Source organism: Rana temporaria, chromosome 4 (assembly GCF_905171775.1).
Source record: "Rana temporaria chromosome 4, aRanTem1.1, whole genome shotgun sequence".
In the NCBI taxonomy this organism is placed as follows: Eukaryota; Metazoa; Chordata; class Amphibia; order Anura; family Ranidae; genus Rana; species Rana temporaria.
Genome location: NC_053492.1, coordinates 393,560,392 through 393,704,570, shown reverse-complemented (window position 1 = coordinate 393,704,570; position 144,179 = coordinate 393,560,392).

The following is a 144,179-nucleotide window of genomic DNA, read 5'->3' as shown; positions in this document are numbered from 1 at the left end:
ACAAATATTACATTTATAATACTATCATGATTTTAAAGTAGATCTATAACCACTCAATAATTCATATAAACTCAGACATGTTAATACAGTATACATTCAAAAGTTGTTTGAAATATTCTCTGCATCTTTCATTATAAAAAAATGACATGTGATGACATCAAAAGGGTTCTTATTCAGGCACACCCTGTTGGGATAACAATTATCTCCCTTGCAAAGTGCAACTTCCTTTGCAAAGTGAACAGCTTATTTGCCCTTAGTAAATTTAGCATTAACAAAATAACAAAACAAAAAAAGAGATTGGATATCACTATGTGCTCTCTGCTATGCTTTATGCCCCATGCACAATGTGCAAGTTGTGGTGTGGAGCCTGCAGTGTCCTGATTAACACAGAGAGATAAGAGACTAGTGCAGTGTTATGAACATTTCTATAGCACTTTTTTATTGTTGTTAAGAGAGCAGAATGTCTGCAGAAAGGCCATTCAAATGAAGCCTTCCAGCTTTCAAATGAAACCTACCACATTCATTTTTTTTAGAATCCCATAGAGTCAGGGGCAGATTCAGAAAGAGATACGACGGTGTATCTCCTGATACGCTGTCGTATCTCTGAGTTCTGCCGGTCGTATCTATGCGCCTGATTCATAGAATCAGGTTACGCATAGATCTCCCTAAAATCCAACAGGTGTAAGTGACTTACACCGTCGGATCTTAGGCTGCAATCTCACGCTGGCCGCTAGGTGGTGCTTCCGTTTGTATACGCAAGGAATATGCAAATGAGGAGTTACGCCGATTCAGAAACGAACGACCGCCCCGGCGCTTTTTTTTACGTCGTTTGCATTCGGCTTTTTCCGGCGTATAGTTACCCCTGCTATATGCGGCGTATCCTATGTTAAGTATGGCCGTCGTTCCCTGGTCGAATTTTGAATTTTTTACGTCATTTGCGTAAGTCGCGAATACGGATGGACGTAATTTACGTTCACGTCGAAACCAATGACGTCCTAGCGACGTCATTTAGAGCAATGCACGCTGGGAAATATGACGGACGGCGCATGCACAGTTCGTTCGGCGCGGGGACGCGCCTGATTAAAATTTTACACGCCCCCCTACCCGCGGAATTTGAATTACGCCGGGGGATTTACGATACGCCGCCGCAAGTTTACAGGCAAGTGCTTTCTGAATAAAGCACTTGCCTCAAAAACTTGCGGCGGCGTAACGTAAATCAGATAGGTTACGTGGATCTAAAGATCTGCTCACCTATCTGAATCTAGCCCTCATTATTTGATCACTACATCAATTCCCAGATATTTCAGCCCTTTCATCTGAAAACCAAAACTTGCATCACATGTGGTTACATGTTGAGGTAAAATATGGAGAGGTTATGACTTCCAGTCAACATCTTATTTACATTGGCAAATCCAACAGCAATCTACACATCCAGTATCTCTTTTAAAAGGTGATGGCCATGTTTTCAGGTTCTAAAATCATCAGGGTATTTATCCCTTATATCAGATCTGTTCTTTGTCCATGTAGATCAAAGAAGTAGTTCTGATTTAATGACACCCCCCCCACTCCCCAATAATCCATATTCTTTCACTCCCCCGATTCCTCATTCAGCAAGCAAACTCAAAATCAATTTAATTAGAGCTTACATGGAGCTAAACACTTATTTTGCCTTCAGTGCAGACCCCCATCAGTGCAGACCCCCCTCCCTTCAGTGCAGATCCCCTCCCTTCAGTGCAGACCCCCCTTTCAGTGCAGACCCCCCTCCCTTCATTGCAGATCCCCCTTCAGTTTAGCCCCCCGTTCAGTGCAGACCCCCTTCCCTTCATTGTAACTTGCCTTTCAGTGCAGACCCCCTTCACTGTTGCCCCATTCAGTGCAGACCCCCACCATTCAGTACCTCAGATCAGCGCGGCGGCGGCACATGCACAGCAGGTCTTCTCCCCCTGTATACACATAAACAGGGAGGAGGCAGCTTTACTTTGCTCGGCTGTGCCTGCCTGTGTGACATCCGGGACCACTCAAACAGACAGCCCGTGGTCGCAAGAGGAGGGGATAGCTGGTGCAGCAGTGTCACCCTGCACCCTCCATCCCCCTGCATCGCCACTATAGCTCGCCTCGCTCTTACCTGCATGTGCCTGTCACTGCACGGCTGCCTAAACCAGCGGCACTGTCACTTTTTCAGTTACGGAGGGGGACCTGGCACCCCCCAGTGTGTGACAACCCGCCCCCCGCCACCCACTTGGTTCGCCACTGTGGCTTGGGACAAAAATGTGGCCCTGGACTTCATCCAGACTGGCCCACTTTAATTTTGCAAACACACACAAAAACAGTATATAAACTATACACAATTGCACCAAGTAGAAACATTCCACTATTGGGCATAAAACAGAACATATATCTGTCCTCCAAGTTTTACAACATTTATTTTTCTGTATGAAAATGTGTTAAGTGAAAATATACTCTAACTCCTCACTCACCTCTTTTATTATTTCACTTATTCTCCTCTGTATTGTTCTCCTCCTTCTCACATCACAGCATGAAGGAGGGCTAATGTCATTCTAAAATACTGCTACAGCCTCATTGGCTGGAATTTTAGAAACTGGCATTGCTACACAGTCATTGTCTGCCAGGTTATGCACTATGAAGTGAGGTGATGTGCAGTGCGGATGACAGGTCTCTCCCATACAGGCCAGCCGGACAAACCCGCCCCATGGCTGGCCAACCTAATGGCCAACCAAGCCCCCCCTTTACTGGCCATTAGCCATTCTACTTTATTTTTCTTATACGCAGGGATGTACCTAGAACATTTGGCACCTGGGGCAGATCTTATATCTGGCACCCCCCATCTGACACCCCCTGAAAAAGAACGCAGTTGCAGCGAGGTGGTGCAGGTTTTTAAGTATAAAATCAGATGGTGAGGAGGCAAAATAATGCTTCCTTGCCACCTGTTAAACACCCTCTGAAAAGTTATCCACTGTGGTTCACTCTTCAGAGGGCAACACTAGTGTACCCTAATCGACAGCACCGATCCTAGGGTCACAGGCACCTGGGTGCAGAAATATTTCTGGCGCCTCCACATGGGTGTGGTCATCTTACTAACTTCTCTCCTTTACAAATGTTTCTATGGCAATGATTGCAGCCTCATCAGTGCCAATTAATGCAGCCCCACCAATGCCCATCAATGCAGCATCACCAGTGCTCATCAATGCAGCATCACCAATGCACATCAATGCAGCCTCACCAGTAGGGATGAGCTTCGAGTTTGAGTCGACTCGAACATTGCCTGTTCGCCTGTTCGGCGAACAATGAACAATTAGGGGTGTTCGTGGGAAATTCGAAAAGCCGCGGAACACCATGTTAAAGTCTATGGGAGAAATCTAAAGTGCTAATTTTAAAGGCTTCAATTACTTTTTTTTGTCCTAAAAAGTGTTTGGGGACCTGGGTCCTGTAAAAAAAGTTTTAAAAACAGAAGTTTTTTCGGGAGCATTGAATTTAATAATGCTAAAAGTGAAACAATAAAATTGAAATATTACTTTAAATTTCGTACCTGGGGGGTGTAAAGTTAGCATGTGAAATATCACATATTTCCCGTACATAGAACTGTCCCTGCACAAAGTGTCATTTCTGAAAGGAAAAAAAGTATTTTAAAACCGGACTTGCGGCTATAATGAATTGTCGGCTCTGGCAATTCAGAGAGAATTCATTCATAAAAAAAAAAAAAAATAGCGTGGGGGTCCCCCCAAATTCCATTACCAGGCCCTTCAGATCTGGAATGGATATTAAGGGGAATCCTGCCATCAATTAAAAAAAAATGACGTGGGGTTCCCCCCAAATATCAATTCCAGACCCTTCAGGTCTGGTGTGGATTTTGAGGGGAACTCCACCCCAAATTTAAAAAAAATGGCGTGGAGTTCCCCCAAAAATTTACACCAGACCCCTTATCCGAGCATGTTAATCTGGCCGGTCGCAGAAAAGAGGGGGGGGCAGAGTGCGGCCTCTCCTGAACCGTACCAGGCCACCAGTGTTGCTCATCTTCCTTTAAAAAAGTAATTAGTTACAGTTACAAATTACTTGTCCGAAAAAGTTATTGAGTTAGTGACTCAGTTACTACATTGGCAAAGTAATTAGTTACTCAGCAAAGTAACCAACTTTTTTTTTGCTTTGCTGGCGTATGACGACCCCCTAATTTTCCAGCTAAAATTTTGGTTTTGGGATATACTCACTGTATAAGACAACCCCTCACTGTGCCATCATACATGCCTCACTGTGCCATCTGTAACATGCCTCACTGTGCCATCTGTAACATGCCTCACTGTGCCATCATACATGCCTCACTGTGCCTGTAACATGCCTCACTGTGTCTGTAACATGCCTCACTGTGCCTGTAACATGCCTCACTGACAGTGAGGCATGTATGATGGCACAGTGAGGCATGTATGATGGCACAGTGAGGCATGAATGATGGCACAGTGAGGCATGTATGATGGGCGTCACTACCCCTGACAATGCCCTTGTCTGCTGTTCTTTCCAGAAGTATGGTGCCGTTTGTGTTCAGGCATTATCTAGTGTCTACAATCACTTCTTGGGCTGAATTAATGGTTCAGAGATGACACCAGCATGTCAATTCTAGTTCCTGCCTGTTTTATTACCATTGTGTCTTCTTATAGGGAAGATGTCTGCTCACTACTTTCAATGTGAGACTAGTCTCACATTGAAAGTAGTGACCAGACATCTTCCCTATAAGAAGACACAATGGTAATGATACTGCCAGTGTGCCCATCAATTGTCGCTACTGTGCCCCATCAAATGCTGCCCGTGGTCCCATCAATTAGCGGTACTGTGCCACATCAAATGCTGCCAGGGGGATGTGTAGCCAGATGGAGGGATGGAGCCAGGTGGATAGGAGGGGGGTGTAGCCAGGTGGAGAGATGGAGCCAGGTGGATAGGAGGGGGTGTAGCCAGGTGGAGGGATGGAGCCAGGTGAATAGGAGGGGGTGTAGCCAAGCGAAAGGGATGGAGCCAGGTGGATAGGAGGGGGTGTAGCCAGGTGGAGGGATGGAGCCAGGTGGATAGGAGGGGGTGTAGCCAGGTGGAGGGATGGAGCCAGGTGGACAGAAGAGGGATGTGTAGCCAGATGGAGGGATGGAGCCAGGTGGACAGGAGAGGGATGTGTAGCCAGATGGAGGGATGGAGCCAGGTGGATAGGAGGGGATGTAGCCAGGTGGAGAGATAGAGCCAGTTGAATAGAAGGGGGTGTAGCCAGGTGGAGGGATGGAGCCAGGTTTACAGGAGAGGATGTGTAGTCAGATGGAGGGATGGAGCCAGGTGGATAGGAGGGGGTGTAGCCAGGTGGAGAGATGGAGCCAGGTGGATAGGAGGGGGTGTAGCCAGGTGGAGGGATGGAGCCAGGTGTACAGGAGAGGGATGTGTAGTCAGATGGAGGGATGGAGCCAGGTGGATAGGAGGGAGTGTAGCCATGTGGAGAGATGGAGCCAGGTGGATAGGAGGGGGTTGTAGCCAGGCAAAAGGGATGGAGCCAGGTGGATAGGAGGGGGATGTAGCCAGGCGAAAGGGATGGAGCCAGGTGGATAGGAGGGGGGTGTAGCCAGGTGAAAGGGATGGAGCCAGGTGGATAGGAGGGGGTGCAGCCAGGTGGAGGGATGGAGCCAGGTGGATAGAAGGGGGGTTTAGCCAGGCGAAAGGGATGGAGCCAGGTGGATAGGAGGGGGTGTAGCCAGGCGAAGGGGATGGAGCCAGGTGTATAGGAGGGGGTGCAGCCAGGTGGAGGGATGGAGCCAGGTGTATAAGAGGGGGGGTGTAGCCAGGTGGATAGGAGGGGGTGGAACCAGGCGAAAGGGATGGATAGCCAGGTGGATAGGAGGGGCTGCAGCCAGGTGTATAAGAGGGGGATGTAGCCAGGTGGATAGGAGGGGGTGGAGCCAGGTGGAGGGAGTCACACATCAGTGATAAGTTTTGACTAGAACTTGGAAACCTTCACCCCCCAGCGCTTCCCCCGACCACCTGACAAGTTCTTACCTTGTACACTTCTCTTCAGATCAGCTCCCTCCACATGGCAGCGGGCAGCAGTCAGTGTCACAAGTCCCAGGATTAGCAGATAAGGTCTCTTACAGGCTGTGAGTCACAGCTCATGCACGGGAGACCTCCTCCAGCTTGTCCCCCATCCGATCAGCTGATCGGTTGGTTCCACCCCCGGAATTCGGCAGACGACCACGGAGAGGCTGGGTATGTAAGCAGGGCGGGCTGCAGGACCCAGCGTGTGTCCTATGGCTAGTCCATCCAGGTGTCTCTGTGCACAATGCCCCTCATCCTGCTCCTCCAATGGCTGCACGCCTGCACATCACCCAGGTAGGGAGGCGGGGCGAGCAGAGAGCTAACACCCACAGCTGCTGGACATTGATATGGTCGCTCTGGGGGAGGGGGGGTCTGCCTGCTCCTTCCAGCCAGCCAGATGGAGCTGCGGGAGCCGCTTCCCACTACACTCCGCACCCCACCTGCCAGGGGGAAACCAATCTTCTTGAGGGGACAAAGCGGTTCTCACTCGATCCGATCGCAGGCATTTTTACTGGCAGTGTTTGGCTTCTACGGACATGAGAGTGAGAGAGCACAGTGCAGGCCAAATGTGACGTCACTGGTTGCTACACGCCAAGCAACCAGTGTAGCAAACTCACTGGCCCTAGCAACCAGTGAGTTTAGCTTTGTTTAGTTACAGTGGCAGGCTGGCTGGCTGTGGATACTCTATTGTCCCGGAATTTCGGTGCATCCCTAGTAATTATGGTAACGCCACCCAAGTAATGGGAACGGCGTTGCCGTGAGGGGAAGAGTAATCTGGTAGATTACTCGTTACCCTCAAAAGGGGCTGTGTTAGGTAACGGCGTTTATTTATTACAGTCTTCCCCCTTGCTGGGCTTCCCCAGTGACGTATCCGGGGGTTGCGTCAGAGGGGGCGGGGTCACGTGACGGGTGGCCCCGCCTCCCCTATATAAGAAATGTCACAGCTTCAGCTGCATCATTCGCTGGGCTGTGTCCAGCGGAGAGAGGAGGTTGGCGTGACTGCACTCTGGATGGATGGATCTTCTCATCGCTGGACCGGAGATCAACCGTCGCTGGATACAGACAATGTTGGAGCAGGGAGCTGGGATCGAGTAGATTACCACCGCTGGATTTTTTTTCTTTTTTTTTATTAATAAAGGACTTTTTTCTACGGTGTGTGTGTGTGTTTTCCAACTATTTACACTTCCTTCGTGAAATGGTAGGTGTACAATGTACCCCATTACCAATTCACATAGGGGGGCCAGGATCTTGGGGTCCCCTTTGTTAAAGGGGTCTTCCAGATTCTGATAAGACCCCCGCCCGCAGACCCCCACAACCAACGGGCAAGGGTTGTGGGGATGAGCCCTTGTCCCCATCAACATGGGGACATCCTCCCCATGTTGAGGGCATGTAGCCTGATACGTTCAGGCTCTTTTCTGCAGCCGGCCAGGTTAACATGCTCGGATAAGGGGTCTGGTGTGAATTTTTGGGGGAACTCCACGCCATTTTTTTTTTAATTTGGGGTGGAGTTTCCCTTAAAATCCACACCAGACCTGAAGGGTCTGGAATGGATATTTGGGGGGAACCCCACGTCACTTTTTTTTAATTGACGGCGGGGTTCCCCTTAATATCCATTCCAGACCTGAAGGGCCTGGTAATGGAATTTGGGGGGACCCCCACGCAATTTTTTTTTTTTTTATGAATGAATTCGCTTTGAATTGCCAGAGCCGACAATTCATTATAGCCGCAAGTCCAGTTTTAAAAGACTTTTTTCCTTTCAGAAATGACACTTTGTGCAGGGACAGTTCTAAGTACGGGAAACATGCACTATTTCACATGCAAACTTTACACCCCCCTAGGTACAAAATTTAAAGTAATATTTCACTTTTATTGTTTCACTTTTAGCATTATTAAATTCACTGCTCCCGAAAAAACAGCTGGTTTTAAAACTTTTTTTGCATTGATACATGTCCCCTGGGACAGGACCCAGGTCCCCAAACACTTTTTAGGACAATAACTTGCATATTAGCCTTTAAAATGAGCACTTTAGATTTCAAATGTTCGAGTCCCATAGACTTTAACATGGTTTTAAAGTTCACACGAACATTTGGTGTGTTCGCAAGTTCTGGTGCGAACCGAACAGGTGGGTGTTCGGCTCATCCCTACTCACCAGTGCCCATCAGCACAGCATCATCAGTGCCCATAAGCACAGCCACACCAGTGCCCAATAATGCAGCCACATCAGTGCCATTAATGCAGCCACACCAGTGCCCATTAATACAGCCTAATCAGTGCCCATTAATGCAGCCACACAAGTGCCCATTAATGCAACCTGATCAGTGCCCATCAGCGCAGCCACACTGGTGCTTATTAATGGTGCCTGATCATTGCCCATCAGCGCATCCACACCAGTGCCCATTAATGGAGCCACACAAATGCCCATTAATGCAGCCTGATCAGTGCCCATCAGCGCAGCTTCATAGGAGTATGGAAAGCGGACTATTTTATCACTTTCAGCTTTAGGCAGATTAAACTGCAGCAGGGCTCCTAGTCGGCTCTAATGTACTGATGTAGCACAGGCTGGCCTTCAACTGTGTAGTGCGCTGCTGCGGATTAATCCGCCCAAAGCCCAAAATATGAAATAGTCCACTTTCAGTCCCCCAGCCCCCACTGAACAAAGGGGGCCCGGAATGTTTTCTTCAAATATCTGCACAGTGGGAGATTAGCTTATCGGTGGACAGGGTTTAGGAGTTCTACCTCCGCTGTCACTGAAACCGGCCCACTGAGCCATCGCCCACCGGGAAACTCCCTGTAGTCCCGATGGCCAGTACATGCCTGATAGTTACAACGTTTTTTACATTTTTGTTGCTTTCTCTGTCCCCAGGTGGAAATTATCTTTCAGTCCCTGTCTGAGAGACGCAACCGAAAATTAATGAAAATGTCTCCATTGTAAGTGGAAACCCCAATGTAATCACCTGGAAAAGTATCCACATGGAAAGATATTTCCTTGGATTTCTCTCATTTTATGTCCCAGTTAAAAGGGTCATTAAATAAATAATGAGGGTAGAGAATAACAACATATGACTGGAGTTCTACTTTTACTTCCTGTTTACTAATGGTAAGACTTGCCAGACAGCTGAAGTCTGAATATATACACATACAGTAGGGTGAAATGGCAGATAGTCAGCTGTCCATATCATGATCAACATTGTTTATTCAGCAATGTATAAAAAGCTTTCCGCTTTCTCCCATCATGAATTTTGGTCATGAATTGAAGTGCTGAAAAACAAGCTCTTTAAAATGAAAAGGTGAGTGAATTCACTTGAAATCTAATAAATATGATTTTCCATAAAAGTGTACAGCTTTATTTAAGAAAACGCAGCACTTTTCTCAAACAACTGCTAATATAAATATTTCTCAGTCACTTGCATCCGTATTATGTATTTAAATAAATGTTAATAAGATGCAAAAAATCAAGTATCTATTGTGTAGGAATTTTGATATGCAACTGAAAATATTATCCTCATCCATAAATGCACTGCGGAACTGTATAAATCAGATTTCCTTGATGCAAAAAATATATATTAATACATTTCCGACTTAAAGAGAATTTTTTTTTTTTTGGTGGATGTATATACAAAAATGTGCTCCACTTAACAGATGTTTTGAACGTAATTTCTTCATACTGTATTTAGATGATTGGTATATTTTCCTTTATATAATTATAAATTATTATTAATATTAAATTCTTGGAATCATGTGCTGCCTTACAAAATGTTGGAACTTTCAAATGGTAATTCTTTGGGCTCTGTTAAATAATATAAACTCAAAAAGAATTGCTGGCATTATAGCTTATAGCAAAAAATAAATAAATAAATAAATAAATGTGTGTTTATGATTTAGAGTAATAGGTTTTAATATTGCTGCTTATAATAAAAGGTAAATTGGTTTGTGATATTTTTCTTTATGTTTCCTAAGATTACAAATTGATCTTTTATAAATCTTTTTCATCACTAAAAATGATTTACACAATACAAACTAATACAAGGTACTTTAGTCATATAGCATCTCTAGGGTATTCTAGGCTATCAAAAACAAATGCCCAATGCAGGTGGATCACATTTAACTGCCTGGTTAAAAATCCATATGGGGCCAAATAAGCAAGGTGAAAAGATGGGGCATTAATCCTAATTTTATCAAAATACTGAGATGAAATTAGAGACTGTTGACAATAAACCAGTAAAAAAGGAAGAGTTTAGGAACTGGCCTGCAATGTTGATGTATAAAATGTCATATTTAGGACCCCAGACGTCTTACAAATACATAATCCAGAGGTTTCTCAGCAGTGCTAATACCGATATAGGTACTCATTACCATATCGTCTGGGAATGTCCCCTCGTTACCTCTTTTTCGGTTCAGACTCAATGCCCAGAGAGTATAAAATAAATGTAAATCCGCGCTTAGGACACAAAGTAGGTTGCAGCCTCCCTAGTATGTCCCCTAACAGGGGGTCTAAGGATAAATATGAAAAGAAAAGAGAATGGGGTGTGTGGCGCTACCTATATCCTAAAGGGTGATACTCATAGATCGCTCTTCATAGGGTGTTAGCCCAGTGATATAAGTGGTGTATATATGTGTGAAATTACTACCTAAAGCAACATCAATAAATTAATCTAATACCATGCCATAAACATAGCCATGTGCATTACATTAGACATTTCATAAAAAAAAAAAAGTGCTAGTGCATCCGTGGTTTATAATTGACCAGATTCTGTGCACTGACTCCCCTGAAAGGGTGGAGTTAGATCTTATTCCCTTAATAGGTGTAAAAGTAATAAATGAACATAATCCATGCACTGTAAAGTGGACACTCCAAATATTCGTGAAGTGTTGTAAAACAGTCAAAGTCTTTAGAGAAAAATCTCTTTAGAGGAAAAATTCCAAAGTGCCCAGTGCTTATGATTGCAAAGATCTCAAAGTGACTTTTCATGCCCCCCCTCCTGGGTCCACATTCACCAGATTCTTTCATCCCTACAGGGGTATCACACATGTAGGATAAACGTGTAGCTTAAGTCTGGAAAGCTCTTCCAATTTGATCCAACAGGCCAGAATACCTCCAAACTCTCCGTTCTCAACCTGTTAGTATTCTCCAATATCCAATAAAAGGCAATTCCTTCTATCCAATGATAAGTCCTCATGAAAAAAACGAGATATGGGCTCCCATAGTGTAGTATTTAAAAAAAGGCGTATACTTTATTAAAAATTATATAATTTAAAAGCAAAGTTCCATACATCAGTTAGAAAGCCTTCCAGAATAACTACAGCTATAAGGGTAACAATTATTCCAAGAGCCGTGGTTCTAGCGAGCGACGTGCATTCTAGCTGCGCTCCACAGGCTCGGCTATCGACGTCGCTTCTATGATGAAATTGGAAGGGCTATCCAGACTTAAGCCGCACATTTATCCTACATGTGAGATACCCTTGTAGGGGTGAAAGGAAGCTGGTGAGTGGGTCTCCTCTCACACATTGATCACATTGTAAATTTGCAGCAAACGGCAAGGTAACCTGTGGTTGCAGGAAATAAATTTACTCCATCTATGGCCGACCTTAGCATGCAAGCACTTAACATGAAAACAATGTCCAGTGGAGTCACCACTGGGGACATAATTCATTTTTAATAAAGGACTTGTCAAAAACTGCCTCCTTTTTTTCTTATACTACACTGTTTTTTTTGGGTGAATGAGTAGGGCTACTTCCCTGTGGCCCAAAATAGAGATCATGTGGACCCACTATGTGGGTTCACTCTGCCTGTCTAACGCATGTCCAGACCAGGTGGAGGTCTGGGACCTGGTTAGTCTACTTTGAAAGGGGTAGAAATGTGACAGACCCAACCAGGGCTTTTAAAGAGGACTAAGAGCAAGCCTCCTACCCACTGGTTATGGCCCATGCAGATCATTCTTTAATGATGGACAACAACGTGATAAACACTGAGAGCAAGGCTTAATTCATTCTGGATTAATGCTCTGAATAAGGACAATAAGGCCCCATACACACGAGAGGATTTATCCGCAGATACGGTCCAGCGGACCGTATCCGCGGATAAATCCTCTCGAGGATTTCAGCAGATTTCTATGCGATGGCGTGTACACACCATCGCATTGAAATCCGCGCTGAAATCCTCTGGCGATGACGTGTCGCGCCGTCGCCGCGATTATGACGCGGCGACGGGCGCGACGCTGTCATATAAGGAATTCCACGCATGCGTCAAATCATTACGACGCGTGCGGGGAATCCCTTTGGACGGATGGATCCGGTAAGTCTGTACAGACGAGCGGATCCATCCGTTGGAATGGATTCCAGCAGATGGATTTGTTGTGCATGTCAGCAAATATCCGATCTGCTGGAATCCATCCCAGAGGAGATTTCTCCGCGGAAACAGATCCGCTGGCGTGTACACACCATAGGATCTATCCGCAGAAACCCATTTGCTGGGATTTATCTGCGGATGGATTCTATCGTGTGTATGGGGCCTAAAGCTTCTCTTCTGGAGTGAATGGAAAGGTGCAATATTAATATTGTACTTGTTAATGGTCAGAGGGAATATGGTGGCCCTCCCACAGACTGGGTTGGAAAGGCTCCTTTACATAGGACAGAAATATTTATCAACAATATCTTTCAATGCATTTATAAATATAAATTTACTGCCGCTGTATCAGGCTGCTGGAACATTGTTTGTCTTCTGATGACTTGTCGAGTGGATATATTACACAAGTTTGTGTCTCTCCCATTATGTGCCTCCTATGTGTGCATTCACATTGTTAATTGAGTTACCTATTGTTTCTCTTTGTCTGATCATCTCTTGGAGAGGTGATTAATATTGTGACCACTGTACCTTGTAATCGAACCATTGAGGGATGTTTATGCTTATGATAATGAGTAATGTACTTTGTATATCCAGGGTGGTGGGCTGTGTACCGAATGGCCTGAGCACCTAGGTTTGTTTGAAGTGTTACTAAACCCAGGACCCTGAATTCACTATACTGTATATGGTCTCCCACAGTACACAGAATATGGAAATGCAATTATTTTAGTAAAAATAGGCTGCTAAATATCTTTGCTCATAAGCAGTATATAGAAGTCTTCTGACTTCTACCAGAGTCTGGTTAAAGTCTGGTTAAAGCTTGTAGGAGAAGTTATTTTATTCTGACTGTTCTATTAGGCTGAAGGTCCCTTGACCCTCTGTCTGGATAGTGCTGATTGGCCCTTACATGCACCCTCCCAAGAAAAAAAAACTCTTGTGCAATACACACCCAACCGAGCATGTATAGAGTGACTCCAAAGGCCCTGTCTTATCAGAAGATGGATTGGGGACAGTGGAAGAAGGGAAAGATCAGAAAAGACAGGGTCAAACAGGTGTTGACTTATGAAAATGGTATGTCTAATCACCATAATTGTACATAGATATAAAAATATCCTACAAAAAGGGTAGATGTGTCGTGGGGGAAAATTTCTGATAATTTAAATAGGCTGACAGTTAGAGCTTGAATATATCTAATTAGCACTCTCCGTATTTGATATGCATGATTGCTTTGTGAGAAGGTGGCAGGAGACAACCAGTCTACTACATCTTTTGAGATACAAAGCAATCCAGGAAGAACCTCACATTTGGAATCGGTAAAAAAGATGGCGCCAACTTGAGTGGTTGTAACCTTCCATGAATAGACAGGAAATTAACAAGCTAGTTGTAATTAGTTTAAACTTCAAGCCTTTGCATAGCTAAAGATAGAAGGAAGTTGCCCATATTTGGAAAAGGCGATTTCAGCCAATCACAAGTGACATTTGGGTTATAAATTCAGGGGTCTCATCAATAGAGAAATAGAAGAGAGATGATGAGACTTCCCGGGCCCGGGATGTCAGTAGCAAGGTAACTTATCAGAATCTATCTTCTCCTATGCACTTACCATATATCTTCAATCTTAGTACTGTCATCCTCAATAAAGATGAGCAATCTATTTTAGACAAAGGGTTGAAGTTTGTGTTGCCACGTAAACTAAATAAATTTGAAACTTACATGGACACGCATAAGTTTATCCGTAAACTAAATATTAAAAGATATATGCTATCTAACCCCATTGTCCATGATCAATCTACTACTAATGGCTTTTCACATACAGGCCTTTCTAATGCCTCTTTATATAATCCTCCAGGCACTATGGCTCCTTCTATCAAAGTCTTTAGGGACATTGTCCTCAAGGATTTGGACAGGCTTCCCATTAAAAGGATACAGTCTAACCATACCCTAAAAACTGGCCTTGACTCCTTATGTGAGAATAAGCAGATCGTCATTAGACCTGCGGACAAGGGAGGAGGCATTGTCATCCTCAACAGGACAGACTATCTTCTTGAGATGTATAAAATATTGGGTGACAGGGATACCTATACACCTTTAGCTTGCGATCCTAAACATTCTTATCTCAAACAACTTGATAAACTCATCTCCAAGGGTTATAAAGAGGGTATTCTTAATAAAAAAGAGAAACTTCATCTTATACCAAAGGCTCCAAGAACACCAGTCATATATTATTTACCGAAAATCCATAAAAACCTTACCTGCCCCCCGGGACGTCCTATTGTGAGTGGGATAGATTCCCTCACATCCCGGGTGGGCAGGTATATTGATTTTTTTCTACAACCGCTAGTTTTGAAGATGCCGTCCCACTTAAAGGATTCCCGGCACGTTATTAATTTATTATCTGGCCTCACACCTACTGAAAACATGTGGCTAGTTACTGCCGACGTAACGTCACTGTACACAGTGATTCCTCATGATTTAGGTCTGTCGGCAGTTGAATACTATCTTAGACGTGATTCTGGCCTTTTTGACGAGCAAATTGTTTTCATACTTGAACTCTTACACTTTGCTGCGACTAGAAACTATTTCTGGTTTCAAAACCAATTCTACCGGCAAGATAGAGGTGTGGCGATGGGGGCAAAATATGCCCCTAGTTTGGCCAATTTGTTTATGGCCATGTGGGAGGAGGATGTCGTCTATGTTTGCCAACCTCCCCAACTTAAGTTGTGGGCCAGGTACATTGACGACATCCTCCTCCTATGGGATGGTCCCCTTGTTGAACTCCAATCCTTCATGACATTTCTTAACATCAATACTAGGGGTATTCACCTTAATTTTGAGTCTAGCCAATCTAGTATTAACTTCCTGGACCTCACAATTTCAGTCCAGGCAGGGGTTTTTTGTACAAGTACCTATTTTAAAGGGACAGATAGGAATTCCTACATCCCCACTGACAGCTGCCACCATAACTCTTGGCTGAAGTCGGTGCCAAAAAGTCAATTTTTGCGTATTAAACGCAATTGCTCTAATGAGACCGACTTCTTGGAACAATCAGCTATTTTAACCAAGAGATTTTTGGAAAAAGGGTACAGTCTGAGCTCTTTGACATCCACACTTGAGGAAGTCAAGACTGTTGATAGAGCTCATTTACTTGAGATCAAACCACGTGACACCAGCAGACTACCTGTAGTCCCTTTTATCACCACCTTCTCCACCCAGCATTTTAGCGTGAAAAAGCTGCTTAAAAAACATTGGCACATTCTTAAGAATGACCCAATATTAGGCCCTATTCTGCCTGATAACCCTCAGGTGATATTCAAGGGCGGTTCGGCCTTGAGACATAAATTGGCTCCCAATGTTCTTGAACCACCTATTATCAAAACCACCTTCCTCAATTCCTTCACTGGTTTTTACCAGTGTAGGAAGTGTCGGGTGTGTTCGCTTAGTGGCTGTATGCATAGAAGAACGCATAATTTCACTTCTACGGTCACAGGCGAACAACACACTATCAAACCCTTCATCACATGTGCGACTGAGGGGGTGGTCTATTTGTTGCAATGCCCTTGTGGGCTCCAATATGTGGGTAGAACCAAGAGAGCGCTATCAGTAAGACTCAATGAGCACATTACAAACATCTTAGCAGGTTTCTTGAACCACTCAGTATCTAAGCACTACCGCTTAGCACATAATAGGGATCCCTCAAAGACCATTTTTCTGGGGATTGATAGATACAGTCCCCATTGGCGTGGTAGCCCACTAGTGAGGAGCATCTCTAGATCAGAAATGCTATGGGTACATAAAATTAAAAGTTACACCCCATATGGTCTCAATATTGAGGTTGATGTCAACGCGTTTATTGACAACTCTTGATATTTCTTTTATGTTTATTGTATGGTCCATTATATTTCTGTGAACTCGATCTGAATTATGGGTGGACCCTTATATTGGCCTCTAACTGGGTCTATATATACATTTTTTAATAAGTTACACGATTTTAGATATATTTGTTTTTTACCATTTGAAGCTGGTCACTAATGGGCCCCCTTTTTTAATTTTAATTTCATTTTGATTTTCTTGGAGTCTTATATTTCATCTTTTATTTTTTCACAATTTTATAAAATTCTACACTAATAATTTTTTGTAGAATCACTATTACTCACATTCACTTATGATTAAATATTACGTTTTTATATATTTCTATATTTTTACACCATATAAATATTTATTACTCACATTCACTTATGATTAAATATTACGTTTTTACATATTTTTATATTTTTACACCATATAAATATTTATGCTTCCTAATTTTGTAAGCATATCATAATCAAAATTATTTAAATATTTCACATTTTCTCTACTCAATAATTTTAACTTATTTATTTTTATTTCGGTATTGTCATTCTTCACTTATCCTAGATTTTGCCTGCATTTTAAATATTTATGCTCTGAATCTAGTTTTTCACATATTTCTCACTATGTTCAATCAAAACACAAAGTTTTTGAATATATATTTTTGTAATTTTTCATGCCCTATTTTTATCTTAAAGCATGTATATATATTTTTCCTCTAATTATATCAGATGAAACCCAGCATTTTTGGAAAGGCCAAACGATTCTTTTTTAAGATTAACGTTTTCCTTCCTTTGATATTCTTCATTTATTTTTTAGAAGCGTTTGTTGACATATCCATTTTGTCCACAAGATGGCTTGTTAATATACAAGTTCAGTCTAAACTTAATACAGGCTCTGGTCGTTTTATTTTATTCAACCACTAGAGGGCCTGTGTTATTCGGTTTTTTTTCCCAAACTTAGTTTTGTTCCAACGCAGCCACCATGAGCGGTCAATTAGCCCATAGAATCAGATCGAGGCTTGGCTCTGTTGTTTTGTATTTATTGCGATGTGTCAGCACGTCGCCCGTGCCCCAGATGACGTCATTTTATGACGAAACGCGCGTCGGGAAGGTAGCGTGCTGACGCAGGACGTGTTGTGTAGAGTGGACGGGCGTTTGTTCCGAGCCGGCCGGCTTCTCTCTGTTTTTATTCTCATTTACTCTGTAAGTGCAATCTTTTTATTATTAAACGCATTGTTTAAACATACTTCACTATGTGGGCTCTATCACTTCCTCTATGTACCCACTGAACACGGAGAACACGTAGGACTATCATTACAGCCCAGGAATTAAAGGCCCAGGCTAGGGTTTTAGCCACTTGCTGTTGTTCTTATCCGTTCTGGTAAGCCTCCTATTTTTAGGGTGCTGGTGATGGTGGTACTTTAAGTCACTTTTTTCCTATATGTGTGCTGATCAAACATACTTCACCATTGCAATATTTTTTCCTATGATACGGCTCATTAATTTGGCTTCCGGTGGAGACTTCAAGAATCCTCTTCCTTTTCCATCTTCCCCTGTGAGGACTATTTTAAAGGCCTTGACTGGGGTTTGCAGTCGCAAGCACACACTGCTTGCCATCTGGTAAGCCTCCAATTTTTTACTGGTTCGAGGTGTTTTTCTATACTTGTTTCTCAACATTGCCACTCCTATACGAACTTTATTTCTGTGGATGCATTAGGACTGCAACTATTCTCCTTTTGAGTATCGCATCGATTTGTGATATTGGCTTCAGAATTTTATATATTTTTCAAATTATTGCATAGATTTATTATTTTTAGCGCAACAACCTTTTTTCCCACTTACCATATACTTTGTCATAAATTTGTCTTAATATTTTTAGTGTGATGTACTTATCTTGTATTTGAAACTAACTTTTATTTCCCTTACTTTAAAACTGTAAATGTATGCAGTATGAGACTAATATCTTTTTCTCTAATAAATGTGTGTTATGTTAAAGCTTTCACTCTGGACAATAGAACTCTCTTATTTTAACCATATATCATATATGTGAGATATTAAATCTTAAATAATACAGTTACTTGGTAACACAGCCTTTTTACATAAAGAGCAGGATTAACTCCATAGGTTCCAGAGTGAGTATAACAAGCATGCTTTACCTGCATATACAGACTGACTTTACTGTTGTGAGTTTAGTAACACTTTAAGTGACTAGCTGGTTCATTAGTTCATGTTATTTGGACCTCCTTCCCTCAGTAAGAGCATTGAAGATGGGTCATGGCTGGGTCTTTCAGCATGACAATGACCCGAAACACAAAGCCAGGGCAACTAAGGAGTGGCTCTGTAAGAAGCATCTCATGGTCATGGAGTGGCCCAGCCAGTCTCCAGACCTGAACCCAATAGACTATCTTTGGAGGGAGCTTAAAGTCTGTATTGCACAGCGACAGCCAAGAAACCTGAAGGATCTGGAGAAGCTCTGTATGGAGGAGTGGGCCAGAATCCCTGCTGCAGTGTGGAAAAATAGCTAAATTTGGATTAAACAAAAGGAAAAGAACAAATTGAATTAATTTGTATATACCGTCTGTAACCCAGAAAGCCATTTAAAATAACCTGGCTGCACATGAGACTACTAGATACACAGATAAAGATGAAGGTTATAAATGTACTATATAACCATAATTGAATGTCTTCATAATCATAGTGGATCCTCTGTCCAAATAGGCTATATATCCAAATCATATGTCAGAAGCACTTGATAGACCAATGAATTGTATACAAGATCTGTGACCATAGAGAATATTCTAACACTCTAAAATTATTTGTCTTGGGTAGATTAATTTACTCAAATACCAAACACAGTGAACAGGAATTAATCAAAGTCCAAGTATATCTATACCAAACTGATGGCAGGTTATATATAACAAGCCACGTATATGGACTAAAAGCTTGTTCTGTAGGGTTAACCACCCTGACTTAAGCACTTACAGATATGTTAAAATTATTGGAATTGTGTTCTCATAACCTGTATGTGATAATTGAAGATTGGAGGCAGAAAAAAAACAAAGGGCCAGATTCACGTAGAGCGGCGCATATTTAGATCAGTGTAACGCATGTCTATTACGTTACGGCAGCTCAATTTTGTGACGTAAGTCCCGTATCCACAGAGTATTTGCGCCCAAATTTGCGCCAGCGTAACGTAAATTCCGAGGCGTAAGGCGGGATAATTGAAAGTGGGAAGGAAGTGGGCATGCTCCATTGAAATGAGCCGTGACCCCATGCAAATGAAGGGCCGGCCGTACTGCGCATGCGCGCATAATTATGCACCTCACCTCACTAGATACGCCGGCGTAAGTGCTTTGAGAATCTGGCCCAAAGTGCTTGAGTCTGTCCCATTTTTTTTTATTTTTTTTATTTTGCAAATATCTGAATTAAGTACCCTCAAATGTCTTGATTTTGTAGTTCTGGCCAACCCTCTACACCCAATAGTGTACTCTATCAAAGATAGTAGAGCATTCAAGATGTTGTTATAAAGTAAATAACTGCAACGTTTTCACATGTTCATGACATGACATTGGATATATACATATATATATATATATATATATATATATATATATACCGTATATACTCGAGTATAAGCCAAGTTTTTCAGCACATTTTTTTGGGCTGAAAATGCCCCCCCCCCCCCCTCGGCTTATACTCGAGTCACCTTTTTGTGCCTGATCTTCCGAACTTTGGAGACCTGGTACTGGCCAACCGTAGGTCTCTTGGACCCCAATCTTGGCACACATGTAGCCCCACTCTTCCTCTACGAATGTGCAAAGTTTGTTGTCAGGAGAACCTACATCCGGGGAGCACTGATTTTTCAAAATCAGGCACCCCTTCCATAGACTCTCATGTTAAACGGTCGTTTCTCCAGTAATTTTGGGGACCCAGTACCAGCCGGTCGTAGGTCCCCTGGACCCAGAAATGTCACACATGTAGCCCCATTTCTCCTCTACAAGTGTGCAAAGCTTGTTGTCTGGGGAACCTACGGCTTGGGAGCACCAATTTTTCAAAGCCACGCACCCCTTCTATAGACTCCCATGTTAAGCGTCAGTCTAGTCATGGATACAGTGAGGCATGGGCATAGTGAGGCATGGGCACAGTGAGGCATGGGCACAGTGAGGCATGGACACAGTGAGGCATGCACATGGACACAGTGAGGCAAAGTGAGGCACAGTGAGGCATGCAGATGGACACCCTAGGCTTATACTCGAGTCAATACGTTTTCCCACTTTTTGTGGTAAAATTAGCTGCCTAGGCTTATATTCGGGTCGGCTTATACTCGAGAATATACGGTGTGTATATATATATATATATATATATATATATATATATATATATAATGACAAAAGATGAGAGAGAGAGGAATAAATCAGAATATAGCCAGAGGTCAAGTTTCAAAGCAAGAGAAAACCCCAAATGCATAGTCAGAAATCACAAGAAGGGCAGAAAAAATTCAATCTGAAGTGTCGAACTCTATAAAAGATAACTTAACAATGAAATCAATTTCCCTTAAAAAGTGCCCTAAACAGTTAGGCCTTGTACATACGACCGAACATGTCCACTGAAACTGGTCCGCGGACCAGTTTCCGCGGACATGTCCGACCGTGTGTAGGGCCTAGCGGACAGTTTTCCGGCCTAGCGGACAGGTTTCCAGCGGACAAAAGTTTCTTAGCATGCTAAGAAACTTGTCCGCTGGAAACATGTCCGTCGGACATGTCCGATGGTTAGTATGACTCATCGGACATGTCCGCTGGTTATGACGTATAACCAGCGTCCCGAAATCCCGCGCATGCGTCGAATTGATTCGACTCATGCGTGGAAGCATTGAACTCGCGTGTTAGAGAACGTCGGTGTCTTATACGTCACCGCTTTCTCTGTCCGCGGGGATTTTGGTCTGATGGTGTGTACACACATCAGACCAAAAGCTCCCAGCAGACATGTCCGATGAAAACGGTCCGCGGACCGTTTTCATCGGACATGTCTGCTCGTGTGTACAAGGCCTTAGGATGCACATTATCTGATTTCACTTCCCTCTGGGGCAGATAGAGTGCCTGAGGGCATACAGGAAATGCTGGTTTACACACCTTGACAAAATAATAAAGGAGTAGAATGTCGATTGTGGTAAGAGGGATCTTATTAGCAGCAAGACTGAGGAAGAGGATAATGAAGTGCTGCAGAGAAAGCCAGCACTAAGGAGGCAGAGAGACTACCAACTGCTAAGTGCCCAACCTAGTGTTATTCAGCACAGTACCTTTTATGGGACCTAACAGGTTCTAGACGTGATAATGATATATTGCTACGGTGAAGACTCAAAAAGAGTTAGTATTTAAAACACTTCAAAAGTTTACAGTTAATTTGTACTTGATGTAAAGAAATGTAGAGAAAACAAAAGAAACTGGAGAAAAATAAATGTGAAAAGAGAAAAAAACAATAGAGAGTTTACCAAATACTATAAACTCATAGCAACATGTAGTAAAGAGACATACAACATATACTGACAACTCCTTACAAAAGTGAAAATATAGATGTATTGGTTGGTTATTGGTTCATAAATAATGAATGTAAGTTTTGAATGTATAAATTGGACAAATGACAGTGTAATCCCGCGTACACACGATCGGTCAAACCGATGAGAACGGTCTGATGGACCGTTTTCATTGGACCAAACTGATCGTGTGTGGGCCCCATCGGTGTTTTATCCATAGGTTAAAAAAAACAATCTTGTTTTAAATTAAAAATCCAAGCATGCTCAGAATCAAGTCGACGCATGCTTGGAAGCATTGAACTTCGTTTTTTTCAGCACGTCGTTGTGTTTTACGTCACCGCGTTCTGACACGATCAGTTTTTTAACCGATGGTGTGTAGGCACGACTGACAATCAGTCAGCTTCATCGGTTAACCGATGAAAACGGTCCATCAGACCGCTCTCATCGGTTTGACCGATCGTGTGTACGCGGCATAAGTTGTCAGTGACCACGAAGCCAATATATTTAATTGCAGTTACTTTAGAACATTTGACAATGAGAACTTCTCCGACTCACTGATTGGATTATTAGAGCAATGCTCCATCATACTGGTTAAATTGGCAGCTGATTTTGTAGCAAAATTGAATAATCTCTTCTGACATTTATTGAAGCTTTATGGTTTAAAATTAGCAAATAGTAATAAACATAAAGGATCATTTGCATTTTGAACTAGAACAGCAAGCCCATATTCCTTTTGGAAGCAAGCCCGTGCTCCTCTACTAAGGTTTAGGGAAATGTCCTTTTATCTGATTAGATGTTTGAAAACATGCTTGGTCGCCACCTTTAGTATATTGCTCCTACAAAATAAAAGCTACATTAAAAACACTGCATGCTTACTGTGTGGTGCAAATACTGAACACATATTGTATGTACTGTATGTCACTATACAACACATTCAGTGAATCGACTGTAAATGTTCTGTAACAAATATTTCAACATGCTACTGTAGATTCATTATTTTATCATCAAAACAAAGTATTGCTTGTATTTTGAGTGACGTAAATGGTATTATTATTGCTTGTCTAACCTAATACATGCCACACAAATGTTAAACTGCACCTGCACAAAAAAAAGTATAATTGAAATAGTAAAATGCACAAAGTGACATAAGACTAAAGCTAATTTGTCAGGGTTTGCCCATATGCATTTTTAATTCAGCATACATACTCTATTTCTGCAGCTTTCAATCACCCTATGCTAACCTTTACTTTCATGGAACACTAGATTTCATCAGTTTGTGGATTGTGTGCCAGGGCAAATAATGACAGAATATCTATCTAAGGAAGGGGCACTTAATCAGCAATCAAGATTCAATTTGTTTTAATTTCAGCAGGTGTTTGTGAGGTACATTGATGGGAGAGATAATATGCAAGGCTTTCATTAGCTCTCTTGTTTTTCTGCTTGAACATTTAAGAGCCAGATGTTCGGAGGTGAGCTGATCAGAATATTAAATCTCCAGAGGTTGGTTTCCATAGTGTTTTACATTCCTTCCCTTATCTCTCTCAGTTCACCCTGAGCTATAAGGAGCAAATGCATGAAATGACAAACTGATGTACATCTCTGCACTTACTCAATGAGAGATTCAAATTGCCTTGCTGCTTCTTTTGTTCTTAAATGTACAGTGATCCCATCTTCAGGATTTCCATTTTTTTGGTCTGAAGCTCAGATTTAGTATTGATATATAAATGCTTTAAATTAACAATTTTGTTTTCTAAAGACCCTTCCATTTTTGTATACTTTACAACAATACATTTCACAGAATATGTGCAAGGGTATTTAATTCAGAGGTGTTAATTATTTGCAAACATGCAAATTAGGATCATATTTTTAGTTGCACTCATAAAGATGTACAGGCGTGAAACATGATTATCATATTGTTAGAGCAGTCACCATGGTAAGAAATGTCTTTTATGTAGTAGGGTGCTAGTCTTATCAAAGAATAGGCACCATTTTAATGTTTTGCTAAACTTGAAACTTTACTGTACTTAATTTTATTTTCTGACCAGCCATGACATAACCAGGTAAAATACAATATACTTTAGTGTGGAGGTGCTGCTATATGTTAAATATTCACTGATATATTTGTTGTTCATTACAATAAAAAAAGATGTGTTGGCTAATGCACTCTGTCTTGGTTATATTTACAGGTATCTGCATTTTATTTGTGTATGCTTTTTACTGTGTTAAGGCCAGAATGATGCCTAAAATGCTTTACAATTGAGGTTTGGTCAGAACTACTGCTGCTGGTAATGCAGTTGTTCCACACTGTTTCTGACCAGGACTTCAACACCCTAAATGAAGGCACCAGATAGAGAAATAGCTTGGGAGCCATCTCAGGGTGGCTTGCCATAAGAATTCAGTAAGATCATTGAAGACAGCATAGGTGACTAAGACTGGTAGGTTCATATTCCTGAATGGTTTCAGTTCCTTTTTTAATTTTAGGATCATCTTTTGCAAAAGCGTTGTTGGCTAATGCAATCAATTACATTCAAATTACAATTTTATTAGAAACATTTCCTTAGGGGAATTTGCAATATTTCTGTTGTGGACCATTTTTTCCCACTAAAAATGACAGTTGGTGTAGTTTTGGGAGACATTTTTGTTTTAAAAAGAAGCCAGGAAATTCTGGGGTGACATCATTGACCATATGTGGCCATTGGCATACTGTATATGGTCAATGACAACAGGCAAAACCAAACCAAAAAGAAAAAACATAATCAATACAAAACCTTTATTCAAGAATGCAGCTGGCTGGCCACAAAAAAAGGCCAGAACTATACTAGGTCACATGACTGCAACACTGGGAGGATACCTTTACCCATAATTCTAGTTGTGAGGGTTTGTGGGGGATACTTATTGGAATCTAAGGGCCAGATTCACAGATGAAATACGCCGGCGTATCTTCAAATTTCCTGCGTCGTATTTTTAGTTACAACGGCATTTGGGTAAGATCCGACAGGCGTGCGGCTTCATACGCCTTCGGATCTTAGGATGCAATACTTCGGCGCCCGCTGGATGGAGTTTGCGTTGTTTTCCGCGTTGGGTATGCTAATTAGCTGTTTACGGCGACCCACGAAGCTACGCGCGCTCGTCGCATTCTCTTACGTCGGCTTTTCCCGTCGTAAAGTTACGGATGCTATTTCAATGGCTTATATTTAGACTAGCCATGTTAAAGTATGGCCGTCGTTCCCGCGTCGAATTTAGATTTTTTTTTTTTTGCGTAAGTCGTCCAGGAATAGGAAAGGACGTAACGCACGTCGCCGTTCAAAAAATTACGTTGGTGCAACGTCATTTCGCGCAAAGCACGGCGGGAAATTACAAAACGGAGCATGCGCAGTACGTTCGGCACGGGAACGCGCCTAATTTAAATGATACATGCCCCATTTGAATTAGGCGGGCTTGCGCCGGACGGATTTTCGCTACGCCGCCGCAAGTTTACAGGCAAGTGCTTTGTGAATCAAGCACTTGCGCTGAAAACTTGCGGCAGTGTAACGTAAATGGTATACATTACGCCGCCGGAATTGTACATGAATCTGGCCCTAAAAGTCCAATTTAAATTAATAAGCCTCCAGACATCTTCCCCTTTGTGAACGAATTTAGCGATACATAGTACCCGTGTTACTTATTCACAGAAATATAGTGAAATAGAAAATAATAAACATACTATGGTAAACTCTGATGACCTGTGCATGACTATCCCCACAGACTCTCACAGATTACCAGCTGGATGGTGAATGTCAACAAGCCAGCTAGTGATGCTGTCTGATGTAAATGTCCAAATCCAAGAGATGCTAACAGCAAGAGTTCAATAAGAATCCTGCATAGCCCTGAACTCACAATTCAACCCAATTATAAGGTCCAGAAGGCTTAAAAAAAACACACTGGACCTCCTAAGAGAAACTTACATCATATCTACATATTTCACATTTTAGTGTAGCAGTGGGTGTGACCACCTGTGCTCTAGTTCTGAGGCACCTCCCCTGCTTCCAGGGAGATTGTTCTGGAAGCAGGGGCATGGCCTAGGACTGGAGTGGCAGGCAGCTCATGTGAGGAATCCTGACCAATTCCCACTTGGTATTGGTAGGGGGTAGGCCTCCCATATAAGCTGAGGTTACATGCCACTTTGGAGGAGTTGTCAGCCGGGAGAAGTGGAGAATGGAGTACTAGACAGTGGCAGGAGGCCATCCCCATCTGGGGGGGTGCTGATTGCGGTGGAGCCTGGGAGAGCAGTGAGGGAACTTCATCCTTACACGGTCATGGATGAAGTCCTCATTGTTACACAGTCATAGATGAGGAATCCTGGATCAGAGGGTCTGGAGGCTGTCGGAATGTCCAGTTAAAGTTCTCCATCATGGACTCGGGGCAGGAAAAAGTCGGTGAGTGTACCTGTTACGTACCTGGTTACCAGAGTCTGATGCAGGGTAGCCCCTCTTACGGCTCTGGTTCGCGAGCCACTGAATATGAGAACAGCGGACTCGGAGCACAGAGGGGTAGGAGTGCCGAGGTGGTGAAGAGAAGTCGCAGACGGACGGAACCCTCTTGATAGACGATGCTGAACGCAGGAGCGGAGGATGGGTCAGCGACCCGCGCGGAAGCTGCGACTACAGCAGCACAACAGGAGACAGTTCAGATATATTGGTTAGCAGGAACAGACAAGCCGGGTCACAATGGTTAGGCAGGAAGGAGATGGCAGAAGGGTAGTCGGTAATACAAGCAGGTGGATCTGGCAACGGAGAGGTCCAGCAGGCGGATGGTCGGACGGAGCCTGGTCGGGATTGGAGAGGTAGAGTAGTCAGACAAGCCGGGTTCAGAGATCAATCAGGATTTCAGGCAGGTAGGAGAACAACAGGTCTCAGGTAGGGATCCAAAGTCAGAACTGCAGATCAGGCAGCGAAGACACTGTGCTGCTGAGGTGTTTAAATAGGGCAGCCTGCTGTTAATCACTGAAATCAGTCTGCACCGTTAACCCTTAAGTGGCAGATCCATGACATTGTGCTGCTGAGGTGTTTAAATAGGGTAGCCTGCTGTCAATCACTGAAATCAGTCTGCACCATTAACCCTTAAGTGGCAGATCCATGACAGTACCACAGTGGAGTTCTGGATGTTGAGGCATGTCAGGAAGTCTGGGAGGGAACTTCATCCTTACAAGGTCATGGATGAAGTCCTCATCTTTACACAGTCATTGATGACGAGTCCTGGAACAGAGAAGAGTCTGTGGGGAATTGTGTCAAATTGATGTGGCCTGAGGGCGCAGGATTTGCAAGTCAGGCTAGCTGGGTGTAACAGGCGCCCCGCGTGCCTGTTCCCCTCACTTTTATAGGCGCTTTCAGCACCGTAATGACTTCCATGCTGGAAGGCATATGGCGCTCGTACGATGACGTCATCGCCCGGTGCCGCTCTGCGTTCCAGCGTGGAACGCGGAAGTGCGCCGCACACGGGGCCCTGTTTGAATTGAGTGCAATGCACTGCAGCTGATCTCCTGCCTATAAAGGCATTCAATGGAGATACAGCTGGTGTTCTATTATTGTCAGCCGTAGACTCAGGCCTAGCCTGTCAGCTCAGCCATGCTGCTGTCTTTGCTCCCTTTGCCGGAACACCGCTCCAGGAAACAACTTCTACTTTGTTGCTAAGACTTCCTACAACAACTGCATTGCTGGGAACTACCTTCATGCCATGAACATCTTGCACCTTGGACATTCCATCTCCTGCATAGATATCTACAAACGGATAAGTAGTTATTCCTTCACGTGTAGTTCTATAGGAAGATCTAATGCTAATGATTCATCTATTAGAATTGTAGTATTACAAATACCGTGTGGATATTACTATATCATCTGGGAGATACTAAAGTGCGAAAGCTTATTGCAATGGAGTACCTAAAAGGGACAGCTACCTCTAAATCATTATAGCAATAATTACCTCATGTATGGTACTCAAATTACCTCAGCAATATTGCGTCTCATATGTGTGCATTGCTACATCTATAATTACAGCTCATTGTCTACAACTATATTTACCTGAGCAATATTGCCTCTCATATGCAATAGTTTATATCTACAATATTCACCTCAAGTATGTTACTATAATTACCTGAGCTATACTGCCTCTCATATTACAGTATATCTACAAATAAATACCTCAAGTATGCTACTATAAGTACCTGAGCTATATTGCCTCTCATATGCAAGTACTATTACTCAACTAAAGTACCTGTCATATGCAAGTAACAGTTGTCACTACAACTTCTATTACTACAAGCCCGACATAAGTACAAATCCTCATAGGCCTTGTCCTAATTGTTTGAACATGTTCACTCTAACTTTTCTATGCTAGGGGTTGATGCTATTTCATAGCATCTCCCCTAGTGGCCTAAAACATCTCTACATGCCAAGATGACATGATGTAGAGAACCCCCAGACTCCTGTTGCGAGGAGAGATGCCTGGGGTCTCTTACTGATAATCACCTGCATGTAGTGGTGCATTGGGATATTGTCCTTGAACTAATTTTAAATGCTAAGCTCTGTTCGCATGCTGTAATGTGTCCATTCTTAGTAGCTCAACGCCTTTCTTTATGTGACACAGAGATAATGTATAGGTCCCAAAAACTCCAAATACTGAGTTGTCGCATAGAGAATCGCATTGAAGTCCTTGCTAACCGCAGTTGTGGTTCACTCCGTTCACCAGTGCTGTTACACTAGGATCAATAGTCTATCAACCAGTACAAACTGTTAAATCACTAAAAACATATAAAATAAAGTAAGCAATATTTGGATATACACAGTGGCCCAAATTCTCAAAGGGCTTATGACGGCGCAACGACATGTACGCCGTCGTAAGTCCTAATCTGGGCCGTCGTATCTATGCGACTGATTCTTAGAATCAGTTACGCATAGATATCCATTAGATCCGACAGGCGTAAGACTCTTACGCCGTCGGATCTTAAATGCAATTTTCTTTTTGTCCGCTAGGTGTCGCCTCCGTCGTTTTCCCTGTCGAGTATGCAAATTAGCTAGATACGCAAATTCCCGAACGTACGCGCGGCCGACGCAGTAAATTTACGACGTTTACGTTAGGCTTGTCCCGGCGTAAAGTTGCCCCTGGGTATATGAGGCGCAATCAATGTTAAGTATGGCCGTCGTTCCCGCGTCGAAATTTATAAATTTACGTTGTTTGCGTAAGTCGTCCGTGAATGTAGCTGGACGCAATTTACCTTCACGTCGAAACCAATGACGTCCTAGCGACGTCATTTGGAGCAATGCACCCTGATATATTTTACGGACGGCGCATGCGCAGTACGTTCGGCGCGGGAACGCGCTTAATTTAAATGCTACATGCCCCCTACCCGCCTAATTTGAATTAGGCGGGCTTGCGTCGGGTGATTTACGCTACGCCGCCGCAACTTTACAGGCAAGTTCTTTGTGAATAAAGCACTTGCCTGCAAAACTTACGGTGGCGTAACGTAAATTAGATACGTTACGCCCGCCCAGTTTTACGCAATTCTACGAGAATCTGGGCCAATATGTATATGTATAATTTAGCTGTCTGTATACGTTCTTTATCCAAGTAGCTCTAAAGAATTATATATATAAGCTTTTTTTTAAATCTTTATATGACTTGGTATTATAAAGATGAAGGTAAACATAAAGCATATATGAACATTATTTTTTGGTCATGTTTTTGGTAATTTCTTTATTTTTGTACCTTTTTTTGGTTTTCTTTTTTAAAAAGGGAGGCACCAAAAAGGGAGGCTCCACCCCAAATTTAAAAAAAAATGGCATGGAGTTCCCCCAAAAATTCACACCAGACCCCTTATCCGAGCATGTTAACCTGGCCGGCCGCAGAAAAGAGGGGGGGACAGAGTGCGGCCCCCCTCTCCTGAACCGTACCAGGCCACATGCCCTCAACATGGGGAGGATGTCCCTATGTTGATGGGGAAAAGGGCCTCATCCCCACAACCCTTGCCCATTGGTTGTGAAGGTCTGCGGGCGGGGGGCTTATCAGAATCTGGAAGACCCCTTTAACAAAGGGGACCCCCAGATCCTGGCCGCCCCCTATGTGAATTGGTAATAGGGTACATTGTACCCCTACCATTTCACAAAGGAAGTGTAAATAGTTGGAAAAAACACACACACACACCGTAGAAAAAATGTATTTTATTAATAAAAAATAAAAAAATCCAGCGACGTAGCAGAGGGTGCGTCAGAGGGGGCGTGACGGGTGTCCCCGCCTCCCCTATATAAGAAATGTCACAGCTTCAGCCGCGTCATTCACTGGGCTGTGTCCAGCGGTGAGAGGAGGTCGGCGATGCTGTGCTCTGGATGGATGGATCTTCTCATCGCTGGACCGGAGATCACCCGCACCCTTTGCTGGATACAGACAACGTTGGAGCAGGAAGCCGGGACCGAGAGTGGATTATCCCCGCTGGATTTTTTTTCTTCTTTTTTTATTAATAAAGGACTTTTTTCTACGGTGTGTGTGTGTTTCAGGAGAGGGGGGCGCACTCTGTCCCCCCCTCTTTTCTGTGGCCGGCCAGGTTACCGTGCTCGGATAAGGGGTCTGGTGTGAATTTTTGGGGGAACTCCACGCCATTTTTCTTTTTAAATTTGGGGTGGAGTTCCCCTTAAAATCCACACCAGACCTGAAGGGTCTGGAATGGATATTTGGGGGGAACCCCACGTCATTTTTTTTTTAATTGACGGTGGGGTTCCCCTTAATATCCATTCCAGACCTGAAGGGCCTGGTAATGGAATTTGGGGGGACCCCCACGCTATTTTTATTTTTTATTTTTTTTATAAATAAATTCGCTCTGAATTGCCAGAGCCGACAATTCATTATAGCCGCAAGTCCGGTTTTAAAAGACTTTTTTTCCTTTCAGAAATGACACTGTGTGCAGGGACAGTGCTATGTACTTGGAAACATGCGCTATTTCACATGCTAACTTTACACCCCCCCCTAGGTACGAAATTTAAAGTAATATTTCACTTTTATTGTTTCACTTTTAGCATTATTAAATTCACTGCTCTCGAAAAAACTTCAGTTTTTAAAACTTTTTGTTGCATTGATACATGTCCCCTGGGACAGGACCCAGGTCCCCAAACACTTTTTAGGACAATAAATTGCATATTAGCCTTTAAAATTAGCACTTTAGATTTCTCCCATAGACTTTAACAGGGTGTTCTGCGGCTTTTCGAATTTGCCGCAAACACCCCTAATTGTTCGTTGTTTGCCGAACAGGCGAACAGGCAATGTTCGAGTCGAACATGATTTTGACTCGAACTCGAAGCTCATCCCTAGTTGCAAGCAACAATAGACTGGGTAGGTAAGTATTTCCTGAATTTGACAAGTAACTTGACCATAACTCACTATGTAGGGCCTCAGCCACTTGACCATCTTTCCTTTAATACTTTTTTCTCTTCTTACTAGGTCATGATCTTCCATGATGCACTATTGGCAGAAAGAGTGCAGATATGTTGAATTGTTTGATGGAACTTTAGCAAATCAAGGAGGCTGCCACTGCTTTACAAAGAAGAATGAGAGATTTTGTGGACATGCTTGCCAAATTTAAATTTCCTCTTGCCTGGTCTGAGGTTTATTGTTCATTTTACAAATTACCATGTTTTTATGACTTTGAAATTTTAAAGTTCGGAGACAGATCTCAGTAGTCCTCCACTCCACTCCTCTAGGTGCACCACCAAGTCCTGTTTTCTAGATTTTTCTCAGTCTAAAAATTACAGTGTAAATTACTAACAGTGAAAATGATAACATCACCTGTCCCAAATTCAAGAAATCTCAAAAAAATGACCTGGGTTTGCATCTTGAGGAGGAGAGATGGGAAACACTACCCTAACTAATGTGAATTGTAATGTTTATGGGTTTTTTAGAATTCAAAACCCCAAATTTTCCCTCAAATTGGGACTTAACGTTATTATTTACTCCATGATCCAATGCCTAAAATGTGTGTAGTTCCATACATCTATTTTGCCTAAACCCCAAAACAAACAGTGTGTCAACATGTGCTATCTCCCATCATGCGGTATCAATGAATGCATTTTGGGGGTGCAAACCCTTCCTCTGAGCTTCACTAGTTGTGAGGAAGGGGTTGCACCCCCGAAATGCATCCATTGATACCCTGTGATCGGAAATAGCACACGTTGACACACTGTGTGTTTTGTGTGTTTCGAAAAATAGATGTTTGTAACTACACTACCTGTCGCCGAGAATGTGTTTCCAGTATGACGGCATCGTGCTGATTCTCGGCGACATGGTGCCGACATCTCACACTCGCTGGAACAGGAAAAGCACATTCCAGCGAGCGCGTCATAGAAACGACGGGGATCCGACTTCGATTCCCGCCAATTCTAGCCGCGGCATTTGGTATGAATCTTGAGGGGGTCTGGTATGGATTGTAAGGAGAACCCCTACGCCGAAAAATGGCGTAGGGGTTCCCCCACAATCCATACCAGACCCGTATCCAAGCACGCCACCCGGCCGGTCAGAAAAGGAGTGGGGACGAGCGAGCACCCCTCTCCTGAGCCATACCAGGCCGCATGCCCTCAACATGGGGGGGTGGGTGCTTGATTTTTGTCAAGAGGGCGCGTGCAGGATTTCGTCTAGCATACTAAATATCCGCAAAATGCCGCTTGACAAACACAAACATAGTGACGTACTATGAGAGTGTAAAGAGAAAGTTAATTTCTCAAGCACCACCCTTTGGGCCCTTTCTGCAAATTTAATGTTAGTAGAAGTTTGGTGAGTGTTGATTCGCAATTTTCAGATCATACAAAACAAATGCCTTTTAAAATACATTTGGCATAACTACATGCAAAGAAGATTCATTATTATCCCATTAAAGAAGACGAGATTTTTGACATTTCATCAATTGCCGCGTCACAAATGTTAATTCTAGATTACAAACAGTAGTTTACAAGACAAAACTCTTCCAAGTCGTTCCTTGTTTCCGAGCATTCTGAGCCAAAAGTTGGAACACAATTGTCGAAAGGAGCGTACTAATGGTAAGAGTTTCGGACAACAGCCTGTCAAACGACAATCCCCTTCTGATTTTTTTACAGTGTGTACAAGGCTTTAAGGTTTGACTTCATATTATATGGTTTTGGTAAATCTGAAGACAAAAATCTGCAGAAAATCTAATAGTGTGTATGAGCTCTGAAGCTGCTCTGAAATAAGTCAGCATAGCAAGTGAGTGTAGTTTTAATCTCATCCGTTATTCTTGTTTCTGGCATATAGAAAATATAATAGCTTACATGGTATTATGGTCCCCTAGCTAAGATCTGTGCTTAGGTTGACAAGTAAGTGGCAAACAAAGTATGGCATGGCAAAATGTGGTGGCCTGTTTAAAGAGGGTATAGTTTAATTGAGAGTGTGCAATTGCCCAAGACTGACTTGGAGAGTAATTAAGATTTCCTAATAGAATATGAGAGTGTGTACCTGCCAAAGAGAAACTAAAATAATATTTGGGAGAATAGAAGAATAAATAGATTCGAGTTAGAAACTACCAATGACAGAATTAGAAAGTGTAAAGGAGACAGTGGAAATTGCTTAGAGAAAGTGTGAGACAATTCAGGAAAGTGCATGATATTGCCTGAGATAGTATGAGACTTGTTGGTAGTTGGTAAATTCAATCAGGAGAGAGAATGAAAGTGCTGTGGAAAGTGTGAGACTGACCATGAAATTAGGCAACATTGTTAGACTGTTCAGGAAAATGACTCACCAGAAAAATGTGTGAATAATGTGAGACTGCCCAGAAGTCCTTGTGGGATCCAGTAGATATGCTGCTTTTAAGGCCACTTTAGCTTATTGGATGAGGCATTTCATACACTGCTGTAGGTGCAGGCCCCCTGTTGACCCAGGGGTCATTCTGCATCTTGGCCTGTATAATGACCTGGTAAGTAGCCTTTTAGCCATGTTTTACCTGCTTACTTTCATGTCTAATTAAGTGAATTGTTACCTAGCAGCATAAATGACAGTGTCCACTTCACTAAAACATCATAAAACAGGTTTTCTATCATTTTATCATCTTGATTGTAAATCAAGCTCTGAAAGGAATCCTAACAGAACTGCCCAAATCCAAAAATGTATATAAATCTGTGTCTTTTTTTTTTTTTTTTTTCGGTGGGGGAACCCATTTCTGTAGCATCTCACAGCAACCTAATCTTAAGTATACTGTAATAGATATGTGTATGGGCAGCACTCTGACATTCATATAAAAGATGCATTTGTTTATTGAAACAAGTGCCTCAACTTATCAACATATCAATTCATCCTATTAGCTCTGATGAGCTGTGCTAAGGCTATACATTCTTTTGTCTGTAATAGTTGTGTTGGTGCATAGATATCTTCGACATAAGCTGAAGATTTCACATTATTTCACTTTAATGTAATACAGACATTGCAATTTGCAAATATGTAAAACTTGTGAAATATTAGCATGTCATAACTTTCTAAGTACCTTGCAAAAGGTAATTTCAGCTTCACACAAATACTTTTATCATTCTGCTCTTCCTTCCAATTGATTAGACTCTGTTTACTCTAATTCTAGAGGACTTACATGTTTAACAAGTATAATTCATTAATGGTGTCACCGGGTATTATATGTGAGTCAAAGGGAGCATTTGCATGTGATTACAAAAAGACCTTTGTGTCACTAAATGTATGAAGTACGTACCCTTATACAATATAATTGTGGTCTTTTAATATGCGACCATTGACCCAAGCTTGTTATTATCTATTATAGTTTATAATAATGTATCTCTTTATGATTAAATGATGATGCCCGGCAGAACACTATGATTAGCATTTCAGTTATTTATAGATTGTGTCAGAGCAGTAATAAACATAAAATGCTGTTAATGTGTGGCTAATGAAATCTGGACATGAACAAGTTTATGAATTGATATAATTCATTTGAGTGTTCTAACTGAGCTGCTGGTTCTCGTCATAATTCATAAGTCTTAGCAGGGTTCACCGATTAGGTGGTAGACTAATTTGCTACAAAAAAAAGTCATTGTTTTTTTCATTGTCTTGGGCTGAGATATGTGGTGTGGCTGATTTCCTAAAGAGGATGCAAAACGATTTTCATAAATATATTTATTAAGTTTAACACGCTTTTGCTAGGGGAAAATTAATTTGCTGTTGTGCAACACGTGAAACAAAATCACAATGGCAATTAGATCACAAAATGTATGTTAGTCTGACTTACAGGCAAAATTGAGGAGAGCAGTCAACAGAAATGTTTCCTTTTCCCAATTCATTTTCATTCCAAATATTTTAACAGGTACAGAAAAGACTGCAAAAAAAATAATAAAACAAAACATTGTTTTCTCACTTAATGCCACAGGGGCAAAAAGCAATATGTAGAGTGTAGTATATCATAATATCCACTTAATCTTAATCTGTTATTGATCTGTAAGTAAACTAATATATAATTGAGTTTTGCATGTTACTTTTTTTGTTTTTGTTTTTTTGGTTGACGTACTGTACAGTATGTTGTAGTTTCTGAATGTCCTAGTGGCTTTTCATTTTTAAGGAAGACACAAAATTCAACATTAATTTGCAAAGGAGGCAATCATTTTCTTGTGCCTATGCTTTGCTTTTAGAAGGGTTATTTTGAAAGAATATAAGATACCACAGATTCTTCAGTAGGAACGTTTACCCGTATCATTCAGAACCAGGGATGAGTGAAATTAAGTGCTATCAGCTTACAGAAATTTCAGCAAAAATTGAAACATGTTTTTAGGAAATTTTCCTTTTTTTGCAGAAAGCAAAGGGTGTCAATAAGGAAGACAAAATGAAGATGTTATAAGTGTTAATAAGGGTGTAATAGGCTTTTATTGGCTTCTGAAGATTCTGAATGATCCTTTCAATCATTTCAATTATGTACTTAGACCTGTTCTTCAGCCAAAAAAATGCTAGCTATGACCCAAACCCTAAACCTACTGCTAAAACGAATGGTAATTCTAACCCCAACAGTAGGTCTAAGGCACCTTTCACAGGGTGTGGAATGTATCCAAGCAGATCGCCGCTGAGCAGGCGGATGACAGGTCTATACCCGCTCCACTATGCAGAGTGGACACAGACACAGCCCATTGCTCTCTATGGGACAGTTGGATGGAAATGTGCTGCATGTCCGTTTCCATCTTACTGGTATCTGATGGCGAACATATCCCTTCCGTCTGTTTTTAGCGGACTGGATCAGATGCCAGTGGGTGACAGCAGACACATGTCTGCTGACATTGGCTGCCCCATAGAGAACAATCAGTGGTCTGATCGGACCCACCTGAAAAACAGAGAGACCCGATCTATCTGCTGGTGTTAAAGGGGCCTTACTAAAGCTGACCATGCAGGTAAAGATTTCTCCTAATGGGAGGATTGGAGAAATCCACAGATTACCCCATCCAAATGATATCATGTAGATTAGTGTAGACAAATTTCTCACTGCTCGGTGTTCTGACAGCCTGCACCTGTGACTGTAAAAATACTCAAACAATGACTGCAGTTGCAATGTTTTTCAAGCTGAGTGGAGTCAGCAGAGTTGGAGTCAGCTCCAATTTCAACCAATTCACATAAAGCAGCTGAATTTCAAGCCATGTATGGCAAGCTTACCTCTAACTTCAATTCTAACCTCAACAATAACCCCAAATCCTTGTTTATTAACTGCTTCCTGACCGGTTCACGTCTATTTCCGGGGGCAGAATAGCGCCCCTGCGTGAAACCCCATACAGGTATGCAGTACCTTTAACAACCACCAGAGGGTCCGTGCACGCCGCCGGAGGGACGCGCACGTGCCCACTGCATGGCTCTTCTCCTCTCCTACTCAGTCCTATCCCCATACAGTTAGAACACACCGAAGGAACACACATTTAACCCCTTGATCGTCCCCTAGTGTTAACCCCTTCCCTACCAGTGTCATTTACACAGTAATCAGTGAATTTTTATAGCACTGATCGCTGTATAAATGTCAATTGTCCCAAAAATGTGTCGAAATTGTCTGATCTGTCAACCGTAATGTTGCAATACCGCTACAATTTGCAGATCACAGCCATTACTAGTAAAAAAATGCCACAAATATTTCCCATAGTTTGTAGACGCTATAACATTTGCGCAAACCAATCAATATCCACTTATTGGATTTTTTTAATCAAAAATATGTAGAAGAATATATATTTTGACCTAAACTAATGAATACATTTGTTTTTTAGAAACATTTTTGGACATATTTATTACAGCAAAAAGTAAATAATATTGTTTTTTTTTTCAAAATTGTCGCTCTTCTTTTGTGTAAAGGGCAAAACAAAATGCAGAGTTGATCAAATACCACCAAAAGAAAACTTTATTTGTGGGGAAAAAGGGCGCAATTTTTTTTTAGGTACGGCATTTCATGACCATGCAATTATCAGTTAAAGCAACGCAGTGGCAAATTGAAAAAAGTGATCTGGTCAGGAAGGGGGTAAAACAAAGTCATGTAATTAACATGTCAACATTGTCATTGGGATTTTGTGGCTTTGGTAGCCATGTCATGAAACCATATCACACAGTGATGGGTAAAAAAAAGCCATGCCCCACTGTAATTGGGTCTGACATTGCTTTGTTGAACAAGAAAGCCATGTCACATGGCACATGGGGAGTCAAAGTTAGGGAAACAGGGCACTCACAGCTTTAAATGGGACCATACTTTTTTTATATTTCGCTTATTTCACCCAACAGTGCCACATGGTGAAATGAGAGGCTACTTTTGCCAAAATGGCGGATAGTTTATGGCATTTTTACTAATAATTTTTGTTTTACTACTAATGGCGGCGATCAATGATTTTTTTCATGACTGCGACATTATGGCGGACACATCGGACACTTTTGACACATTTTTGGGACCATTTTTGTCATTTTCACGGCGAAAAGTGCTATAAAAATGTAATGATTACTGTGAAAATTACTCTGTCAGTGAAGGGGTTAACCAGGAGGGGGCGCTGTAGGGGTTAAGTGTGTTCTAAGGGAGTGTTCTTACTGTTAGGGGGGGTGGCTGTGCGTGTAACGTCACTGATCGCCATTCCCTAACACAGGGAACAGACGATTACTGACAGCTGCACTAGGAAGAATGGTAAGGTTTGCTTACACTTTCCTCTCCCCGTTCTTCCTCTCTGTGGGTCCTGCGGTCACGGAGGACAGGACCCACAGCTGGGCATTTTAAAAGGGACGTACCTGTAGGTCCATGTGCCCAGCCGTGCCATTCTGCCGACATAAATAGTCGTGCGGCGGTCCTTAAGCGGTTAAAAGTGCCAAAGTGTTTCTTCTCTGCAGACCATAGTGCTAATCCCCCTACTGCAAACAAATTTACCAAATAAAATTAATCTCATCCATATATAGAAGTAATGGTGTACTTCCTCCATTGTTACTTCCCCACGTAGGCAAAAATAGATATTTTTTTATTTTTAAGAGTATAGAAAAATAAACAAATGCCACTCATGGAAAACTGTGTAAGGTCGGCCATACAGGTTTGAATCTCGGCCGGTTCAGCAGCAACCGGCCAAGATTGGAACTGTTAATGGGCATTCTCTTGTGATTATTTCTATATGCTGCTATAGCCACTAGTGATAATCACCGTCTTCTCCAAGCGGGGATAGCTTTTTTGCGGCGGGGAAGCTCATCCATTAAGGGCGCATCCGGCCGCTTCCAGGACGCCGGATGCATGAATTCCAATGTGGGGTGGGTATTTTTTGAAGCACCGATTAGAGCCAGAGGCCCTAATAGGCTTAAAAACAAGGTGGGCTCCGGGTGCAGAGAATGCGAACAAAGCCCACCCAGGTGTGTGAGGATAATGAATAATTATTCACATTCCTCACACAGAATCTCCTCTCCGCCAATCAGGAAGTGAATCTGAGACCCGTTTCCCGATTGGCCAAAAGGAAAAGCATTCTAGTTGGCCTCTGAGGAGGAGATGGAAGCCGCCAAGCAAGAGGAAGGAGAAGCTGGTCATGATGCCCACGGAGGAGAGCAGGGGAAGCTACCCATGATGCCCACCATGGATGGGGTAAGTGCACTGACCCACCAACCAGACAAGTGGATCAATTCACTTTATTTGCACAGGGATTATGGATGTGAACATTTTGATTATTTACATAATTTCAAGGGCTAAATAATAAATATAATTTACATTTTGTTGCATTATTATTTTGTATTATGTTGCCAATCTTCTGCAGTATTTTTTACTGACAAAACATGGAACATTTAGAGCCCATTCACACAGGGGCGACTCGTCAGGGGCGACAGCCGCCTGACAAGTCGCGTCCTGTTCTATTCAATAGAACCATTCTAATAGGAGCAAAGCAAAGTTCTTGTACAAAGGTTCTTGTACTACTTTGGGGGCGACTCGGGGCGACTTGCATTGACTTCTATACAATAGTCATTTTGCAAGTCGCCTCTGAAGTCGTCTTCAGGTTGCTTTGCCGAGTCGCCCCCAAAGTCGTGCCGCCCCTGTGTGAATGGGCACTTACTGATAGAGCACATTTTTTAAGACAATATTTAAACAGTATAAACACAATATGGAAATACTGACAATACCAAGTAATGTGCCTGGTTTACACTTACAAAAGTCAACACAGCATGACAAATTATCAGCCCCTGATATTTACAGACAGTTGTAAAAATCACAGATTTTTACAAACTGTCCGTAAATTTACTGACAGTTGGCAACCCTACTTATAACCAATGAGCATATTTATTTACAAAACCCAATTGGTGTTCTATCTCTTTAAGATCAATAATAAATCTGTGAAATTAAATAAAAAAAGTCCTTTGTGAAAATAAGCAGTTCTTATATGATGTACCAAAACACACTTCATTCCAGTGCTTGCTTGCTTGCTTGTATCACACCACCATGTTCTCAGTTTCCTTACCAGATATAAATGTCCTCTTTGTTAGAAGAGATCCACAGCTCTTTTGAATAATGAACTTCACAGCTGTAGTCAGAAATCTTGTTCAACGCCATCATGAACAACCAGAAGCAACTTCAGAGCCAGCATAGAGTGAGAGCAAAGGCAAGCCACATTGTGTGATATCGCTTAAAATAAAATACTGTAGTTATTTTATTCAAAGAATCCAAGATTCCTTCCCCTGATAATGTCCTCCTTGTGATGAAATGAAAAATCTGAGCAATTTTCTCTATACATTTTATGCAGTATTACAATATATCCAAAACTCTAAAGAAAAAAAAGTCAAAAGTTGTTTTTTCCATTTTAAACAGAGTAAGGGAGGGTTATAATCCCTGTCAAGTTTTTTTTTTTTTTTTTGCCATCTGGTCCCATCACTTCACTTCATATCACTTTAGTTCCTCTCCTATAGCCAAAATACCTCTCAGTAATAGGAAATCCCTGTTGTCATTAAAGTGATAGTAAAGTCTTGTTTTTTTTTTTTAAACAAACATGTTATACTTAACTCCCCTATGCAGTTGGTTTTGCACAGAGCAGCCCAGATCCTCCTCTTCTCTAGTCACTCTTCACTGCTCCTGGCCCCTGCCCTCTGTCGAGTGACCCCACAACAAGCAGCTTGCTATTGGGAGCCGAGTCCCAGCTCTGTGTGTCCATTCAGACAAGGAACCCTGTCCCGGCCCCACCCCTCTCTCTGCTGATTGGCTAACTGACTTTAATTGACAGCCGCTGGAGCCATTGGTGTCACTGCTCTGTCTCAGCCAATCAGGAGGAGAGTCCTAGGTGGCTAAGACATTTGTGGATATCGTAGGAGAGAGAGGGGGCTCAGGTAAGTAATTAGGAGGTGCTGGGGAGGCTGCTGCACGCTGAAGATTTCTTATCTTAATGGCTGCATAGAATTCATTAAGATAAAAAACCTTCTGCATTTACAACTCCTTTAACCACTTCCATACCGGGACTATTCTGGCACTCCTCTCCTACATGAAAAAATCATATTTTTTTTGCTAGAAAATTGCTCAGAACTCCCAAACACTATATACATTTTTTTAGCAGACACCCTAGGGAATAAAATGGCGGTCATTTCATGAATTAAAAAGTAACAAACCAGTAAAGTTTGCCCAATTTTGTTATATAATGTGAAAGATCATGTTAAGCCAAGTAAATAGATACCTAACATGTCACGCTTTTAAATTGCGAACACTCATGGAATGGCGCCAAATTTTAGTACTTAAAAATCTCCATAGGCGACGCTTATTTTTTTTTACAGGTTACCAGTTTAGAGTTATAGAGGAGGTCTAGTGCTAGAATTGTTGCTTGTGCTCTAACGCACGCAGTGATACCTCACATGTGTGGTTTGAATGGCGTTTACAAATGTGGGTGGGACTTGGGAGTGTGTTCACAAGCTACCAGGGACAGGGGCGTTTTAAATTTTTTTTTTTTTTTTTACTTAATTTTTTTTATTTTTGCACTTTTTTTTAACATTTTAATATTTTTGATCACTTTTATTCCTATTACGAGGAATGTAAACATCCCTTGTAATATGAATATATCATGACAGGTCCTCTTGATGGAGAGATGCGGGGTCAATAAGACCCCACATCTCTCTTCCAGGCTTGAAAGCATGAGACTGTGAAAGTTATTCACTGATCTCATGCTCACAGCTGCGATTGTGGCGTTGTTTACATCTGGGAACCTGGGCATGACATCATAACGTCGCACCCTGGCCTCTGATGATCATAGAGATGACTGGTGACCATCTGGTCACCAGACATCTCTATGCTTCTCATCTGGCACCAGCCGATCTTTCTCCAGGTCCCCAATGGCACAGGAGAGCCCGGAGAAGCACCGGATGGCGGCGGGAGGGGGAACGTCCCCTCCCGTCACCTATAAGAACGATCAAGTGGTGGACCTGCCGATATGATCATTATTATGGTGCACAGAATCGCCGGCTGAAAATAGTGATATCTGAATGATGCCTGTAGCTGCAGGCATCATTCAGATATCCCCACTGAAAATCCAGGACGTCATATGACGTCCTTGGGCGGGAAGTGGTTTAGGTCACCTGATATAGTGTCCCCATTTGAACATTTCCCCACTTTTACTGTTCTGGGAGTAACCAAAATTTGGCATTTTCTTAAACTTTTAGTGATAATGGTAAACATGGCAAATAGAGAGGTTAAATCTCCTTAACAGGGACACAGATGGTAAGAAACAACTGACAGGTGTTCTAATCCTTCCATTCAAAACTAAAAAAAGTTTAACCTTTAGTCATACTCTAAGCTATGGGTGCTCAACCTGAGGTCCTCAAGCTGTTGTAGAACTACAAGTCCCATGAGTCATTGCAAGCGTCTGACAGTTATAAGCATGAGAAAAGCAAAGATGTTACCCTAGCTCTACTGCTGAATATCAAAGCCCATTGACTGGAGTCTGGTGCTCTAGCCAGGGCATTCAACGCCCGCAGATGAATAATATTTGTCAGAGAAGACTTCTGCAGGGTACAGCTGCTGTTCCCCGCAGCACGCCTGTGCAACGGCACCAACCAAGGACGCTCAGAACAGCCACATGCGCTTCTGCAGATGTGTGAGCGTGCACATGAGCGTGTGTGCATGTGCGCCTGTTACCAGAACTGGTGCAAGTCTGCCTATTTAAACAGAGCTGTGACACTGACTTATTGCTGCTGGGTCTACAGTGTTTACCTGAACCCTGATACCTGTGTGTATGACTTCTGATTCCAACCCGGCTTTTTTTTTCCGACTACCTCTGCCTGCTTCCTGCCCTGACCTTTGGCTTCCTACGGATCGATCCCTATCCCCAGTCTCTGCTATTCAGTACCTGTTGCCAAACCTGACTATGCTTCTTCCTGCTGCTTCTGTCTGATCTGACCGTCCGTTGCTGAAAACCTGCCTGTGACCCGACTACTCTTCTGCCTGCTGTCTGTGCCTGATCTGTTGTCAACCTTGCTCGTCTGATCCTGTTTTAAAAACAACTTTTGAAAATACTATAACATGTTACAGTGGCGATCGAAAGTTTGGCACCCCAGGTAAAAATTTGTATTAATGTGCATAAGGAAGCCAAGGGAAGATGGAAAAATCTCCAAAAGGCATCAAGCTGTGATAAGCTGTGATACTTGCCAAAGGGGCAGTACAAGATATTAACTCTGCAGGGTGCCCAAACTTTTGCAGATGCCATTTTTTTGTTTTCTGTAATTTTGAAAGTGTAAATGATGGAAATAAAATCTAACTTTTTTTGACATATTATAAGAATGTCTAATCTGTAATTTGATGCCTTTTGGAGATTTTTCCATCTTTCCTTGGCTTTGTTATGCACATTAATACAATTTTTTACCTGGGGTGCCCAAACTTTCGATCCCCACTGTACAGCTTATATGGAATTTTAGTAATTAGGCTTGAATCCTAAATCTATTTTAATATTAAACCACTATAATGTGTTAATAAGCTGCATTTCAGGATAATATTAATCTGTATTCTTAGTATAGTAGCAATTTACTTTTACAGCATTATTGCTTTGTCACAGCATGGTAATACACTGCGATCTTGCTATGCACCTAATGTTTTACCTTTTTATATGTCTATGTATAAACATAGGCAACATTCTTAATTTGCACCATGGAAATAACCTGTGTTTTCACTGTGATAGTAATCAGCATTTTCTTTGTGGTTTCAGTCTGCATTTTCGCTCTAAATGCATTATCACTGTCTATGACCTAAATTGTCATAGATAGTGGTAATAATCTGAACATTCACTTTGCTAATAATTTGCATTTTCACAGAAAAATGTATCTGAATTTTCATTTTATTAATAACCTGAATTATTACTGTTATATTAATTTAACATTTCTGTATGATAATAATCCATGTCCTCACTGTTGTATTAATTTGAATATTAATTTTTGCATTCATTAGAATTTTCCCCTTTTTTTGTGCTACTTTCTTAGTATACCCTTTTACCCTTTATAAAATACCTCTTTTCCTGTCTCTAATTTATTTTCATTGCTTTCTTTGCTGTATGTTATCATACATTTCTATATTTAGTATACCCAAAATATTTTTCTTAGTATTGAATTGGGCATAAAGCAACTACATCAATGCTGACAAAGATATGCACCTCTGTTGTCCTTTTTCCGGTCAAAAGAATAGATAAGACAAAAGGGGATATTTACTAAAACTGGAGCACTCAGAATCTGGTGCAGCTGTGGATAGTAGCCAATCAGCTTCTAACTTCAGCTTGTTCAATTAAGCTTTGACAATAAAAACTGGAAGCTGATTGGCTACAATGCACAACTGCACCAGATTTCACAGACTCCGGTGACTCCGGAGACCCCAAAGTCTCTGCAATAAAGCATAAACAATGTATGTATTGTACAATGTATTACATAATCAATGGGCAACTTATCAAATTAAATTCAATTCAATCAAATTAAATTTGAGATCCAATCACCTACTGTTTACAGGAATAAGTGGGAAAGAATATAGCAAAGCCCAAATAATAAGACTAGAATCTGTTGAGAAACTATAAAAAAAAAAAACACCAAAAGTGTTGTGTACCATGTCAAATACAGGTATATTTGGAGCTTAGTAAGTAGCCTTAGTTACATAGGGCCAGATTCTCGTAGACCTCCGGCAGCGTAACCTATCGTGTTTACGTTACACCGCCGCAAGTTTTCAGCGTAAGTGCCTGATTCACAAAACACTTACCTGTAAACTTGCGGCGGTGTATCGTAAAGATGTCCGGCACAAGCCGGCCTAATTCAAATGGGGCGTGTACCATTTAAATTAGGCGCGCTCCCACGCCGAACGTTCTGCGCATGCTCCGTTCGCAATTTTCCTGTCGTGCTTTGCGCGAAATTACGGCGTCCCGACGTGTTTGTGAATGGCGACGTGCGTAACGTACTTACGCCGTAAAAAAAAAAAATATTTAAAATTCGAAGCGGGAACAACGGCCATACTTTAACATGGCTGGTGTAAAGTTAAGCAATGAAAAAGATTGCTTAACTTTGTGACGGGAAAAAACGACGTTACGCACGCGAATAGGTTCATGGATTGCCGTAAATGCTAATTTGCATACCCGACGCTGGAAAACGACGCAAACTCCACCCAGCGGCGGCCAAAGTATTGCAGCCTAAGATCCGAAGGCGTACAAAGCCGTAAGCCTGTCGGATCTTAGCCAAAAGCCGTCATATCTTGTTTGTAAATCACAAACTAAGATACGACGTGGCAAATTTGAAAATACGCCGGAGTATCAGTAGATACTCCGGCGTATTTGTACTGTGAATCTGGCCCATAGTTAGTAAGGTTGAGAAAAGACACAAGTCATCTAGTTCAACCAATAATAAAAGATAAAGAAACAGAAAACTTCTATATACAGAATCCTATACCTACAGTTGATCTAGATCACGGGTGCCCAACCTTTTGAAGTTCAAGGGCCACTTAAGTGACTTGGCAACCGGTTGCGGGCTACAATGAACCAAGTGGGTGGATGGCAGCCCACTCTACTCTATAGAGCCCACTGTACATTTTTTTAGCGGATTGGATTGGCGGTAGGCGTTTGTAAATGGACATAAGTCCATTTACATCTGCAACTCCTTAGAAGTGAATGGAGGGTCTGACTGCCCGTGTAAAAGGGGCCTAAGGCTGCTTTCACACTGATGCACTGTTGTTTACCTGCACCACAGGTGCAGCACAGTTCACCTGTGGCTTGCCTGCAGGTTAGCTGCACTTTGCCATAGACTACTATTATATCCTGTAGGTGTGGTGCACGTTCAGAAAGCATACCAAACTCTCAGGTAATAGAAGTCTATGGCTCAGTGCAGGTAAGTTTGAAAGCAGTCTAGTAACCACTGCAGAACAGATATGCCCATATATACACTCTGATTTTAGTATGTTTAAAGGAGTTGTAAAGAAAATTTTTTTTTCACCTTAATGCAATCTATGCATTAAGGTGAAAAAAACATCTCATGATGTGCCCCCCCCCCGAGCCCCTGTTTTACTTACCTGACCCCTCGAAAGTCCCGAGATCCTCTTCGCCGCTCAGCCTGGCCACTGATTGGCTAGAGCGGATGGATTGAGAGCAGCACAGCCATTGGCTGGCGCTGCTGTCAATCACATCCAGTGACGTGGCGCGCCGAGGGGCAGGGCCGAGTGATACAGTGAGCGGCTATGGCCGCTCGCTGTATCACTGGAGCGCGCCTGCAAGGACTCCTATATATATGCGTATTTTCATTCGTATGTTCGTATATTTGTGTGTTTTGTAAATCCGTTTCTTTGGCTGTTCGTAAATTTGTGTACTCGTAACGTTCTTTCGAATGGGCACTGGGCAGTGTAGTTAGTGAGTGATGTATCTTACTTAATATCTTAGCCAATCAGCGTATCTCTTTTGTGCTGAGTCACATTGGACAGTGTAAAGCCTCGTACACGCGATTGGACTTCAAACAAACTTTTCCGTGGATTTTTGGGAGTTGGCCGGACTTTTGAATCATAAAAAGTTTATCCGATGGAGCGTACACATACTGTATGTGGTCGGATTTTTTGGAAAGTGCTAATTTGAAGTTTGTTGGCAAAAAGTCAGACCGTGTGTACTGGGCTTAAAAGAAAGTCTATCTTAATATGGATTAGCCGCGTGTTGAAAATGAAACTAAAATACGAGATTGCGAATGACCGTGCCACAATGTATTCACGAAAGTACAAAATTACGAATCCATTAAATGAAAATTATTATCTAACAAAATTACGAATTTCGAATCAACGAAAATAAATTAGACATAATTACGAATCATTTAGTATAAACGAAAATACGAGCGGGTCCGAATAGGAAAACTTGCGTCTTACGAAATACGAACGGATCCGAATAGGAAAACTTGCATCTTACGAAATTACAAATTTTTTTGTTGTTTATAAATCATCTAATGGTCAAAATAATTTCATAATACACATCAATGTACCCAAAAATTCCATAGTAAAAGTGGTAATAAACCCAGATATATATAAACATGATTAACATGCTAAGTTAAAGCCATGATCGTATATAATTGATTCATGATTCTGAAAAATAGAAATTGCATGGTAATGCATAATTGCTGTGACATAACATTCATAAAAAGTGTGACACCTTTCGTGGATAACTTCCACTCATCAGGAGCAAGTGTGAACTAGGTATATCTGTAACAGAGTATAAATTTACTGTAAATGTAATAATTAATATAACAGGAAAGTCACAATTTCCCCCATATTTATAAGGTAGTCACCTCAGCTTGGAACCATACCTTATCTATCAGATTATTGGCAGTAAATGATGCCTTATGCAAAAAGGTTCACAGATAGATGTTTGTTAACTACTTGGTAACCGTCCTATAGCCGAAATACGGCTACAAGGCGGTTCCCTAACTCTAGGAGGGCGTCAATATACGTCCTCCCAGAGAGTCAGAATTGCGCGCCCGAGCGGGCGCGCACACGCGATCACCGGCGCTCGCTGGGTCCACGGGACCCGCAGCAACACGGATCGCGGTAAGGAGCCAATGGAAGCGGCTCCTTACCACGTGATCGCGCCGTCCAATGACGGCGCGATCACTTGTAAACAAACCGGCGTCATGTAATGACGCCGGTTCCTCCCTCTCCTCTCTGTACCGTTCGGTACAGTGTGAGAGGAGAGGGAGGGGGGGGGGATCGGGCGGCAGCAGCAGCCGCCGCACTGTGGGCTGGATCTGTGACAATTGCAGTCACAGATCCAGCCATCCCTGCGCAATACTCTGCAGTAAAAAAAAAATGATAAGCGCTAAAGTAAAGTAAAGTGCAATACTCTGCAATACCCCCCATACTCTGCAATACCCCCCCATACTCTGCAATACCCCCCCCATACTCTGCAATACCCCCCCCCATACTCTGCAATACCCCCCCCCATACTCTGCAATACCCCCCCCCATACTCTGCAATACCCCCCCATACTCTGCAATACCACCCCATACTCTGCAATACCCCCCCCATACTCTGCAATACCCCCCCATACTCTGCAATACCCCCCCCCATACTCTGCAATACCCCCCCATACTCTGCAATACCCCCCCCCATACTCTGCAATACCCCCCCATACTCTGCAATACCCCCCCCATACTCTGCAATACCACCCCCCCCCCATACTCTGCAATACCACCCCATACTCTGCAATACCCCCCCATACTCTGCAATACCCCCCCATACTCTGCAATACCACCCCATACTCTGCAATACCCCCCCCATACTCTGCAATACCCCCCCATACTCTGCAATACCCCCCCCCATACTCTGCAATACCCCCCCATACTCTGCAATACCCCCCCCATACTCTGCAATACCCCCCATACTCTGCAATACCCCCCCATACTCTGCAATACCACCCCCCCCCCATACTCTGCAATACCACCCCATACTCTGCAATACCCCCCCATACTCTGCAATACCCCCCCATACTCTGCAATACCCCCCATACTCTGCAATACCCCCCCAATACTCCGCAATACCCTCAATACTCCAATACCTTGCAATACGTCGCCTATGGGGATTTTTAAGTAGCAACGTTTGGCGCAATTTCACGAGCGTGTGCAATTTTGAAGGGTGACATGTTGGGTATCTATTTACTCAGCGTAACTTCATCTTTCATATTATGCAAAAACATTGGGCTAACTTTACTGTTTTTTTTTTTTTAAGCACAAAACAGTTTTTTTTTTAAAAACACGCGTTCAAAAAATTGCTGCGAAAATACCGTGCAAGATAAAAAGTTGCAACAACCGCCATTGTATTCTCTAGGGTATTTGAAAAAAAAACATATATAATGTTTTGGGGTTCTATGTAATTTTTTAGCAAATAAATGATGATTTTTACATGTAGGAGAGAAATGTCAAAATTGGCCTGGGTGCTCCAGAACGCCTGATGGTGCTCCCTGCATGTTGGGCCTCCGTATGTGGCCACGCTGTGTAAAAGTCTCACACATGTGGTATCGCCATACTCGGGAGGAATAGCAGAATGTGTTTTGGGGTGCAATTTGTAGTATGCATATGATGTGTGTGAGAAATAACCTGCTAATATGACAGAAACTAGAATTTTTTTTTTATTTTTACAGAATTTTCAGTCTTTTTTCTTTTATAGCGCAAAAAATAAAAACCGCAGAGGTGATCAAATACCACCAAAAGAAAGCTCTATTTGTGTGAAAAAAAGGACAAAAATTTCAGATGGGTACAATGTTGTATGACTGAGTAATTGTCATTCAAATTGTGAGAGCACCGAAAGCTGAAAATTGGTCTGGTGATTAAGGGGGTTTTCGTGCCCAGTGGTCAAGTGGTTAACCTAGAAACCCAATAAATCATGCAAAAAGGAAATGATTTGCCTCCAATATCTGTCAAATATATATAAATAGATGTATAAATAGATGGGTGAGCTTATCAGTAAGGCCTCGTACACACGACCGAGTTTCTCGGCAAAAAACAGCAAGGAACTTGCTGCGATTTTTTTTTGCCGAGGAAACCGGTTGTGTGTACATTTTTCGACGAGGAAACTGTCGAGGATCCCGTCGAGCCAAAAAGAGAGCATGTCTTCTTTTTCCTTGACGGGAATGGAGAAACTTGCCTTGTCGAGTTCCTCGACAGCCTAACAAGGAACTCGACGAGGAAAATGATGTGTTTCGCCCGTCGAGTTCCTCGGTCGTATGTACGAGGCTTAAGTTTCAGGGAGACTATTCAATGGCTAGTCAGTGGCTACTCAGAATAATTAGTGGCTTTCTTGGCCTCATCATCAATAGGACCCAAATCAGCCTTCCACAAAATCTTTCTTTAACCACTTCAGCCCCGGAAGATTTGACTGCTCCATGACCAGGTGTCATTTTAACTGACAATTGCGCGGTCGTGCAACGCTGTACCTAAACAAAATTGTTGTTCTTTTTTCCCCACAAATAGAGCTTTCTTTTGGTGGTATTTGATCACCTCTGTAGTTTTAATTGTTTGCGTTATAAACAAAAGACCGACAATTTTGAAAAAAAAAATCAATAACTTTTACTTTTTGCTATAACAAATATCCCAATTTTTTTGTTAACTATTTTTTTCCCCTCAGTTTAGGCCTATATATTCTTCTACATATTTTTGGTAAAAAAAACGCAATAAGCGTATATTGATTGGTTTTCTCAAAAAAAAAAAAAAAAATAGCGTCTACAAAATAGATTTATGGCATTTTTATTAATATTATTTTTTTAGTAGTAATGGCAGTGATCAGCGATTTTTATCAGGACTTTGATATTGTGGCAGATATATCGGACACTTTTGACACATTTTTGGGACCAGTGACAATTATACAGCGATCAGTGTTTTAAAAATGCACTGATTACTGTATCAATGTCACTGGTGGGGAAGGGGTTAACATTAGGGGGCGATCAAGGGGTTAACTGTGTTCCCTAGGTGTGTTCTAACTTTGGGGGGATGGTAATGACTAGGAGAGAGATTGGTGTTCATACTTAGTATGAACACACAATCTCTCTCCTCTCCCCTGAAAGAACCAGGATCTGTGTGTTTACACACACACAGATCCTGGTTCTCGCTCTGTCACAAGTGATTGCACTTAAAACAGATCCTGGTTCTAGCTCTGTCACAAGTGATTGCACAGTAAAACTGCGGCAGCTGGTTGAGAAGGGGTTAATAAGTATGGGCTTGTGCCATGGGGACCTGAAGGGTCCCACACAATATTTCTATATTAAGTATGGGCTTGTGCCATGGAGTCCTGGACAGATGTGTAGAATTCCAAAATTATTTGTTTGGGAGAATCTTTAATCATAGAAGCATCCAAATGATTATCAGCAAGCACAGGTTAAATAAACCAAAATTGCTGGGTGACCATGTGTCTAAACTGAAGATATCATAACAGCATATAATATGTCATTTTAAATTCCTATTTTATATCTAAAAAAAGCATTTCAGTTTCCCACCAGTTAGGATCTGAGCTAAGCATACAATATCATATCTACACCAGAGCTCATTATGTGGTACCATACAATACTCAGGAAAAAAAACATTCTGCCAAAGTGGAGTGTGACTATTAATCCCTGGAATACCGCATTTGAGTCAGCATCAGGTTTGAAGACTGTAGGTCTGTGTAACCATTAAATCCACAATTAATTACAGCAAGTGGGTCTAGAGGAAGGGTAGTACTGTCAGGGACAATACGCTGCATAAACTGGGGGCTTCAGCAGTGGAACCTCATGCCAAAAAACATTGCGGTGTCTCCCCCAAGATCCATACCAGACCCTTATCCAAACATGCAGCCCAGCAGGCCAGGAAATAGGGGGGGGTGAGTGAGTGCCCCCCCTGAATATACAAGGCTACATGTACCCCATGGGGTACTTTGTACCAGATACTCACTCAAATAGGGGGAGGGCTGGGATCTGGGGTCCCCTTGTAAAGGGGGCTTCCAGATTCCAATAAGTCACCCCCCGCACTCCCACAACCACAGAGCCAGGGTTGTGGGAAGAGGCCCTTGTTCTCATCAACATTAAGAGAAGGTGAGGACATGTGGCCTGGTATGATTCAGGAAGGGGTGCTCGCTCACCCCCCTCTTTCCCGGCCTGCCAGGCTGCATGCTCGGATAAGGGTCTGGTATGGATTTTTGGGGGACCCCACAAGGTTTTTCTTCTTAATTTTGGCAGTGTTCCCCTTAAAATTCATACAAGACCCAAAGGGCCTGGTATGCATTGGGGTAGGCCCCCACGTTGTTGTTTTTTTAACCAGCATTTGTTTTGTTTACATTCTGCTGTCAAGGAGGAATCCTGCTGACAGCAGATAACTCATGGTTGTTAAGAACACCAGCAGCTGCCCACTTCTTAACAACTAGCTATTCTGATTTCTGAATATACAAAAGGAATGTCATAGATACCAAACAAATTCCAAAATTCTGAAAACGAATTGGTCCAATATTGCGTCAATGGACTAATTCGTTTTAGAAATTTCTGAAATTTGTTTTGTATTTTTTTATTTGTTTATTCAAAATAGCATCCATTTTTTTAAAAAAACAGCGTAGGGTCACCCCCCCAACCCATACCAGGCTACTCATATTGGTATGAATTTCAAGGATAACCCCACAACAAAATTAAAAAATAATAGTTTGGGGTGCCAAGCTACATGGTGGGATGACATTTTTTTTTGGCAGGGGGTTCCTATTAACCACTTCCTGCCCGGTCAATAGTATATTGACGTCCGGGAAGTGGTTGTGTTATCCTGACTGGATGTCTATTGACGTCCAGCAGGATAACATCCCGGCGCGTGCCCATGGGGGCACGCAGCGCGGCGATTGGTGATGCGGGGTGTCAGTCTGGTGTCATCCGGTGGAGGCTCTTTACCACGTGATCAGCTGTGTCCAATCACAGCTGATCATGATGTAAACAGGAAGAGCCGTTGATTGGCTCTTCCTCACTCGCATCTGACAGACGCGAGTAGAGGAGAGCCGATCGGCGGCTCTCCTGACAGGGGGGTTCGCGCTGATTGTTTATCAGCGCAGCACCCCCTCGGATGCCCACACTGGACCACCAGGGAAGCCACCAGGACCACCAGGGAAGGGGGCAAAAAAAAACATTAAAAAAAATGAGAACAATAGATGCCAATCAGTGCCCACAAATGGACACTGACTGGCAACATGATCACTGACTGGCACAATATGGGATAAACAAGTGATGCCCAGCAATGCCATCAGTGCCACCCCTCAGTGTCCATCAGTGCCACCCCTCAGTGTCCATCAGTGCCACCTCTCAGTGCCCACCTATGCCCAGTGCCCACCTATCAGTGCCCATCTGTGCCGCCCATGAGTGCCCATCAGTGCTGCCTATGAGTGTCCATCAGTGCTGCCTATGAGTGCCCAGTGCCGCCTATGAGTGCCCATCAATGCCGCCTATGAGTGCCCATCAGTGCCGCCAATCAGTGCCGCCTATCAGTGCCCATCAGTGCCGCCTCATCGGTGCCCATCAGAGCCGTCTCATCGGTGCCCATCAGTGCCACTTCATTGGTGCCCATCAGTGCCGCGTATCAGTGCCCGTAATTGAAGAAGAAAACTTACTCATTTATAACAGAAAAAAACTAAAAACTTTATTTTTTTCAAAATTTTCGGTCTTTTTTTAGTTGTTGCGCAAAAAAAAATTAAATCGCAGAGGTGATCAAATACCACCAAAAGAAAGCTCTATTTGTGGGAACAAAATTATAAAAAAAATTGTTTGGGTACAGTGTAGCATGACCGCGCAATTGTCATTCAAAATGCGACAGCGCTGAAACCTGAAAATTTGCTTGGGCAGGAAGGTGCGTAAGTGCCTGGTATGGAAGTGGTTAAAATCTATACCAGACCCAAAGGGCCTGGTATGGATTGTGTGCGTGGGGGTGACGGGACTCCACGCTGGTTTATTTCAACAATTTTCATTGCCGGCATTTATTTGTTTACATTTTAGCTGTCAGTGGGGAAACCCCCCTGACAGCTGATGAGTCATCGGTTGTTAAGGATACAGCTATTCTTCAGACAGAATTTGAATCAATCGCAAATTTTTACACTGATCCAAATTTAAATCATTCGGAAAATTTGGAATTAATTAGAAAATGAATAATTAAAATACAATTAAATGAAACTAAATGAAACAAAAAAAATCAGAAACAAATCAACTAAACAAAACTTGTAACATAACGTAGCTATCTGAAATTAAACAAAACCAATTTTTCTGTTCTGTGCATGTCTTTCAGCAACAGCAACAGCAGATAATAAAAGAGATGGGAATGCAAGAAACAGTTGATTTAACTACTTCAGCCCCGGAAGGTTTTTCCTGACTGGAGCACTTTTTACAATTTGGCAATGCGCAGCTTTAACTAGTAATTGCGCGGTCATGCAATGCTGTACCGAAACAAAATTGGTGTGCTTTTTTTCCCACAAATAAAGATTTCTTTTGTTGGTATTTGATCACCCCTGCATTTTTTTTAATAAATATATTTTCTACTTTTAGTTATAAAAAAATACAATAAACTCAATTCTAGTCATACATGTATGCCAAAATGTATTCAGCCACATGTCTCGAGTAAACAAAAATAAATAGGCGTATATTTATTGGTTTGCGCAAAAGTTATAGGGGCAGATCCACGTAGCGCGGCGCATTCTTCCGTCCAGGGTAGCGTATGTCTCATACGCTACAGCCCCGTAACTAACAGTTTTTTTTGTATCCTAAAAGAATTTCCGCCGTAAGTTACAGCGGCGTAGTGTAACTTAGGCGGCGTAAGGGCGCGCAATTCAAATGTATGTGATGGGGGCGTGTTTTATGTTAATACGTCTTGACCCGACGTAAATTACGTTTTTTTTAACTGCGCATGCGCCGTCCGTGGGGGTATCCCAGTGCGCATGCTCGAAATTAACCCGCAACAAGCCAATGCTTACGACGTTAACATCATTCTAAGCAAAGCCCTATTCGCGAACGACTTACGCAAACGACGTAACATTTTAAAAAATCAACGCGGGAACGACGGCCATACTTAACATAGGATACGCCTCATATAGCCGGAGTAACTATACGCCGAAAAAAGCCTTACGGAAACAACGTAAAAAAATGCGCCGGCCGGACGTATGTTCGTGGATCCCCGTATCTAGCTAATTTGCATACTCAACGCGAAATTCGACGGAAACGCCACCTAGCGGCCAGCGTAAATATGCACCTACGATTCGACGGCGTACTAAGTTGTAAGCCAGTCGGATCGAGCCCAGATTCAGTCGTATCTTGTTTTGTGGATACAAAACACAGATACGACGGGGCATTTTAAAAATTACGCGGCGTATCCATAGATACGCCGGCATAATTTGTTTGTGGATCTGGCCCATAGTGTCTACAAACTAAGTGAGGTGTATGGTGTGTGCATGGGTGTTAGCAATACTGGCACAAATCTGATGCTGCCTGGGGTGACGCGGACCCAGACTGATGCTAAAACCGGGTGATCAGGGGGTTATACCTTTAATTAGGTAATATACGGTGGGTACCCTGACGCTATAAAAAAAATAACTAACTAACCAGCGTCACCCATACCACTAATACGATGATCACTGGTGACAGGGGGTGATCAATGGGTAAAACATTTGTTAAGGGTGGTTAAGTGGGTTAGGGGGTACACTAAAGCTACCTGGGCCTACCACTAACTGCCCTAACGCTGATTAGTGTCACAAATGAAACCAGTGTAATGATCAGTGAAAAATCTGACAACTGCACTGGGTGATACTGTGATAGGGAGTGAAGGGGTTAACTTGGGGGTGATCGGGGGTGACAAGTGTACCGACATGTCCTGGTGCTAGTGTAGTGTTGGTGCAACTTACTGTGAGATGTTCTCTCTCCTCTCTCTGGAACAAAAAGATTCCACAAGGAGAGATGACATCACTTTCCCTGCCTATGTTTACACTTACACAGGCAGGGGAGGATTTCAATCGCCAGAACCGATTAGCAGGTCCAGGCCATAAATCATTGGCCTAGACCTAAAGATTAATCGGTTCTGAAACAAATCAGATGGTCGTGAGCGTGGCGGGGACCATGCAGATCTGCACCAGATTTTGCACTCTCCAGTTTTAATAAATCAACCCCATAGTATCTCACATTTTGTCTCCATGGTACTTAGAGCCACAATTTAAACCAAACTCCTCCTTGCCCCTCTCGGCACATACTGTACATACCAGACCTTGTTCAAAGCCTACCCTATTTCATGTGACTGACTTTCAGTATGTATTGGAATCCTAGCTACAGTTCTGTAAATGTATCAGTTCTGTCTATTGACAAAAGGTGCTATAAATTGAGTAGAAAATGAATGGCAATCCATCAATGCACAATGACGACGCTGCACATTGGATTCTTATGCAAACAAAGGGGGGGCCTGTTAGGGACATTTTACACACAATTTTAATTCCATTTCAGTAGCTGATTTGCCTACATATGTGTCTATATAGTTTACAATCTGATGAATCTGGAACATGAGCCCCTATGTATTTTTTATTTCAGGTATATATATAGCACTGTCAATTTACGCAGCACTTTACATATACATTGTACATTCACATCAGTCCCTACCCTCAAGGAGCTTACAACCTAAGGTCCCTAACACACATTCATACATACACTAGAGCCAATTTAGATAGGATCTGATTAACCTATCAGCATGTCTTTAGAGTGTTGGAGGAAACCAGAGTACCCAGAGGAAACCCACACAGGCACAGGGAGAACATGCAAACTCCAGGCAGATGTTGCCGTGTTTGGGATTCAAACCAGTGAAACTTTTTGCTGCTAGGTGAAAGTGCCAAATATTACACCACTGTGCTGCCTATGTACAGTATGTATGTATTGTATGTTAAAAATTTGAATGTTAAGTGGTTTTCCATACCCACAGTTTCGTCTCAACAAATCAATAAGTGGAATTGTTGATCTGCATTTAATAAAAAATTATAATACAAAATACAGTACCTGTAAATGATAAAATGTGGAAAAGGATGGATCAGTGCGTTGTGACAAAACTGCAATGCACTACTACTAAATTTCTATTTTGTGGCAGATAACAAAGCAGCACAATTTGTAATAGCATATAAAAGTAACCACTTGTGAGCCCTGGTTCACACTGGGCTGCGGGAGTGAAGCCTTGCGAGTTCAGCTGAACTCGCACGATTTCACTCCCGATTTTGGCCGCGATTTAAGAGACATCTGTGCAGGTTTCTGCACAGATGTCAATGTAAATCACGGGCCGAAATCGCAAAAAGTAGTACAGGAACTACTTTTTGAAATCGGTGCAGCGCCGCATCTGCGGCATCGCACCGATTAGGAAGGTGTCATTGCCGACAATTGCCGGCAAATGCTGCCGATTTGAGATGCGATTTCACATGTGAAATCGCATCTCAAATCAAAGCAAATCGTACCCAGTGTGAACCTGGGCTAAAGGTCCTTTTAAAGTCTTTGGGCCAGATTCACAAAGAGATACGGCGGGGTATCTCGAGATACGCGGCGTAAGTGTAGATGTGCGCCGTCGTATCTATGCGCCGTACCCATAGAAGCACATACACGCGAAATTAGGCTTCACCCGTCCAACGCAACTGTCCTCCGCCGGCGAAACTTAGGCGCATATTTAGGCTAGGCGTATTCTTCGTTCCCATTGATTTGCAATTCAATTATGCAAATTAGAGAGAAATGCAGATTCACATGCGTACGATTGTCCGTCGTAGGCTACGCGCGGTGCGCGTAAGCTGCTCGCCCGATCTAAAGTTACCCTTCATAAAAGCAGGGGTAACTTTGCAACGGACTTGCACAGGTCAGCTGGAGAGCAGCAACAGCAGCAGCGTGACAGAGGAGCTGAGCAACAACACTTGCAGGACAACACATCTGTGTGCCAACATGTCAGGGGCAGCCGTGGTCATAGTACTACGGCGTCTACAAGCACGCAGGAGGAGGAGGAGGGCACAGGAGAGGGTACCCCGAGATCGCATGGACCTCTTTGGCATGGTTGAATCGGAGGTGTTTTGCTTGTTGAGATTTGACACTGAAGCCATCATGGAAATAGTACGATCCCTGCAGGATGACCTCACTAGCCCAACACATCGATCACAAGCAGTGCCGCCACTGCTCAAGGTCATGGCAACCCTGCATTTTTTAGCCAGTGGATCATTTCAAAGAACCAGTGGAAATTTGGCTGGGATGTCCCAATCCACAATGAGTAGCTGCGTGCACCAAGTTGTACCAGCTATCCTGAGACACATGTCCCACCACATTGTGAGACCCACCCAGGAGGTCCAGCAGGCGAAGGCAAGAACCGATTTCTATAAAATAGCAAGATTTCCACGCACTGTGGGGGCCATTGATTGTTCTCATGTGGCACTCCAGCCCCCCCGTGACGCTGAGCATATGTACCGTAACAGGAAGAATTGGCATTCCATTAATGTACAAGTAATAACCGATGCTCAAGGCCTCATATGGCACGTCTGTGGTAAACACCCTGGGGCCACCCATGACAGCTTTATCTACCGGCAAAGCGACATCCCAAGACAATTTGAAGAGAACGTGTATGGGGACAGCTGGCTGGTTGGTGAGTGACATGGGAGTCAGGTATGACTGTCCCCCCCATGATGCAGACATCACGAGGAGCACATGCATGACTAACATCCTCCTGTCTTTTCCCTTCCAGGTGACTCTGGATATGCCCTGGGACCCCACCTGATGACCCCTTCAGGAACCCCCAAACCCCAGGAGAAAGAAGCTACAATGAGGCACATATACGTACCCGGGGAGTGGTGGAGCGCACGTTTGGCCTCCTGAAGTCACGGTTCCGATGCCTAGATAGGTCTGGGGGTACACTGTTGTATGCCCCAGACTTTGTGTGCCAGATTATCGGTGCATGTTGCATTCTGCACAATTTCACCATGAGAAGGGGCCTGCAGGTTGAACTCCATCATGACCTGAGCCCCGAACCAGAAATTCCCCCCCCAACCGAGGGTCCCCCGTCTGCTGAGGGAATAGCAGTCAGGAGATGCCTCGTGGTAGGCTTATTTTCACGTGCAACACGCACATGAAACATGTCACAATGAGAATGCACACATGCACACCACTGTGGTCCCTAACACACACCCCCCCAAACCACAATAAATTGGATTAGACCGAAGTACACCGTGCGGTACTTGGGAGCAGCAACGCCACGTCAAGGCTCCAATTATGTTGCTGTATCTTTTTCAGAAAATAATCTCCTAAAAATATATCCCGAATAATAATAAAATAAATACAACTCCAATCGAGTATCATAATATCATGAGTATCATGAGTATCATAACAAATTAATAAGACTCATTTCATGAGTATCAGTTAAGAAAAAAAAAATCATATCGAGTATAAAAAGAAAATAATCTAACTGGCACTCATCTGGCCCGACGTGGACTACGCCTAGTGCCAAGGCTCCATGCCCTCTGTTGCCTGGGGGCAGCCGCGGGTGGGGGGGTGGGTCATTGGGAGGAGGAACATCCCCCGGTCTCTCCCTGGCTGCCTGGATACCCTCTAAAGCCAGGGCTATGTGGGTGAGGACCGCAGTGGTCTGATTCCCCACCGCCTCAATGGCTGCTGTATTGGCCTGTATGGCCACTCCCAGGCTCCTGACCTCTGCCACAAGGCCTGAATTTGTGTCATCCAGGTCCCTAACGCAGGTCACCAACGCAGTGCTGTTGGCACTGACCTCCTGCACATTTTTTTCGGTCATGGCGGCAGTGAAAGCAGCCTGGGTCTGCTGCATGGAGGCCAGGCTGGCTGCCACCCGGCGCATATCACATGCCACAGAACCCACATGGTGGGTCTGCCTGGCCAGGTCCATTGCCAAAGTGGCTTCTAATGCGTCAGGATCACCCCTCGTCTTCCTAGTTGCCTTCCTGGGTGCAGGTGAGGCTTGTGGACGACAGTATGGGGAGGCCCCTGAGGGCACTTCCCTTAGGGAGGATGGGCTTCCCAAAAGGGTGGAGGCCCTTGGGGGGGATCCCACATTTGAGGGCCTTGGGGGGGTGCCCATGAAGTTGGAGTCCCTTGGGGGGGTATCCCCTATGGAGGTGGAGGTATGGGAGGGTCCAGCGACGGTGGTCTCATCCCCCAGATAAATGCCATCATCCAGGTGCCCGTGCTCCTCCTCCACTTCCTCTAATGGAGAGGTGTGGACACTGGTATCCTGGGATGGGATTGGTTGCCCAGCAGCCGGGGATGGGCCCGCTTCATCCTGCACATCTGTGGATGACACAAAACATTCACATGTTGGTGGACCCACACACTTGTCACATATTCACTCCCCCCCCACATGCTAGACACCAGATAAAAGATAAAACACACTCACCTGTCCTCAAGGGCTGATCAAAAGACTGAAAGCCCTCCAGGCCCTCCACCTGCTCCTTCTCCAGGCACCTGGCAATGACCTGCTCATCAGGTGTCAGTCTGATCTTCAGGGCTGGTCCACCTCCGGTGCCCCTTCTGTGTTTATTGATCTTGGCCACCTTCTCCTTCACAAGACGCCGCAGGTCGTTGATCTTTTTGGCTATCTTGTCTGGGGTCCGGTTGGCATAGCCAATGGCACTCACCTCCGCTGCAATCTGTGCCAATATTTGATCCTTACGGACCTTGCTGGTCGAGCCACTTTCCTTGCCGTGGAGGTACTTATTATACTTTGTCATGGCATCAATAATGACCGCCTTCTCCTCATTATTAAAGTTTTTATCCCTCCTATCTTTAGACGCAGCTTCAGACATCTTTTTTGATAAGAACAAGGCAAAAGTAGCCACACCAAACGACCAAAACCAGCAGGTGTACTTTTGCACTTGACTGGCGCATGTCTGGGCGGATTTATGCCCTGGGCGGAAACGGTGGGCTGGGTTATCGTGGGGGGAAAACGATAGGCGAATTGGCGCGCATGCGCAGTGGGACGCGGGGCATGCGATCACGTGACGGTGCATGCGCCGTTCGTTCGGACCTTAATTTGCATAGGGTCACGCTTCATTTAAATGGATCACGCCCACCTCCTTCCCACTTTGAATTACGTCAGGTTACGCTGTCTAAATTAAGTTACGATGGCGCATCGCAGCGCGCATTTGCTTGCTGAATAGGCGGCTTGCCTCTCTAAGTTTCGACGGTGTAGTGTATCTGCGTTGCGCTACGCCCGCCTAATGATGCGCCGAGGTACGTGAATCTGGCCCTTCATATCTTATTGATTAAACAATTAAACATTTCTGAACCAAATCATTTTTTGAGTGTGATTTGTATTTTGTATCTATAACACTCCTGTTGGAAACATGTCACATGTCTGAAGATGTTTTATTTCTAAACAAAGCATTTCAAAAAATAAATACAAAGGTAAACACTGATAAAAATGTGCAGCCCACCACAGTTAAATAAAAACAAGTAGCTGTTGCTTCAATACTCACATTCACACCAGAGCTGTCCCCTGCAGTACTTCTTCTTCACCAGTAGATGCCATCATGATTAAAACCATTTCATCTGAGCTCAGATGTCACGTACCTGTCCCCTGTGGGACATAACCACACAATATGGGCTCAGGCCTCGTACACACGACTTGCTGGTATTTTTTTTTTGCCAAGGAAACCGGTCGTGTGTACACTTTTCGACGAGGAAACTGTTGAGGATCTCGTCGAGCCAAAAAGAGAGCATGTCTTCTTTTTCCTCGACGGGAATGGGGAAATTTGGCTCGCCGAGAACCACGACAGCCTAACAAGGAACTCGTCGTGTGTACGAGGCTTTAGGCTATTGCAACAAAGAACGTCATGCTGTTATGTGAGAGTGACATTTTGTGCTGCAAATAAGGTCCTCTCACCACAGCTGCTGGATGAGGAAATTACTTTAGACTGGCTATATGAATCTTGAATAATACATTTTGGAGCGGTTGTGGGTTGCAGGAAAGCAAGACTTCAGTTTTTATCATATTGTGGCCTTCCACCTGGTTTTCCCTGGCAAGAAATGGATACAGAAGCAGATTTCAGAAAATCCAGACTATGATAATAATAGTCAGACAGTTAAGATAGCTATACACAGGCTGAATGAGAAAACAATTGATTGATTCCTCTATCCATGTTAACTGCATGGATGGAGGATACTCTACTGACAGGTATTGTATTCTGCAGCTGCACTGCCTGCCCATATACAGTGACCCTGCCTGAATACTGTCGGCTTATGATTTTTTTCCCTGCTCACCAATTTTTTTATTGACTTTGCTTGCAGTGCCACCCATTGCTTGACTGTTTTAGAAGAAATTTGCCAACATTTGAGCTGTTTATGGCCTGTCCTAATCTGTATGATTTGGGCTTTGTAAGGAAACCCAACCACCAAAATAAGATTATATAGACTCTATGCAGTACTTTGTGGGAATAAAAAGTAGGACTCTATTAAGCTACTAAGTTAAATGGAAACCACTTAAACTTCATTTCCATGGACGTTTTTACAGTCCATGTTTTTTTTTTTGAGCTGGAGCGTTTTTGCGCGTTTTTGAGCGTTTTTTAATGTATGGCGTTTTTACAGCTCTAACGCTGGAGCTTCAGAACGCACTGGTCCTGTTTTTTTTTGCAGCTTAAAAATGGCTTAGCCATCTACAGCTCAAAAACGTCATGGTGGGCATGAGGCCATAGACTAACATGGAGAGCAGCAAAAAACGCTCTGAAAAGTGGCTGTAAAAACGTCCATGGAAATGAAGCTTTATAGTAACTGCTTGTGTTGTAGTGCTATTGCATATTACTAACATGATCTAATTTTCACCCTTGCATACATTTTATATGGCTGCCTGTTGCCAAACCCATATGTATATTAGTACCTATAATTATTCTGAATGGGCCTGACACTGATAAGTTCCCAGTTTTTGTAGACTGTCCTTTATCAAAGTTGCAATGTTGCCTAGATATAAAGCATATCTAATCCAAATGAAACTCTGCAAAGGGTCACATACGATCTGCTGAGGGCCACACTTACCAAATTTACATCTATGATTATTATTACTGTTATTATTCAAAATCATTTTCTGAAGGACACAACTGCAAAATTAGGCAGTTGGGCAAATTTGGGCTAAAGAATAGGTTGTGCCTCATTCAATGACATTCTAAAATTGGCCAATATCCAAAAAAGAGGTGGTTAGAGGATTTCATTATTACTATTATTAGCTACAAATTTTTTGCAGCCCTTCACACACACACACATATATATATATATATATATATATATATATATATATATATATATATATATATATATAGCACAGTCACATCAGTCCCTGCCCTCAAGGAGCTTACAATCTAAGGTCCCTATCTCACGCTCATAAATACACTACAGCCAATTTACACAGGATTCAATTACCCTACCAGTATGTAGGTGCTCCGGGCAGGTAGCGCTGTGGCTGGGATTCAATCTGGTAAACCTAGTGGTGCTAGGCGGAGGTACTAACCACTTAGCCACGGTGCCTCATGTAGCCCCCCAAAAAAACACCAGTTTGACATGTCTGCTCAATAATTGTTCACTAAATGGTTTTAATTGTTGCCTGAAGCTACACTTTAAGTTTAGAAAAAATAGATATTGCATTATTCTGTATCAATTTACTTCCCAAAAATGTGTTTGATATATGGAACTGCGTCTGTTGGAAGGCAATCATTTATTTCTAAATGTACAATTTTAAATGTTTCTTTTGCCATGATCAAAATGTAAATTAATTAGTTATTTAAAATAGTTAACATAATAGTATATATACTGTAGATTTATAGATTTTTTTAATATTATTTTTATGGTGGCTTCACTTGGTATGCATGTTATTTTAGGTATCATTTTTTTCCACAGCCATAAGTACATTTGTTTATTTAAAGACGGAATCCAGTACATTGAACAGAATGTAACATTGTTCTTGTCATCTCAATAAATCACACATGAAGCCTTCCCTTCCTGAAATTAAATTTTTATTTAAATAAACGTGTTATGTTTGTATTTGAGCTGACAGCTAAATCTGATAATTAGTGTGCATGAAGTTGGCTTTGATTGGCATTGTAATTGGGTTGTCATTGGGCTGAAAACCTATTATCTTTGGATCATGCCCCATGAAATCTGTTGAAGAAACTTTGCTGCCAGTCATTTAATCCACCATCTTGTCTTACAAATTAGGTTTGAACAGCATCTTACCACTGGGAACATAATTTCAGCAACTGCAGTTGCACTTCAATTAATAAAAATTATTTTAAAATCATTATTCATTTTTTAAACATTTGTATATCACTTGGTGCTTAAGAGATTATTTAGTGGGGCCACCAAATGCACATCTAATAAGGGACACCATTGCCATAACAGATGCTATTTCATATCAGTGGGACTATTAACAGGTTAAATACAGTAGTAGTATCTATGTGCATGTGGTGTTGTCATATGGTCACATAGCACATTTTTATTCTCCTACGCTCAAGTTGGCATATTTAATTAATGAGTTATCCAATATGGTAAAAACAATAGGAAAATATGTGGTTACCGCTATTTTTAATACATTGGTAGTCATGTTAAACTGCAGTATACTTTGAAAATGTTTATGAAATGTCTGTTTAATAATGTAATATCTAAGGTAAAACAAAATACAGCAAATAATTAATAATGTTTTTAATCTATGGTATTAGTAACAGGACCAAATGTTGGATGTAACACTTTGCACATGATGGTTCACAGGATGATTGTTCCTGTAATTTGTAAAAATATAATTTTTTCGTTATACAGAGATCTAGTCACTAAAGCATGAGACTAATATATTAGTATTTTTATATAAAGCTTAAAGGGGTTGTAAAGGTTCCCTGCAGGGATGTAGGGCCAGATTCACAACCAGCGGGCGCAACGTAACTTTTCTGATTTAAGTTACACCGCCGCAAATTACACAAGTTAGTGCCCGATCCACAAAGCACTTACCTGGAAATTTGCAGCGGTGTAACTTAAATCCGTCCGGCGCAAGGCGAGCCCAATCGAATGGGGCAAGTCCCATTTAAATTAGGCTCGCTCCCGCGCCGGACGTACTACGCATGCTCCGTCGGGTAAATTACCCATCGTGCATTGCGCTAACTGACGTCGCACCAACGTAATTTGCTTAGACGTTAACGTAAATGGCGTCCAGCGCCATTCACGGACGTCTTACGCAAACGACGTTGATGTTTAAATTTTGACGCGGGAACGACGGCCATACTTACCATGGCTTAAGAGAACTAGGGCTGAGCCCTAGTTTTACGCGGCGTAACTCGACGGAAACGACGTAGATTTAGATCGACGGGCCGTTCGGGACGTTCGGGGATCGCCGTAAGTCTTCATTTGCATATTCTACGCCGGCCGCAATGGCCTCGCCACCTAGCGGCCGGCCTAGAATTGCATCCTTAAGATCCGACAGTGTAATTCAATTACACCTGTCGGATCTTATGGCTAGCTATGCGTAACTGATTCTATGAATCAGTCGCATAGTTAGAAACAGAGATACGATGGCGTATCAGTAGATACGCCGTCGTATCTCGTTTGTGAATCTGGCCCGTAGTCCCTTGGGAGAGGGCAAGCACACTTACTAACCCCCAGCCAGAACGGCTCAGATGATGGGGGCAGCCTTACTGAGGAGAAACAGGAAGTGAGAAATTCAGAAAAAAAAACATTTAGAAGGGAAATCGAAGGAAAAGGTAAGTGAACCAACAATGCACTAGCTTAATCACTTAAGACCTGGACCATTATTCAGGTTGAGGACCTTGCCCCGTTTTGCCATTCGGCACTGCGTCGCTTTAACTGACAATTGTGCGGTCGTGCGACGTGGCTCCCAAAACAAAATTGGGTCCTTTTTTTTTTCACAAATAGAGCTTTCTTTTGGCGGTATTTGATCACCTCTGCAGTTTTTATTTTTTGCGCTATATACAAAAATAAAACTTTTTGCTATAATAAATGTCCCCCAAAAATATATATATATAAAAAAAAATGTCCTCAGTTTAGGCCGATACGTATTCTCCTACATATTTTTGGTAAAAAAATCGCAATAAGCGATTGGTTTGCCCAAAATTTATAGCGTTTACAAAATAGGAGATAGTTTTATTGCATTTTTAGTAATACATTGTTTTACTACTAATGGCGGCAATCAGTGTTTTTTTTCATGACTGCGACATTATGGCGGACACATTGGACAATTTTGACTAATTTTTGGGACCATTGTCATTTTCACAGCAAAAAGTGCTATAAAAATGCACTGTTTACTGTGAAAATTACAATTGCAGTTTGGGAGTTAACCACTAGGGGGCACTGTAGGTGTTAAGTGTGACCTCATATGTGTTTCTAACTGTAGGGGGCGGGGCTGGACGTGTGACATCAGTGATCGTCTTTCCCTATATCAGGGAACAGACGATCACTGACACTGCCACAATGAAGAACGGGGAAGGTGTGTTTACACACACCTCTCCCCGTTCTTCAGCTCCGGTGACCGCTCGCGGGACACCGGCGGTGATCAGGTCCACGGGTCCCGCAGGCACGGTCACGGATCTTCGGACCCCACGGCTGAGCTTAAAGAGACACATACAGGTACGTGATTGTGCCCAGCCGTGCCATTCTGCTGACGTATATCAGCGTGAATGGGTCCTTAAGTGGTTAAAGAAACCTTTTTAGAAAAAAAAAATGAACCTTTACAACCCCTTTAACCTAAATCTGCTTATATTTGATATTTTTTTTTTCCTGGTTGGTTGAAAGGACAGGCGATCCTATTGGATGCCTAGGAGGAGGGTAGGAGACGAATGGCGGAAGCGAGGAGAAGAAGACCTGCTGGCTGATGCCTGGATGCTCGGTTCCCTGCCAATGCGTGGATGCCCAATCCCTGCCGCTCCTCAGATGCCTGATCCTAGCCACTGTTCCTCAGATGCCTGCCAATGCCCGCCACCTATATGGGATAAGTACCCGGTGAACCGACCTGCAGACAGCGAGGGGGTGGGGGGTTTAATTTGCTGTACGGGGGGGGGGGGGGTTTAGTTGTTTGCCGCCCCCCCAAACAAAAAAAAACACCAGCTGAAACTGGTTTTTATTACATACCTAATTTTAGACCCAGTGCTTCCATCACTGGTTCTATGTGCTTCTCTATGCAACACAGACAAATCATAGCCAGTAGAAAAGGTCAGCAAAGTGCAAGCAGTTGGTTGAATCTTGGTAGAAGTTATGCATGGGTGGAGGTTAGTCTAGAGGAGTGACATTTGCATGCCCTAACATTCATATGGGCTTTTAAGTCTCTATGGAAGAGTCTATGGGAGTAAAGGGTGAGATGATGCTGATTTTCCTCCAGCCATGAAAAGAGGCAGGCTCTAAGGCACACTGTGAAAAACTTATAATGTGCAGTGAAGTACAACTTAACCAACTCAATTAATGGCTGTTTCATGGGGGATAATATGTTTTTTCAGACACTCTCAAGTCAAAGCATGGTAAACATGTAAAACAGCCATTAAATTGATCATTTACCTTTATCCTGTTAATGTTTGATGCTTGAAAAATAAAGTTAAAGAAGAAGCTTACCTTGGCCTTCTATGTGACATGCAAATATTGGAACAAAATTTTAGATAACAGTAAGCCCAGAGACCTATATGGGCCACGAGGTGATTAAACTGTCATGGAACCCGGTCCTTATTAGCATAGATACACTTTCTGAGATATAGTTGCCAGTTAGTGGGCAAGTGCCGATTGTGTGCATTCACTTAAGGCTAAGCTTCAAGCACAAAAACCCTTGTATAAATATGCCAATAGCCATAAAGGATATAAAGCAAATTTGTGTCCACCAAAATCCATTTGGAAACCCAATTATTACCTTAAAAAATAGCAGTGACATCATTACTTTCCTGCATATAGCTTGTGCAAAGGGCAGGGTTGTGGGAGGGATCGAACAGGCTCCACCCACTACAGACTTCCTGTAAAAAAAAAATACAGGAGGGGTGGATACAAGATCAGTAACACTGCACAAGAGAGAGAGCAACAGTGATTGGTCTTTAATAGGAAGCTTCTGCACAGAGGCAAATTTTCACACCAAATAACTCCACAGATCTGGAAGAAATACACAAAGCACACAAAGATTCAAAAAAGAATACACATGACACGTGTAGTTAGACAATGTTTTATCATTCTGGAGTTTTAATACTATAGGCTGATTTCTGCAAATATTAGTTGTGACTGTAAAGAACTGTTATTTCCATAAACAGAAATTGTCCTTTGCCTAGACAAATTCGCCCTACTGCCAACAAAATACTGACTATTTACCTGAGCATAGTAGCCCTGTGTAAACAAAAATAACATTATTCAGAGCTTACTTACTGCCTCCATGTGACCGCACTGGTTCATAGTGATTGGTTCTATTAAAGCAGGTAGGGTAGTCAGTTATGTGTTTCCTACACCTGGAAGAACCAGATATTTCTAATGACTGAACCAAGGTAGGTATTACCATCTGGGCTGGCAGTTAAGCATATGGAAATGGACAAAGCATAAGTTTGCTTTAAAGAAGAAGGTAAGCGCAATATGTTGGAGATCTGGATTCTGGATAGCTAGGATAGAAAAGATATTAGTATAGTGGAATTGATACTGTATATTTGCTTTGCTAGTGAAGCATCCTCTAATGTGTGATAGATTAAGATGTAAGGTTCTGTAGTGTAGGTTTGTTAGGAAAATTAAGTTTGGCTCAGGGTTAAGCTTTAGCTGTAAAGTTGGGTCAGGTTTTAGTGAGTCAGGGCTAAAAGACTCATTCTGACAGCTCCTCTGCTGCCTCCCCCTGATCTAGAAAGTTGTAGAAACTTCTAGAGCTAGTGGGAGGAGGTTAGGAGGAGCTGTTTGAAATATTTATGGGCTGGCAGGGGGCAAGGCTTTCCTCATAAATATAGATACGCCATCCCAGAAGGGGAGTCTGGTGGAAGATTGATATAAAGTGCTCTGGAGTCTATCGGTGGCCCTCTGGGGTATCCCCTAGTCTGGGGGGGGGGGGGGGTGACCTTGGGCTGTGGCTCAAGTGCTGAAAGGATCCTGCCACAACACAAGAAGGAATCCCTTCCTGGAGGTACAGGAGCAAGTAAAAGGACATCACTACAACTTAAAAGTTAAAATGTAGCCAGTTATCCTTGAAGACAGTATTGTGCCAAGTCTTCATGCCTTCCCCGGGAGATCTCCTTCAGGTGTGTGTCAGCCTGGAGGACTGAGGAGGAAAGTTAGCCTGGAGGGCTAGTGAAAGGGGCAGCTGCAGCCAGGTGAGGTGGTGCTTGAACCAGTAGCCACAGGAGGGAGATTGCAAGCTGTTCACTGTGTTTCTACAACACAAGGGGCTTTGAGTTCCTGCCATATTGCTAAATATGCCTATTCCTGTCAGATCCATTTCAGGGATTCAACTGGAGTCTGCAAGCAAGTAAAGTGCAGGAGTGTCAAAGCAGCTGTATATTGACTGTGTATAGGAATATGTCCCTGAAGATGTTGCCTAAGTTTTGTTGCTATCCCCATCCAAGTTATTGACCCTCAATAAACCACAAAAACAAATTTGCTGATTGTTCTCTGTCTCTGGAGTGCCTGACTGTGTAGGGTAGGGTATCCCAGTTCACCGGCAGCCCTTAAGGGGGTGTGCTACACTAATAATTTCACAGCAGAACAAAAAATATATTTTATGCAAATAAACTCAAGATGGGGGACAACTACATGACCCTCAGCAGTGACTTGCATTGTTGTAACTGATTTGAGTATGTGACCTAGATCTGTCCAGCTGCAGGCATGGTTTACTTAAAGGGGTTGTAAAGACAAAAATATTTTCCTCTTAAATTAAAGTCTGACAGTAGCTGATAAAGTAAAAAGTAATGTTTTGCATTATAACTAGTTTGATACCTGTTGAAATCGAGCTGTTTTATTCACCTCCAGCACTCCTGAATCGTTATACTCACTGACTTCCTGGTTTGCGGTGCGCATTCATTCTTGCTACATCACGGCTTAATGGGAACTACAGTTTCCATTAGGCTTAGCCTCCATGCCTGTGAGGGATAAGAGAGCATCTTCACGCAGGGCTGTAGTCATAGGGAGGGGGTAAGCACATTATGCTTTCCACCATGCAAAACAGCTCAGATGCTGGTGGAAAGCAAGAAGAGGAGAGACAGGAAATGGCATTTTCAAACCTGGATTACTGTATTTTGGAGGTCAAAAGGAAAAACGAGGTAAGTGATATTTAAATGCTCTTGCTTACAGCAATCAATCGATCTAATAAAAAACGAACCTTTAGTGTTCCTTTAAAGTAGCTCTAAAGGCTTAAGGTTTTTTACCTTCATGCATTCTAAGGATGAAGGTAAAAAACCTTCTCTGTGTAGCAGCCCCTCCAGCCTCCCCCCCAATACTTACTTAAGCCCCATCTTGATCCAACAATGTGTACAAGAGCCTCAGCTCTCCGAGGACTTTCCCTCCTCATTGGCTGAGACAGCAGCAGGAACCTTTGAGCCAATGTGGAGAGGGGTCAGGGCTGAGCAGTGGCTCTGTGTGTGAATGGACATGCAGAGTAGAGGCTCCGGAACGAGCCTGCTTGGGTGCCCCCATTTCAAGCTGCTTGCTCTGGGGGCACTCGGCAGGAGAGAGGGGCCAAGAGCACGGATGAGGGATGCTCTGTGAAAAACCACTGCACAGAGCAGGTAAGTATAATATGCTTGTTTAAAAAAAATAAAAAAAGCCTTTTTATATTTTATATATTATAATTTTATGAATTGTTTCTTTATTGGCCTTTTTCAAAATTACAATTCATAAATACTTAAAACACACATACATTAAACACAAAAAACACAACAAAAATGGTCTCAATATACCCCAAACATTCTATAAGAAACTACTCTTCTTATTTAAAATATACAGTACCCCTGCAGACATTCCCCTGGTCTATATCAGCCGATTTAAGGATTCCGTGGGATGTGAAGAAAAGGTGAGAAGAGATGCAGGGAGACAGAAGCTTAGTAGGTCCTGGGAGAGGGGGGGGAAGATGAGAGGCGGGAAGAGAAAAAGGGAAGAACAAACCACCAACAAAAAAAAAGGGGGGGGAATTGAAAAATTAGTGTAGTTAAAAATCAGTTCTCCCAATAGTGCCTGTGCATAGTAACTTAGATCCTGAGAGAAAAAAAAAAGGAACAGGGGGGGGGTCCTTTCCCTCCTCCCCCTATAAGCAGCACAGGATTTAAAAATATCATGTGCAAGTGCTTTCACCAAAGCAATTAATATCCAGTGTTAAGAATATAGACCCAAGAAATGTAAGAGGGCTCCTTTTCCAAACCTAATGGCTATATACATATACCTATAAAAAAAAAAAAAAAGGGGGGGGGGGAGGTTATAATTAAACAGCTGGTCTTCACACTTATTTTTCACTAAGTGCATGTATCTATACATCCCCTCAAAAATCTATTTCTGTATCTGTGTGCACACAGTCCTGTGCTTGCACTGTGATTGGACAGTGCAGATTACAGGAAAAAGATACAGTCAATGAAAGTGGTTCTGTACAATGTGATTACTGTGACCAATTATAGAAAACACAACTCTAAATAATGCCTGTGATCATACTTGTCAATAGGCAGGTGCTAATCACAGGCAGATGTACAGAACCATTAAGAGTGTCTCTGTACCTTGTGATGATCAAAAGCGTGTGCACCTGTGATGGACAGCCAGCATTCCTCTTTTTGTCAGACACACAGTGCTTTTGTATGAAGGGGAGAGGGGAGACTGCTCATCACAGACAGTGTTCTAGTCTTAAGATCATAGTGCCCTGCTTGACCACTGTGCCCCTACCTGATTACAGCCAGTGCCAAATTACAGTTAGGACCAGATTGCAGTCATAAATTAATTACAGCCAGCACTTGATTACAGCCAGTACCAGATTAGAGTCAATACAGATTACAGCCAGTGTCAGACTATGGCCAAAAATATCATAGGAAGACAGGAAATCAGATACATCATTTATTCTGTTTGAAAGCTTGAAGGAACTTAGATTTTGGACCACTTTATGTGGCAAGGCAGTGGCAAGGTCTCACACGTGGTATCCCTATCCTTATGAGGAATAGCAGCATGGATTTTGCAGTTTAATTTTTTGTATGTCTATGATGTGTGTGAGAAATGGCTTATTAAAAAAACATCTTTCTTCCTTTTCAAAAAACTTATGAGAAAAAAAGGAAACTTTCAAAAGACTCACTTTGTTACAAGCAAATACATTGGGTGCTCTAGGGGTGGTATTTATGTTTGGGAAATCGTAAAATCATAAATTGAAATATTACTGTTTGCAATTGCCTAGAAAATATTGGTTAGAAATATTTAGCTGGATTCAGAAAGATTTACGCCGGCGTATCAGTAGATACGCCGACGTAACTCTGAATCTGCGCCGTCGTAAGTTTAAGTGTATTCTCAAACTGAGATACACTTAAACCTAGCTAAGTTACGACAGCCTGCGCCGTCGTATCTTAGGGTGCAATATTTAGGCTGGCCGCTAGGTGGCGCTTTCGTTGAGTTTGGCGTAGAATATGTAAACCCCTAGATACTCCGATTCACGAACGTACGTGCGCCTGTCGCAGTAAAGATACGCCGTTTACGTAAGGCGTTTTCCGGCGTAAAGTTATTCCATCAAATAGCTGGCCTAGTCAATGTTAAGTATGGCCGTCGTTCCCGTGTCAAAATTTGAAAAATTTACGATGTTTGCGTAAGTCGTCCGTGAATAGGGCTGGACGGAATTTACGAAACCAATACGTCCTTGTGGCGTACTTTGGAGCAATGCACACTGGGATATGTACACGGACGGCGCATGCGCCGTTCGTAAAAAACGTCAATCAATTTTTCCACTGTCCACAATCCATCTCTTGATAAGACAGAGCCTTTGAAGTCACTCTGCACATGCTCAGTTTGGTGTGCAATGCTAGAGTTTTTTTTCTTCGAAGGGTGCATGTGATCAGCAAAGGGCCAATCAGCATTGTCCAGACAGAGGGTCAGGTATCCTGCAGCCTCATAGAGTAGAGTAGAATGAAAACTCCTCCAACAAGTTTTAACCAGATTGCTCTAACTGCTGATGAAAAAAAGGTATTTAGCAGTTTAACCACTTCCATACCAGGCCAATTCTGGCACTCCGCTCCTACATATAAAAATCATAATTTTTTGCTAGAAAATTACTCAGCACCCTCAAACATTATATATGTTTTTTTTAGCAGAGACTGCAGGGAATAAAATGGTGGTTGTTGCAACTTTTTATGTCACATGGTATTTGCGCAGCAGTTTAATGAATAAAAAAAACCACTAAAGTTAGCCCAATTTTTTTGTATAATGTGAAAGATGATATTACACCAAGAAATAAATACCTAACATGTCACGCTTTAAAATTGCACACACTTGTGGAATGGCACCAAACTTCGATACTTAAAAATGTTCTATAGGCAAACTTTTAAAAATGCTTACAGGTTACCTTTTTAGAGTTACAGAGGAGGTCTTAAGACATAATTGTTTCTCTCACTCTAACGTTTGCGGTGAAACCTCACATGTGTGGTTTGAACAATGTTTACATATGTGGTTGTGACGTATGTAGGCGTTCACTTCTGCATGTGACTATGCGGTAACGGGGGCACTTTTAATTTTTTTATTGTTTATTTATTTTTTCTATTTTTTTCATTTTTACACTTTCCCTTTAATTATTTTTATGTTCACATAAAATGTGAACATCCCTTGTACTAGGAATAGGGCATGACATCTACTCTTTATAGCAAGATCTGGGTCTATAAGTCTCCAGATCTCGCTTCTAGCCTGGGAAGACTGAGAAAAAAACGATCTCAGCCTTTCCAGCCGAATACAACTGTCGGGGCTGGACGTGACATCATAACGTCGCGCCTGGACTCCGAAGGTCATAGAGACTGCCAAAGACCATCTGGTCCACAGTATTCTCTGTGGTGAACTTCCACCACCAGCGGATTCATTCATTGTATGGTCGAACAGGTAGAAGCACCAGAGGGCAGCGGTAGGAGTAGACGTCGCCTCCTACCTCCTTTAAAAACAATCAAGCGACTGAACAGCCACTATGAATGTTTTTACGGTGCACAAAATCGGTGGAAAAGAATGATATCTGAATGATGCCTGTAGCTACACCGGGCACTCGCATCAGCACCAGGGGCGAGCAGTGGCCGCAAAGCAAAATCACATTATATTACGTGATTTTGCGCAGCCGAGCTGACCTGCCGCCATAAAACTGGCAGTCGGAATAATATTCATACCAGACTCAAAGGGCCTAGTAATGGACTAAGGGGGAACCCATGCTGGTTTTACAATTTTTCAATTACTTTTATCTGTATTGCCGGGACATGACAATTCAGTATAGCCGCGATCAGTTTTAATTTTTTTCCTTTAGAAATGACATTTTGTTGCAGGGACTTTTCTAAGCACGGGAATCATGCACTACAGGCATACTATAGACACCCCCCAGGTACGAAATGTAAAGGAATATTTTACTTTTATTGTTTCACTTTAAGCATTATTAAAATCACTGCTCCTGAAAAAACCTGCAGTTTTTAAAACTTGTTTTTGCATTGATACATGTCCCCTGGGGCAGGACTTGGGTCCCCAAACACTTTTTATGACAATACCTTGCATATTAGCCTTTAAAATTAGCACTTTTGATTTTTCATGTTCGTGTCTCATAGACTTTAATGGTGTTCTCGTGTTTGAACAACTTTTTTGCCTGTTCGCATGTTCTGCTGAGAACCGAACCGGGGGGTGTTCAGCTCATCCCTACTACAGAGTATAAAAGAGAATAGAGGCGCCTCTAAGTGTAGCAATATGTTGCTAAATGTTGTACCTTCATTAAATGTAACCATATTGCTACACTTGGGCTTCCTCTCTTCTCTTTTATACTCAGTTGTGAAATTACGCTACTTGTATATCGAGACATCGCTTGTATATCACGTGAAAATTTGTTTAAAAATGTTGCTTGTCTCGCAAAACGCTCTCAAACCAAGTTAGTCTCAAACCAAGATTTTACTGTATATACATTGCAAGATTTTTTTTAGCAATTTTGCAAATCTTTACTTCAATTCAAGTTAACTGACCCTTACCTGCATTCCAATAACCAGAAAAGTTGATAGTGAAAGCAGTACAGTAAGCCAATCAAACTGGCAGTAAATTACTTATCAGGAGGCACAATGACTAGGTTTCCATGATGACAAAACTTTAGAATTTTTTGGCAGTTTAAAAAAATTATAGATGACTACAGAATTTAATGGAGACTTTGTTTTGTGATTAGCAACAGGTTTAATGTATAAAGTATGTATTTTTTTCAGACATAAAGTTTCCCCTTAAATCCTGACCAATATGGACATTGGCATGTAGGTGTGTAGAACAGATAGACAGAGTGAGATTCTTTTAATATAAAGGAGGGTATTTTAGTACTTTTTTCCTCAGAAGTCATAGTCTACTGTGATGTTACTGATTTTCAGTTTTCACAACTTATTAAGTTACCTGCTAAGAAAAAAAACAGTTTCTTCAAAAACAGAGTGACGTAAAGTTAAATGGTCCTCTTTAACTGATACACAGAATCTAAAATAAATGTAGCCTGAATTTATCACATGAGGGTACCTTATGCCTTGGCTCTCTTTTATTAAAAGCAGTTTGAAAATAAGTTAAATAAGCTGCTTTACAAAATGCTAGTGTTGGTTATATAAAATGTTTTTTTTTTTTATATATATATATTTGTTTCATTGCTTATTTCTCTATTTCAAGGTCAAGTAAACCTAACTGTCTACCAATTTCATCAGATATTAACAAGAATTTCATTGCCCGAGGCAAAGTTTCATCACTTCATAAATAACACATAAAAGATGCAACAGAATTTCCGTTTCTTTCTCTCCCTTTGGATACCTCCACCCCGCATTCATTATCTTGTTTCCAACATTTCAGAAATTTCCTCCAACCGTTATCGTTACTCTCCCCTCAGCATCCTAATTTATTTCTAGCCATTTCTCTCATCAGTCGCTGTATCTGTATATTATCACCTCAGTGATAACCCCCGGAAGAAACTCATCCATCCACAATCTTTTCCAATATAATCTGCCGCTCCATTCCATTTATTATGCTGCACAAACCATGCCAACATTACCAAAAGGTAACTCAGGTAAATGTCTGAGGCTTTGAACTCTTGCTGGGTAGAGAACACTGACTAAATATGTAAGAGGTCTGTTTTTAAGTGCAATTCAATATTCTCAATTTTTATGGAATTTTGGCATTCAATAGTTTTGTCTATTTCTATATTTGATCAGTGCTGATCAATTGCTGCTTTTATTTTACGACGAGACAGCAGTTTTAAGTGGAATGCGATAAATCAACTAATAGAAAATTATAATAATAATAACAATTAATAATTAAATAAAAAATTTAATAAATGATTAAAAAAATATATAAAATTAATAAAAAAAAAAAACACAAAGCTGGGAGGAGAGCCTGGTCATATGACCTGTCAAAGTCAGAGAAAACTTTGTGGGTCTTCTCCAACTACATACAGTACTTTGGGCCAGATTCACAAAAGAGATACGACAGCGTATCTCCTGATACACCGTCGTATCTTTGTGTTAGGGCCGTCCTAACTATGCGACTGATACGCCATTTACGTTAACGTCTAAGCAAATGACGTCGGTGCGACGTCATTTAGCGCAATGCACGTCGGGTAATTTACTCGACGGAGCATGAGCGGTACGCTTGGCGCGGGAACGCGCCTAATTTAAATGGTGCCCGCCCCATTTGAATTGGGCGGGCTTGCGCCGAGCGCATTTACGATACACCGCCGCAAGTTTACAGGTAAGTGTTCTGAGAATCAGGCACTTACGCTGTAAACCTGCGGCGGTGTAACGTAAATCACATACGTTACGCTGCCCAGGAGCAACGTAATTATATGTGAATCTGGCCCTATGTTCCACATTTTTATGACTGAGATTGGCTGAGGGGTGAATAGTGCAGCATAACAATATCTGCTTTCTGTTTGCTGTAAATTAGCTCCATAGTTTAAATGCATATACCGTGTTTCCCCAAAAATAAGACACCGTCTTATATTTATTTTTCCTCCAGAAATCACACTATGGCTTATTTTCGGGGGATGTCTTATTTTTTTTACCAGCAAGTATGGTACAACAGTATGGTACAACAATCTACATTTATTCAACTATCCCCTGGTGTTTGTGTGGGGTGAGAGACTGTTGCTGGTCAGTGCTGGGGAGAAGCTTTACTTCTTCCCCTGAGTACAGAGCGTCCTTCTCCTCACTTCACTGAGGAGACTTTTTACTTTCACTTTCACCTGACAGAGGGAGCCGACCTTACCGTATTTATGGGGCTGCCGACACCTCTCCGGTCACTTAGAGATACCGTGGAGCAGATAAGATGGGCTGCACGACTTCTTTACAGCTCCTGAGCTCCGCACCAGTACAGTATGCCTATCACGTCTTGTTTTCCCGCCCGCGCCGCTACGCATATGACACGTCATCACTACGTCTTATTTTCGGGGATTCGACACGCCATCGCTACGTCTTATTTTCGGGGGGATGTCTTATATTTCGATCTTGCGTCGAAATCCCGCTACGGCTTATTTTCGGAGTACGTCTTATTTTCGGGGAAACGCGGTATGTTTCTTATTTCTCCTGCCAGCTTGTAAGTTTGACCACTTGTATATTTTTAAGTTATTGTCTCTTGGTTAGTTTTTACTGCTTCCTGGATCCCTGCTCGTTAGAATGACGATAATGCTTATTTAATGTCCAATAAGAAGGCAGTAGGAAAAGGTGTTGACATAGAAAGCTGCATTGCTGAAACAAGAAATAATAGTGCCATCTGTCTGGCTGTACAGTGTGGCAGAGATGTGCAAATTACAAGATTGCCACAAAAGTATTGCAAATCGTTTAGCAGTAAAGCGGTGAACATATGTGTTTCAACTTTGCTTTTGGCTCTTGGCCCCAGAGCTCAGGTCTACTTAAGCCAGTTAAGTAGGATACAAGTAAACTGTACTGTAAGCTGACTAATATTACAGTTTATTTAAAAGAACAGAATTAAAATGGTTCTAAATGCACAAGATTTTTTTTTTTTTTTTAATCCAACAAAAGTTTTATTTAGTTTGCAGAGGTACAAGGCATACAGAATCCCCTCGACATATCGGGGACATAAACAAAAAATAGAAATAAAGATCAAGGCCATAATAACATGTACAGATATAGCAACCCCATTCTGGAGGTAAATCCCCCCCCCCACCATCACTCCGGACAGCGCTCTCGTGGCATCCACTCCCATTCCATGTCTCACCCAACATTAATGCCCAGCAACCTATCCATCACCAAATCCACCGGGGCTAGGCCCGGTACATCCAGCCACTTTGCCCATAACTTCTCAAACTTGTGGGCATAATGCACAAGATTTTTAACTTTAATGCATTCTATGCATCAAAGTGATTGTAAAGCCTAAACATTTTCTACCTTAATGTATTCCTTGCAATAAGGTAAAAAATGTTTAGGTGTCAGCATTCCCCCTCACCTGCCCCTTTACTTTTCTGAGCCCTCATTGGATCCATTGATGTTAACGTGTGCAGCTCTTCTCTCCCCTCACTTCTGGGTCTTCCTTTCTTTGCTGGGGCACCAGGAGCCATTGGCTCCCAATGCTGTCAATCAAAGCCAGTAACAAGTGAGTAGGGGGATGTCTGTGTCAATGGACGCAGCAGCAGGCCCGGGTGTAAACACACACGAGTACCCCCACTTGAAGTGGGAGGGGCCAGAAATGCACAGGACCTTAAAAGTGGGGCTGCTCTGTGCAAAACCATTGCAGGTAAATATAACATGTTTGTTATTTTTAAAAATAAAACAAATGTCTTTAGAATCACTTTAACACTTTGCAGGCTTTTTCTTTTTTGGCAGAGCTGCTTATTTATAAAAGTAATCAGTACAATACTTCAAATTTTATCATAACTGGAGAACAATTACAATAATCCAGCAAGATCTATTTCAATTAGTAGATACATTTTAAATGATTTTTTTTAACTTTAACCACTGCAGCCCCTGACCATTTGGCTGCCCAAAGACCAGAGCACATTTTGCGATTTGGCACTGCGTCACTTTAACTGACAATTGCGCGGTCGTGCGGCGCGGCTCCCGAACAAAATTGACGTCCTTTTTTCCCACAAATAGAGCTTTTTTTTGGTGGTATTTGATCACCTCTGCGGTTTTTATTTTTTGCGCTATAAACAAAAAAAGAGTGACAAAAACACATTTTTCATGAAGCAAATATCTCAGATTAAGACTTTAAGTGAACAAGATTTCAAAATAGGGGCTAATAATTTATATGAGAGACTTAGCAACAGGACACTGAAAATAGCATAAAAGGGAGGATCTTTTTTTAAAAAGAGGTCAGAATCTGAAAAAAAGATTCCACAGTCAGACTTAGCACTAGATTCTGAGATTAGAAACATAATATTGAAGCACTGATATCTTCTGGAAATATACCTATTCATTAAAAAAAAATCATGATACATACAAATTTTAGCCCCAGTAGGCAGAAAATACTACTGTCTATTTAGGGGAACTTCATAGTTTGGTCATCAAGTCAGTATTATTACCTATTACCATGTAGAAAATGCATACTACCAAATGTGGAATGTTTTTGTGGATATATAGACTCAGGCCCCGTACACATGACCGAGTTTCTCGGCAGAATTCAGCCAGAAACTCGATCGGAGCCGTATTCTGCCGAGAAACCCGGTCGTGTGTACACTTTTGGCTGAGGAAACCGACGAGGAACTCGTCGAGCCAAATAGAGAACATGTTCTCTATTTCCTCATTAGTCAATGAGGAAACTTGGCTCGCCGAGATCTTCGGTGGCTTCACAAGGAACTCGACGAGCAAAACGATGTGTTTTGCCCGTCGAGTTTCTCGGACATGTGTACGGGGCCTTAGAGCCACTGCTTCTCTGGATCTTAGCCCTGTTCATGCCGAAGCGACTTCAGGTGTAACAGGCGATTTCCAAATCACGCCTGAAGTCGTATCTATTGTCTTTCTTATTATAAGTGGGTTTTATGCAATTTTTTTAACAAATTCACAGCACAGATTTTGCAATGTGTGTACATATTAAAAAAACAAAAAACACAGTTGAAACTGAAGCACATACAAAATACAGAGGAATGAATGTTCAAGTTTAGGACATTGCATCAATGCTGCATACAAACTGTAACATGGATGAACTCCATTAATATAATTTATGCTGATGAGATGAGATGAAGAAGTTACCCATGACCTCCCTGAGGTTTAAGCCATAGCTCCCATACATTTTTGAATGTTTTAAGTGTGCCAGAAAGAAGGGCAAAACAAAGTTCATACTTTTTAGACAGGTTTGATGTTTTGCAGGAAAAGTTCTATTCCTATGGATAAAATTGCTAGGGATGGGGAAGGATTGGTAATAAGTCCAGTGACCTCATAGATGAGAGTGAACATTTTTTTTTCCACAAGGGGTCTATGTGAGGACAGTCCAAAGTATATGGGGAAGATAATCTGTTTGGGGGCAACCTCTCCAGAACTTGTTGTTAACTAGATTAGCGAATCTATAAATTTGGATGGGGGTTAGGTACAATCTGTGATGGAGCTTCTGAGAAAGCTCCCAATAGTTGATACATTTGGAGGCCCTATAGTTGTAGTAAATGGCATGTCACTATTGGAGGTCTGAAAGTGAGGCCTTTAAATCTCTCTCCCATCTTTTAAGGGCCAAGTCTTTAACAAAGGAACCCTTGGCTTGTAACATATCATAAAATAATGTCATGTCTTTCGACTTGGGTGAGTCAGAGGACAGGAAGGCCCACACTTGTGTAGGTAGATAAATCATTGGGTTAGAGTTTTTGTGAAGGTATGAGGCAATTTGTCTATATGTGAATATGCATTGCGAGGTACGTTATTTTTTGCCTGAATCATTGAGAAGAGGAGAAGTTTTACATTCTGTAGAAAGGCTGCCAGGGACTTGACGCCCATAAGGCCTTTGATAGCATCAAATGGTCTTACCTTTGGGCCATTATGCGCAAGTTCGGGTTCGGAACAAATTTTATAGCTTGTGCTCAATTACTGTATAGCTCCCCGAAACCTGCCGTTAGGGAATCAGGGAAGGTTTCTCCTTATTTTTCACTTTTCAGGGGCACCAGACAGGGCTGTCCCTTGTCGCTCCTGTTATTCGCCCTGGCCATCGAGCCGTTGGCTGCCTGTATCTGTGCAAAAGCTAAGATCCAGGGCTTCTGATATGGAGAGATACAAGAAAAATGCATGTTATATGCGGATGACACCATGTTTCTTCTGGGGGACACAGCGGCGTCTCTGGGGGGAAGCTATGGAGGTGATACGGACGTTTGGCCATTACTCGGGACTAGTGATCAACTGGACCAAGTTCTCTCTTATGCCATTGGACAACACGCCTGGTCCACAGGTCTCGACTTTGTTGAACATTCCTGTGTCCAGGGAATTCAGGTACCTGGGTGTTCAGGTTACACCTAATCCTCTGGACTATATCAGGTTGAATTTGTCCCCTCTATTGAATCGGTGCAGGGATCGGATGAAGGTCTGGTCAAAGTTAAACATGTCCCCTGTGGGCAGGATAAATTTGATCAAGATGATCTTGATGCCCCAACTTCTTTACATACTTCACAATTCCCCATGGTGGTTCCCTTAAAACAGTTTAGAATTATCAACTCTTTTTCGATCACTTATCTGGCTAAACTCTACAGTGAGGGTGCGACTCGAGCAGTTGCAGCGTCCAAAGGAGGAGGGTGGGCTTGCCCTTCCAAATCCGTGGCTGTACTATTTGGCCTCCCAACTTCAACACATAGCGAGAGTATTGAGCCATGCGGAAAACCCAGTGCTTAACTTGAGGGACCCGGTAGCGCAACTGCTTCAGGTGGCAACAGGGGGAGAGGTTGAGGAAGGCCTAGAGGCACTGAGATTTGCCAAATCCAACAAGTTGTTCCCAATGTACAACTTGATGCAGAAAGTGTGGAATAAGGTTAGGGCGTTGCAGCAGGTCGAGGGTTTTACTAGATATAGCCCAATTTGGGGAAACAGGCGCTATTTGGAGCTGGAAAAATTGCAATATGGCACGAGTTGGCAGAACTACGGTATTATACAAATGGCACAAATATTTAGGGGTGGTAAATTGCGCCCCTTTTCGGCGCTACAAGAGGAATTTAATTTGCCTGCTTCTATGCACTTTTACTATTTCCAGCTCCAACATGCGGTGAGAGCCCAATCGAATGGAGACGCATGGATTCAGAACCCCACACCCATCTTCAACTACATGCGGGAAGTTACCACATACAAGGGATTCATATCATGTAGTTATTCCATGCTCCTCAAAGGTTCCTTCCTGATAACACTGCAAGGATCATAGCGAGGTGGGAGGAAGATATAGGGGGATTTGAGGAAGATCAGTGGGAGGAGGCGCTCTCAGCAGTACCCATAAGCTCCCTTAACGTGGCCCAAATATTGTCTCAGTTGTACATTCTTTTACGCGTACACTACACTTCGGCTAGGCTGGTGAAAATGGGGGTGTGAGATGATCCCTTGTGTACTTGATGCAAGAGGGACCATGGAGACCTGATCCACATGTTGTGGCGGTGTCCCAAAATGCATCTGTACTGGAGGGAGGTGATGGATACTATTAACAAAGTGTTCCAGGTTCAACTGGAGGCACACCCTAACTTTGCTTACTGGGTATTATAGACACATTCCCGGAGGAGGAGCCTGTCAGGATAGCTATATCCAGGGCTCTTTTCCAGGCTAGAGAACTTATCTTGAGTCATTGGAAGGCGGAGGAACCCCCTATGAGTAAAGAATGGATATGCCAAATGGTGGATACTCTCAGGTTGGAAAAATATATCTATCAACATAGGAGGAGTGTGAAGAAATTTGAGAAAATCTGGGCGGGCTGGCTGAATGTCCCCGGGTTGGCCCTTGTCGATTTGATTATGGACCGACTGCTTGTTTAGGGTGCGAGAGGGGGGTAAGGAGTGGAGAGGGGCAAGGATGGCATCAATTCCCTGTGCTGGTTTGGTGGTGGAGAAGACACTGTACTATTTAATGCTGTGTGACAGTTTTCGCAGTTGTGGTTTGCCTATGTGACCCTCCCTTAAGGAGTATAATGTTGTGAGGTGCTGAGTGAAATCTCTGCTCTGTATAACTGGTTTGAGGATGTAACACTGAGTTGTACTGATATAATGTCTAGGTGTACCGTGCTGCTGTCATTTAATGTACTGTTCTCTTATTTTTGGATTGTTCAATAAAAACCCTTTTTTTATTTAAAAAAAGAAAGGCTGTCAGGGGTTTACGCCTAAGGGTTGACCAGCATTTAAATATCAATTCAGGGATTTAAACATTTCGCCCTGGTTCACATTGATGCTACTTTGAAATCGCACTACTTCACTTGAAGTAGTGCGATTTCAAAGTAGCAAGGTCAGCGCAATTTCAGCTGCTACTTGATAGACATCTGTGTGGCTTCATGCACAGATGTCTTTGGAAATCGCACCTGAAATCGGCAAAAGTAGTGCAGGAACTACTTTTGCAAATCGGTGCGGCACCACAAAATCGGTGTCGCACCAGTTGGAACAGTGCCTTTGCCTCCAATAGGCTGCGACTTGTCATGAGATTTGATCTCTCAAATCACATGACAAATCGCTCCAATGTGAACCTAGGCTTCAAGTGAGATCGGTACACATGTATCAGATGACCGTACACTGACATCTGTGTGCAGTGTTCGCCACGCTAACAGAGCAGCTGCAATTGTTGGGTGGTCAGTTTTTTGGTATACTCTGGGAGTATTGGGAATTATGTGTAAAGCATAGTACTTAGGTCGCCTATGGATGTGAAGGTGTGCCCTATATGGCTCCACTGATTATTGAGTGAAGATGAGAACTAGTCTAGTACCACCACCGTAAAATAGTCTTTTACGTCAGGAAATCCCATTTTATAGCACTGATCACTGTATAAATGTGAATGGTCCCAAAATAGTGTCAAAAATGCCCGATATGTCTGCCGCAATGTCACAGTCACAATAAAAATCACAGATCGTCGCCATTACTAGTAAAAAAAAAAAATAATAATAAAAATGCTATAAATCTATCTCCTATTTTGTAGACGCTATAACTTTTGCGCAAACTAATCAATATACACTTATTGCGATATTTTTTTACCAAAAATATACATAGAATATATATTGGCCTAAAATGAGGAAAATTATAATTTTTTTTTTAAATTGGGATATTTATTAACTGACTTTGATTGACAGCCGCAGGTGCCATGGCTGTGCCCCAACCAATCAGGAGAAGAGTCCTGGATGGCCGAGGGAATCGTGGAAATCACTGGATAGAGAAGGGGCTCAGAGTAAGTATTAGGGGGTGCTGGGTGGTGTCAGGTCACCTGTGGCCAGGTGACAAGTGCACCCTGTAGGGGTCAGGGATGCACCACAGGGAAGTGAACCCTATAGCCGACTACTGCTGGCAGGGAGGAAGCGTAACCCAAGATCACCCAGGGCGCGGAGTCTAAGACCCAGTTTTGTATTCACCAGAGCCCTTGATGGTAGGGATGGTCTTGGCCGCAACTGGGTCCAGGTCGCGTTCCCGGGATTCCTTAAGTCACACTCCGCAGGGAGAAAGGGGAAGCAGCCAGCAGGACAAACAGTGGTGATGGACAGGCCGAGGTCAGGGCAACAGGCAGACAAGGATAACCGTGGAACATGCAAATAGTCAGGAGCACAGGCAGACAAGGAAGTCAGGGACAAGCCAAAACGGTACACGGAAAGATGATCGCAGCACTCTGCAAACAGGAACTAGCAATACACTGCAGACAGGAACTAAGCATATTAACACTGTTGAACAGCACTGCAGACCTGTAGAGCAAAGGTTAATATAGGCTTCCTGGGATGGACTAGGGTGGAGCCATACAGGAAGAGGAAGTGATAAAAAGGGAAACCAGAACAGGATCTGCCTCTAATGAACACATGAAGATCAGGTAGGCAGACAGACTTGATGCATATTCATGACAGTACCCTCCCTCTTACGAGGCCTCCCCCTTCCCCGCCTGGGTCTGGGTTTAGAGGGAAACTTCAGATGAAAATTCTTCAATAGACGAGGTGCAAAGACCTCTGATGCAGGAACCCAGGACCTCTCCTCAGGACCAAAACCTTTCCAATGAACAAGGTACTGAAGATCGCCTCTACAGAGTCGGGAATCAAGAACTTGACTGACCTCATATTCCTGATTCTCCTCAGAGACTGGTGCCATGGTGGGGAGAGGACGAGAGAACCTATTAAGGACTAAAGGCTTCAGAAGGGAAACATGGAAGGAGTTAGAGATTTTGAGGTTCTTGGGAATCTGAAGTTTGAAACAAACTGGATTCAGCTTAGCCATTATGGTGTATGGACCAATGAATCTTGGAGCAAACTTCAGAGAAGGAACTCGGAGCTTGATGTTTCTGGTGGAGAGCCAGACTTTGTCCCCTGGTTGAAGAGAAGGCGGTTTACGCCTGCGGCGGTCAGCAAAGCCTTTGAATTTGTCGGCAGCTGCCCGGAGGGAATCATGGACGTCACTCCAGATGGAATTGAAGGACTCTTGAGCTGAAGCCAAAGCTGGGATATCCAGAGAACAGGTCATGGGAAGTGGAAGTTGAGGATGTCTTCCATAAACTGAGAAAAATGGTGTTCTCTGCGAACTGGTATTTACATGATTGTTATGGGAAAATTCCGCCCATGGAAGTAGAGAGGACCAATCGTCATGATGAGCGGAGACTAAGGTACGAAGAAAAACCTCTAACTCCTGATTAACCCTCTCCGTCTGCCCATTGGATTGAGGATGGTAAGAAGAGGAAAAATCCAAAGCAATATTGAGGGATTTGCAAAAGGCTCTCCAAAAACGAGACGTAAATTGAACACCCCTGTCTGAAACAATATGAGAAGGAACCCCATGAAGACGGAAAATCTCTCGAACAAAAATGGGGACCAAGGCAGGAGCAGAAGGAAGACCAGGAAGGGGAACAAAATGTGCCATTTTGGAGAACCGATCGACTACCACCCAAATGACCGTATTACCGTCAGACAGTGGAAGATCGGTGATAAAATCCATGGCAATGTGAGCCCAGGGCTCCTTGGGAATGGGCAAGGGCATGAGGAGACCAGCAGGAGCTTGTGTGGAGGATTTGAACTGAGCACAGACATGACAAGCCTTGACATAGTCTTTAACCTCTGAGCGGAGATTTGGCCACCAATAGTGACGACTAATGAGTAGGAAGGACCGGAGGAAACCAGCATGGCCCGCCACCTTGGAATCATGTCCCCAACGAAGGATCTTGGCTCTTAGCTCAGTGGGGACAAAGGTCTTACCAGGAGGAATTTTTGAGTCCAGGGTGGTAGAATGGGCAACAATGCATGAAGTTGGAATGATCGGCTCAGGTTCAAGAGTGAGATCTTCGTCCAAGGTGTCAAAGGATCTAGAAAGCGCATCAGCCCGACCGTTGCAGGAACCAGGTTTGTATGTAATCGTGAAACTGAAACGGGAAAAGAAGAGACTCCACCTGGCCTGTCTGGGATTCAGACGTTTAGCATTCTGTAAGTACTGTAGATTCTTGTGATCGGTGAAGATCGTTATGGAGTGAGGAGAACCCTCCAAAAGATGACGCCACTCTTCTAGCGCCAGTTTAATTGCGAGAAGTTCCCGGTCACCGATGGCATAATTTCTCTCTGCCTGAGAGAATTTTTTGGAAAAGAACGCACATGGTTGACGTCTCTTCTCAAAAAGTTGAAGAAGCACCGCTCCCACTCCCACTGAAGAAGCGTCCACTTCAATAAAGAATGCCTCCTCAGGGTTTGTTCTCCTCAAAAGAGGTCCAGAGACAAAGGCCTGTTTCAGATCGTGAAACGCAGAGACAGCTTCGGAAGGCCAGTCTTTGGCATTAGCACCCTTCTTGGTCAAAGCGATAATAGGCGCGGCAATGGAAGAATAATTCCTGATGAACTGCCTATAATAATTTGTGAAACCAAGAAAGCGCTGTGTGGCCTTGAGGCTAGCAGGAAGAGGCCAATTGGTGATGGCTAAGACCTTCCCAGGATCCATACGAAGGCCCAAGCTTGAAACAAAGCATCCTAGAAACAGGACCTCAGAACATTCAAAGGAGCATTTCTCCAGTTTGGCATAGAGATTATTCTCTCTGAGGCGGTGGAGTACAGTGCGGACATGGTTCCTGTGGACACGCAGATTTTCCGAAAAGATTAGAATGTCATCCAGATAGATGACAACAAACTGGTACAGCAGGTCCCTGAAGATTTCGTTGACAAAGTTTTGAAACACGGCTGGGGCATTACATAACCCGAAAGGCATGACCAGATACTCATAATGGCCGTCTCGAGTGTTAAACGCAGTCTTCCACTCATCACCTTCTCGTATTCGAATGAGGTTGTACGCCCCTCTGAGATCCAACTTAGTGAAAATGGAGGCACCCCTCAACCTATCGAACAACTCAGATATCAAGGGTAAGGGGTAATGATTCTTAATAGTAACAGCGTTTAACCCTCGATAATCAATACAGGGTCTCAAGGTGCCATCCTTCTTGGCAACAAAAAAGAACCCTGCTCCTGCAGGCGATGACGATTTCCGAATGAAACCTCTGTCAAGGTTTTCTGCGACATACTCAGACATGGCCTGGGTCTCCGGGATGGACAAAGGGTATGTGCGACCCCTGGGCAGAATTGCTCCAGGAACAAGGTCAATGGCACAGTCAAAAGATCTGTGGGGAGGAAGCACCTCAGCTGATTTCTTACAGAACACATCCCGGTAATCGCTGTAAGCAGTGGGAAGATCCGAAGATACTGATGTGGTAGCAACCGGAAGTTCCCCCTTAGGAGTCACCTTGGAAAGACATGACGAGAAACATGAAGGGCCCCAAGCCAGAATCTGCCCAGAAGCCCAGTCCACATGGGGAGAGTGGAGCTGTAGCCAAGGAAGGCCCAATACAATGGGAGTGGAGGCTTTAGGTAGGATGAGAAAGGATATCCACTCCTGGTGGAGAATCCCTATCGACATCCTAATAGGTAGTGTCTGGAAGCGAATAGGACCCCCTGGGAGAATAGTGCCATCAATTGCCGAGACTACCAGTGGCGTAGTGAGGGGTGAAAGGGTAAGCTTCATAGAAGAAGCAGTTCTCCAGTCCATAAAGTTGCCGGCAGCCCCGGAATCCAGATATGCAGAGATCGATAGGGGAGAAGTGCTTACATGAAGGGACACCGGAAGGAGCAGACGGGAAGGTGATGTTTCTGAGTCCAATACTCCACCTTCTAAATGTATTAGACCTGAGCGTTTCCCGGGCGAAGCGGGCAGGAGGCACGAAGATGGCCCTTGCCTCCACAATAGAGGCACAAGCCCAGAGTTCTGCGTCTAGCACGTTCTTCGGGTGTTAGTCTGGTCCGGCCCAGCTGCATAGGTTCCTCAGCAGGCAGAGGATGGTCCACGGGATGAAGTGAGGGAAGCACAGACTGACTAAGACCTAGGGAGTGCTGGTGTCTTTTCTCAATGGACCTCTCCTGAAAACGAATATCGATCTGGTTGCACAGGGAGATGACATCGTCCAGACCGACGGGGATGGTTCTTCCCGCTAATTCGTCCTTCACTCGGTCAGAGAGGCCATGTAAAAAGGTAGCGACCAGGGCCTCATTGTTCCAGCTCAATTCAGCTGAGAGTATACGGAACTGAAGAGCATACTGACCCACTGAACGAGATTCTTGGCGGAGACGTAGCAGAGCACTGGCTGCTGAAGAGAACCGAGCCGGCCCTTCAAAGATGTTCCGAAAGAGCTTTAGGAAGTTGAACAGGCTGGAAACTACCGGATCATTCCTCTCCCACATAGGGGCAGCCCAGGCTAAAGCTTCACCGGAAAGGAGGGAAATAATATAGGCTACCTTTGCCCGATCAGACAAGAAGTTTTGAGGCTGAAGTTCAAAATGGATGGTGCACTGGCTAAGAAACCCCCTGCAGGCCTTGGAGTCTCCAGAAAAACGGACTGGAGGTGGTAGCTTCAGCGAATGCGACTCTGCGACTGGTGCGACGGGCGCAGCCGCTGCCGCTGGTTCTACTTGGGGTTGTAGATTCGGGGCTCCCAACGAGGTCTGAAGCTGATCAAAGCGGGAAGCCAGATCCTGAAGGAAACGCATCACCTGAGCCTGATTAGCTTCATGCGTCTCGAGTCTGTGAACAACGCCCTGTAATGGGTCATCTGCAGGAAGCGGCCTGTCGGCCGGGTTCATGGCTGTTCAAACTGTCAGGTCACCTGTGGCCAGGTGACAAGTGCACCCTGTAGGGGTCAGGGATGCACCACAGGGAAGTGAACCCTATAGCCGACTACTGTTGGCAGGGAGGAAGCGTAACCCAAGATCACCCAGGGCGCGGAGTCTAAGACCCAGTTTTGTATTCACCAGAGCCCTTGATGGTAGGGATGGTCTTGGCCGCAACTGGGTCCAGGTCGCGTTCCCGGGATTCCTTAAGTCACACTCCGCAGGGAGAAAGGGGAAGCAGCCAGCAGGACAAACAGTGGTGATGGACAGGCCGAGGTCAGGGCAACAGGCAGACAAGGATAACCGTGGAACATGCAAATAGTCAGGAGCACAGGCAGACAAGGAAGCCGGGGACAAGCCAAAACGGTACACGGAAAGATGATCGTAGCACTCTGCAAACAGGAACTAGCAATACACTGCAGACAGGAACTAAGCATAGAAACACTGTTGAACAGCACTGCAGACCTGTAGAGCAAAGGTTAATATAGGCTTCCTGGGATGGACTAGGGTGGAGCCATACAGGAAGAGGAAGTGATAAAAAGGGAAACCAGAACAGGATCTGCCTCTAATGAACACATGAAGATCAGGTAGGCAGACAGACTTGATGCATATTCATGACAGGTGGCCTGCTACACACAAAAGTTTTTCTTTTATCTTAATGCGTAGAATGCACTAGGATAAAAAACCCTTTGTCTTTACAACTCCTTTAAGTTCAGGTGCCAAATCCAACTCCATTGAAGTCGATAAGAGCCTCATTAAAAGAAACCATGGCCATTTTTCTGGCCAAATAAGCAAGAGAGAGAGCAATGATTTTAGTAATGCTTTAAATTAAACTCTGTCAAATAACATTAATGGGGGAAACCCTGCCCATGGCCTTTGAAATGTTGCATCTGTGCAATGTACACAACCTACTTCAGCAAGACTGACATTTACAAAAGAAAATTATGTTTAAATTTCTGGCAAAATTATAGCTAGCAGTGGCTTCATTCTGTAAAACAAATGGACGGGGATTACATTCATGTATACTTATCCTTGTATACTTATGCTTATGCTAGATGAAGATCTGATATAGATGTTAATGCTGGACTCCACAAAAAAATGTCATGGGGTCCCCCCAAATTCATAACAGACCTTTTAGGCATGATATACATTTTAAAAAGGACCCCACAAAAAAACAAGTGTGAGGTCCCCCCAAATTCTATAACAGACCCTGAAGGTTTGAGATTTTAAAGGGAAATCCTAATCAAGTTTCAAGAAAAGAAAAGCAAGAGGTCCTCACAAAATGCCATACCAGACATTTTTCTAGGCAGGCTGGCTGGCAAGCCAGGAAAGATAGGATTAGCATGTGCCCCACCTCCTGAACCATTTCAAGCCACGTGCCCTAAATATAGGGATTCCCCTGGCAAAACACCTTAATGAAGCCAAGAGCCTCTTTCCCACAACATTGGCCTAGTAGGTTGTAATCAGAATCTTGAAGCCCCTATGTAGCCCCTATGTGGCCATGTTTAGGCAATTATGTCACCCCCCCCCCCATACTTACCCTTTTGCTTGCGTGGCCAAGGATTTGTATCCACGTAAGTAAATGGGCTGGGAGATGTTAGTGGATGGTAAGGACACAATGGGTGTTAGCTAGGGATGAGCTTTGAGTTCGAGTCAAACTCAAGTTCGATTTGAACATTGCCTGTTCGCCTGTTCGGCGAACAACGAACAATTAGGGGTGTCAGCGGCAAATTCGAAAAGCCACTGAACACCCTGTTAAAGTCTATGGTTTCATGCACAGATGTCTATGGAAATCGCACCTGAAATCAGCAAAAGTAGTGCAGGAACTACTTTTGCAAATCGGTGCGGCACCTTTGCCTCCACTAGGCTGCGACTTTTCATGAGATTTGATCTCTCAAATCGCATGACAAATCGCTCCAATGTGAACCTAGGCTTCAAGTGACCTATGTCACTGGGGAAGCCCAGTCTTCCCCCTTGCTGGGCTTCGCCAGTGACGTAGCAGAGGGTGCGTTAGAGGGTGCGGGGTCACGTGACGAGTGGCCCTGCCTCCCCTATATAAGAAATGTCACAGCTTCAGCCGCTCATTCGCTGGGCTGTGTCCAGCGGTGAGAGGAGGATGGCGATGCTGCGCACTGGATGGATGGATCTCCTCATCACTGGACCGGAGATCACCTGCACCCGTCGCTGGATACAGACAACGTTGGAGCAGGAAGCCGGGAACGAGTGTCACCGCTGGATTTTTTTCTTCTCTTCTTTTTATTAATAAAGGACTTTTTTCTATGGTGCGTGTGTGTTTTTTTTAACTATTTACACTTGCTTCGTGAAATGGTAGGGGTACAATGTACCCCATTACCAATTTACATAGGGGGGGCCAGGATCTGGGGGTCCCCTTTGTTAAAGGCGTCTTCCAGATTCTGATAAGCCCCCCGCCCGCAGAACCCCACAACCACCGGGCAAGGGTTGTGGGGATGAGGCCCTTGTCCCCATCAACATGGGGACATCCTCCCCATGTTGAGGGCATGTGGCCTGGTACGGTTCAGGAGGGGGGGGGCGCACTCTGTCCCCCCTCTTTTCTGCGGCCGGCCAGGTTAACGTGCTCGGATAAGGGGTCTGGTGTGAATTTTTGGGGGAACTCCACACCATTTAAAAAAAACAAAAAAAACATTTTTTTTGGGGTGGAGCTCCCCTTAAAATCCACACCAGACCTGAAGGGTCTGGAATGAATATTTGGGGGGAACCCCACGTAATTTTTTTTTAATTGACGGCGGGGTTCCCCTTAATATCCATTCCAGACCTGAAGGGCCTGGTAATGGAATTTGGGGGGACCCCCAGGCTTTTTTTTTTTTTATGAATGAATTCGCTCTGAATTGCCAGAGCCGACAATTCATTATAGCCGCAAAGCCGATTTTAAAATACTTTTTTTCCTTTCAGAAATGACACTTTGTGCAGGGACAGTTCTATGTATGGGAAACATGCGCTATTTCACATGCTAACTTTACACCCCCCCTAGGTACGAAATTTAAAGTAACATTTCACTTTTATTGTTTCACTTTTAGCATTATTAAATTCACTGCTCCCGAAAAAAATGGAGTTTTTAAAACTTTTTTTTTGCATTGATACATGTCACCTGGGACAGGACCCAGGTCCCCAAACACTTTTTAGGACAATAAATTGCATATTAGCCTTTAAAAATAGTACTTTAGATTTCAAATGTTCGAGTCCCATAGACTTTAATAGGGTTCTAAAGTTCACACGAACATTTGGTGTGTTCGCAAGTTCTGGTGCGAACCGAACAGGGGGGTGTTCGGCTCATCCCTAGTGCTAGCATCCACTGCTTTCTTAGCAACCTTTGACAGTTGGAAGATGTCAGGTGTTCCATACAAACACCCTAAATGTTCGATGTTCAAACAAACATTTGAATATTGAGTATATGGTCAAAATGTTGCTTAGACCGAACACTCAGTTCATCCCTAATCCTGGGGAGAGTTTAAAGAGGATGGTGAGCAAAGAATGTGAGTTCAATGATTATGCTATGTAAAGAAATGGTTCAGATATGAGTTGTGTATATCATACTAATATACGAATGATACTTCATTCATGATAACATATTATGGTAAAAGGCATACATATATCTATGATGTTTATATGTGTATGCTTTTGTTTACCTATAAGATATGCCTGGTCACCTGCATATGTACCATTAAAAAAGCAGACTGGGTTCCAGGAAATGTTACTCCATGTGAAAATAACTACGTTGTATAAAGTAAATTGATTGAATATTAAGATGCCTCCACATGTAAGTGCTGATATAAAATGTATTATATCTTGGAGTGTAGAAACTCTACCAGCTGATGTATGTATATGCTGGAACCTTCTTTTTAAGAAAACCAGTATACAGCATAAGTAAGCAAGTAACAATGTTAGTGTATATTCTGCACTGAATTGTTTCCTCCATACCACAATATCCCCCTTTATGATTTATGCCTTGTACACACGACCGGTTTTCACAGAATGCTGCCATTTTTTATATTGGTCGTGAAAACCGGTCGTGTGTATGCTCCCTAGCAGGTTTCTCAAGGAAAAAACTGCCTGCAAAAAAATTGAACCCAGCTCTCTTTTTTTCTCGTCGTGTTTCCCGTCAGTTTTTTTCTCGGCGCAAAAAAACGGTTGTGTGTATGCTTTTCTGAGGGAAAAAAAAACATACATGCTCAGAATAAAGTATGCAGCCCAAAAGCAGCCCAAAGGGTGGCACCATTTGAAAGGAACTTCCCTTTTATAGTCCCGTTGTACATGTTGTACGGCACCGTGCTTTGGTCGGATGTTTTTTTTTGCATGATCGTGTGTATGCAAGTCAGGCTGGAGAGAAATCACGTTTTTTTTCCTGCCTAAAAAAATGGTCATGTGGACGAGGCATCAGAAATATTAAGCGTCTAAGGCCGCGTACACACGGTCGTTTCCATCGGTTCACCGCTGAAGTGGCCTGATGGTCTGATGTGCGTACACACCATTGTTCCAAAAACCGATCGGGTCAGAACGCGGTGACGCCAAACACACGACGTGCTGAATAAAACGAAGTTCAATGCTTCCAAGCATGCATCGACTTGATTCTGAGCATGTGCGGGTTTTGAACCGATGCTTTCTGTACTAACCATCGGTTTGGACCGATCGGGCAGCGGGCCATCGGTTCGATTTTAAAGCTTGTTTTAAAATTTTGGACAACAGACCGATGGGCTATACACACGGTTGGTTTGGACCGATGAAACTGAACCTCGGTCCATTCTCATCGGTTTTGTCCGACCGTGTGTACGCAGCCTTAACATATGGGGTTGGTGTCCTGAAGAAGCAGTTGTCCTGTGAAATACATTGACTTGGCACACCTTGGTGTTAGGATGCATATTTTTCCTTCTTTTTAATATCATGTTTAATTGTTTTTATTGTTTTCTCTGAGGGGTATTTACAGTATTTATGTTATATATACAGTGGTACAATGCTATGTATGGACCATGTAGCATTGGCTTATATTAATGCCTGCATATATGTGATAATGTGTTTTGATTTAGCCCTGAAGAGTGTATATTCTGGCCCCCTGAAATGTGGTGGATGTTTTTATAGTGCAATCCATAATTTAATTTGGACTCTATTATCATTTGGTCTGGTGCGCCCTCCAAAGAGTGTAAATTTGAATTCTAGAAATACAACTACTGATCATCACTAAGATTTGTATGTTTATATATGTACACTATGGTCAGGCTGTTTAATACAATATAGCTTTAAATATAATAAAGGAGTCCTTTTGAGCAGTTTACCAAAGTATTTCTATAATATTATATATTAAAATATTCCTTATAAATAGTTGTGAATTCTTTTTTTTTGCTCAGATTTAAAAAAAACATAGTTTCTCAGTTGTAAGAAGGAACATTGCAATTTCACATATCGCCTTAAGCAGCAGGAAAGCAAGACTTACCCATGGTTGCAGGTTTGTGCATTAATGTATCCTGACAAACACTGATAGTATTAGTGTTAGTTTTCCACCTCACATCTTGCATACGAGCGTTTGATGTTTACCTTGGATTTGTTTCAAAATTCTGTTATCATTGCACACCTTCATAAACAAGGACTCTTACTCAAAAACAGCAATGCTCTATTTGCAGTCCTTGAGATGCATCATTATGCTGAATATTTCATACACGTAAAACACATTAAAACTGTTTCCTTGAGCAAAATAATCATTTCTGCACGGTATATATCATTTGTATACAATAACTGTAAAATGTAAATTGATATATAAGAAAATGGCCCATTAACTTTTTCATTAATGACAATAATGCATTCTGCACATCGACCATAGTATTGAAACTGTTTTAGGCAACATGAATAAAACAGCATTTCTTGATAGTAAAGGGATAATTTTCTAACGATACTATTTCTGAACAGATACAGGAGCTGAAATTATGGTGTACTATGTTTTATGAAGACATTTACCAATTCATTTGCATGTGGGTTTGGGTTTGTGTGTATGGTGTGTGTTATTTTTTTATTCTATACCCAAATAGTGGGCAAGCTACCCGCTTTTAAAAACTATAAGAATGTTTCCTAATATGGGGGATAAAACAATAAATACAAACTACAAAGTAATGATGTATATTTTACAATGTAGAGCAACATTTTTTTATTTTTTCTGACAATTTTATGATTTAAAATGAACCCGCATGCATGTCATTAATGATGTCAAATGTGGATGGGGAGAGAGACCTCGGCCTGGTGTAAGCTTATACTAGTATATACTTGCTCCATTCAAGAATGGAGCAAAAAGAGGGTGAATGGAAGGCAAGTATAAAGTTGGGTGTACAGGGGTCGTTTTTTTTTTTTTGATCAGCCAGGGGGCTCATTTGAAAGAAAAAACTGAACAAAACTCCTCATCCACGCAGTCAAAGTGAATGGAGGAATCCTCCCCGCTATGTTATTGTACTCTGACAGAAGGGACTCCTCTGCTATCAGAATACACTGATTAGCACTGCAATGCTGATCGAAAAAAAAAAAAGCAACAAGCCCATTTCTAAAAGTCTAACATTAGATCAACTTCTCATGAATGGGAATGGCCATAGATGGCTCAAAGTTGCTGTCTCTACAGAACTGGCCACATTTAGATTCATCTATGTCCAGTTTCAGTTGCTGTGGGGGCCAAGAACCATCTCACCTTTCATAGACAACCCACAGGTTCACTTTAAGTTGACCCACTATTTCATATAGTAAATCCGTAAGAAGTTACCTGTGTGAGCAATTTTTTTTGTTAAATTAGTCAAAACTGTAGTTAGATCTTGCAAAGTATTTTCCATCAAACCTTTTATATAGGCAAACAAGACAGATCACATTGAAAACCAATACCATTTAATAAGGCAGTGTTTCATTAAAATTTAGCTTTTATCCGTAGCCACAATCTATGAGTTGCTGGTTAACCATAGATTTAATCTTTATAAATATAAAGATTATATTTATAATATAAAGAATATATAGATAATATTGATGTAGCAAGTCTGTAATACGTCTTACACACAATGGTTTTCCCGTCAGAAAAACTGCGATGAGAGCTTTTGGCCGGGAAATCTGACCGCGTGTATGCTCCATCGCAGTTTTTCCGACAGGAAAACTGCTGGAAAAAATAGACAGCAGGATCTCTTTTTTCCCATCAGGAAAAAACCCTAGTAGGAAAAACGTTCATCTGTATGCTTTTCCAATGGGAAAAAAAAGCGCATGCTCGGAATCAAGTATGAGATGGGAGCACTCGTTCTGGTAAAACTAGCATTCGTAATGGAGATAGCACATTTGTCTCGCTGTAACGGATTAAAAAAGCACAAAGACTGAAAAGCACGAATCATATCTCACCAAACTTTTACTAACACGAGGATCAGCAAAAGCAGCCCAAAGGGTGGCGCCGTTGGAATTGAACTTCCCCTTTATAGTGCCGTCACTTTGGACGGGAGGAATTTGGTCTCACAGTGTGACAAGCTTGGCCAGAATTCCGTCAGGAAAACCATCGTTGTTTTATCCGATGGGAAAACCGGTCGTGTGTATGTGGCATAAGTGTTGGCTGCAATATGCATATGGTTACAGCTTCTACCTGAATCTGGTGACACCCTTTAAATCCTGTGATATGTATAAATAATATAAAACTTTATTCAGTGGCAGCTACACACTGAAAAAAAGAGAATTAGAACAACATTTTGTGTTTAGTAAAGGTTGTTCTATCACTATTACCGCTTCCTTGCTGTCGATGATTGCTAAAGAGCCCACTGCATCCTTAGCAATCAGTGATGTCACATGGCCCTATTCACGTACTGGCCAGAAATCCATAGCTCTGTGGACAAAGGGACAGCATTAGCATGACATCACTGACCAAATATGGCCACATGACCATTTTGGGGAAATAACATTTACTAAATACGGCTGTGGCAGTGATGTTACTTTTAGAGCAAGACCTGGAAAATGTAATTTGGTGTTAGTTAGTGATAGGGTCAGACATGTCCATCTGTCAGCATTTGTTTTCTCTCAGTGGATGTCAAACATTGTTTATGATAACTGATGTGGATCTGCATCAGTGGACAACATGATTAATAATGGTTTTACATCCTTTTAATGAAGGATTTGTCAAAAACTTTGTAAGTGTGTTCATTTACTTTTCACTTTATTGTGTGAATGAGTAGGGGTATTTCAAAAAGCCCCCTGCTCCCAATCCTCAACAATCACTTGGCCAGGGTTGTGGATAAGATGCCCTTTTCCCCATCAACATGAGAACAAGGTGCCTTGCCAGGAAGGTACCCACACATGACGAGGTTACATGGCCTGTTAGGGTGTGGTTTAGGGGGAGGGCCACATGCCGGCCCACCCCTTTTCACCGCTTAACATCTATACATGACCCACATCTAGTAAATATATAAGTTGGTAAAGATGTTGAATTTGTTATTTTACTAGACATTTAAATAGGATTGTTTATATGTTTGTTAAATATTTATGTTTTGCTCTAGTAGGTTATAAACTTTGTACAGATGCACCACAACAGGTTTTGCTCAAGAATATCCCTGTATTTAGCACCATCTATCTTTCCCTCAACTCTGACCAGTTTCCCAGTCCCGACTGCTGAAAAAGATCCCCACAGCATGATGCTGCCACCACCATGTTTCACTGTGGGGATTGTGTTCTTTGGGTGATGTGATGTGTTGGGTTTGCACCTGACATAGCATTTTCTTTGATGCCCAAAAAGTTCAATTTTAGTCTCATCAGACCAGAGCACCTTCCTCCATACATATTGGGAGTCTCCCACATGCCTTTTTTTGCAAACTCAAAACATGAAATTTTGTTTTTTTTGCTAAAAGTAATGGCTTTCTTCTGGCCACTCTTCCAAAAGCCCAACTCTATGGAGCGTACGGCTTATTGACGTCTTTTGTACAGATACTCCAGTCTCTGCTGTGGAACTCTGCAGCTCCTCCAGGGTTACCTTAGGTCTCTGTGCTGCCTCTCTGATTAATTCCCTCCTTGCCAGGCCTGTGAGTTTTGGTGTGTGGCCGTCTCTTGGCAGGTTTACTGTTGTGCCATGTTCTTTCCATTTGGTTATGATAGATTTGATGGTACTCCTAGCAATCATCAAGGATTTGGATGTTTTTTTAACCTAACCCTGAGGCCTCGTACACACGGCCGAGGAACTCGACGTGCCAAACACATCGAGTTCCTCGGCCAGTTCAGCACTGAAGCCTCCGAGGAGCTCGGCGGGGCGAGAGCTCCCATAGAACAACGAGGAAATAGAGAACATGTTCTCTATTTCCTCGCCGAGCTCCTCGTCGGCTTCCTCGGCCGAAAGTGTACACACGGCCGGGTTTCTCGGCAGAATTCAGCCAGAAACTCGGTCGGAAGCTGAATTCTGCCGAGGAAACTGGTCGTGTGTACGGGGCCTGACTTGTACTTCTCAACAACATTGTCCCTTACTTGTTTTGATAGTTCTCCATGGCAGTGATTGGTTAGTAGTGCCTCTTGATTAGGTGTTGCAGCCTCTGGGGCCTTTCAAAAAGGTGTGCATATGTAATGACAGATCGTGTGACACTTAGATTGCACACAGGTGGACATCATTTCACTAATTATGTGACTTCTGAAGGTAATTGGTTGCACCAGAGCTTGTTATGTGCTTCATAACAAAGGGGGTGAATACATACACACATGGCAATTATCGTTTTTTTATTTCTGAAAAATAGGTTTATGTCTATATTTTTCTAATTTTACTTCAACAACTTAGACTATTGTGTTCTGATCCATCACATATAATTCAGAAAAAAAAAAACTAAAGGCTGTAATGTAACAAAATAGGTAAAAAGCCAAGGGGGTGAATACTTTTGCAAGGCACTGTAAATGAAAACCATTGTGTACAACCAACAAGTGATTGCTGTGATTGGTCACAACAATCACATGGTACCAGGGACAGATACAATGATCTGATTTCCATCATGCCAATTATTTGGCTACATAAAGTTCTTCACTGTGAGTATATATCCAGTCAATAGTTAAATTGTCCATGATGATAATTTCTTTATGGTAGCTTAAGGCTTTGTTTAAGATTTCTCTTCACTTCTTTTGTTTGCCTCAAAATGGCTATGTACCAACTCATCTTGAAGGTTTCTTATTCTACGATACTGTATGTCACACTCTGCAATTGTTTTGTGTAACAACTTTTTCAATTCCTTATCCTGTGTTAAAATTGCCCAATTTTTTTCAGTATTATAAATATTATCCTACTGTGCAGAATAGTTTCCTATCACCATAATGAATGTTTTATCCTCTGATGTTTAATCACCCAGCAGCACCTCACGTCTCTTATTCTTTGTCCTGTAATAGGCAGTCCTCACCACTTTCTCTGGGTAGCCCCCAACCCCACACCCCCACCCTGAACTGGCTCCAAAGAATGCTACATTCTTCTGCAAAATCCTTATTTGAAAAACAATTTCTCTTGCCCATTATTAAAGGGGTTGTAAAGGTAAAAAAAAGTTTCCCTAAATAGCTTCTTTACCTTAGTGCAGTCCTCCTTCACTTACCTCATCCTTCGATTTTGCTTTCAAATGTCCTTATTTCTTCTGAGAAATCCTCACTTCCTGTTCTTCAGTCTGTAACTACACACTGTAATGCGAGGCTTTCTTTCCCGTGTGGGAGAAAGCTTCTTGAGGGGGGAGGGGGCGCGCAGGAGTGTCAGGACGCCCACTAACACACAGCTCATTTCTCTATCTGCAAAGTAGAGAGTGTCCTGACACTCATGCTTGCCCCCTCCCCCCTCAAGAGGCTTTCTCCACACCAGAGAGAAAGCCTTGCATTATGGTGTGTAGTTACAGACAGAAGAACAGGAAGTGAGGATTTCTCTGAAGAAATAAGGACATTTAAAAGCAAAATCGAAGGATAAGGTAAGTGAAGGAGGACTGCACTAAGGTAAAGGGAGCTATTTAGGGGAAACATTTTTTACCTTTACAAACCCTTTAATTGTCCAAATGGAATTCCACTCTTTAAAGAAGCTGGGGTAGGAAGACATGCCAATATCTAATAAGATACAGAAAATTAACAAAATTGGCATCTCAATATAAGCAAAACACAGACACATAAGAAAATTAAATATAATATGTGTTTCAATAAATATTGAACTTTTACTCTGATGGGCATGACACGTTGAAGAAAAGTTCTTGGAGGAAATTCAGATCGTCTGTATTAAATTCTGATGCACCAAAAAGCATGCATGCTCGGAATCAAGTCAACGCATACTCGTAAGCACTACAACACTCGTCGTAGTGTTGTACGTCACCGTGTTCTTGACGGTCGGAATTTTGTGTGAACGTGTGTATGCAACACAAGTTTGAGCCAAAAATCTACGCTTTTCTTGTCGGAATTTCCGATCGTGTGTACGTGGCATAACATGTAAGAGGTTGGGTTACTAAAGGAAAATATACTATGCACTAGAAGTGCACTGCAAGTGCAGTTGCTCTAGATCTGAGGGGAAGCTCTGACATGAGGGAAAGCTCTGCTGATTTCTATCATCCAATCATGTGCAAGCAAAAATGCAATTTTTTGTTTTCCTTGCATGTTCCCCTCAGAACTAGAACAATTGCACTTTTTGTGCACTTGTGGGTGTACTTGTGGTGCACAAACTATTTGCCTTTAGTAAATCAACCCCTATATGTAGGGGCAATAATAAAATGGGGGCATCACATCTGCACATTATCCTGAAAACTTTATACCTGTTTAAAGCAAGGGTGGCAGAATTTCATCCACTACAAATGGACAGGTGCGTTTTAAACACAGAAGCTAAGAAATACACCATGCTGAAGTGAATTAAATAAATAATAACATGCATTTGGAAACCTACAGCATGCCTTATTTAAATTACAATCTGTTTAGCAGCGTGCTTCTCTGGATATTATGTTGCATCTATAAAAATGATCGATTTACTTTAATTTTCTATTGAACTACAGTAAAAAGAATGAATTTGTATGATCTATCCCCTCATCAGTTCTTGCTTACACTCATTTAGTAACACAGTGGCTAGCAAAACACAACATTCTTGCAGAAAGGAAAAGATAATGTATACATTTCATGCATAATCTGCTATATGAAATATATATTAATAGGGAAATTGCAGTGCATTCAACTATTCTGAAATACCTTCCAGAGATGTTTTGATTTGGCTGTTTTCTGATAGCACAGGCACAGCAGGGAGCTTCTCAAATGATGAATAACCTAATCTCCTAATCTCAAAATAGGCATTATTCACAGGGAACGACAGCCTGGTGAAAGAAACCAACATTTTCCTGTATACAAACAAATGCAAATCTCTATTGTAGATGGAAGCAGACTCTTGTTCATTAAATACTGTATACTAGCAAATGTTGGGAGAATATAATCTTTTAGAATTTGCTCTGTTGGTTCACAGGGCTATGTAAATAACACAGTGTTCAACAATATCAACAATATACAAAATGTAAAGTGGCATTCACATTTATTGTTGTTTTTATGATTCCAAACAGCTATATAAAGTACATACTGTAGAAGTCTCTGCTAACAGTGATTTTATAAATGATAACTGTTTTTGTTGCTATTGTTGACAGCAGCTGTAGTAGTTATATTATACAGCATATTTTCAATCTGTAAGCAAAAGTAAACGTGTATTGTAAGGTCTCATATACACAGTTAATAATCCCAATATTTATAAAAAATGTGTAAAATCTGCTAACTATTTAAGATAGTTAATACAGCCAATGAAAACATGAAATCTAGCTATATGCTTATTAAAAAACATTATTAAATGTAAATGTCTGGAATACTTATATAAGATTAGAATTTTAAAGTATCTTTAAGGCCTCGTACACACGATAGGATCGCCAGAGGACAACGGTCTGAAGGACCGTTTTCATCAGTCCAAACCGATCGTGTGTAGGCCCCATAGGTTATTTAACCTTCGGTCAAAAAAAGGAGAACTTGCTTTAAAATTTAACCGATGGACGCCTAACCGATAGGTCAAAACCGATCGTTAGTATGCAAAAGCATCGGTTAAAAACCTGCGCATGCTCAGAATCAAGTCGACGCATGCTTGGAAGCATTGAACTTCGTTTTTTTCAGCACGTCGTTGTGTTTTACGTCACCGCGTTCTGACACGATCGTTTTTTAAGGCCATATTTTGCTTTGATAGGTTGGAGCTAGAGAAAAGAGAGATGCTTTGGGTTCATTTGATGTATTTATTTTCAAGACTTTAATGATTTTAAATAATGTTTTATATATTTTTATGATTTTGTATCTTTTTTTACCATTTTTTTTTTTTATTACAGAGTGCACCCACACAAGATTCATAGAGGATTATGAATCTTCGTCTTTAAACTCTTAAATAAGAAAACTGGACAGAAACTGTTTTTCTTAAAGTGGTTGTAAACCCTTGAAAAAAAACTAAAAGACAAAGCCATAATGAGCTAGTATGACTAGCATACTAGCTCATTATGCATTACTTACCTTAGAATTGAAGCCCCCAAAGCCATCCTCGTCTCCCCCTCCGGCCGCAGACATCTCTTCACAGATACCCGGAAGGTTACTTTTGGGTATCGCCGCTCCGGCTCTGCGATTGGCCGGAGCGGCGATAACGTCACTCCCGCACATGCGTGTGGGAGCCGTCAAATACGGCATTGCCGTTTTAATAAATGGGGTTTTTACTGCACCGTTGTCTATGGCGCGATTGCGATTGCGCGATTGCTATTGGCAAATATCTCCTAAACCATGTAGGTTTAGGAGATATTGCAAATACCTACAGGTAAGCCTTAATCTAGGCTTACGTGTAGGTGTAACTTCCGGGTGGGGATTTACAACCACTTTAACACTCCCACTAAAACTATATATAAATCTCTCTGTACAGAACACACCATGAGTGGGGGTGAGTCACTTCATTCAGTTGTGTGTGTGTGTGTATGTATGTATATGTGTGTAAACTGGAGCTTACGCTATTGTGCTCTGCAATAAATAGACTTGAAAATGAGACACATATAGTCTGTAAAAAGTGTGATAATAAGTTGATTGCATTGAAAATTCAAAATAATTAATCCAAAATATTTATATGCAATATTTACTTGACTAAAAATGTTCTTACAATGTTCATGTTTTAGTCCTGACCTTATTGAATAATGAAGGAAAATATATGCAAACCCACTTTTTACCAGCAGTGAGTCCATCGTAATGTCAGGTGAAGCACTTAGCTAACAATGGTCTATACCTTTTCCAAGGAAAACATTGTACATCCAAAAGACTCAACATCCAAACATAAATTAATTATTAGACAGAGGGGATAACTGTCTCATAAGAGGTGAGAGAGAGGATATCTACATTAAACCAGAACATCAATCACCAAACAAAGTTGCGGGCCTTCAACACCTTCTGTGACCCACACATAATGGTATTGTAACATCTTTGCTCCAGAAATTTGAAAATTTTACAATTTGTTCGATGTAAATCAGAAAATAAACAACTGCCCTAGAATTCGTGGTTACATGGTGATTGGATTATGTAATTAGAACATTTCACAAAATTTCCTTCATGTTCTTTAACAGTTAACATACCTGGACACGTTCAATAGTGATTGGATTAGCGTTACTCATGTGGATAGAAATGTTTAAGCATGTTCCTGACACCCATTAGAATGAGGAAGCCAATTGAATAAATGGAGAAATGTCTTTGATATTACAGTACAAGTCCAGTTTAATGTGATTAAATAATACAAGCTAGGCCATTTTACTACAGGAAACCATATTTTGTTGTTACACCTCTGAATAGTTGTTTATTTTTATCATGGTCTATCAGTGTATGAGGTTCCTTTTTTAACCACTTCCATACCAGGCACTTACGCACCTTCCCGCCCAAGCCAATTTTCAGCTTTCAGCACTGTCGCACTTTGAATGACAATCGCGCGGTCGTGCGACGTGGCTCCCAAACAAAATTGGCGTCCTTTTTTCCCCACAAATAGAGCTTTCTTTTGGTGGTATTTGATCACCTCTGCGATTTTTTTTTGCGCAACAACTAAAAAAAGACTGAAAATTTTGAAAAAAAATTACGTTTTAATTTTTTTCTGTTAATTTTTTTGTAAATAAGTACGTTTTCTCTTTCAATTATGGGCACTGATATGGCGGCACTGATGGGCACCGATGAGATGGCACTGATAGACATCGATGTGGTAGTACTGACGGGCACAGATGAGGTGGCACTGATTGGCGGTGCTGGTATGCGGCACTGATGGTCACACATAGGCGGCACTGATGGTCACACATAGGCGGCACTGATGGGCACACATAGGCGGCACTGATGGGCACACATAGGCGGCACTGATGGGCACTCATGGGCGGCACTGATGGGCACTCATGGGCGGCACTGGGCACTCATAGGCGGCACAGATGGGCACTCATGGGCATCACTTATGGGTGGCACTGATAGATACTTATGGGTGGCACAGATGGGCACTGATGGGCACTGGGCATGGATGGGCACTGTGGGGTGGCACTGATGGACACTGTGGGGTGGCACTGATGGACACTGTGGGGTGGCACTGATGGACACTTGGGGTGGCACTGATGGACATTGTGGGGCAGCACTGATCTACCCATGTTGCCAGTCAGTGCCCATTTGTGGGCACTGATTGGCATCTTTTTTTTTGTCAGACGCGAGTGAGGAAGAGCCATCAACGGCTCTTCCTGTTTACATCGTGATCAGCCGTGATTGGACACGGCTGATCACGTGGTAAAGAGTCTCCGCCGGAGGCTCTTTACAGAGATCGGAGATGCAGGGTGTCAGACTGACACCCCACATCACCGATCGCCGCGCTGCGCGCCCCCACGGGCGCGCGTGGCATGAAATCCTGCAGGACGTCCATGGACGTCCTGTCAGGATTTCAGAACCACTTCCCGGACGTAAATCGGCCATAGGCCGGGCGGGAAGTGGTTAAAGGAGTACAGACTGTTCACTTCACACCAAAGTGAATCTATGCTTAGCTTAGTGAACAAAATGAAACTGTATTTATTTTAACCCGAATGAACATTTTGGTTACCACTCAGACTCCTATATCCAGGTCCTACAGACTTCACTGTGGGTTCTGGCTCAGTGTAAAGAGCCCATCCCAGCTCTGTGTAATCAAACAGGAGGAGATAAAGTCCCAATCGCCACACTCCAAACAGCCATGTGGGTGGCAGCAACTTCAGCCTAGCTCCATTTAGGCCACGCTCTTTGACTTGTTTTCCCCTGTCCACGAGGCTTAGTCAGGAAGGTCTATGACTCCTCCCTGACTAAGCCCAGTGGGGCAAATAAAAATATGGGAATAGCCTAGACAGAGCTAGGCTTAAGCTACTACAGTACCACCTACATGACCACCAGGTGTGTTAGGAGCGTGGAAATCAGGACTTTGTTTCCTCCCATATTTATTACAATTAAGTTAAATGTCAAGGTAAAAAATAAAAAAATTGTTTTTAAAATGTCCCTTACACATGACTGGGAATTCAACATGAGCATAGCTTGACATACTCTACTCTACATACTCTACTTGTTTAGTGCACTACCCCAGTTTCCTTATCTGCATTACGGGGTGGCAGAGCAGGTGCAACTCACAGATGTTCATTATATTCAAATTTTTGTAATTCATTATTATTATAGGGCTATTTTGTGAAAACTGGTGCAAAGATAACTGAAGAAAAAATGGCAGAGCTGCTAATATTAACCAGTAAAATATAAATACTGCAAAGAATCTGATTAGTTATGGATATGTTTTTTTCCACTCTTTTTTGCTTCAGTTCATGTAATCTTTAGTGTACATAAATGTGAATATATTGGGCCAGATCCACAAAAACCTGACGTAACTTAAAAAATCCAATTTAAGTTACACTGCCTTAAAGTTTCTACCTAAGTGCCTGATCCACAAAGCACTTATCTAGAAATTTCAGGCTGTGTAACTAAAATTCCGCCGGCGCAAGGCGTTCCTATTCAAATGGGGCGAGTCCCATTTAAATGAGGCGCGCTCCCGCGCCGGCCGTACTGCGCATGCGCGCCGGCCGTACTGCGCATGCGCGAAGTTACGTTACGCCGAGTTTTGAGGATCGCGACGGCTTAAAGTTGCGTCGGGGATAAAAAAAATGACAGCGGCATGCATTCCTGAGGGAGAACTCCATGCCCATTTTCAAAGAAAAAAACGGCATGGGTTCCCCCCCCAGGAGCATACCAGGCCCTTAGGTCTGGCATGGGTTGTAAGGAGACCCCCCCACGCCGAAAAATTGACGTAGGGGGTCCCCCTACAATCCATACCAGACCCGTATCCAAAGCACGCTACCCGGCCGGCCAGGAAGGGAGTGGGGACGAGCGAGCGCCCCCCCCCCTCCTGAGCCGTGCCAGGCCGCGTGCCCTCAACATGGGGGGGTTGGGTGCTCTGGGGCAGGGGGGTGCACTGCGGGCCCCCCCACCCCAGAGCACCCTGTCCCCATGTCGATGAGGACAGGACCTCTTCCCGACAACCCTTGCCATTGGTTGTCGGGGTCTGCGGGCGGAGGCTTATCGGAATCTGGGAGTCCCCTTTAATAAGGGGGCCCCCAGATACCGGCCCCCCACCCTAAGTGAATGGATATGGGGTACATCGTACCCCTATCCATTCACCTGGAGGCAAAAAGTTAAATTTTGTAAACACACAACACAAGGCTTTTTAAAATATTTTATTATTCTGCTCCGGACGCCCCCCCTGTCTTCGTTATTAGCTCAATTACCAGGGGGGGCTTCTTCTTCCGCTCTCCGGGGGTCTTCTCCGCTCTCCGGGGGGGGTTTCTTCTCCGCTCTCCGGGGGGGGGGCTTCTCCGGACTCCGGGGGGCTTCTTCCATCTTCTCCCCTCTTCCGCTCTTGACTCGGCGAACCCCGGTTCTTCTGCAGCTCTCCGGTGCCTTCTTCTTCAGCGCTGGCTGCCTGCTATGTTTGTGTGTTAGCTCGATTTCAAACAGGCAGCCGGCGCGGTCTTCTGTGACGTCAGGGTCTTGTCTTCTGTTCTTCCGATGTTGCCTCGTCGCCTGTTGTCGCTGTAATGATGGAAGCGCGCCTTGCATCCCATTTATATAGGCATCACCGTCCCATCATGCTCCGGTAGGTACCCACGTGGTGGGTGCACGTGGGTAGGCACCCACCACGTGGGTACCTACCGGAGCATGATGGGACGGTGATGCCTATATAAATGTGATGCAAGGCGCGCTTCCATCATTACAGCGACAACAGGCGACGAGGCAACATCGGAAGAACAGAAGACCCTGGCGTCACAGAAGACCACGCCGGCTGCCTGTTTGAAATCGAGCTAACACACAAACATAGCAGGCAGCCAGCGATGAAGAAGAAGGCACCGGAGAGCTGCAGAAGAACCGGGGTTCGCCGAGTCAAGAGCGGAAGAGGGGAGAAGATGGAAGAAGCCCCCCGGAGTCCGGAGAAGCCCCCCCGGAGTCCGGAGAAGCCCCCCCGGAGAGCGGAAGACCCCCGGAGAGCGGAAGACCCCCGGAGAGTGGAAGAAGAAGCCCCCCCTGGTAAAAGAGCTAATAACAAAGACAGGGGGGGCGTCCGGAGCAGAATAATAAAATATTTTAAAAAGCCTTGTGTTGTGTGTTTATTAACTTTTACTTTTTGCCTCCAGGTGAATGGATAGGGGTACGATGTACCCCATATCCATTCACTTAGGGTGGGGGGCCGGTATCTGGGGGCCCCCTTATTAAAGGGGACTCCCAGATTCCGATAAGCCCCCGCCCGCATACCCCGACAACCAATGGCAAGGGTTGTCGGGAAGAGGTCCTGTCCTCATCAACATGGGGACAGGGTGCTCTGGGGTGGGGGGGCCCGCAGTGCGCCCCCCTGCCCCAGAGCACCCAACCCCCCCATGTTGAGGGCACGCGGCCTGGCACGGCTCAGGAGGGGGGGGGGGCGCTCGCTCGTCCCCACTCCCTTCCTGGCTGGCCGGGTAGCGTGCTTTGGATACGGGTCTGGTATGGATTGTAGGGGGACCCCCTACGTCAATTTTTCGGCGTAGGGGGGGTCCCCTTACAACCCATACCAGACCTAAGGGCCTGGTATGCTCCTGGGGGGGAACCCATGCCGGTTTTGTTTTTTACAAATTGACGTGGAGTTCTCCCTCGGGAAAGCATACCAAATGCCGTCGCTGGAATGGGCCTTTACAAGGTGTGACTAACTTTACACTTTGTAAAACGAGCCCTAATTTTACACTTGCAAAATAACACTTACGGCGCAAAAAGGAAGCTAGAAAGCTTTGTGGATCGCCTTAAGTGCTAATTTGCATACTAGCAACGGCATTTAGACTCGAAATGCCCCCAGCGGCGGATGCGGTACTGCATCCTAAAATTAGGCAGTGTAATTCAATTACACATGCCGGATCTTCTGTGTAACTTTGGAAAAAGCCTTTTGAGGATCGTTTCCAAAGTTACACACAGACTGAACAGCAGTTAAGTCGGAGTATCTCTTTTGAGGATAACCCCCATTATTACTATGTTATTGCTAACCTATTTATATGAGACCTATTTTTTTAGGATACAAAAAAAAGAAAAAAAAGAAACAACAGTGAAGATTTTATTCATAGTAACCAATCAGATTTCCTGTTTAATCCTTACAGAGGATGAAAGACGAAAACTCATTGGTGACCAGAAACAGCAACCAGCTCTTCCTCTGAATTATGAGTCAAAGAGTGATTTATTCTGCAAGTGATTATAATTTATTATCGCTGTTTTCTAGCTGCTCTAAAACCATTTTTGACATAAAGGGACACTTTTGGTTGCTATGGACAATCTACAGTTTTCAGGCAGAAAGAACAGTTTTTATTATACAAAAGTACATGTATGGCACTGGGCAGACCACTAGGGACAAAGGGGGTGTGTATTTTTTACATACAGTACTGTAATCTATAAGATTACAGTATACTGTATGTAATGTGTTTATTTACTTTTTTGAAATTGTCGCCGATCTCCGCCCCCGTGCGTCGTAACGTCACAGGGAACGGAGATCGGCGGCACACAGGGACACTGTGTGAATCGAGCGAGGACGCTGCTCGCTCACACAGCAGGGAGGCATCACAGGAAGCAGGGACAAGGTAAGTAACTTTGTCTGTGGCTGCTGCGAGGAGATCCCGAGTCTGGCTCGGGGATACCGCTTTTGGTACAGAAATCTTACCCCGAGCCAGACTCGGGAATACCGACAGGGGGGTTAATATCCTTATAATTTCCAGACAGTGATACATTGCCCAATGTAAAATGTATATATTTTAGCAGGACCTTATTTTAGCAGGACATTGTAATGTTACAATAAACAAATTAACATGTTAATCACAAGACCTCTTTTTCATAGATTAGTTTACACAAGACTTCTGAAAAAGAATTATTAATATATTTTATAGATAGAAAATAATTTTTGTAAATAAAAATAACAGATGAGTTTTTCTTGTGTCTTAATGCCTCATCTACTTGTACAATTTCTGTGCAGATAAATAAATGATTTGGCTGGGCCACTGGAGATCACAGCAGCATGTCTTTGGCATTGTTTGAGTCTTATCTGATGTAGATGTGTATACCTCATGGGGAAAGGCAAAATATTGGAACAGACGGCTTGATATTCCCGAAGAATATAGTAAGCTTTATTAGCAATTGCTCCAATCCCTGACTGACAAATTTTTCACATTTTTTATCTTATTAATCCATGCTACTGTATGTAAATGTTATTCCTTTCTGCATAAGGGAGCCAACCAGCGATTTGTAATAAATGCTTATGAGTGCCTGAGGCTGCACTTAAACTTTAAAACATCTATTATTAAGTTGCAAAAAACACTGTAATGGCCAATTGTGACCTCATAGGAATTTTAAACTGTGGTCTGCTACTCAGCATAAAAAAATAAGCCTGAAGTTAGAATTATGAGCGATGCTCTCCTTAACAGCTGCATTTTGATTATTAAAGTGTGTTTTACAACTGAATTAGAAGGCTTTTATGGACTAGAAGAACGAGATTTAAAAAGGTCATTAAACATGGTTGTTTTTGTCACAGTGGGTGTCACTGCACACAATAGATAGTGTGCAATCTTATTTTATAGAACAGCACGCTCAGGTTTCTCTAAGAATAACAAACAATGCAGATTAAAGGGAAGTTTGCACATTATTGTGAATTTCTTTCTTTGCAATGACAATTTTATTAACTTGATTGGGAAACCCATATACTGTTTTGGGCTCCTGTTATCTATACACTTTAGAAATAGACTAAAATCCTAATGCAGTGCAGTACAAGTATTACTTGTGAGTAAGCGGCAGTGTTGTCACTTCTACTAAATAAACACAATGACTGGTGTCATAGTTAAAGCTAAATTCCAGGCAGGCACAATACATTATATATATATATATATATATATATATATATATATATATATATATATATATATATATATATATATATATATATATATATATATATATATATATATATATATATATATATATATATATATATATATATATATATATATATATATATATAAAGTGACACTAAACAATATTCTTATTTTCCAAAAAGAAACCATACAAATCCACTACTTAATGGCCCTATAATCTTATTGTTTTCATATTTTTTTATGAAGTCATGTCTGACTGTGTTTTTCTGCCTCCTTGTAATGCCCAAACCTCTCCTTTTTGCCCGTCATTGTTTGGAATGAGCAGTGCACATATTGTGGGGCCATGTGTGCTGATCTATGCACACTACACATCCCATAGTCCATTGTCTAGGGAGCAAACAAGAGAGGGTGGCTACAGTATGTTCCGAAAAATAGGGGCACCCTAGAGAATGAATGTAGCCTCTCTCCGTCAGGAAGTAACATCACCACAGGAAATAAAGAAATGTCGAGATTTGGAGGAGCCTGAGAGACGGTTGTTTTCCGACTTGAATGCATTTTATTACCAGAGTTTGGTGTTACTTTATGTTAGATGGTGTTATACCTGTCGCATGGTCATTCTGCGTAGCATCTATCAAAATCTAGCCTTTCAGATCTGGCAATGTACCAATTTCCTGTCATAGCATCTGGTCACTGCTGCTCTGATTTCTTTAAGCAGGGCGACTGGTCATCTCACTGACCACCTCTGCAGTTCTATTGAGGCAGTGCTGCTTACAATAAACGGGGGATGATGTGGTGTATATAGACTCTTCCCACCCGGCACCACCTTTGTCCCATTACCCTTCTGCTGGGTAGGTTTTCAGTCCCTATGATGATTCCTCAGGGGTTAAGAAGAGGAATAACACAGCAGAGGGATGAGGTAAGTAAAAAATAAATACAGGGTAATACTTTGCAGGGGGAGAAAGATATTTAGGATATTTAGGATTGATTGCAGCTGCTACCTGGAGTTATAGGACTTGTTCACATGAGTGTGGAGTCTTGTATACCATGCAGGGGCCATTTTTGTATGCATTTGTAGATGCAGCACGAAGGCAGCTCATTATAGTCTATTAGGAAACATCGGCTGCAAAGACACAACCACTTGTCTTAATGTGACAGGTCTGTTGGTGTAGGTAAGTGGTCACTCATCTTCACCTGCATACCTGTCATATTAGGACGAGTGTTTGCATATGTGCAGCCGCCATGTCCTAATAACCCTAGTAAACTTGAATAGGCTTCCTGCATGCAGCACCGTAAGTCTAGTTTTGAACTCGTTTTTTAACTAATTTCAAATTTGCTAATTTGGAAACATCCGAATGAACTAAAAACCGTTTTACAAAGTTTTCCCAATATTCTTAAATTTTAATATTCCAAAATTCGTAAATTCGAACTTCGAAAATCTGAAAACCTGAAAATTCGAAAATCTGAAATAATGAATAACTATTAAATTATAGGTATTGGAATTTCCTTTTAAACTTGTCTGTTAGTGAACATAATGAATACAAATTTATTGGGCAAATGCTCAGTATCGGTACCGATACAGAGCATTTGCCAGAGTACTTGTAGTCGAGCAAATGCTCCGATGCTTCAACCGATACCTGGACAGGCAGGGTGATCAGTGCGGTGGGGGAGTTATAAGCACCGATCACCCTGTATAGATTTCAAAGTCTGACAGCCATTTCTCCACCTCTCCCCCCCCCCCCGCGGCTTTCAGCTGTTTATCACTGCTGACTGTCCCCGTATCCTCCTCCAGCCCCCCTCCGTTCTGCTGCTGTCCCCCTCCATGTCCCTCTCCATGCTGCTGTCCCCCTCCATTCTCCTTTGTGTCCTTCTCCATGCTGCTGTCCCCCTCCGTTCTCCTCTGTGTCCTTCTCCATGCTGCTGTCCCCCTCCGTTCTCCTCTGTGTCCTTCTCCATGCTGCTGTCCCCCTCCGTTCTCCTCTGTGTCCTTCTCCATGCGGCTGTCACCCTCAGTTCTCCTTTGTGTCCTTCTTCATGCTGCTGTCCCCCTTCGTTCTCCTTTGTGTCCTTCTCCATGCTGATGTCCCCCTCCGTTTCTCCTCTGTGTCCCTCTCCATGCTGCTGTCCCCCTCTGTTCTCCTCTGTGTCTTTCTCCATGCTGCTGTCCCCCTCCGTTCTCCTTTGTGTCCTTCTCCATGCTGCTGTCCCCCTCTGTTCTCCTCTGTGTCCTTCTCCATGCTGCTGTCACCCTCCGTTCTCCTCTGTGTCCTTCTCCATGCTGCTGTCCCCCTTCGTTCTCCTCTATGTCCTTCTCCATGCTGCTGTCACCCTCTGTTCTCCTCTATCTCCTTCTCCATGCTTCTGTCACCCTCTGTTTTCCACTGTGTCCTTCTCCATGCTGCTGTCCCCCTCTGTTCTCCTCTGTGTTCCCTTCCATGCTGATGTCTCCCTCTGTGTCCCCCTCCATGCTGCTGTCTCACTCCGTGTCCCCCTCCATGCTGCTGTCCCCCTCCGTACTGGTGTCCCCCTCCATTCTCCTCCTCCACCCCCTCGATCTGTCAGGATGGAGAGCGTAGGTAAGAGCTGGTAAATCCGGCTCCTTACTTTTCAGAATGTACAGAGTCAGTGATCACTGACTCTGTCCATTCACATAACTGAAACATCGTAAACTTTAAAATGTTTCAGTTTCTGAATGGAGAGGAGCCGCTGTCTTCTCCATTCATTTTCAGTGCAGCTGAGGCTGCTGATGCTGAGAAAGGGACTGTTGAATCTGTGTCCCTAGTTCCTTTCCCTGTCTCAAAGGGGAGATGTCAGGGGTCTGTTAAGACCCTTGATATCTCACCAAAGCCCCCCAACAGGGCTGATAAAAAAAAAGAATTGCAATAAATAATAAAAAAATGTATTGTTAAAAATATTAAAAATAAAATAAAAAACACACTGACACTGCCTAACCCCCCCCCTTAAAAAAATAAAGCATTGTAAAAAAAAAAAAAAAAAAATAAAACTGTAAAAAAGAAAAGAAGAAATTGTAAAAAAAGATCGGTATCGGCGAGTACTTGAAAAAAAGTATCGGTACTTGTACTCGGTCTTAAAAAAGTGGTATCGGGACAACCCTAATCCAAATTCATATTTGTTCTGTTCACTAATAGCCATATTTGAAAGAAAATTTCCAATATCTTTATTTTAATAGTCAGTTATTATTAGTTAGTAAGTTAGTTATTATTTAGAATGTTCCAATTTTTGTTCTTTCCGATTTTCTGTCTTATTTTCAGATTCTGAATTTTCATGTTTTTGAGTTTTTTAAGTTTATGAATTTACGATTTTTTTTATTTATGAATTTACAAATTGCGATCATAACAAATGACCTGAAAAATAAAAATATAAAAAAAGAATCAAAGTTAAAATGAAAAAAAAATTTCGGCAGTGCACATGTCTATGAGAGATGCTGAAAATGGCCTATTCACAGTATATAGGCCTTAGGTGATAAGTATAAGTGAATATTTACTATTTTATTCCTTTTCTTGTGCGACTTTTCCTGTGACTTTGGACATCATAATCGCATGACAAGTGATTCCCCCAATGATAAACATTTATATCTCTGCGACTTCAAGTCACACCGACTTTAAAGTAGTCCCTGTACTACTTTGGTCCGACTTTGATGCAAGTTGAGGTCCATAGACCTCAAGTTTGCACAGGCATTCTCTGAAATCGTGGCAAAATGTTCTTTATTATTTAGTATCTTTATTATACTTTCAGGTATCTTCCAAACTATAGAAGTTAAAAAAAACGGTCTGTAGTTACTTTGTGGATACTTTGATCCCTTTTTAAAATAAAGGCACCACATTAGACACCAATCCAGGTGGTACCATGTCAGTCATTGTAAAGGATAGCTGAGATATAACAGATCTCAGCTCTTTAAGGACCCCTGGGTGTAAGCCATTTGGCTCAAGTGCTTTATACATCATTATTTTGTCTAAATCTTCCGGTCTGCAACATTTTTTAATCAGCTTTTCATCAGTATCGGTATTTAGGCATCTTCATGTACATTTATGACTTTGTAGTAGGGGCATCATAATTTATTTTCTTTAGTGACCCGGACTAAAGCAAATATTTGTACAATTTTTGTAATAATTCTGAGCAACATTTCAGTGCCATATGAAGGGAAAAACATAATACAGGGAAAATGTGACATATTTAAAGTTTAGCTCAATGCAACATATTACTAAGTTCTTGTTTGAATCACATGTCAACTTGTGAGCTTTCCATATAAGAGCCCTTTCACACCGAGGCCACTGTGCGTTAGCAGTAAAGCGTCACTCGTTTTAGGCACCGCTCATCACCTGGCTAATACCATTTCTACATTGAAGCATGATGGTGACAGCATCATGCGGTGGGGATGTTTTTCAGAGTCATAAACAGGGAGACTAGTCAGAATCGAGGGGAAGAGGAATGCAGCAATGTACAGAGACATCATTGAGGAAAAGCTGCTCCAGAAAGCTCTGGACCTCAGACTGTGGCAAAGGTTTATCTTCCAACAGGTCAATGACTCTAAGCACACAGCCAAGATAACAAAGGAGTGGCTACAGGACAACTCTGTGAATGTCCTTGAGTGGCCCAGCCAGAGACCAGACTTGAACCCGATTGAACATCTCTGGAGAGATCTGAAAATGGCTGTGGACTGACGCTCCACATTCAATCTGATGAAGCTTGAGAGGTCCTGCAAAGAATAATGGGAGAAACTGCCGAAAAATAAGTGTGCCAAACTTGTAGCATAATACTCAAAAAGACTTAAGGCCAACGGTGCTTCAACAAAGTATTGAGCAAAGGCTGTGAATACTTATGTACATGGGATTTTTTTTTCTTTATAAATTTGCAAAGATTTCAAACAAACTTCTTTCACGTTGTCATTATGAGGCTGTGAATACTTTCAAGATACAATGTATAGGAGGCCAGCATGTACAGAAAACTGTAAGCAACCAAAATAATAAAAAACAATGTGTATGTGTAGGCAAAGCCTGGAGTGGAGAAGGGTTAGATCCTGTATTTTTTTTATTGTTGTCTGTGTCCTCATTGGGATTGGGATTTGTACTTTTGACCATTGTCCAAAATATTAGAGTTGTCCCCAGAGCGAGAAACATTTTCCGAAAAGGACATCTGTTCCAAGGACAACTGAATCCTCACTTTTGGAGTTTTTCTCTAACTTCTTGTTGTATCTCTAGGACAGAAAACAAGGGAAATCTCCTCAATGGCACAGAGACAAAAAAATCAATAAATAAATAACCTGGAGGGAGTTTTAACCCTTCATTACTCTACCTAAAACCAGGGCTGGACTGGGAAAAACATTTGGCCCTGGACTTCATCCAGACTGGCCCACTTCACCCCCCCCCCCCCGGCCACCCAAGCCCCCTCTCCCCCTTCACTAGCCATTCTAATTTATTAGAGTAAACCAGCTGGTACTGGTACTCTTATAGGCAGTACCAGTGGGGAAGCTAGACATTACTTCACCCGGGGCAAAGAATGAGTTTGGTGCCCCCCCTTATGGGACAGGATTAGGCAGAAGTGAGAAACTCCCAGGCCATAGCTGTTGGGTCAGCTGTCTGTCCCCTCCTCCATGCTCCTCTGTCGTCGTCCCTGCTCCTCTGGTCCTCCCCCTGCTTCTCTGTTCCCCCCAGGTGAGCGCTGCGGGAAGGGAGAGACAGAGGAGTGGAGGGGTGTGGCGGTACGCTGTCACTGAAGCCGGCCCACTGAGCCATCGGCCCACCGGGAAACTCCCTGTAGTCCCAATGGCCAGTCCATCCCTGCCTAAAACTAAAAAAATAGCTATACATGCACTTAAAAAAAGCTATTTTAGTTGGGATTGGCTTTACCCTGAGTAAACCTTTCTCCATATAATTAGCAGTATCCTGCACAACAGAACCCTTTTCATAACATTTACCATGTCCTGCATCACACAGGGCACACCTGATTGGATTTTAATTTAAGGATAAAGATTTGGGGGTGGGGATTGGGATGCATGACTGTGATGATTTTAGAAGAGCAGCTGTATGGTCTTTGCTGGCTGGATAGTTATGATACATTACTAAAAATGCATTTATTTAATTTTTTTACTAGGAGCCTGCAAAGTATTGCACCGTGTTCAGCAGATTGCGGGTCCAATGCAAGGCTCTTGCAGACTGTCAGTGTAAGCTGTCTGCTTGTACCTCATACCATGCTCAAAAGCGTCCTGGTAGCTCATTGAGAAACTACAAGCCAACAGCTGTAAAGGCTGTCGGTAGTTGTAATTCTCACATTCACAGAACCCTGTGAATGAATGACAAAATCAGGTGGGTGTAGCCCCATGCAGCTGCGTTCTTTTAAAATTGGGACAGAGCATTTGGGGAGAAGATTCCCGACCCACTGTCACAACAGGGAAGATTTGGGGGCTACTGCAACAGTAACATGTTGGATGTTATATCCTGAATATGGGTGTAACATGTTATGAAAGGTGAACTTATCCTTTAAAGGGAAGGGTGAGGGTTGTTGAGGATAATGCACAACAAATGCACTTGTCCTTTAAATGAATTTCATACAAAAATTCTTGGTTAGTATTATTAGCTTTATTAGTAACTCAAATTCCAGTTTCTTGTTGGTTAATGTATTCACCTCATATGTAAAGCAATATTATTACTGCTGCTATAGACCTGTCATACAAGTTTGTAAAATAAACTATTCTCAAACTGATTTATATTAAACAATCTGCCTGATACTGCCTGTTGTGTATGCTTGGAGCTTATTTCCCCCATATAAATACTGGATGAAAAATTGAATTATTAATTAGTTACACTCATCCAGCAGAACACTCACACACTTAAAATTTATTCGACTATGAAATGCCTCTAGGTGCAAGATACATTTTATATGTTTGCAAAATGTTACATTTTTATGATTATTGACATATCTATTGCTAATTAAACCGGTACCTCACTGTTCCACTACTGCAAGGTGAAATATTTACAGAAAAAAAGCAATATCTCTCCAAATGAGCCATGAAAATATACAAGATTAAAACTGAAAAAAGTTGGAATGTTGTAATATTTGTCATACCGGCATTCTGTTTATCACACTGGTTTGCATTTGCATGTTGTGCTGAAGACAAGGCATGTTGATTAGTGAGAAGTGAGCTCTTTCAGCTTGCCTTTCACCTCATACAGCTAACAATCTGGATGTATTTTGTGTACTTCCTGTGAACACAACCTAGACCGTCATATATGGCATTTGACAAATTGAAACTGCAGGTTCCAAAAGCAATTAATATGACTAGATGTCAAACTGGTTGTGTTCAATAGGGTAAGGCTAAGAGGAATAAAAGTGTGTTGAGAGCAGTTAAACTTGTTGGCCAATCAGAAAAACCTCACAGTAAATGTTAACTGTAAGTAAATGCCATTTAGTTTCCTAAAGCATGGGATATTATAAATGAAGTTACTGTTTTTGATTGTTTGTTGCATCTCACTGCGGATCTCCTGCTGCCTCTTTGAAGCCACTTACATGCATGCATTTCTCAAGATGAGTTTCATCAACAAAAAAACGTCTGTTGGAATGGCCACGTGTAGTCTCCTTTGGAAAAACATGTGACACAGTGACAACACAGGAACACAATTCAGAAATGGGAACATGTTTTATTTAGGCAATAGGGATGGGCCGAACACCCCCCAGTTCGGTTTGCACCAGAATATGCTAACAGGCAAAAAATGTGTGCGAACATGCAAACCCTATTAAAGTCTATGGGACACGAACATGAAAAATTACTAATTTTACAGGCTTATGCCCTGAACACACAAGCGAAATTCCCGTCGGAAAAAAGTTGTATGTTTTTTCTGACAGAATTCCGCTCAAGCCTGCCTTGCATACACACGGTCACACAAAAGTTCGGTGAACTTTTGACTACGCGGTGACGTAAAAGACTACGACAAGCCAAGAAAATTAAGTTCTATGCCTCTGAGCATGCGTCCATTTGTTTCAGAGCATGCGTCGGAATTTTGCGCGTCGGAATTTGTACACATGATAGGAAATTCCGATCAGATTTTTTTCTGGCGGGAAAATAGAGAACCTGCTCTCTATCTTTTTCCAGCAGTTTTTCCGTTGAATCATGTGTATGGGGCTTCATATGCAAGTTATTGCCATAAAAAGTGTATGGGGACCCGGGGTCCTGCCCCAGGGGACATGTATCAATGCAAAAAAAGTTTTTAAAACAACCGTTTTTTTCAGGACCAATTATTTTAATAATGCTTAAAGGGGTTGTAAAGGTACATGTTGGTTCACGTTAATGCATTCTATGATGATATGTTTGTTATTTAAAAAAAGGAACCTTTACAACCCCTTTAAAGTGAAACAATAAAAATTAAATATTGTTTAAATGTCGTGCTTAGTCTGCTTGTAAAGTGGCGCATCTGCCTGATGTGTTTTACAGTCCTGCAGCAAAATTACATTTCTAAAGGAAAACATGTCATTTAAACTTGCTCGCGGCTGTAATGTATTGCCTGTTCCTGGTAATATGGATAAAAATCAAGGAAAAAAATTATGTTGTTCCACCCAGTCCATACTAAAGTAAAAAATAAAAAACAGCATGGGGGTCCCCCCAAAATCCACACCAGGCCCTTGGTATGTCACAGTAAATGTTGGCATTCATGGTTCCCTCGATGAACTGTAGCTCCAGACCATGACACTCCCACCACCCACCATGCTTGACTGGAGACAAGACACACTTGTCTTTGTACTCCTCACCTGGTTGCCACCACACACGCTTGACACCATCTAAACCAAATACGCTTATCTTGGTCTCAGCAGACCACAGCACATGGTTCCAGTAATCCATGTCCTTAGTCTGCTTGTCTTCAGCAAACTGTGGGCTTTCTTGTGCATCATGTTTATAAGAGGCTTCCTTCTGGGATGACAACCATGCAGACCAATTTGATGCAGTGTGCAGTGTAAAGTCTGAGCACTGACAGGCTCAACCCGCACCCCTTCAACGTCAGTAATGCAGTAATGCTGGCAGTACTCACACATCTATTTTCCAAAGACAACCTCTGAATATAATGCTGAGCATGTGCACTCAACTTATTTGGTCGACCATGGCGAGGCCTGTTCTGAGTTGAACTTGTCCTGTTAAACCACTGTATGGTCTTGGCCACTGTGCTGCAGCTCAGTTTCAGTGTCTTGGCAATCTTTGTTTAGCCTAGGCCATCTTTATGTAGAGCAAAAAAAAATGTTTTCAGATGTTGCACTTCCATTGTGGAAAAAATGAAGAGATGGTGTTGAGCTCCAATAGCATAGAATGGTGTAATTGGTAAAATGTATAAATAACCAAAATAGTATAATTGATAATTTATCAATTATACTATTTTGGTTATTTATACATTTTACCAATTACACCATTCTATGCTATTGGAGCGCAACACCATCTCTTGATTTTTTCCATGTCTTACTGTGGGTAGTGGATGGCCCATACGGTAGTTGGCGCACCTTTACTGCACACATAGTTTCCACTGTAGTGCAGGAATAACTTCTTTACCCATGAAATTTTATCCAAATCTAATATAATCCAAATCCATCTGGATCAACTTTGCTTCTATCTTTTATCCTTCACTTTTACCATTGTTCCTATGTATATAAACCATGGTTCTTATGTATCTTCCACATTTTCACAATTTTAATAAAAAAACAAAGTTTTGGTACAAGAGTAAAGGGAAACCAAAAATGTGTTTGTAACTTTAAACATCATTTAACATATTTATGCAGACCTTTAATTGTTAATCATAGCCATAATTAACAATTACAGGTCTGTATAAATATGTTATTTGCTATATGATGTTAAACGTGCATAACTAATTTATGATTGCATTAGTAACACTATACAATGCTCTATTATCATGCCCCTTAAACTATCCCCTATTTGTCCTGCCAAAAACATTATTCTAGTATTGAAACACAAACAGTTTTAAATTGACAGTAATGTTCAGCATGTCACAACATATATTAACTTTACAATATGTGTTTACAGTAAGTGGCAGATAAGCCTTTACCAGTTTATTATTATAAAGATTCTGCATTGTGTTTAGAAACATTGTAATCACATCAGGGCACACGGTCCCTTTTAAATAAAAGATGCATTTCTATGTAAAGATGAATAAAAATACATTTTGCCAAAGTTAATATAAAAAGATTAGCAAAGAATGGAAGAATATTGCATGTTGTCTGTCACTGGATGAATAGAAAATGATTATGGAAAGACAGCAAGAGCTGAAATCATTTTACAAGTGATGGAAACTCAGAGTTTGTATTGACAACAACTTCCATTCTTCCTAACAAATCAATGTGCCAGGAATAAAGTCAGCAATGGCAACACATTTTTTTTGCTGTGCATTCTGGATTTATAGGGAATAAAATGCAAATGGCACAACATGAAAACGTTTCTGTAAAAGTTGATTCATAACAAGAAAATAATTAAATAGGACCTCAAAATCACTGTCAGAATTACTGCTGTCGCAGGGGGTGGCATTGTGTTAAAAGTTATTTTTGGTACTTCTTAAACTTTAAAGTGAACCTGTGCACATCCAATGCACAGTAAAGTATTTACATATTCTGAACAAGCAGTAAAAACAATTAACCACTTCCCGTCCGCCATATAGCAGAATGACCGCCACAAAGTGGTTAAGTTATCCTGACTGGGCATCATATAACGTCCAGTAGGATAAGCCGCTCGCGCCTGCTCGGTCAGGAATGGCTTGTTTTAAACTCTTTTACAGATTGTTAAGAAAATGTAAATAATGTAATATCCATAGCCTGGGCACAGGGGCCTTAAGGTGCACCTTAACCTCCCTGGCGGTATTATTCTTTCATATTTTAGGTGCTGAAAGCAGTACAATTATTTTGCATGGAAATTTGGCGTTTTATATTGTAAGCCTGTAATTCTTAGGAATAACTCACTTAAATCATAGACATCCCGGGTATGATAAAGTTTGGAACACAAAATCATAATATATAATATAGTAAATAACTATAAATAATTATAACAAATAATAATATAATAATAATAAAAAATATTCAACAATGTAATCAAATCAAAAACACTGAAATTTGCTCAGTTGCAGAATTGTCACTGTCATTACTTTCAGTGTTTGATAACAAATTTTCCCACAAATCACTTTCGCTCAATTCTGCAAGTGATTCTAATTTATTGTTGCTGTTTTCTAGCTGGTTTAAAAGCACTTTTGATATAAAGGGTCACTTTTTGGTTGCTATGGACAATCTCCAGGCAGAAAGAACAGTTTTTATAATATAAAACTGCGTGTAGGACACTGGACAGACCACTAGGGACAAAGAGTGTGTGTAATTATTTCATACAGTACTGTGATCATTAAGATTACAGAATACTGTATGTGTATTGTGTTTTTGCTTTTTTGAATTTAGCGCTGATCTCTGCCCCATGCATCGTAACGTCGCAGGGAATGGAGCTTGGCGGCACTCGGGCACTGTGGATCGAAGGAGGAGGACACAGCGCACTCACACAGCGGGGAGACATTGCAGGATCCAGGGGACAAGGTAAGTAACCTCTGCCTGGATACTGCAATGCAATCCCGAGTCTGGCTTGGGGATACCGCTAATGGTACTGGATTTCCAACCCGAGCCAGACTCAGGATTACCGCCAGGGAGGTTAAGGCCCATATGGGGCAGCAGATGTCAGTGGTGACATGTCCGCTGACACCCGCTGCTATCTGACTCAATCCTGTCCGTGAAATCCAGATGGATGGTGACCCTATTTCCCATCCGTCTGGCGAATCGGGTTTGGGTGAAAATGGACAGTTTCATCCGTTCTCCCCATAGAGGAGAGCGGGACTCTGACAGGTCCATCTCTGAACAGTGAGCGGAGGTGGACCTGTCATCCGCCTGCTCAGCGGGGAACAGTGGATCTATCCCCCGCTGAGCAGAAAGCCTGTGTGTAAGGACCCTAAGGATGAGAAGCACTCACAAATAAACAAATAATATGTTCTTCTGTAATAGCGTAAAATAAAATGTGTTTAACAACAAATAATTTCAAGATAAATATTATCATACAGAATATGAAATCCATGATGTAATAGGAATAGGGTACGTTATTTGTGTGTGACACTTAGTGTGTGCAGATGTGTACAGATGTATGTGCATGTCTAGTTCCTTGAAATCCTAGTACAGAGCAGATAAAATATATAGCAGATGGTAAAATGTATCTCTCTTTAATACCGTTGACTAGTCAAAGAGGTAAATGGGGTAGTCACTTATACATTTTATGCATTCTTATATAATCATTTGAATTCTATAATATTTCATATACTGGTACAAATGCTTAATACAAAAGTATGTTCTTTCAGGAACTATTACATTAGAAAGATAGCATTCATAACTTATATGCGTTATAACAATCAATCTTTTTAAATGGATTCTATAAATGTGCTCTTGTTGTCCATGCCTACCATGCCTACCAGATCCTTATCTTTGATGAGGGTCTTGTATGGTTTTTTAAAAGGGTCCTACACAAAAAAAAAAGAGCAGAACTGATTTTGAAGATTCAGCTCCCATGGACTTCAGTGGGGTTAAAGTTTAACAGCACAGTTTGATGAATCTTTCACAGATGGAACCTTGGTACATTTGGCTCTTCCCTACTTAAAAAGAAAAGAACAATAAAAATGTACTGCTATTATATATAATATATATATATATAGGGAATATAATAATTTCCCTGAACCAATTAGCACCCACATAACCTAACCAGTAACCAGGCTAAGGTTTTGACAAACCTATAAAACAATAAATATAGCCATTAACCCATCTGACAAGGGTGGAAACATTGCGCTACTTGACAAAAACACAAGAGGAGATGTGTTTGGAAATTTTAAATCACCTCAGATTCTGGTGTGCAGGATTTTAATCAGGATTATTTTTAGTTTTTAAGCAAAATCTAAAAAAACAAACCAACATGGAGATTCTTAAAAGTGGATTTTCCATGTATTTCTACTGTCTATGCCCTACCTTAAATATAAACAAGCAGGAGTAGAAATATCTGCTCTCTTAAGGATAAATAATGCATAAAAAGAGTGTATATTGATGATACGATGGAATATGCAAAGCGTTCACATGCATCACTGAAAAGATATGCATAAACAGGTCCAGGGGAGATGGCGGATAGAAGAGACAAGACCCTTGTGCCAACTTCAGTGTATGTATCATCACACCACCCCACAGTGCATACAAATATTGCGCTTACCAGATGGCAGATCAAAACCAGCATTTAAGCATAAATGCTAAAGGTGTCTCCAACTTCTAGTATGAACTGCTCTCCCACACTGCATACAATGCCACCACTCCCCTTCTCCAAGGTTCAAAGACAAATCTCTGTGCAAGATTAAGCTGTCACAGAATGCTCCACTCAAGATCATCCATTGAGGGAAATATGCCCAAAAATGAATATAAGGAAGGGCATTGTGAAGCATGTATGTCTGAAAAAACTTTATTGAAAACATACTCACAACAGAGTAGGAAAAAAGATTATTAAAAAAAAAAAAATTATAGCATTCTGTGACAGCTGGATTTCGCACAGAAATTTGTCTTTGAATCTTGGAGAAGGGGAGCAGTTGTAGTATCTGTAGTGTGGAATAGCTGGAGATACATTTAGCATTTATGAATACATGCTGGTTTTGATCTGCCATCTGGTAAGAGCAATATTTGTATGCACTGTGTTGTGGTGTGTTGATACGTACACTGAAGTTGGCACAAGGGTCTTGTCTCTTCTATCCACCATCTCCCCTGGACTCTACCTACCTAAAACATGTAAGATTGTAAGAACATACTCCTGGATGACCTATTGAATCAAGGATTTGAGAACTTGGACTGTATCTACAGTACCCAGATGATAAGGGTTTTGATTTTGACAAGCAAGTATTACAGTATACTAATCCACCTGGCTTAAATAAATGTACCAGTTTCAAGTCATCCTTTAACTTTCTACATAAGTGTAGTTAAAGTGGTTGTAAAGCCTGGATGTACCTTTCACCTTAAGTCCCGATGTCTGTGTCAATGGAAGCAGCAGCAGGACTCGGGAAGGAGTCCGCACGGGTTCCCCCAGGGAAAGCAACTTTCCGTGGGGGCACCTAATGAAGAGGATGAGCCTGAATCACCGGCAGGGGACCCCAGGAGAAGAGGATTGGGGCTGCTCAGTGCAAAACCATAACATAGAGCAGGTAAGTATGGTGACGTTTGGTATTTTTATTTATTTTTTAAATGAAGGTTTACAAACCCTTTAAGGGTTATTTTGTCATGATATAAATAATATATGCCAACTTTCCTCACTGGTAAAATCCACAAAATATTATCTGTATCAGAGGTAAAAAAAAGTCAGCAATATATTTAATTTTGTTTATACTCTGATGCATGATTAATCAGAACAATGAAAAAAAGTTTCCTTAGTCCAACACTTTAAAAAAAAAAACCTTTTGATGCTAAATTTAATCTAAAGAAATTCTCAGCCTTAAACTGTTTTGCAGGTTGGTGGTTAATGTATGTTGCTACCAGTTATTAGTATAAGAGAGTGCTGCATGTCAGTGAAAGTATAATGAAACAATCTAATTTCATCTAGTGTGTAGCCTGAAGTAAATTTACTGATCATCGGTGCAATGAATGTTAGAAAGAACCCAATCAGCAGGTGCTTTCAGCAACATTATCCTATTAAAGCGGGACGACTTCATATAGTTGTTTAAGGAGTAGTTAGAGGCAGGTGATGGAAGTGAGGCTTTGATAAAGAGACAGTGTACATGTTAAGCGGGTTTTTTTCTGCTAAGCTAAGCAGCAGAGAATTGATATGTTAGCAATGAAGTGCAATGACAATTAAATTGTAACTGACCTACATGTTACCATCATTATGCTTTCTCTTTTTACTGCTTTCCCTCTTATTTAATCACACAGTATGGGGTTTTTATTAGGCAGTAATGTTAAAATCTTCATCCATTTAGCCATAAATGTTTGACTGGTGATCTATCAGTGTTTCTTGTACTATACAAACAAAACCATTTTGCTGAATCATTGTTGACTTGTTTGTGGTCTAATTTAATGAGAATAATAACTTACATTACTGCTGGTTGAGAACACAGAAATCCTGCTAGCATGAGTAAGCTATATCATTTCTATTCATATCACTTCTATATTCATTGGCTGTGCTAAGGCAATATGCATATGCACATTTTTTTTTCCTTTTGGAATTTTAGAGTTCAAGTTAAGTTCTGCTACACTATAACAAAGAAGAAGTTACAAATCACAGGATGACAGATCTAGCTGCACTAATTATGACTCCCTGGGAACAAAAAGCTTGTAGGCAAATTGTGGCTTTCAGATTCTGAGGATTTACAGCCTATGGCATTCTCTGTGGCTGGCTTACTTCTGTTCCTTACCCCCCTTATGCACCTTTTTTGAATGCTTGTCCCATTGTCAATGTTTGCTTGGCAGACTAGTTCATCATAGCATTCATAGAGTATCAATATACAAGAATGGTTATGACCCAGAAAACTTGTATTTGAAGTAATGGCTCAGGGTTCCTGTGAGTGGAACAAGAAAGGGGACCTCCCCCTAAAAAATAAAGTGGTCTTCAGAAGAGGCCTAGCTTTGGTTGATATTGAGATACCATATTAGAGAGGAATTAAAGTCCAAACAAATATTAATGAGATCTTTTGGTAGAAAGAGATATTTAGGGAGATTTACTAAATGGGTACACACAGAATCTGATGCAGCTGTGCATAGTAACCAATCAGCTTCCTACTTCAGCTTGTTTAATTAAGGTTTGATGATAAAACATGGAAGCTGATTGGCTACTATGCACAGCTGCACCAGGTTTTGTGTGCACCTGTTTTAGTAAATCTCCTCCACTGCTTGTCCAGTATGCCAAAAGAAAAAGGGTTCTCTTGGCATAACTATCAGGTTCTGTATAAGATAAGTTGAGCTTAGCGCTGGGATAATGCATTATCATAAACACTTACTGCCCCATAGCCAAAGAAGGATCACACTGGCAACAGAATAAACTTTGGAGAAAATTGCCACATTGGCAATTGGAGTAGTGAGGGAAAGTGCAGAGCCTTGATTTCTGGAGCTCAACAAACCCAGATGTATGTTTGACATTATATACAAGTATAAAATTATCGTGCAAGATCCTCGGCTCTCAGTCATTTCCTCTTTGCTGGATCAGAAGCAAGCATAAGGCAAAGATAAGTTCCCTAATGCCAGCTTTTATTTTGTTTTAGCTTTTCAGTTTCAGTTTCCTAAAGCCAGCCTTAAAAATATTATTTATCAAGGGAGAATTGTTTTACATATAACCAGGAGTTTCAGACATGGGACTACCGACTTGGGTGGTTACATCATTTTACTCTTTTGGCAGCTGCTACTGGCCACCACTAGATGGAGATGAAGGTAAAAAGCTCATTCATCCAAAGACAATGTGGTTGATTTACTAAAACTGGAGAGTGCAAAATCTGGTGTGGTTGTGCATGGTAGTCAATCAACTTCTAACTTCAGCTGGAAACTGATTGGTTTCTATGCAAAGCTGCACCAGATTTTGCACTCTTCAGTTTTACTAAATAAGCCCCAATGCCTCCTTCTGGCCTCTCCTTGAATTCCAAGCAGGAATATCTGAGATCATCTGCTGTAGGTAGAAAGTTATTTAAACACAACTCCACTTTATCAGTGGAAAAAGGTATATTGTGCATAGTGATTCTTTAAGCAGGCTACGGGGAAAAGTAAGAAAAAAAGATAAGCAACGAAAGTACACTTTTCCTTAGAGGAAATATAAAGCATTTTCAATGCTTTTTAGATAGATTAGATTGTATAGTTTATAATATATATATATATATATACAGTTGTGTGAAAAAGTATTTGCCCTCTTTCTGATTTTTTTTTTTGCATATTTGTCACACTTACAATATTACACAAAGATAACCTGCAGTTTTTAAATGATGGTTTCATTTATTAAGGCAAAAACTCTGTCCAAACCTGCCTGGTTTTATGTGAAAAAGTAATTGCCCCCTAAACCTTATAACTAGTTGTGCCACCCTTGGCGACAACAACTGTAATCAAGCGTTTGCGATAACTGGCAATGAGTCTTTCACATTGCTGTGGACCAATTTTGGCCCACTCTTCTTTGCACAATTGTTTTAATTCAGACACATTGGAGGGTTTTTCAGCATGAATGGTCCGTGTAAGGTCATGATACAGCACCTCAATTGGATTTAAGTCCAGGCTTTGACTAGGCCACTCCAAAACCCACATTTTGCTTTGTTTGAACCATTTGGAGGTAGACTTGCTGTTGTGTTCGGATCATTGTCCTGCTGCATAACCCAAGTGCACTTGAGCTTGAGGTCACAAACTAATGGCCGGACATTTTCCTTTAGGATTTTCTGGTAAAGCTCAGAATTCATGGTTCCATCAATTATGGTAAGTCGTCCAGGTCCTGAAGCTGCAAAGCAGCCCCAGACCATTACGCTACCACCACAATGTCTGACTGTTGGTATGATGTTCTTGTTATTAAATGCTGTATTAGATTTATTCCAGATGTAATGGGATGCACACCTTTCAAAAAGTAAAATTTTTGTCTCATCAGTGTACATAATATTTGCCTAAACGTCTTGGGGGTAATCAAGATGTTTTTTGGTAGATGTGAGATGAGCCTGTGTTCTTTTTGGTCAGCAGTGGCTTTGGCCTTAGAACTCTCCTATGGATGCAATTTTTGCCCAGTCTCTTTCTTAGGGCCCTTTCACACTGGTGTGTTCTTGCCGTGTTTTCGCGGTAAAAATAGCGCTATTAAAACGCTCCCCATGCCCCTCTCCGTTGAAATCAATTAAAAACGCAGTAAAATCACGGTAAATATGTGATTTTAACGCTTTGTTTTAAGGCGTTTTTACCACATTTTTACAGTGGTTTTTAATTCATTTCAATGGAGGGGCATGGGGAGCGTTTTATGAGCGTTTTAATAACGCTATTTTTACCGCAAAAACGCGGCAAAAACACACCAGTGTGAAAGGGCCCTTATTGTTGAATTGTGAACACTGATCTTACCTGAGGCAAGTGAGGCACTGCAGTTCTTTAGATGTTGCTCTGGGTTCTTTTATGACCTCCAGGATGAATAGTCGCCGTCATGCTGTTTAGAGTAATTTTTGAAGGCTGGCCACTCCTGAAAAGGTTCACCACTGTTCCAAATGATCTCCATTTGTAGATAATGGCTCTCCCTGTGGTTCACTGGAGTTCGAGATCGATTTAGAGAATTGGGAAAAGAAATCTCCAGAGTGGAAACAGTTCAAAAATCAGTCATGGTTATGGCCAATTTGAACTTAGAGGACATACCGGATAGGAAGAGATCCTGGAGGATAGATGAATCTCTTTTATATGACCACAATGCTTTCGATGCTTTAGAAAGGGAATTACTTTTATTCTTTGAAGAAAATAATGTAGAAAATATAGCACCATCTACATTGTGGGAAACCCATAAAGTATTTATGAGAGGGAGATTAATAGCAGAGGGGGCAAAGAGAAGGAAAATATGGGTAGCACAAAAACAAATGATTCTACAGGAAATTCTGAATCTGGAGCAATTGCATAAAGTGTCAATTGATGGTAAAATAATGAAAGAATTAACAGGAAAGCGGGAAGCATTGAAAAACCTGTTGGAACAGGATACAAAAAGGGTGTTTTTAAAATCGGCCAAAAGACAATATGAATTTGGTAATAAATCTGTGAGATTGTTGGCGGGGGTAATTAAACCCAGACGAAACCGGAATTATATCGCAAAAATAAAGGATAAAAGGGGACTGCTGAAACACTCAACTAGAGATATCAGTAAAAAATTTCTAGAGTACTATCATTATATAAATTAAGCGACAGTCAAGATAGTGATGAGAAACAAAACAAGAAAAATAAAATTGAACAGTATCTTCGGAAGATAGAGCTGGCAGCTATATCAGAAGAAGACTCAAGTAAACTGGAGTGTCAGATTACTAAGGAGGAGAGTCAGCAGGCAATTAAAAATAGTAAGAGCGGGAAAAGCCCGGGGCCAGATGGGTATACATCTTTATATTTTAAAAAATTTCTTGGAATACTGACGCTTTATTTTCATCGTTATATGAATTCTATTGGGGGAGGAATGAAGATACGTAAGGAAGCCTTGGGGGCTCATATAACAATATTGCCAAAGGAAGGGAAGGATCCAACATTATGTTCTAGCTTTAGGCCAATCTCCTTGATTAATGAAGATATAAAAATCTATGCAAGGATTTTGGCCGAAAGACTGAAGCTATTTATGCCAGACTGTATAGAGAGGGACCAGGCAGGCTTTGTCCCCGGAAGGGAAACAAGGGATAATATATTAAGGACGATCTTACTAATACATAAAGTAAAAAAGGGAAGATGCCGAAAAGGCCTTTGATAGAGTTGATTGGGAATATATGATGCAGACACTGCATAAATTTGGCCTGAGGCCACGAATGCTGAGATGGATAGAGGCCCTTTACTCTTACCCCACGGCCCAAATTCAGGTCAATGGAACACTATCAGAGGCATTTAGGCTCTACAATGGGACACGGCAGGGATGCCCACTCTCTCCCTTACTGTTTGTGTTATCCTTAGAACCCCTCTTAGCCTCTGTAAGAATGAATCGTGAAATAGGGGGCATCAATGTCTCTGGGCAGGAACATAAGATACCTGCGTATGCAGATGATATCATGTTATTTATAGCAAACCCTAGGCAATCACTCCCCAAGATTATGGAAGAAATGGACGAATACGGAAGGGTCTCGAATTTTAAAATTAATATTGAAAAAACAGAGATATTAAATATTGGTACCCCTTTAACCACTTGACACCTGGCCGCCGGGCACCCGCGATTGTCCAGTAACTGAGCAGGGACGTGGAGCTCTGTGTGTAAACACGGAGCTCCACGTCCTGTCAGGGAGAGAGGGGACCGATCTGTGTCTCTTGTACATAGGGACACAGATCGGTCACCTCCCCCAGTCACCCCCTCCCCCTCCAGCTAGAACACACCCAGGATACACATTTAACCCCTTCCCCGCCCCTAGTGGTTAACCCCTTCCCTGCCAGTCACATTTATACAGTAATCAATGCATATTTATAGCACTGTTCACTGTATAAATGTGAATGGTCCCAAAAATGTGTCAAAAGTGTCCGATGTGTCCGCTATAATGTCGCAGTCCCGAAAAAACGCAGATCGCCGCCATTACTAGTAAAAAGATAAATACAAAAAAAATCATTATGTCCCCTATTTTGTAGGCAATATAACTTTTGCGCAAACCAGGTTATTGCGATTTTTTTTACCAAAAATATGTAAAATAATACGTATCGGCCTAAACTGAGAAAAAATATATATTTTTTAAAAAAATGGGATATTTATTATAGCAAAAAGTAAAAAATATGGTGTTTTTTTTCAAAATTGACGCTCTTTTTTTGTTTATAGCCCAAAAAATAAAAACCGCACAGGTGATCAAATACCACCAAAAGAAAGCTCTATTTGTGGGGAAAAACAGGACGTCAATTTTGTTAGGGAGCCACGTCGCACGACCGCGCAATTGTCAGTTAAAGCGACGCAGTGCCGGAAGCTAAAATCTCGTCTGGGCAGGAAGGGGGTGTATGTGCACAGTAGGCAAGTGGTTAAAGGAGAAAGGAGAACTCAGAGCCCTCTTTCCCTTTGTCTGGAAAGAGAGGGGACTGAAGTACTTAGGAGTATTCCTCTCATCGAAAACTGCAGATTTATACCAGGATAACTATATACCTCTTTTGAATAAAATCAAACAGGATCTGAAAGGATACCAAGTACATAGATTGTCATGGTTAGGAAAGATAAATGTAATTAAAATGGCGACCCTTCCGAAAGCCCTGTATATTTTCCAGAGCCTCCCGATCTGTATTCCAGGGGCGTATTTTAGAACTATGAGAACTTTAATACAGAAGCTTATATGGAATGGGAGAGGAAACCGTGTCTCTTATAAAGTAATGAGTAGACCCAGAGATAATGGGGGGGTGTTTCTCACAGATTTTCAGAAATACCATGAAGCAGCATTTATAGAGAGTTATAGATTGGGTCCATAACGTAACACATAAGAAATGGGTATCACTGGAAGATGGTATGAGCAAAACAGCTTTAGGTCAGACTATCTGGATACCAAAAAAGTATAGAGATCTCCCTTTAGCAGCAATCACAACAGAAACATTAGGAAAGTGGGACAAGGTAATTAAAGGTATGATAGGGCAACACAATAGCCCATTGATGTCCCTGACGGGAAATAATTACTTCCCCCCAGGGAAGGATAATAAAATGTACCTAAAATTGACCCATTCGGATAGACTGAGATTAAAAGATGTTCTAAAAATGAATTTGCTCAAACAATACATGATCTCCTCCTGGTCCAGTTATTATTATATGTGTTGAGCCTTAAGCCTCGTACACACGGCCGAGGAACTCGACGTGCCAAACACATCGAGTTCCTCGGCCAGTTCAGCACTGAAGCCGCCGAGGAGCTCGGCGGGACGAGAGCTCCCATAGAACAACGAGGAAATAGAGAACATGTTCTCTATTTCCTCGTCGAGCTCCTCGTCGGCTTCCTCGGCTGAAAGTGTACACACGACCAGTTTCCTCGGCAGAATTCAGCCAGAAACTCGGTCGGAAGCTGAATTCTGCCGAGGAAACTGGTCGTGTGTACGGGGCCTTACAATCACTCCCATCGCCACCAGAGGGTGTCCGGTGCATTGAGCACCTATTATAAATTTATACCACTTATTTCATCATAGACTGTAACCCTCCTATACACTTCTGAGAGGTGCCGCCCGGCGCAAAATTGTTGCCTAGCGACTTTTGTCTGCCTGGTGGCATCAGATGGCGGCCTGGCAGATATAGTTTGTCCGGACGCCATCTTGCTCCTCCTGTGCACATGCTCAGTGTGCACGGGGAGCTTTTGCATCGGTGGGCTCTGACATGGCGCGTCATCCCGCTGCGCGCGCATGCGCGCTGAGGCGAGTGCGCACCATACAGAGCCCAGGGATCCAGTTTCCCTGTCAGTTCATTACCATCCTCATCAGCCATTCGAGCACAGCTGCTAAACTTGCTGTGTGCGTCGCTGATTGACGTGAGGATGGTATTAATACAATTGAGAGGAGTCAGTCATTTATGCCGCGTACACACCATCACTTTATGTGATGAAAAAAATGTTGTTTTTAAAAACGTCACGTTAAATGACCGTGTGTGGGGGAAAACGTCGTTTTATGTCTTGTAAAAAACTACCAAAAAAAATTGAAGCATGCTTCAATTTTATGTGTCGTTTTTCAAAACGTAATTTTTTACTTCACAGAAATTGACCGTGTGTAGCAAAAAACGTCGTTTAAAACGACGTTTTTTCACCCGCGCATGCCCAGAAGCTACTTATGAAGCAAGCTTCAATAGAAAAAGTTGTGAGAACGTAACCTCGCTTTGCTAGAACATTGTGAGAAAAACGATGGTGTGTAGGCAACTTCGTCTTTGAAAATTGAAGTTTCAAAAACGTCATTTTTTACTTCACAGAAAATGTCGGTTTTTTTTCATCACATAAAGTGATGGTGTGTACGGGGCATTAGAATCCAGCTTCAGTCTGGACAACATGACTGCTCCTCCACACAGATTTCTCTAAGGTAAAAAAACAAGACCTACTTTCACTGTTTAGTATTTCGATTTTATAGTGCTATACTGCCTTTTGCTTGTTCAAGATGATGATGGCTATTTAGATTGTACTCTTTTTCCAAAAAAACTCTACAATAACTTTTGCATTGGAATTTGTATTAATGAAGATTAGTTATGGGCGCCATATAGCGACATGTTGTCAATACCTCACCCTATAGCATTTATCCAATGACTTGAATGAAGCTAATAAAACGATAATTTTTTCTATATCTATTTCGCCTATCATGAGCTATTTTCTATACAAATTATCAATCAAACAAATTACATGGGTATATATTTTATTTAATTTTTCAGTTTAATACAATCCATTTTAACAAGCAAGGATAAATTGGTAAGATACCTGATATAAATTCTCATCATTAACTAGATAAAGTCTTACTTCAACCAATTTAAACACATATCATTATATACCACATTACAGGGCCCAGGGAATTTACTGGCTCCAGCAGCACTTCTCCTCTGAGGGTAAGCCTGGCTAGGTACCAGGTGCTTCGCAATACCATCCCCCTATATCACCAACTACATCAATAAGATCTGGACCAGCAGCCAGCTCGTGTTCCTAAATTACATCATCAGAAAGACCTGTACAGTTCATGTAGCTGTAAGTATCACAAGTTTATTACACAAAATATTTTTTTCAAATACAATTTTTTGCTTATATATCAATACTATATGGTTTACACTGACCATTTTTTATACATATTATAGAGTAATGTGTGACTCTCCATTACACCCCTGAAGAAAGAGAGACATCTCTCAGAAACGTCGGGACAGTTCTGTGAACCACACTATACAACGCAATGCTGTAATCTTGTATTTATATGTACAAATATCTCATGTCTACCTTTGATCATGTTGATTTTTATTGAATCAATTGTTTTGACTTTTCTAATAAATATTATATAAAGATATACTTCTCCGTACACACAATTTGTTTACCACAAGTGCCTTAAAAGTCCAGCTAGGGGTTCTAGTTCTCCCTTTTTTCTCTTGACTTTCATTTGGGTGTGGCACTACACAAGATAGACACCGATAACTCCTTTCACGCATTGCTCATTGGGAGAACTACGGGAAAAATATGGAGTAACACCGTGGGATAGTTGGAGATACAGGCAGCTCCAACATTTTATTGAGTCCCTTCCAAATCCCCTCCGATCTGCTGAAAGGTTAAATCCATGGGAAAGATTGGTAGACCAGGGGAGAATAACCTGTAAAGGGCCGATCTAAAAAATATACAGACTGTTGATAACCTCTATGGAGGATGGGTTAATGAGCCCCGTGGAAAGATGGGAGATCGAACTGAACCAAGTAGTGCCAGAGATGTTGAGGAAGAAGGTTATAGACTATGTATATTCTACCTCAAGGGACACAAGGATAAAATAAATGAATTATAAATTACTAACTAAGTGGTATTATGTTTCCTCTAAAATGCATAAAATGAACCATGATAGTTCACCTTTTTGTTGGAGTGAATGTGGGGAGGAAGGAACCCATGCCCATATTTGGTGGCAATGTAGTGTGATCCAAACGTTCTGGGTGAAAGTATTGGATCTAATTAAGCAGATAGAAAGGAAGGAGATAGAACTAGACCCATGGAAATGTTTATTTCATGCAATGGAAGGACCTAGGAAGAAGTACAGAGTGTCACTCACCCCATTCCTGTTGAATACAGCAAAAGCACTAATACCGAAACACTGGAAACTGAAGGAGGCGCCAGGGATAAAAGAATGGTTTTAGGAGATAGATAGAACGAGGGTAATTTAAGAATTAATAAGTCTCCAAAGGGATGTAGAAATAAGATTTCAGAGCACATGGGGTAAATGGACGGAATTTAAGCAATCCCCAGTTTACCTAAGGAATTATGGGGAATGAGCAGAGTGTATAGAGGTTTAGGCCTTGGGGTTACCTCATGTATTACTCTTATTCTGAGGTGGCTCTCCTGGCCCCCTCCCCCCCCTTTTTTTTCTCTTTCTTTCTTTCTTTTTTTTGGGTTTGCCTCTTTCTCTCCTTTAGAAAGAAAGAGACATATAAGCACAAAAGTGTGCACATAGATATATAAAGGGGATATATATAAGGGGGGTGACTATGTGTGGATGTGCATAAAAATGTGCCTCCAGTTATGCTCTCCCCCCTTCTTATCCCCCCCTTTCACTAGTAAAAGGTTTTTCCCCTCCCCCTTTTTTTTTTACACAATTTGAAGGGGTACAATGGGGACAGAGGGATACGTTTTTCCCTCTCCCCTCTCGAAAAATATTTAGGTGTATATAAGCACAGGTATATAATTGGGATGCACTTAGTTGGGTAATTAAGGGTGGGTAGGGTTAATATAGGGGGAGGGAGGGGGGTTTTGGTTGGGTGGCCCGGGATCTGCATCTCCCTTTGGACTTCCGAGCCCTTGGTTTCCGAGAGGTCATGGAAGAGAAAGAAAATGTGCCAGGGTATAGATAGAAATACTCGAAGCGCATGCTTCAGAGGTTGGATCCTTCTGTGTACCCATATATATGTTTTACTGTATGTTTTTTATGAATGTATTTATGTGAATTTGAGAATTTTCTGTAATTTAATAAATGTTCGTAAAATATGTAAAAGTTTTTATGTGGCAAATAATAAAAATAATTTAGAACTGAAGGCAAAGCCTTTTTTTCTTTTTGCATAGAATAATGGAGGATCATAACTATTGGAAATCCCTCCAAAGTGATAGAAATCCCTGTAAGTCATCGGGGTGATCAAAATAGTGTCCCTATTGGAAGTTTTGTCCTATTCACATGTTCTGGTGACTCAAACATGAGAGGTGTTTTCATCCATCTCTATCTCATCTAAAACTAAAAAAGTTCTGCCTTCACTTATTCTTTAAGAGAGGTAGAGTTATTGCAATAAGCCACTGAAAGTTCCCTCTAAAACAAATCCCAACCATCCTAATGAAGGTCTAATAGTATCTTCATTTTTTTTTACTCCTACCAATGGTCTTTTATGTTTTTATGCTATTGTTGATTGACACGGGTCTAGCTGAGGACGATAGCCATTGAGCAGACTCTCTACCTCATTTAACTATTTAATGTCATCTAAGTTTACTTTCAATGTTGTTCCATATAAAAATATTTTTAACCCTAAAAGTAGCTAAATGTTTTCAGTTTCTAGCTAACAAAGCTAGCATTATACTGTAATGCACTAAAAAGACATAAACTCAAGAGATAAATCAGTAATTCTGTAATTTGGTGGATGCCAACAATAGCCTATGCAATTAATTTACTAAAAGAGTCAAGAAAGTAAATAAAGGCAAGCTGTTTTAGTTGCATCCCTAATCATCTACAGGGGAAGGATTTTGCCTTGTACATTCTTAGATAGCTGAAGTGAATATTATTATTATTTGCGGGAATATTTCAAGAATACTATGGGAAGCTGTACTCGATAACTCAAAATAATCCGCCCGAGAAAGTAAAAAGGAGAGCAGAATATAATAAAAAATTCTTAGAGGAAGCAGGATTAAATAAAATACCAGTAGATAAATTTAGCTTTCTAGACGACCCTATAACAGAAATTGAAATTAGGAAAAATCTAAGTGAGTCCCCAACCGGGAAAAGCCCAGGTCCCGATGGGCTAACAACTGAATATTATAGAACATTTAGTGATATTCTAGTTCCTAAGATGTGTTCTTATATGAATGGCATCGGTACTAATTGGGATATTCGTCGTGAGGCACTAGAGGCTGCAATTACGATTATCCCTAAAGAAGGTAAAGATCCCTTATTGTGTCCTAGTTACAGACCTATTTCCCTATTAAATGCGGACGTAAAATTGTTCGCTAAAATCCTAGCTGGTAGAATGCAGAAAATCATGAACGAACTGGTATATAAGGACCAAGTGGGGTTTATCCCAGGCAGGGAAAGTAGGGAAAACAGTATTAAGACACTGTTACTGATACAGAGAATAAAAGAGGGTAAGTCCCCAGGTCTACTACTGTCGATAGACCCTGAAAAAGCTTTCGACAGAGTAGACTGGGGATATCTTCAGGCTACTTTAGAGTTTTATGGGGTAGGCCCTAAGATGCTGGGGTGGATAAAAGCATTATATAAGCACCCAACTGCCAGGGTTAAGGTAAATGGGACGGTATCCGGCCTGTTTGAGATGTTTAACGGGACCCGACAAGGTTGTCCCTTGTCACCCTTATTGTTTATTTTGTCTCTAGAACCTTTACTGTCTAGGATTAGAAATAATCCTGACATTGAAGGGATACAGACAGATGATGGGGAACATAAAATTGCGGCATATGCCGATGATATTTTACTATATATAGTGAATCCAACTACATCTCTCCCTAGTCTTTTAAAAACCCTAAAAGACTATGGAGAAGTCTCTAATTTTAAAATCAATCCCTTAAAATCCAAAATCCTGAATATTAGTGTGAAAGCACATGATGTAAATAGATATAAAAAATACTTCCCATTTATTTGGAGAGACACGGTTTTGAAATATCTAGGGGTCAATATAACAACATCTCAATTTATCAGCATAATTTTATTCCACTATTGAATGATATTAAAATGGATTTAAAAAAAAATTGCTTCCAGACAGAGGTCTATATTAGGTAGAATAAATAGTTTTAAAATGCTAACGCTGCCCAAGATCCTGTATAAGTTACAAATGTTGCCGATTGCAATACCAGAAGCATATTTTAAAATATTAAAAAAGTTATTAATTAGATTTATATGGCAGAAAAAGAAAGCGCGTATAAGTATGTCTCCATTAACCAGAGACAAGGCGCAGGGTGGTTTGGGGTTACCAGACATCAAAGCATACTATATGGCCATTCACATGACACGGGTGGTTGAATGGGTTAGAGAAAATAAAGAAAAATTGTCGGTCAAATTGGAAAGTAGTTTAAACAAAGCTAGGTTAGGGAAGGAGATTTGGATTCCGACACAATTTCGACAGTTAAAAGAGCACTTATACACGATTACACGGATATCTATGTTAATATGGGATAGGGTACACAGAAACGAAAAATGGGGATACAATTCCCCACTAATACCACTATACGACACAAACTATTTTGCACCGGGGAAAGTAAGCTTGACTGGGAGTTGGATTAAAAAAACTGACATAAAACTAAGGGATATACTGAAAAACGGAAACATTTGTACTTATCAGGAACTTGGGGAACACAAAGAAATGTTTAAGTTGAACTGGCTGAGATATCTACAATTGAAACATTTTGTGGACTCCCTTCCTCATCCGATCAGGCTAGAGGGAAATTTGCTCCCACTAGAGCGTCTGTGCTTAGCTCCGAGTGGAGGAGGTGGGATCTCACAGATTTATAAAATACTGTTGGGATTAAAAAATAAGGGGCTGCCTTCGTACATAAAAAAATGGGATGAGGAGTTGGCAACAGTGGATACGGAGAAAGATTTGGGGAAAATTTTGAAGATGGTGCATATCACATCAACTAACTGTGGGATGAGAGAAATTAATTTTAAATGTATATCACAATGGTATATCACCCCAGATATTGCACATCGATTTCAAGGGGAGACCTCCAGATTCTGCTGGAGTGGTTGCATGGAACTTGGAACCATGTCACACCTCTGGTGGACGTGCCCCAAAATCAATAGATACTGGCATAAAGTTGTATCAGTGATTAAGGAAATGACAGGAATTAAAATAGCAGTTGACCCGTGGGTGTGCCTGTTCCATGGGACAAACATGACTAGTAAACAATATATGAGATCCTTGCTACCCCATATTCTGAATGCAGCAAAGAGTCTGATCCCTAAACGATGGAAAGATCCCGAGTGCCCAACAATGAAGAATTATCTCGCTAAAATAAATGACATCTATTATATTGAACAGTTTAAGTTTATGGGGGAGGAAGGTGAAGAGATATTTAAATGGAAATGGCAGGGCTGGGTCAATTATAAGTTATCTCAGAGTTATCTAGCGCAGATGATATAGGGCAGGAAGCGCATTTTAGTAATAGTGGATATGTAAAGAGACTGAGGTTCGGAGAGAAAGGGGTGGGTTTGGGTATGGGGGAGGGTGGGGGGTTAGCGGACTTGGGCACGGGCACTTTGATTACATTACCATGTAAATCTTTTGCACTTTTTGTACTTTGCCATCCTGAGACCATATAAGATTAATATGTCTATGAATAATTATTGACATAACAACAAAGCAAAAAAGTAATTTCCTACCATGATGCGAACCAGGATGGAGACAGCGTATGAACGCAAATTGATTATGTCTCCGGTTAGTGTTCTCTGAGTTGGGAAAAAAAAATGAAAACCCCAGGTCTACAGGGGAAGGATTTTGCCTTGTACATTCTTAGATGGCTGAAGTGAATATTATTATTATTTTTTTGACAAAAAAAAATACTCTGTAGCTACATGACATTTGAAATGCAAAAAATATAAAGAAATAAAAAAAAAAAATAAATAAAAAAAAACAGAGCAAACAAGCAATTGGATATAGAATAATGCTAACAAAAACAAACAGAAATCGAAATAAAAAGCAAAAAAAAATAGTCAGTTGTTTGAGTTTCAAATTAAGAAAATAAGGATACAAAAGATAAAAAAAGGCAAGTATGGTCATATGATTTTTTTTGTAAAGGATAGATTTGGACATTTCATTGGATTGGATTGGATTACCTAAAAAAAAAATCTAAGTGATTAAAGAAAGTATAGTATAGTTTTGAAGAGGAAGTAAACCCTTAAAGGGGTTGTAAAGGAATTCCCCCCCTAAATAGCTTATGTTACCTTAGTGCAGTCCTCCTTCACTTTCCTTATCCTTCAATTTTGCTTTTAAATGTCCTTATTTCTTCTGAGAAATCCTCACTTTCTGTTCTTCTGTCTCTAACTACACACCGTAATGCAAGGCTTTCTCCCTGGTGTGGAGAAAGCCTCTTGAGGGGGGAGGGGGCGAGCAGGAGTACCAGGACGCCCACTAACACGTAGCTCCTTTCTCTATCTGCAAAGTAGAGAGTGTCCTGACTTGTCTGCTCTCCCCCTCCCCCCTCAAGAGGCTTTCTCCACACCAGGAAGAAAGCCTCACATTACAGTGTTGAGTTACAGACAGAAGAACAGGAAGTGAGCATTTCTCAGAAGAAATAAGGACATTTAAAAGCAAAATCGAAGGATGAGGTAAGTGAAGGAGGACTGCAGGACTGTAAGTGAAGGCAGGTAAAGGAAGCTATTTAGGGAAAAAATGTTATTCCATAACAACCCCTTTAAAGAGTGAGTCTAAAGCCCTGTACATATCTGATGAAATCTAATTCGATTGGATTTTTTCATCGGATATCCGATGAAGCTGACTTTCATCATTCTTGCCTACACACCATTGGTTAAAAATCCGATCGTGTCCAAACGCGGTGATGTAAAACGATGTTCTGGTTTCCTTTGCAACCCCTTTAATTAAAAAAACTAGCTCATTATATGTCACTTACCTGCGATCGAAGCCCCAGAAGTCCTCCTCCGTCCCGTCCACCGCTGCCGCCATGTCCCCTTGTTGCTTCTTCCTGGTCTCGCCGCTCCGGCGCTGTGATTGGCCGGATCGGCGATGACGTCACTCCCACGCACATGGGAAGTCCCCGCGCATGCACGGAAATATGTCATTATCTACAATAATGCATTGACAAAAACGGCTCGGTCAATGCGCCTGTGCCGTTGTCTATGGCGTGCATGCGCCATAGAAATCGGCGCCTGTCATTTGTGTAATTATCTCCTAAACCGTGCAGGTTAATCTAGGCTTACCTGTAGGTTCAAGTTGTGTGGTTGGGTTTACAACCACTTTAACAAACAACTACAACTAAAAGTCAGTGTTCAGATGGTAACAAGGTACATAATCATATATCCCAAACTAAAAGCGGAAAGGGCTAGATTACAGAAACATTTTAAAAAGTTGTCGAATCCCATTGTTATACACTAGGGCTGATTTGCTAAAGGAGTACAGACTTCAATTTGAAAAGCTTAGTAAATATGATGAAGATGTATTTAGCTTGAATACCCAATCAGATGCAAGGGAAAAGAAAACAATTGACACATTTTTGCTAAACAAACTTCCACTTTGTAAAGTGATCATTCACTTTCCAAAGTAACCAGACCCCACTGTCCTTACTAAAACACCCCACTAAGTAAATATTTAAATGTAAATTTAAACAAAAACCAACAGTGGTTAGGATTTTATGAAGTTTTCATTTTTCAGTAACAGTAAAATAAGACGAAAGCCCTATGCATACGATCGGATATCTGATGGAATCTAATCCGATGGATTTTTTCATCGGATATCCGATGAAGATGACTTTCATCAGTCTTGCCTACACACCATCGGTCAAAAATCTGACCGTGTCCAAACGCGGTGACGTAAAACACTACGACGTTCTGAGAAAAATGAAGTTCGATGCTTCCGAGCATGCGTTGACTTGATTCTGAGCATGCGTTTTTAGATCAAGCAGGGGTCCTTACGGAGTGTTTTTTAGAGAAGGGGTACAGTGAGGGATCTTTAAAAGAAACCCTAGACCAGATCACAGCTATAGACAGAGGTGAACTATTACATGAAAGAGAGCGTGCTGAAGGTAGCCAATACTTTGAGAGTGTGCCTTTCATTACCTCTTATTCCATCCAACACCGTTCCATTTCACATCTAATTCCAGGGCTCAAGTCCTGCGGGAACGCGTGGGAACGGAGTTCCTGCACTTTTTTCACAGCAGGAACGCAGTTCCCTTTGCAAGACTAGAGCAGCCAAGAGCAGTCGAGCCGCCCGAGCCAATCCTTCACTAAGCGGCGATGCCCAACTCGAGTCACTGTCAGGGGCAGGCGAACCTTAGTAATCCTTTGTTACTGGCTGCTTTCTGTATATGGATTCATCGGGTAGTGTGCGGGTATTCCGTCACTCCCTCAATTGCGCAATGTCTCCTGGGAGCTTTTGTCATTGTTCCCAGGAGACATTGCGGAGGTCTGCCGCGAGTTATCGCTGGATTTTGAAAGAACTTGGATCGAAAAAAAAAACATGCAGTTTAGTAATTATACATATGAGCGTATCATTTATTTATTTTTTTGGTGGGGGAGTGGATCTTGGGTGGGAGTTCCCACACTTTTTTCCCCAGGACTTGACCCCTGATTCATAAGCATTGGCATATTGCCAGAAGTGATCCGGTGTTGAGGGAAATTCTGCCATCGAAACCTAAGGTGATCTTCAAAGGAGTACAGTCCCTTAGAAATAAAATTTCCGTTAATGTAATCGATCCTCCCCTTAGAAGTGTTGGTTTTTTTGATCAACTTAAAGGCTACTATAAATGCAAGAAGTGCCGAGTATGCGCTCTTAGTAGCAACCAACAAAGATGTGTCACAACATTTATTTCTACAGTTACCCTGAAAGAGTTCCAGATCGTGCCGTGCATCACCTGTGCCTCTACGGGGGTGGTATATTTGGTACAATGCCCTTGCGGGCTACAATATGTAGGCCGGACCAAGAGGTCCTTTCAAATAAGGGTAAATGAACACATTACGAATATCCTAGCAGGCTTTAGGAATCACTCTGTGTCTAATCATTACAGGCTCAAGCATCATAAGGACCCTCCAATACCTTAGGCTAAGGAGAAACTGCTCGGACCACCAAGAGTTTTTAGATCAAGCAGGGGTCCTTACGGAGCGTTTTTTAGAGAAGGGGTACAGTGAGGGATCTTTAAAAGAAACCCTAGACCAGATCACAGCTATAGACAGAGGTGAACTATTACATGAAAGAGAGCGTGCTGAAGGTAGCCAATACTTTGAGGGTGTGCCTTTCATTACCTCTTATTCCATCCAACACCGTTCCATTTCACATCTAATTCATAAGCATTGGCATATTGCCAGAAGTGATCCGGTGTTGAGGGAAATTCTGCCATCGAAACCTAAGGTGATCTTCAAAGGAGTACAGTCCCTTAGAAATAAAATTTCCGTTAATGTAATCGATCCCCCCCTTAGAAGTGTTGGTTTTTTTGATCAACTTAAAGGCTACTATAAATGCAAGAAGTGCCGAGTATGCACTCTTAGTAGCAACCAACAAAGATGTGTCACAACATTCATTTCTACAGTTACCCTGAAAGAGTTCAAGATCGTGCCGTTCATCACCTGTGCCTCTACGGGGGTGGTATATTTGGTACAATGCCCTTGCGGGATACAATATGTAGCCCGGACCAAGAGGTTCTTTCAAATAAGGGTAAATGAGCACATTACGAATATCCTAGCAGGCTTTAGGAATCACTCTGTGTCTAATCATTGCAGGCTCAAGCATCATAAGGACCCCTCCAATACCCTATTCCTTGGGATTGACAAGTATAAGGCGCATTGGAGGGGTAGTAATTTGGTTAGGGAAATTTCCAAAATGGAAATGGGGTGGATCCATTGTTTGAAATCATATAGCCCCCATGGCCTTAACATTGAAACTGACGTGAATGCTTTTATTAACAACGCCTGATGTGAACCGCTGGAAAGGGTCCTATGGGAACAGACGCAGGTTTTTTAGTTTCATGTTTTGGTTTTTTAGCCGTATACTTACATTTAGGATTTTTTTCCCCTAATTTTATATAAATTAAATAATTCAAATAACGTTTTCCATATAGGTATTTTATAAAGAATTAATTACAATTTTTACATATATAATTCATATTATTATTTTATAGAAATAAATTTATTCTTATTGAGCACATTTGTTTAGGTTTAATTTAAGGCCCATGAGCCTATCCCCCTTGGGTTTTAGGTAAACCCGAAGGAGGGCCAAATATATATTTGTAAATTTATTTTTCACATTGAGTACATTTATTTATGCCCAGTTTATAAAAATATAATAAAAAATTTATTTTCCCGTTTTAGCAGGGATCTACTAATCACATGAATCACATAGTGCATGTTATAAGGCACTTTGTGATTTGTCTGTTTTCCTTATTAGTCTTTTATTATACTATAAGGTCTTACATCACTTAGCTAATATGTAAAACAATTAGCACTTTATTACATTTCATTTGGTAACTAAGGGGTTTCGTACCCTTTCTATATATATCTAATGAGTTTTTATTTACTAAACTCTTTTTGTCCGGGCAGGAGGCCTTAGTGTCTCCTTGGCCCCTTAGTGTTTTAAATGTCTCACTTTTCTTAAATAAGTTTCAATAATATCCACAAGATGGCCACACTGAGGTGAGGGGATTACTATCCTGTGCCGGATATATAGATCTTTCCCTCAGCTCACCTGTCCGTTTTAGGATTTTATTTACCACATAATCATTACACCTTATTCTGGATTTTCGTTACCAACTCCTAGTGAGTAAAGCCCCACTCCGTTGTGAAAACAATTGTGGATGCTGTGTATCCTTAGTCCTGGCCGCGCTGTCATGCGCGGCTGTATGGGCAAAA